Raw genomic sequence first — 122,494 nt, 5'->3', positions numbered from 1 at the left:
CCGAAGCTGTAATCAACATCTTCCCTGATAAAGCAGCCGGTCACAGTGGTGGCAAAGAAGGGCTTGTGGCACAATTTCTCCAGCATGTTACGGGACAGGCAGATCCTCCTGAGCTCTTCAGGAGCGAGAGCAGGCTGATTCACCTCTCCACGAGCCTTCTTCTCCCCAGCCCCTTGGTCCTGCCTTTTCCATTTGGAGCCAGCAGATCTCCCCGACGCTGCAGAACCATCACTGACAACAAGTAGGTTACTTTCCATCTTTTTGGCATCTCCTCGACGTCTTGCAGCGCTCCGTTTATCGACTGGTTGGTGTATTATCGTCTTGGTACCTTTCAGAGGTACTGTTCCGAATTGTTTCAGCTTGGCGACAATAAAGTCTAACTCTCCCTGAGTGAAGGTGTGATCCAGGGCTTCTTTGATGGTCTTCTCCTTACTCTCGATCCTTTCCGGTGTTGGAAATTTCGTCCCAGCCGCTATCATCGCCAGTTTCCAGTTCTTGAACTCACTCTCTGTGAATTCCTGGTTGGATACAGACCTGAGAGTCACAATCTGTTCTTCCCCAGCGTGCCTGAGATTGAGAACCAGGTTTGTCCGTTTGGATCCAAACTTGTAGTCATTCTTCATCTCAATCACAGACACAATTTCCGCAACACAGTGAGGTGGGTCGCTGATGCTGGCATCAAAAACTGCCCTGACAAAGCAACCGGTCACAGTGGTGGCAAAGAAGGGCATGTTGCACCATTTCTCCAGCCTTTTACTGGACAGGCAAATCCTCTTGAGCTCTTCAGAAGCGAGAGCAGGCTGAGTCACCTCTCCACGAGCCTTCTTCTCCTCAGGCCCTTTGCCGTGCTTGACCTTCCTTTTCTTTTTGGAGCCAGCAGATCTCCCCGACGCTGCAGAAGCATCAACGTCAACAAGGAACAAAATGCTTTTCGCCACTGGAGACATCTCCGTAGAAGGACTTTGGGCTCCGTGAAGGGCCTGAAAAATGAAACATAGAATTCATGATTTAAACTCCAGCTCCACCTTAACAAAACATGTGGCAAGTGTTTAAATGTAGTTGAGGTCAATCAATCAATAGAAGTACAGTATCATTAATATTAATACGGCTCACTGGATATCAGAAGTACCAATTGTGATGCATTTACTCAACAAACTATGAAAATGTATTTGAGCCCTAGCCCAAACAAGAATATATTATAATATATTACAGTTGCAATGGATAGTAATCGTCTAATGATATCACCTTTTGGGGTTTTCGGTCCATCGCAGAGTTTTCTCAAGAGTCCTGAAAAGTGCAGCTGCTAATCTCACGATCCAAGAAGCAAGTGAGGTTTGTTCAGAGAGAGGATTATTCTCCATGAAGACAACACAAGAAGTCATCCAATATATAGTATTTTATCTCATCAAAGGATAACGGCATCAAAGGATCAGATCAAATGCATCAAAGGAACTTTTAGACCAGATAGGGTAAAACATAGGATCAGAATTGCCTTTAATAATTCCCAAATATGATATCAATTAAAATAACCCCATTCTCTTTTAGTTAATTGCAGTAAAAAAAACGCACAAACATATATGAATGCATTTTTAATAGTAGTTGCTCTAGTCATTATTGAAACGGATGATTTTATTGGTTTTATAGCAAACAATGAAAATCAGTGTTAATTTTGGCAGCTATTTTAGTCTTAGTCTTAGTCTTTTGACGAAAATGCATATTCGTTTTAGTCACATTTAGTCATTTTTATCCTTCTTAGTTTTAGTCTAGTTTTAGTCGACAAAAACAAATTACATTTTAGTCTAGTTTTAGTCAAATTTAGTAGCCACATTAAACTCCTTTTCTTCCCTTCTCAGGCCCAGTGACCCTGTGTTGTGTCTAAAACTGCATAATAGTCTAGGTTGCAGTACTTAGGTTGTCCATTAGATATCCCTACCAGCATAGGTCTATAGCAGAGGTCGGCAACCTTTACTTTCAAAAGAGTCATTTTGCCCCCTCTTCCCCCAAATCAAATTTGTCTGGAGTCGCAAAACATATTTGATAACAAACTAATAAAGTTTAATATAAAGTTATACTATACTAAACTATAGTTTGTTGCATTTACGAAATTATAGAACGACAATAAAGAAAACTCTTGACATTTTATTGCTATTTGTACCTGTTACAACAAAGGAAAACAACAAACACTTAAGAAGAGAAGAAAATACACAGGCAAGTGTAGGCCTACTTTGAAATAAATTAAACACAGAACTATGTAGGGCTATTTGAGTCCTCCCCGTATTTGTGGGAAATGTATGAAATAAGAAGTAGCCTATTTTAGAATAAATAAAAACATAGCTGCAGCCTAATAGCTTAAAAAATATATATTTAGTTTTAAATGTGAAAACAAAAAGTGAGAGCAGGTGAGGCTGGAGGCGGACACAGAAACTGAAGCTCGGTACAAACCACCTGCAGCTTCTGCTCTGATCAAGAAGCTGCTGCGCTCATCTCTGATCAGCTGAGATCAGAAAAACTCTGTGTTTTCACTGTTACATAGTTAAGAATCAATCACTCACTCACCGTCTGATTCAGGTGAACGAGCTTTGATCTTGTGTCTCCGAGCTAGTGAGGGGGGCGGGGGGCGGAGCCTCGGGACCGGTGAGCTATCTGGGTCACACACACAAACACGCACACACACACACACAAACACACGCACGCACACACGCACGGAAGCTCGCTCGCTCGCTCGCCCGCCCCTGATACTTCATGACCGCCTGATACGATGATGTTTAAAAAAAAAATTGTGACGCATACTTAAAGGCCCTTCTCCGAGTCCGTTTCGGAATGACGGACGGACGGATCGGACGGACCCTTTTTGATTTATAGTTCTACGAGCCTTTTTGTTGTGAAAACAATTCACCGCCAGAACAGTAGATGGCGAAACGGAAGTCGAGCTTAGACAAGCCTACCTCATGAGGTATATAGAAGAAGTCCACGCTGGTTTATTTACGTCCTCCCGGCTCCTCACACACAGTGAACGATGGCAACTAACAGAAAAAGGATGTTGATGACGCGACAGTTTTTGCTGAATAAAGTGACACCCAGCAGGTCAAAATGCTTTTGTTATCGTGTCTTAGCGCAGCGGTTCCCCGGTCTTGTTTCCAAACTGCGTTGCTAATTCAACAGCTGCAACAGCTTGAAGCTACACGGAGGCAGCTAGCTTCCGCCCAGCTTCCACACACAGCCGATACTAACTACTACCAAGTGTTTGCTTCTAACCTGACGGTGTTTGAGAAACAGTGTCATGAGAGCCGTGGGATTAAAGTCAGCGGGTTTTTGCGCTGTTCCCACCGCAGTTAGCATGGTGGCTAGCCCGCTACCCCCGTTATCAAAGTTCGTTATAACCGTATGTGACCGTACACACATGCTGTTAGTGCTCTAACCAGCCACCGTCAGTCGGACACACTTGTCACATTAATCATAGAGTCGTAGTTGTGATTTTGGTTTATTGTGATGTAGGGAATGGAACAGGAAGTTTCCATTCCGAAATGCTGGCGTTAGCGGACCAATCACAGCCAAGTGCTATCCGTGGGCTGTCCGTCATTTCGACGTGTAGTTAGAAAAATGAGAGCTGCACGAAAAGCTCTCCGAGGAGCCTCGGAGAGGCACGGAGAGGGCGTTCCACGTTCGAGAGGGCGGTCCTATCTGTCCGTGTCCGTCAAAACGGAGAAGCATACATTGGCCTTAAGTCAACCACCAACATTTTCGTCTCGTCTCGTCAACGAAAGTAAAAATAGATTTAGTCATAGTTTTTATTTTCAAATATCCGTTTTCGTTACGTCTTCGTCTCGTTTGTTAACGAATATTTTTTAGAGACACGATAACATAAGCATTTTGACCCGCTGGGTGTCACTTTATTTCAGCAAAACTGTCGCGTCATCAACAGCCCTTTTCTGTTGTCATCGTTCACTGTGTGTGAGGAGCCGGGGATCAGCGTCTACTAATTCTATGTCTATTGGCTGGCGGGCTAAAAACCTCCAGGCTGCCTGCGCGCGTTTTAATGACGTCGTGTAATGGCACTCACGTGATTGGCTGTACAGGAGTGAGACATCTGATTGGCTACAGACGATCCCCTCTTAGAAAAAACGCATTTGTGAAACAGAGACACGTCAGGGGAGTCTCAAAAGTCTCAAAAGTCTCACACACAAATGCAGCGAGGTTTACAAATTAAAAGCACTTTGTAAATGCAGGTCCAACAGTTTATATATGAATGTAACAAGCTCCAAATATGTATTTGATGAAGATTGCAAATACTTTTACATGCATATATTTGTGAATTTTTTTTCTATTTGTATGTGCATCGGAAATATGTTTATGAATCTTATATTTTACATGTGAATTTTTTTTACTCATATATGGAATGAAACATATTTGTGTGTGCATTGAAAATGTATTTGTGGATCTTTTTTGCGCATGTATTCATTTCTGTGTGCATTTAATCCTTTTGAGACTGTTCTGGCTCCATACATCTCCATCCACCCATTTGAAGCGGTAACAAACAAACCTGAAGAGGGAGAATTGCAAGTTGGTGTATCTGTGAAACTGGAAAGTCAGTCAGATGTTTGACAGGACCCTGAATGGCACGGTTCACTCATCCCTTCCTAATAAATAATTAAGAGGTTTGGCTGATATTAATATGATAATCATGTTTAACATTCAAATTTTTTGGGGGGGTTAAAGATTCATTAAAACCAACTTGTGACTAATTATGTAGTTAACATTTAACAGTCACTGCCCTCTGGTGGTCAAAAGGAGATACTGTCAAGAGTTACATTTTCATTCAATTTTAACTACCAGGATTTCCTGAAGAACTTTCAGATATTCTTTTCAGGTAGAAGGCTCAAACTGAAAAGATGCTGAATGTTGGTGATGCATTTTTCTACCTCTTTACATGAGCTTTCCTAGAAATAAATACGTGATCGGAAACTAATCTCAGGTTTAAATCAGTGCACTAGTAATTAATTCATTCCAGTTCAATAGCAGCCTAATCCAGGGTCAGTGCCATAGACTGTAGGTCAGTGCACAGCAGGTCAGGTTAACTTGTACAAAATGTTTCTGCAGACCAGCAGCGAAATCATTGAATAATCAGAAATAAAATGTATAATAATAAAGGGATAATTAGGAATTAAATCGAGCAGATATTTATGGATAATTCCCATTGACCCCAGTACCAACTACTTGGTTCTTTCCAGGGAACTTTCTAAGAAATATTGGGAAAAGCACAGATCTATAAATGTTTAGTTTAACAAAAGAGTTCACGTTTCCAAAAATGTTTGGCACTGAGAACTCTTGTGAGATGCAGAAATATGAGTTGGACAAGTCATGATTTTAACTTTGCACAAGTTCTACAGTAGAAACAAATTAACAATATAACACACTAGAGGAAAGAAAAACACATCAGGTATATGAACTGAAGAACACCAAACTGAAGAAGTGATATAATAATTAAATGAGTCCTGTATAAAAACAGACAAAACAACAGTTTCAAACTGAGAGGGGGTCGTCTTTAATCAGTGTATCGTTGACAGTAAAACAACTTGTGTTAGTTAAAATTTCAGTTGTGTTGGGAGAGAATTTGGGACAACCAACATATACATACAAGTGAAACAACAATAACTTAAAGAGAAGTTTTCACAAACACTTTTTCATCTGTTACACATGAGGCATTCACACAGGACGACACACCGCACACACTGGCAGAAGCCATTAGCTTTACAGTGACAAAATCAACAGTCACACTGCCAGTTCAGTCGAGCAGTTTTGAACATTTTCCGTTGGTACAAAAATGGCCATTCAGACAAAAATAATATAATAATAATAATATCTGGTGAGGTCGTCTCGCTAACCTCTCCCCTCTGCTTCCTGTCCATCGAGCTGTTGTATGTACACGCGAGAGAGCAGTATGGCCACATTGTGTTAAGTAGGATGTTGTCTGCCATTGGTCGAGCATGTGTTCTTCTCCTTCTGTCATACAAAATAAAACATTTCTTGAGGTAAGAACCGAGACAGTATCAAAATAGTAAAACCAAGGTTTTACTGAAACGCACCCCGTTGTTTGAAAAAGATATGGACAACTGGATAACAAAAGGGTTCGACAGATAACAGCTGTGGAAAGTTAAAATATAAACAAATAAAATAACTGGAACGGTGGCGTTTACCAGCTCGTCTGAATTTGAGCATGTTGGTCTGAGGGCGGCAGCGAGAGGCGGGTGTCAGTGACATCACAGGTTTCTTACGGATCCGAGCTAAAGATTATAGAACCAAACAGTGTCAGTGTCCAGTGTATGGCAGGGAGAACCATCATTTTTTATGGTAATAATCGTCTAATATTTGGGCAAAATTTCTGGATGGTGGGAGGAAGTTGGGACTCGTCGTCCATCTTTATATGCAGACTATGGTTAACACTAAACAAAAGCGTAGCGGGGCGCATGGGAACGTCATTAGTTTTGCCGGTAAATGGTAATAAACTTATGTTGGTGCTAAATTAAATCTGAAATGAATTCCAGTGCCAAATTTTAAAACAATTAACCAAACACCTGTTGCGATGTTTTGCTCAAAACCTGAGGATGACAAGAGTCGACAGGATTCATCCTCAACACACCTGCAAACCGGAGGGACGCCCCACGGAGGTGCACTGAGCAGGAAGATGAATTGCTCAGAGATTAACTCCAAAATAAAAGGCATTAAAAGGAGTGAAAGTGGTGTCGTTGTGCACATCCACACGTCCCCACTAATCTGTTTTAGCTTCTCTAGAGTTAATTGTGATTATCAGCAACTCTGCTCTCAACAACTGCCAACGCACTGCTGGTTCATGTCGTTGTGAGTCTCACTTTTCTGCCTCTGGTTTGGTTTTATAGAAACCCGAAGAGAAAACAAACAAACACACCCACTACTCGTTTGTCACAACGCTGTGCTTCCTTTCAAAATAAAAGACGGTCGAAAGTGAAAGGAAGAGTGTCCTCTGCTCGCCTGTTTCAATGAGTACATTTGCATAAAGGAATACTACACTATCCTTTAAAAAGGAAGAAAGTACACGCACGCACACACAGATCCAATCACACACACATATCAGAGCCAACATTTAACACACATTTCACCCCCAGGAGGCGCCACATATGTTATCTTCAATAAACACATAGATAAATCCTCTTCATTGCAGTGAAGACGAGTTCTGCAATGTAAGTTTCTTTTTCCTCACACATCGGCTCTAAAGTGTTATACAGTAAAGACGTCAAGAGCATTCAGCATCATGAAGACCCCCCCCCATCCGAAAGGTTTCGCTCTTCCTCGTTATTGAAAAATTCAATCTTTGTGTTTGTAGAGATTTGGGGCGTCGGCCAGACTTTTCTAGAATCTGTCTCTTTTTAGTTTGGAGCCATTTTATCCATTGGTTACACATTCGCCTCTGAAATTCGAGAGCTTCACTTCGAGGTGGCCTTACTGAGGAGTCGGGATGATTCCACTAAAATGGATTTGAGCCTTCGTGATGTGAATGAACTGAAGGGCAGCGGATGATCATTTATATAACTGTGGACATGCACCAGTACCATGTTAGGAGGCAGACTAAAAGGAACAAAATACTGTAATACTTCATCTTGGCCTTGCGGAAATTTGACCGCAACTGTTTATTAAAAGCGAGATGGTGGATTCCTTCATCATCCGTACAGTCTAACACTTGGGCCACACTGGATGCTGGGGGGGGGGGGGGGGGGGGGGGGGGGGATGTGCGCGTCACAGAATGTCTCTCCTCCATCTCAGTGTCTAGGATATTTTTTTTTTGTGGGGGGGGGGGGGGGGATTATCTTAATTATCTGTCGCACTTCCTGTTCCCATTTCAAAGACTTTTCTGTTGTTTGAAGCTATTCATTTGTTTTAAGGTTTTTATTGGTATTGTTGCAGGACCTGGCATATAGTTGAGTATATATATAGGGACTTTTATTAGTGGGAAATAAAGTAGTCACATCAGAGATTCTCAACAGATGTGCACGGGACGCAGCAGATCAGCGCCGCACACGCGCTCAGTGTGGCCCAGGCTTAAGTGATCGGTAAGATGGTGTTAAAGGTGCACCGTTATATTTCATGATCATCCTCTGCATCCTTCACATTAAAGACAAAGCTGAGTAGATTCAGACATGGATTTATTTTCTAATTAATTCTATACACGGGACGAGGTCGTTGATGTGGGTGTGGATTTATTTTTCAGTCAGGAGCATTCTAAGACTTGGCTCGCCGTGCGCTCACCGCTCATGCAGCTGCTCATTCCAGAAAGAAAAACTACAATCTTACTTTATTGGTTTTCGTGTCGACACAGGGAAAAGTCTGCCGACACGTTATCGGCGGCCTCACGATCACAAACCATACGGCAGCAGCCGCTCGAGATGTGAACTCGCGGCTTGTCATCGAAATCAGATCGCTTACTGTACCTCACACACATTTTCCTCTTTCTTGACTTTAACATGTCACACATATATGAGGGTTCGCCGCTAATCAAGAATTCGACAAACCCCTCCCCCTCCCCCTCCACCGGGCAACCAATCAACAGCATTTTCGGAACATGGAGGTTAAGTTCCTCAAATTGTTCAGGGAGTTTTCGGGCTTTGGGAGTGGGGGGGCGGGGCTAATTGCAGTGCACGCTACCTCCATTTTTCTTGGGTGACGACAGAGGCCAGAAGGTGAAAGGGTGGGATGGGGCGGGGGTTGTATTGGGTTTAGGGTGGGGTTGGGTTTGGGGCCTGGAGGTGCTGTTCAGAACAGCAGCTCTTCAAGCTCCTTCTCCTTGAGCTTAGCATTGTCTCTGACTTCATCGAATGTGTACGTCTTCACAATTTTCCCGTTCTGGAAGACTGTGTGCAGCAGGTCCTGAGGTCGGAGGGGAACAGGAAGCAAAAAGAAGAAAAGAGAAAACGTGAGTGAAACGGAAAGTCGGTGCTGGTGAAAATGAATTCCCCTTTACTTCCATGTATCCAGTGGGGTATCGAACTTACCACGCCGTACTCCTCCAGGTCGCCCTTGCCCTCCTCCATGGTGACAAAGTCTCCGCTCTGCGTCCGGTGCAGAGACAGACGACCTTTCTTTGACCTCTTGTTGGGGTCTGCCACTGGATCCTTGAACACGTTCACCTTTTGTCACAAGACATCAAACAAATCCTCATTGAAGGAGAAGGGATTTCAAATCATCTTAAAACCAGCTTGTCTGCTAGTTTCAATAAGTTCAATTTAAGACTTTTCCAGAACATGAAGTGTTTAATGAACATCAACATAATTAAGATCTACCTAAACGTATTAAAGACCTAAAATCTTATATTTCAGTTTTTTTCTGCTTATTAAAGATCCTGTAAAACACCTCACGATTACAAAATGGCACTAAAACATAACCGCTGCATTTTGTACAGCTTATAATTCAAGTGTGCGTGTCCTCACCCCGAGTCCATTGGTGACCACGTAGCTGCATTTGAAGGAGCAGTTGAGCAGATCTCTGGTCAGTTTCTGCAGCAGAGCCCCTCCGGAGCCGAAGGAGATGTTCTCGATGGACCACCTGTGCTGCTTCATACCCTCGACGATCTGTGAAAGAACATGCACATTCAAACCTCGCTGACGTGTGTTGACGTCTCACTTTAAACCTTTTCACCATCTGGTGGCAGGTGGAAACGTGCACGTGTCTCTACCTCTTGCAGTGTGTTGATGTCAACTCCGTCTCCTTGTATGACTCTGATGTACGGAGGGAGAACCTTATAACCTTTGGAGTTCTCCGTCGGGGGGAACTTTTTACCCAGGATCTCCAAAACCTGCCACAAGCAGAAGAGAGGAAGAGGACGTTGGTAAAGAGAGGGGGGGGCATCATGTTAAGATGCTAGTTAAAAGATGAGGTCACACAAGCTCACCTTCAGAACCGTATCGAGTGGGTCTCCTGAGTCTGGTCGAACGACCAGCGGAGCGTCCGCGCTGCGCTTCACTATCAGACTCCGCAGGTCTTCTCCCCAGATCTTCTCGCAGGCATTGTAGATGTCATAGCTGTCGCTGACTATGGACACGGGCACGTTGGGGAACTGCGTGATGATGTGCTCAAAGGCGTCTTTCTCATGGTCCTTTCCCCACGCTGTGATGGTGCTGCAGAGAGAATGACAGAGAGACCGTTTGCTTTTCAGTCTAACGTCATTTCTCTTAAAATACGACAACAGGGCTGGTGTCATTGTTATGCTTGTTAACCCATTTAGAAATGCATCATGGGAAGTTGGTTTGTGTCTCAGCACTCTTAGACTGCAGAAGGTTTTTTAAAGATATTAACTGTTTCCAATTCTTTAAGCTCTTCAAAGAACGTCAGGTTACTGATGCTTGTTTTCAGAATCCGTTTTATCTTAGGTAGTCTTTTAGGTGTATTGTATGCAATTTATAGACCATTGTATAGAAATATTTACTAAAAGTATAGAGAATGAAATAAGTGAGAATTAAAACAGCATGTGGATAAGTAGAGAAGAAACTGAAGTGGAAAAATTAAAAAAACAAACAAAGGGACAGAGGTTAAGAAAAGAAAAACACTAAGTAACAGAAACGATAGATAAGTAATCTCTCTGGAAGGCTGACGATGGAGGCAAAAGAAAAAGTGAGTGACAGAAGAGGTCGGTTAAAGATCTCCATCAAATGATAATTCTACAGATTGTCCAGAAGAGGGCGATGCACTCCAGGTTTTAGTCTTAGATTAAACCAGACACCCCACATTGTATTTTCTTTTGCAATGACTTCAACAGTTTTGGTTCAACCAATTCAAACACAAGATGTTTATGGTTACTCTGTAAAGCATCAGAGCAAGAGGAACAGAGTTAAGAGGAATCACATTAACACAATGAAGAAAGAAAGGACTATTTGATTTGATAAATCTGATGGCAGCTGGAATTGTGCTTCTGCTTTCGTTAAAGTAAACAGAAAAAAATATATACATTTCTGTTAATCTATTTTTACAGGTTCCGATTTTTCTTAATAAGACTGTATTACATTGAACATTTTCCAAACAAGAGCTTTGAAGGCGACACACCTCTACAGCGGTATCCTGCCTCCCTTTTTCTCCCTCCTACATCGACATCACAGTGGAATTTCACCGTGGCTCCTCCCTCTGAGGCGGAAACCGAGGGGGCCATTACATAACGGGTTACTGTGACGACCGCTGCTACCATCCCATAATGCACTGGTGCGGGAGAGAAGGGCGCGCTGGAGCAGCAGTAACTGCCCCGGTTGTGAGGGAGAAGCGAAAAGAGGAAAGTGTCGGTGTGTGCAGGATAAATGGATCAGTGCCCTAAAACGCCAGAGACATGTGAGGGATGAGCACGTCAGGGCAATGAACCCCCCCCCCCCCCCCCCTCGTCTGGCCAATCACAACCCCCATTCACAAACTGAGTTAGACGAAGCAGATGATGAGCGAGGGCGACCGAGCTCTAATCAGAGGAGCAAATTAACACCGACCCTCAGCCAAGTGCCGGGCACATCATCGCTCCGCTTGGTAATTGTTCGAAGCGAGCTTTCTATTTTGAAACCGTTTGGCTCGAGGATGAACGAGTCCGCTTCCACAGCTGGCTCTCGGCCAAAATGTGGCCCATCTCGCCGGGGGCAAGGCTGCGAGATGAGTCGAGCCAAAACCGGTCGACGGCAACCCCTGGTACTCCCTGGGAATATGTGAATACAGAGCCTAAGCTGGTAATTAACATTGCGCACAGGAATTCAGCAGCCTCAGTTCATTTTTAAAGTCTCTGCAAACTTTGATTATCCCGTTTGAGCGAGATGAGCACTCTGGCAGACGCCCATCTTTACTCGGGAGGTCCCACACGACTGGTGTGATCATTTTAGTGGGTGGCGTACTACTGCCCCACATCAAACTGAGAACGGTGCCACTACAACTCCTGTGGAAGCCAGGAAATACATCACAGCTGAGGAAAGTAGGCGACGCAGGGAGAGGTTCTGTCTCCCAGCAAGGACGAAGCCTCAATAAGCCACAATACATTTAAAAAACAGTGACGTGTGTGTGTGTGTTTGTGTGTGTGTGTACCTGTGTTCTGCAGCAGGCACTGAGAAGCCTGGCACAGGGTCCTTGGTGCCGTAGAACTTCTTAATGACTCCGATGCCCGCGACCGTGTCGGTGCCCTTGAAGTTCACCAGATGGGCTGAGGCCCCTATGCCTGCAGTCTGCAAACAGGAGGGGGAGGGGTTATAGCAAAGATGTTCCATTACACATTTTTTGTGTTTTGGGTAATATATTCAAAACTGGATGTGGTTTATTTCAACAACACTTAGTATTATTTATTGCTCCTTTTCTGAGTGATTTGGTTTAAAAGTTCCAGGAAAAGCTAGTAAATGGACTTTAAGTTGGGATTGTTTAATCAGACTACTATTTTCAAAGGTCTTAAAAGTGATATATGTGAAATCATGAAGCTCTTTTGTCAACAATTGCATCTGCACGACTCAGCAAACTGTGTGAGAGACTTTGATACTGTTCTCAGGAACCTTTCCCAAATCAAAAAGGACATTTCAAGCTCTACATTTATTTTGTCTTCAGTAGTGGTTAGTCTACTTAAAAAGGCATAGTCAAGGTAAGAAATAAAATGCCCCAACAATATTGATTATACTGTGTGTAGTATACAATGTTACCTCTTGGGATGAGACGCCCCTGTAGCCAAAGTCATGTAGTTTATACTCGAGTCTCTCCAGGTTCCCAGACGTCTCTAAGAGGTACTTGGCCAGGATCTTCTTCTGCTCTCTGGAGTTGGTTGCCACAGTGATGGGATACCAGATCTGAACCAGGATTGTCTGATGGAAAGATAACAGAAGAAATGAAGTCTTGTCCAGTTCACTGAATATTTAGAGTGATGGATTGTTTCAGTGTGAAGCTTCACCTGCTTTTAAAAAGATTGTACATAAGTTACATGGAGCGGGAACCGGCGTGGGAGTGAGAGAGACACCATTCTCCCTATTCCAAGTCAGTGTAGTATCATAAGTCCTTTTGACGCTGCTATTTTATGGTAAACAAAGTTACATAGTGTTGCTTTAGGTTTAATTTCTAAATGAGCAAAGCTTGGCGTCAAAGTTTTGTTTTCAACGAGTGTATGTCTGGTCCGGCTGTCCTGCTTTCCCAGTGTTCAACTGGTCCTAAAACCCCAAACTAACAGGCTCAGTGGGATCAAAAGGCGGCTGAGCTTTCACACAAGACAAAATCTGGGAAAACAACATTCCTCTGTGCCGCATGTCAACTCTGGACCAGAGTAATACATTTCAATATGAAAACAAGCGGCTTATCTGTGCTCGCCACCAACACCTGCGAAATTTGACAAATACACAATGCAGAGCATACAAAACGTGTCTGTGACAGTCTGGCTATGTTTTTGTCCGTACCACTTTCTAAACTCAGACACGACATTTTGAAAATCTCAAGTATAAGATGTAGTTGTAATGTAAGAGACATTAATATCTGACTATTAAACAGTGTCACCAATTTGAAAAAAAGAGACACTATGTAGTTAAAAGGGGTTTAGCAGACAACTCCACTAGTTGACAATCAAAACCACTTGTCAACACGGTGCATCGTTGCAAACTAGTCGTTCAAATGTGATTTTTACACGGGGCAGTAATACAATAGCGACAGTGCATCTACAGCAGATATGCAGCAGAGGGTGCTGGTGTTGAAAAGTAATTGACAATTCATAGGCTGAGTTGTCACGCCTGACCTTAAAGCCGGAGATATATTTGCTTTCACCTACACATACCCATCATGGCTGCCTCGAATATACTTGGTGCGTCAGTTGTTCACTTGCTGAGAAATCAACGTAACCCATCTACGAGATGCAGTACGCACATAATATGGAATAATGTTTACTACCATCGACTACTCTCTCTCTCTCTCAAAGACATTAAGGGTTGGAAAAAACATTTGTCCGGCGATTAATCGAGTACTTCTCGGGAATAGTTGACAACAACAAAAATGCAGTCGTCGTGAACGCCATAGTTTACTGTGTTTGAAACATTTCACGTCTCATAAGAAGCAGTGTGTGAACAATAGATCTCTGTCAAAACCATGTGTATCGAATCTCGTTATCATAAAGTCAAGCATGACACCAAGATGACCAGCCATGTCTCCTCCCTCCCCCAGGGCTTTAACAAATTGTGAATTAAAACAAATTGGCTTTGACTCGACGACTAATACTATGCAGCGTGTGTTTTCACCCTGCAACCCTCAGCAGGTCACATGCCCCCTTTGACTAATCATAATCTAAACCATTATATGGACTCATGTGACGGCCAGAGCAAGGCCAGTGTCCACCCACTGCACTCCCTCACCCCCACACACACGGTCATGTGGCTTCATCTGCATGTCGACCTTTTCATGAGTGTATGTCATAACATTTAATATGTAATATAACACTATGTCGTCCTGAAGTTCAATTTCCACCAAAAATAACCATCTTAATAAGTTGAAATGATAAAGGGATGTACGTAGTTTAAAATACAATATGTGATCATCATATGACAGTTTCAAAAGGATGGTCAAATGGGACAGGACTATAAAAACAACACTAGAGAGGAATGTGTGTTTGCGCACACACAAACACACACACTTAAGGGCACACTTGCGTGCCAGCATAGCTCACCGGTCATCGTCCCAGAACAAAATGGAGGTAGATGAGGGAAAACAGAGGAAAGTAGTTAGACGCAAGAGATGCAGAAAATGGGAGAACGTATAATGGAGAAAAAAAATGACAAAAATAAATAAAAGAAAAGAGGGAGAGGGAGAAAGAGAAACTGACCTAATGACACAGCCCAAGGACAGCAGGCTGAATGCTACGGCTAATTTTACATCAGCCAGTAAGGTTGACTGTGTATGTGTGCGAGTTCATGGATGTATTTATATCAGCCGTGGAGACTGACTGAGTGTGTGTGTGTGTCCAAATTTATCAGGGCAGTTTGAGAGTGTGTGTGTGTGTGTGTGTGTGTGTGTGTGTGTGTGTCTGTGTGTGTGTGTGTGTGTGTGCGCTGTCACAGAGCTCTTGGCTGTGGGTGACCCATGTCTGGGCAGTCCTCCATCTTAGTGGTGTATTAAGCATTATAGTTGAGAGTGTGTGCGTCACATTGAGCATCCATATGTATTCAGAGTCAGTAAACACTAGGCTTATTTGAAATTACTTAAAAATGTGTCTGCAAGACTTTCACATCTGTTCCACTTGCAACAACCACACCAAGGCAATTTCCTGTATGTGAAAATATACTTGGCAAATAAAATAAGTCTGAGTCTGATTCTGATACACTCCAAATGTGAAAGAATACTGGTTAAAAGTAAACTCACAGATGTAAGTCAGAATCCAACTCATTGATCCTCTCTGTCCCAAGTTTGAAATACTTTCGACGCAGCTCAGTTTTCCTCGTGGACGCATGTTCGTTTACTAGCTTCACCGCTTAGAAGTGACAAGATGAGTGACTTTGCATTTTTGGGTGAACTATCCCTTTAAGTCTGGCAGAGTAAACACCTTTTTGATTTTTAATTTTTGCGGTGACATGCCTCAAAAAGTTAAGACCCATCCAATCCTAATCTAATTGCATTTAAAAGTTTTTGAAAAGGACCCCAGAGCCAAAATGATAATTATATTCTAAGAAATACTTCATCTGTGGGAGAAGTCAAACAGGATATCTATGAACAGGGCTGGAGAAAGAGAGACAAAGAAAGCCTGAGTCAAATAGAGCGGTTACTGCACATGGTAAATGGATTTAGTCCTGCGGAGTCACTGTCGACAGTCTGTTCATGCAGCGTTAAGTTTATGATCCCAGGGAACGTGCTGTGCATTAGATCAGTGTAATGTTTGTCCTGAGGAACATGGAGTGAAAACTGCACAGTGCTTGCTTAAAATTATCACAGTCTACTTAACTGCAGTGTTTGTGTGTTTTAAATGTTTGTCTTCACGGATCAATATGACGATTCCAGACATAGTTCGGCTTCGTTTGAAGTAAGCTTATTTGCTTTCTTGGCAACTGGTAATTGACACAATGAACCCATGTTTGCCCAGTCGATACGAAGCAGACAATAACAGAAAGTTAGAAGAAATCAGCTCGCCTGACTCTGTCCAAAGGGGACATGTTCAGTTTCTGTCATCTAGTGTGTTAGATCAGCTCTGAGTCCACATTAAAGGGAGCTCCTCTCCCCCCACAGAAAAAACTGCTCCCGAACATCATGTGGCGTCACGATAACCCACATTAGCATGATGCACACTTTGCAGATAGTCTGGAGCACCCCCTAACAACACCAGAGCTGCACTCAGCCTGGAGAAAACAAGCAAAACGTTTATTTAAACACAAAGTGAGGTGCTTTGAACCCTCTGTTGTGATAAGGACTGCAACCATGGCAGATGTGAAGGCCAGTCTTGGTCATCTTGTGGACGAAATCTTGGTGGTAGCTGACAGGGGGTTTATGCCTCCAACATCTTAAATGGTTGTGAACAACAAGCAGCAGCTGCCCCTTTGTAGAGAATCTGGATTCCATTGTGTGCACTGGCTTCTCGATAGGGCAAAGTTTGTATAACTCACTGCTGATTGGGCAAAGCTTCTGACGCACAAACATATCGTTCAAGCCCTGTTCACAGCGGATATTTGGACTTGCCACAGACAACATTAAAGATGGCTCTGTTGATTAATGTCATTATTTAAATCTGTGACTGTCACATGTTAAAATGTCTGGCATGAAAGAGAAAGGCCGAAAGAAAAAAAACCGAAAGGAAAACCCTGTTGAATTTTACAGTCTGCTACAGTTTTAATGCCACGACAAACTGTTTAATGCGCCTGGCATCATTTCAGAGATGTGACACCTTGGGGCACAGTATAATCACCAGGGAGGCGATGATTTAGGACCTAAATTATTATTTTTCACTTCAATAACCACACCAGGATTGTTCATGCATCAGACTGTGATCCTGTAATGTACTGTATGAATTTCTTTGCTGCTGCGTCGCTGAGCGCTGATTAAGCTGTAACCATGACAGGACAGTAATTCAGCGAGATGATAATTACGCTGTGTCATCGGGCCTACTGCCGACCTAAATAGTTTATGGCTTTTAAAAAACGGTTAAGTGTCTGATGTAATAAAAGGGGCTAATATCCTTTGTCTTTAATCAATAATCAAATAAAATAAAACATTAAATCCTACTAATAAGCTTAGCGATTTTGCTTTAGTAGAAATACGAGGAGCACATTAAAAAACTGAACTGATATAAAAGGGTATAGGGGTGGGACATTTACAACTGCTTTTATCTGACAAGGCTAATCCACAACTGGAGACAGATACCATTAAAAGGAACGGTTCAGCAATAACATGACAAAAACATTATAAAATTTAGTGATTAAGTACAACACAAAAAAGGTCCTTTCTAAAAGAATGGGGCTAAAGCGCAGAGGGACAGAACAATACACATGTTTGTTGTGTCACTCTGGGCCTGGAGGATAAACATAACAGAACTCACCTCCACCCAGTTAGTGAGCCAGTAGCACTCAGGATCTGTGCTCTCAACAGTGAACAAGACGTTGCCTCGGGGAATCACACTGCCCTCTGGTACCGCCTTGATTTCGATGGGCAGGTGTCCATTGTATTTCTGTAAACACAGAGACAGGAAATTCACAGCTATCCCATTCACAGTCAGAAGGACGCTAGACATAGTTCATATTACAATACATAACACCTTCAAAACTTAGGAGCATTAGTGTGCTCGTTCATAGATCGTTAAACATGTGAAAGAGTGATTTGTACATAAAGACTGTTGACAGCGGATATTTACAACAATGCTATGAATTGACACAATATTAAAAAAAGCAATATTTACACTTTTCCTCACTCAAGAAAATACTTTGTCAGAAAAGAGCGCTGTGCTCTCTCCATGGTGCTGAAACAGAACCTCTCAATTAGCCCATTTCTCACAGATTAATCAGACCTTTATTTTACTGAATGTTTAGAGAGTTCTCTCTTCTAATGGATGACCACAGCAATAGGGATGCAACCGTGTGGAAACTTTCCCACTGGATAATAAATTCATGACAACCCTGGTGTTACAGATTACGCCAGACATTTGACAAGAAAAGTTATAAATAACCCAGAGTGTGACAGTCCACTTCTCATTATCAAATTACTGTTGCTTAAGTGTAGAGTGCACACCGATCTGCATCAAGGGTCTTATGCTCACTCACTTGCTCTCTCTTTGACCCAGTGGACCATTAAAACATCTGAAAACGTTATTACAGTCCCTCACCGCCAAAGTCTCAACATCCTGATTATATTAATGTGGGCGCTACCAGGGATACACAAATAGGTTTTATGTCTATAATCAATGAAACAGACGGTGAGGCCAGTGGGCCGGAGTTACATAATCCTAATGTGCCTGACAAGACTGCCATGGCAACCCTGTACAGTACAAGCTATGGTCAAAATGTGACTTATTTTAGCTTGTTGGCTTTCAGTACACCTTAAGACTTTCTTTCACAAAATGGTTTTCACAGCCAAACCAGGCTCAAACAATATACAGACTTTTGTTTACCTTTGGCTAAACTTAACCACTCCTGAATGTGACCCTCATGACATGTTCACCTTAAAAACTAATCTGAAGCATATTCAATTAGCCAGTATTCACACTGCAAGCTTGCTCTATGTAAATTTTGTGTTTATAAGGAACTATATGTCACCTTCAGGATGTTTCATGTGAAAACATTACCATAGCTACTACCTCCTTTATCCTCAATAAACACACACCTTTCAAACAAGTCTCTCCGACCAAAACTCGACTCGCAGAAAATTGAAAGTTTTTACGGAAAGGCAGAGAGTCATCTTTTTCTAGACACTTTTAACAGTCTATTACCTCCAAAATGTAAGTCCAGCCTTTCTCGTTGAAAACGTCATCCTGGAAGTGTTCTCTGTAAACCTCCTTTGCCTCCTGGATCTTCGCCGGAGTCACAACCTTTCCTACATGGGAGAAAGGAGGAAGGAGGAGATGGTGAACAAGGGAGAGTGAAGGAACTGGAATGTGTCTCTACTGTCCTGTAATTAAATTACCCATACAACGCCATTTCCAGTTTGCCCCAGTTTCTAGACTATTACACAGGACAAACTGCCAGAGGTAGAAATATGTAGAAATGTACAAGGTGGAGATAAATGTTAGAGTGTTCTCCAATCTTCTTCAGGGTTTTCATTATACATTAAACATGATAAAACTTAAAACAATGATACAGAAGAGTTTGCTTCTTAGAGAGGGCTAAAAAATAACATGGGTATCTATGGTATTTTTCTTTCTACAGAACCATTTTTTGTTACTTCACTATACTGCTTGTGAGTGTTTGTGTCCATCTGTGTCTCGAGTTCGTTCAACCTGACGAGGTTTAACCAGCAGCAATTTCTGAAGCGATAACATGGTCTGCTATCATAGAGGAAATAAATTCATGACAAATGAAAACAGCTTTCACTGCAGAAATAAATCAGGTAGCAACTCTATCAAACACCAGCCTATCACAGGACATGGCTGCGAGACGAATGAGAGAGCGAGATGTGAATAAAGTTGCTCCAGTAACTCAATCAGCTGACTCGTAATCTACGGACTAAATAAACGTTGTCATGTGCAGCCAATCGCCGTCACAGTGTCAGACGGGAAGATGAGAAAATTATAGTTCACACACATTGGCGGCAAGTCTCGTCTCAACTGATGTGTTTTGTCAGGCGAACAATGTGATCATTCACAAAAACAGGTTTGATTATTACAGGACATTAACTCGGGACGTTAAGCGGAAGCCCTCCAGACGCTAAATACTTGATATTAACATCGGGAGCAGCTCCTCCCTACGGAGGCAGCAATGTTTTTCTTTACAGAAGCCCAGACAGACAAACACCTTTTGAATTTTATGACAATTGAAGGCTGCCACAGGCTCTTTCATGTTGGAAGGGGAGGGTGAGACGAGGGTTTTCAGCTGCAACATGCAACTTCAACTTGAGCCCTTAAGGAAAAACCTGTTATTCCCAAACAAAGAGAAGCAGCAGCTGGCTTTAGCTTCATATTTACAGTCCCAACATGAGGTCTTCTTACAAAAATCAGAAGAATATAAAACATAATTTTTTTTTAGTTATTCTCTTTCTTCAAGATTTTTTTTTTTACATTCATTAACCTGGTTTGGTTTTGACCACCTGCCCACTCTCGGCCAGCGAAAGAATGTGAAACTATTGAATGTGAGACTTTCCGTAAACTCTCGAGAAGCTTCTTATAATACGTTTGTTGTTACAAGACGTCCTGCTTTCACTATGGCGCTTTCTTTGTGCAAGGAGAGGTCAGTTGGAGAGGATTAAAGTTCACCCTCTGACGAAACCCTAAAAGAATCCTGCTGCAAACTTTAGCTTTCCGCGAGTTTGAGGATCAAGGACACATCTTTAATAGTTGTCCTCATCAGTGAGCTCAGAGGGACGCTCTGCGCAGACAGCTTGCGGTTCTCCCTCGAACGGTTAAAGAGCAGCTGTGCTTTTGTCTCCTCTCCCTCTGTTACTCTGCCTCTTCACATCTCCCCCGCACCTCTGCCACAGCACCATGAAATCCTCTTAGGGGACGTGAGGGAGAGGCATTCTTTCTTTCTTTCAACTCCTTCATTCTCCATTGCTCCCACTCTCTCTCATGCCCCTTAGAATCACACTAACAAACGTCAAGATCCACCTTTACTAACTTTAGTTAATTAGATCGCAGAGTTTATTAGTATTTTGCCTCATTTTTGTCTCTTCCCCATTACTCTTTTTTCTTGGTAACCTTTGGCTTTGAGCTTTGCTCTGTAACGTCCTATCAGTGTAGAGCACATTTTAACCTCATGTTTCTTCAAGTGAGTAAAAAAGGACTTTTGCAGCGGACACAATGCCAAGCACCCTCCCTGCTGAGGTGTCCTGAGCACTGCACTAAATCTCGAGGAGCTCCGCGCATGCTGACCCTGTTCTCTGACCTTGCTCTGGAGAGGGGAGAGACAAAAAGATAAATCTGTACCACAGGGAGCAATAAAGAATCACAAAAGGCTCCATAAAGCTTGTTGTGTCGACTCTTTATCTACATTTAGTGAAAAATTGCAGGTTTTTTAATCATGTGCCATGATTAAAAAATGAAACTTACTGAAAACAGTAAAAAAACTAAAACTAATAACTAACTAATAGAATACTAATTAAATTTGTCAAATTTAGTGTTTAGTTGAGTGGAAACACTTTTTTATTTACACAAACACCCTGAACAGTGGGCAGCGAAGGGGAGTGTCTCCTTATTGTCAACCCTACAAGCTGCCTAGTCATTAAGTCTGGCAGCCAGTGGAGCTCCTGCTGGGATGGAGGTCAAAGCGTCAGTGTCCTCAGCAAGGACGCTTTAATTCAATCGCTTACACACCACATTCCAGGATGTTAAAACTTTTCTGGACATTTAAATCCAAGATCTCACCTTTCAGGTACTTAAAGAGGATGTACTGCAGGCCGTAGAAGACGGTTTTGTCATATTTGACTTTTCTGCTCTTGGCTGGGTCCGTCCTCGTCTCACGGCACTCGAAGTAGGAGTACACTTTACTCGTGTTGGGAGGATACTGTTTGTAATGCGTTACCTGGAGATAAGGAGAACAAAACGGCAAGGGTGGAAAGGTTAGCCTTATGAAGATAATGTTACCAGGTGACGCTAGGTACACAAGAGATTAAACAGGGTCTGTTATTAAATAGATGAGCCTCGAGCCAGTGGCATCAGGATCTTATCAATACACACGCTCGACCAATCGCGAGTCAGTCTCAGCTGTCAATAATGGCATTTCACCTTTAAGGACCTGACCTCGAGTCAGCCACCAGGGGGGCGATTGAGATGCTTTTGCTTCACTTTTGGTGAGCCGCCACAACGACCTTCATTATTTGCAGTCTATGCCTCACACTAATACTTGTGGTATCTTAGCAGTACAAACACTCTACACAGGATTAGTAGTCTTGTGAGTAACACAATGCAGTGTCAACCTTTCAACATTACATATGAAACCTCTTGCATAGATTGTGAAATGCCTTTAAGATTACATCACACATCCCATTTCTCCATGCCATATAGAAGTGTATTTTGGAAATGGTTTTGTGTGATGTCGGAGAAGTTCTGGGGATCTATAGGAAATAATAAATCATTTCAAAAGAGCGATGCAAACGAAACTGCTCTGAACGGACACTGTTATTCAGAGCTACGACACAAAGTTTAAGGGGAAATGCTGTTGTGGTATTTTATTTGTCATTGCAGTTCAGCAAAGGACACATTACTCAAACCTATTGCGTCAAATCAAAGAACGCTAACATGTCACAATCAGAGTCTGAATTTGCCCACAGAAACGTTCTCCATTGTCCTGATGGAGTGTCATTATTCTGAAAATACCGGTTTCAGTAGTAATCTCCTCATCTAACTGACTGATATAAACTTACATTTAAACTAAAACGCTAATTGTGAGAGACGTGTCCACGCAGGCTTTACACACAAACACAAAAAAAGGTGCACGTCAGCTGCCTCCACCCATCCGTCAATTACACTGGGGCATTTGAGGATTTAACCCTCATCACAGAACCGCTTATATCCACTGAACTCATCTATCGTGGCAATAGTGGAGTGGACAAATGAGGGGCAGGCAACATTGGACTGTGGCTAGGTTTGGTGACTCAACACAACGTATCAGTAGCACAGTTAGCTGTCATTTGAGTTATATAACCTAACATTAGCCTTGATAAAAGGCACTGGTTACACCGGATCTTATACGTGCTGTTGCTGTACGAGCAAAACATTGGATATGAAGAAGAATGAAGTGATTTAACAGTTTCCTCCAGAGAAAAGGAAAATACAAGGTGTAATACAGGTCATGGGCTCGTCCTTCATTTGACCAGTACCTTGGAAAACTACAGGGTGAACATTTTAATTTAATTAAAAGAGAAGCCAAGAGGATAAATGTCAATGAACAGTCTTCCAGTCAATAGAATGTAACTCATACATTATATCTGATTATATATTATACAGTATGTGGTCTTGATTATATACGTTCACTTCCAGCAGTTCATTCATATTTCAGTTGGAAATCCATCCATTGTCTAGCATGGACACAATTTTATTGGCTGATTAAGACCAGTCATGAAGGCTGCACATATTAATAAGTCTAAAATTCAGTTAAGTCTGATCTGAGCCGATCCAGTGTAATGTGTGAAATCTTAGCTCTTTTTAAATCGATGAAATCTTAAACCAACTTCCTTCCTGGAGGCTGCACTTTAAAACCATGTTGATTCTGACCTTATTCAGAGGGTAATACAATGAAGGAAATCACAAACACAAAACACTCAGCAGCTCTTTAAAGAAGTCCAGAGAGTTGAAATAAGAGTCAGCATTTATTCCTCCACCCTTCCATTAAAGACTTCCTTCTGTGTCTCGAACATGAGATGGCACTAGAAGAGGTTGTGTCAAGGAAGAAACAAGGAATAAAACCTAATGTGACCACTACAGGACATTTTAAGGGGCTGACCGTCTTTGCAAGCAGGACAACATCTGACACATGCAGCAGCTGCTCGTGTGGCAAAATCCTTAATGGAGCATTCTCACTACCTAAATGTCACAGGATCAACCATCGCTTTCGCAATCCTGCTCATTGAGAAAGGCTTTCCCATAACGTCCTTGACCCCTTCATGCTTACTCACTGTAGTGACATATGACACAGGGTAGTATGTTCAAATCCAACAATGTGTGCGTGTTTCCACACAATAGGTGTCAATTATTTTATCCAAACAGACGAAACTCAAAGGCATTCAGGTGTAGCTTGTTTTTGCATCTGGTGGGTCTGCGAATCCGTCAGTTGCTTTGCTGGCATTACTCATCTCCCTACAGAAGGTTGTCACACGCACACGCATGTTAAGATAAACACCCCAGGCAGAGAAATCTGATCCGAGTCACCTCAAATAGTTTTTAACACTGATTTAACCGTGCGCTGTCACTTCTTTAGAACCCTTAACCTGAAAGTTCTGCTTTACTTTTTACATTCCCAGCAGGAAGTAACGCAGCCTTCTGAGAAGAGTTTATGGGACATTAAGGGGCGGGTCATTTTTAAAGAATTCAGAAAAGATCCATGCAACCTTATTCTATGTTTCTGTAATTGGAAAAATCATTACCAGATATTGTATTTGTTCTCCTTTATTCATGAACTTAAAAATAGCCTAGGACACTATGGCCATGCAGACCAAATACGAAACTTGGATATAACTTGAATTTGGCACTATTAGTTGTAGTAAATGATTGAGCTTGATATTAAATTGTTTTCTATTGCAATAACAAGAAAAGGTACAATTTATACAATCTAATAAGGTTATAAAGGTTTATACCATTTAAATCTTTAAAAAAAAAAAAATCAAAATCACATGTGCGGAGGCTGGACAATTCATGACAGGTCTGCACAGATTTGATGATTAATTGTAGCTACAGGCAAAATTGTAATTATTGGTACATCATCTTTTCTGCGTAAAAGCCTTGACTAGACTTCTTGTTCCACTCAATGGTGACATTTAAATTTAATTTGCATATATGATTACCTACGATGGTATTAGCTAATGCATCAAAGCACCAAATTGCAACCAAGGTTACAACTAATGGGTAAACAACACCAGCAATGTCCCTTCAGTCATAAACCATCAGTCATTTTTATATAATATATTTAAGACAAGTACACACCCACAGGGAGTTAAGGCCCTTTTCTTTACCCAATACAAACAGACAGCGACATCTCACAATTAACACTGCGTGCAGTGCCAGAGGGGTTCAACTCTGACTTCACAAGAACACAAACAACTGAAATTCTTCCTACAATGGGAATAAAAGGATACATATGACTGAAACAACATGATAGTGAAACCATAATTAATCTCTTCCAAGAAATGAAAACTGAAACCAAGTGAAATTCGGCTCCGCAATAATTTTTTTACTCAAATTGTCACGCAAATGAAAGAACTGTTAAGTGCTCCTTACAAAATCTATTTTATGCATGAAATGAGATTTTTTAGCAGAGAGCAAGAGCATATGACCCACCACCAAGGACATTATGTCTTCGTGTATGTTTGTCTGTTAGTCAGCGGGGTTATGCAAAAACAACACATTTCCATGGAACTTGGTGGAAGGGTGTGGTTTGGACGATGAAATCAATCAGTCATGTTGGGGTGACAGATTTTAATAAGAAAGTGGAAACAAAAGATCTGGAACCAGTGAATTGAAATGGCTTCACAGGGGGACTGCTGGTCCTTGGTGGTGGTATCGGATCTTCTAGTTGAAGAGACATCATGTAGATATTAAAGTATAACTCCTTGGTTTCCTTGACTCGTATCGGAACTAACACAATAAATATACACACACATATCAAATCCCAGATGTGGGGATTTTAAATGTGGTGTCATAAGGGACCTGTTTCTAGTTAGAGAACAAGGAAATAAAACCAGAACTCCACACCTTTGCCTCCACCCTTCTGAGGAGTGGATGTAATCTCTTTCGATTGTTAAGAATTTGTCCATTCCTCCTAAAGGCGGGGGTTCCAGTGACCAAGCCACTTTCGGTTATGTTTCGTTTCGGCTCTTTCATTAAACATTTACATGGCATCCTGTGAAACCTTTGCACACACATTGCAACGTTGCCCGTCCTTAACTGACACCAGGCTTAAACTGCAAAGTTCATTTATTTCGTTCTTGCTCTGATACTTTCACTTTCAATGTTACATAATTCACCTCTGCGGGGGTCTCCCACCATCACCGGGACTAGAAGAGACTGTATTTCTCCTGCGTGCATCGTCAATTAGCAACGGTACTTGTGGTACATTAGTCAAAACCTTTTGCTATATTTACTTTGAAATCAAACTGTTAATTTAAAAAGGGCCTGATTTTGTAAATAGAAGATAAAATGACCGAGACTCATTTTAAATTACGGGGGTTTTCTCCTCTCAGTGATGCATGAGCGCGAGAAGCAGCTAGCTCAACCGGGGCTAACGGGACGCCTGGCCGGGCTCTGGAACGACACCTCGGCCCCATGTGCAATTCACCGGGCTACCGACAACACTTAGCTAACCTGTGGCTAATATTAGCATTTATATCATTCCCCCCCCCTCGTTTGCTTTAAGCGCCCGCTGAGGAGCTAGCGAGGTAGCTAATTCAGCTAGCCGAACACCGCCGGTGAGGCACCGGCTGGCTCCGGGAGAACGAGCGCTCCTGGCTCGGTTAACCACCACTGTGACGGGATGCTTGCTTCCTGGATGAGGTACCCCGCCTCCCGCACTCCAGCCCCTCTCCTCCTCCAGCCCATTCGGCCTGCGGTGACCGACCACAGCGAGCGGTGTGGTGGCCTTGGGACTTCCGATTAAACCACCTTGAATCGGCATGATTTTTAATGCGCCTGCCCTCTCCCCAATCTCCCCCCCCCCCCCCCCCCTCCCCCGACTCGGCCTGCAGCCGCCATGCGCACGGTACCTTGTAGGAGTCGGTGGCCAGCAAGATGTTGAAGCCGTTGTCTCTGTGCTCCATCTTTTCCCCCTGCGGTGGTGAGTCAGTCACAGCTGTCAGTGAGCGGTGTTGTGCGGGAGACTCCAGCCCCAGAAGAGTCGCTCGTCAGGGGGGAAGGACAAGGGGAGGCAACCGGGCGGGGGAAGAGGCGGCGCGGGATGACGTCACAGAACATCCGTCACAGAAACTGCGTTCTGCCCTTCTGCCCTGCTCTCTGCTTAGAAGCGCAGTCGACCAATCAGCGCAGCGGGGTAGATCAGAGATCGTGTGTAATGAGGAAGATGAGTCACCCAACACTCGTGCAAAAGATATTTTTAGGTTTTTATTACAAAGGATCTCAAATAAAGAATTCTTCATAAGACGTTAAACATGTGAACTTAATATCAACTTTGAAGTGTATTCAACTAAGTTATTTAACAACATTTAAGGTCATACCATAATTTCATTTTATTTTCATTTATTTTATTTTGCTTTACACATTTCTATCTAACTATTTAAAAAAACCTAAGTTCATAACTTCATTAGGGCTCGAGCACTGACAGGCACTGACAGAAAATGAGGCCCTACTGTTATTATAATAATAATTGTTATTGTTATTTTTTTTATTTAATTAAAGTTATTATATATATATATTCTTTATTTATTAATAAAAAATGTTGTTTACATTTAGATACGTAAGATATTGTAAAATTAATAGGTGGTTGAAGTCTTGCCAATTTTAGGAGTTCATATATCTTGTCAATGTGATGGCAGATTTTATATTTAGTTATGTTATGTTATGTTAAGTTATGTTAAGGATAAACCAAGGGAGGCAAAGCTTCAAACATGTCTCAGAGCTATGGCAGCTGCTGAGAGAACTGTTATATGTGATGTGTGATATGTGATACTTTGAAATAAGACTTTACTAGTGTCATATGCTGTAACAATGATGTTGTTGAGAAAATAACGTTCACTTTTCAACAGCTAGATGGTTCAGCTAGGATACAGTATTGTTTTTAGATGATAGACATTACTATTACAGATAGAAAGTTTTTAACTAGGAAACTCTTAGCTACATCAGTAGAAGAGGTTTTAGACTAAACTAAAGCTTTTCTCCTGAATTAGGATTTAAATGGTAATCAAACTGATGAATGTAAACATGAAGTGTTTTGTGACTGTTTCAGCTTCAAAGGTTTCCGCAGTGTGATAACAAAGTGGGTTACGACTGTGGGACACAGAGGAAACCAACCCCCTTCACATTACAGTGCCTTGCATAAGTATTCACCCCCTTTGGACTTTTCTACATATTGTCATGGTATAACCACAGATTAAAATGTATTTCATCGTGAGTTTATGTAATGGACCAACACAAAATAGTGCATCATTTGGAAGTGGGGGGAAATATTACATGGATTTCACAATTATTTACAAATAAAAATCTGAAAAGTGTTGAGTGCATAAGTATTCACCCCCTTTACTGTGAAACCCCTACCAAAGATCTGGTGCGACCAATTGCATTCACAAGTCACATTTGCAAGTCACATAATTAGTAAATAGGGTCCACCTGTCTGCAATTTAATCTCAGTATAAATACACCTGTTCTGTGACGGACTCAGAGTTTGTTGGAGATCATTACTGAACAAACAGCATCATGAAGACCAAGGAGCTCACCAAACAGGTCAGGAATAAAGTTGTGGAGAAATATGAAGCAGGGTTAGGTTATAAAAAAATATCCAGAGCTTTGAACATCTCTCTGAGCACCATAAAATCCATCATAAGAAAATGGAAAGAATATGGCACAATCGCAAACCTACCAAGAGGAGGCCGTCCACCCAAACTGAAGAGTCGGACAAGGAGAAAATTAATCAGAGAAGCAACCAGGAGGCCCATGGTTACTCTGGAGGAGTTGCAGAGATCCACAGCTGAGGTGGGAGAATCTGTTCACAGGACAACTATTAGTCGTCTACTCCACAAATCTGGCCTTTATGGAAGAGTGGCAAGAAGAAAGCCATTGTTGAAAGGGATCCATAAAAAATCCCGTTTGGAGTTTGCCAGAAGCCATGTGGGAGACACAGCAAACATGTGGAAGAAGGTGCTCTGGTCAGATGAGACCAAAATTGAACTTTTTGGCCACAATGCAAAACGCTATGTGTGGCGAAAACCCAACACTGCCCATCACCCTGAGCACACCATCCCAACAGTGAAACATGGTGGTGGTAGCATCATGCTGTGGGGATGCTTCTCTTCAGCAGGTACAGGGAAACTGGTCAGAATAGAGGGAAAGATGGATGGAGCCAAATACAGGGAAATCCTTGAAGAAAATCTGATTCAGTCTGCAAAAGACTTGAGACTGGGGCGGAGGTTCATCTTCCAGCAGGACAATGACCCTAAACATACAGCCAGAGCTACAAAGGAATGGTTTGGATTAAAGAATGTTAATGTCTTAAAATGGCCCAGTCAAAGCCCAGACCTCAATCCAATAGAGAATCTATGGCAAGACTTGAAGATTGCGGTTCACAGACGGTCTCCATCCAATCTGACTGAGCTTCATCTTTTTTGTCAAGAAGAATGGACAAACCTTTCCATCTCTAGATGTGCAAAGCTGGTAGAGACATACCCCAAAAGACTTGCAGCTGTAATTGCAGCGAAAGGGGGTTCTACCAAGTATTGACACAGGGGGGTGAATACTTATGCACCCAACAGATGTCAACTTTTTTGTTCTCATTATTGTTTGTGTCACAATAAAATTTATTTTGCACCTCCAAAGTACTATGCATGTTTTGTTGATCAAACGGGGAAAAGTTTATTTAAGTCTATTTGAATTCCAGTTAGTAACAGTACATAATGGGAAAAAGTCCAAGGGGGGTGAATACTTATGCAAGGCACTGTAAGTAGTCTTGATTAACAAGAGTTTATTTGGTTGTTGATGGGCTTCAATGTGGGTCATAAGGATGATTTTGATAATTTTATTTTGAATATGTTTCTTCATTAGGTTGGATTGACACAAGACTGGTGTCTAAGTGTCAAAAGGGAGGAGTTACATATAAAATGAAATTAGATATAGGTATATTGAGTGTACAGACAATACACACTAAATAATATTCACATTCAACAAAACTTTTTAACTTTTTAGCAGAGTTGTGTGATTTGAGTTACAAAATAAAAAGGTGAAACAATCTGGATTCCACAAGGTGAACATCCACCTCCAAATAAACAACTTGATCATTCATACAGAGATTTGATAAAGATAACAATTAAGTAAGTTAGGGAAATGAATAAATACAGTTTTATTTTCCTTGAAAAGATTTCTATGCAAGCAGAAGTGTTCCCAACATCTAAACAGGATTCTTCAGCAGTGAAAGAGATACTGCTCGGGAGAACTTATCCATGATGGGAGAGTCTAAAAGGATGTCCACTGATAATTGTACCCAATTTGTAAGCGCAGCATTAAGGATGCTGGTGAGTATCTGGGTATCAACACAAGGCAAAATCGTGCCACATCCCGCCAGGGATGGGACAGTGGAGAGAGACGACAGTAAAATTAAAACTTAACAGTACATTGAAAAACGAACTGGTAGATATGTTGTGAACTTGTTCCTAGTACTCTTTAAAATCCACAGGCAGATGAAGGAGGATCTATTGGGAATCCATGGAAAGGGAGCTGAATGCGAAGGAACCAGGAGACTGGATTGTACTGAAGGACGTGAGGAGAAAAGACTGGAAGAGGACGTCGATGGAACGAGTGCAAGCCAAATGCCTCTCACCAGAAGGTCGCTGAGAGGGCAACCTGGAGACATGCGGGCCAACGCAGGAGGATTTCGATAGCCACGGGTGGATTCTACAGGACGGATAGTGCTTTGTGCCAGTGTGTGAGCCTTCAATTGATCGGTGTTGCAATGTGAGGAAAACACATTGAAGAGGGTCACTGCTGTCACAACCGCACAGACAGGGGAACAACGACAGATGATTTGGACGACTGAGGAGCAGTTCAGGGAAAAATGGTTTGAATGTTTCATCATCAGCTTGCCACCAACTTGTTACTTTGGCAGGAGGAATAATACAAATTCCTGAGAATCTAAGTTAGAGCAAATAGAGCTTATGTTTAACTTTCCTGATGAACTGACAGAGCCTGGAGAGCTTCATGGTAGGCGACCATGATGATAACGGACCATATATTGCGTGCGAGATAAGCATTCCACAGTGTGAGAGTCTCCACAAGGAATGGATTGGAGAGCTTGTCCCATGGGGGGGCACTGTGAAGAACACACACACAGATGAGCTGGCTCTAAGAGTAAGTTCAAGGACATTAGGAAATGAAACTCTGCATCTACAGGAAGCTCGGAAACAAGATGTTCATCAGCTGAAGGAGGACTTCGACACATATGAAGAGTGGCACAGTGAACAATTCGATAATATGGTGCATATTGTTTAAAAATGTAAAATGATCTATTGTCCAGAGAGAGAACAAGGACATATTCCTGATGGGTGGGAATTAAGGGTCATGGTTTCTTTTGAATAATTGCTAAATATGTTATTGATTGGTTGAATGAGATTCTGATTTTTTTCAATTATGTACAGGCGTTACAAACTGTTATATTGTTTTTTTGTTAAGACTGTGGTTACTTCCTTAACCAAGTCTATGATTGGACAACATGTTCGATTTCTTGAAACTCATGTATCCTGAACTCTTCCTAAATATAATGATAAGATGTTATGGAGATGTTTGAGACAATAGTCTCAAAAGGGAGGATTGTGATGGCAGATTTTATATTTAGTTATGTTTCATGCAAGGAATGACAGTTATAGATGGGAATGTTATTCTGAGATGTATTTCTGTGTGTTTTAAGACTGCAACATGTGGGGGTCAGCTTAGGAGACTCAGATGTGTATTCGTTAGAGATTCGTCTGTGCCTCTGCTGAGACAAAAGGTTTTCACAACCAAAACTCTTTCATGGGTCGTCCAGCAGAGATGGGGGTCTAAGAGAAACTTGGAGTCTAAGCAGATGCCTGATGTAAATGTGTATTGAGACTTTGGAAGGGGTCCTTCATTCAGATTGGAGGTGACCAAATCTAAGCCTGAAGACAACACGCAGAGAGCGGATTGGATAAACATTCTACCTCTGTGAAAGGAGGGGCTTATTTAGTATAAATCAAATGTGATTCCATTGTTCTGTGCCATTGACCCCAGTCTGACTAAGTGACAGGGTGCTCTGGTCCCTAGCCGCAGCTAGGTAGAATTGTATGAACCAGAATTGATAATTGTCTTTGCTGTGAAATGTAAATAAAAGGTTCCATTACATCAATGACACTTGGCCATGCATGTGGGGAAGGGTGGGGATTGAACTGGCAACCTCTTGTTGGAGAATGGCCACTCTACCCTCCAGGCCACACCGCCTGCTCTTTCCCATTGGGACCTAGCACACAAAGAAGATGGACAAATGATTTTGTGTGTGTGTCTGTGTCATTCTATTCTGCTTTTGATACATATTTCATTTTCTACTTTACTACATATATTTGACAGCCTTATTGAAAAGTTACTTTTATATTTTTGGATTTTAGTTTTATATTATATTTTCTTACTTCACATTATTTTGTTTGTTTTGTTTTACACATTCCTTTCTTAATACTAAGTATAAAGAGTAACTCCTTGGTTTCTGCGACTCTTGCACGTTTAACACAATAAATCTACAGTAATGGTGTGGGAGAATACCTCTTATATAATCATTGTTATTCCATTCTAACTGAGAGGCAGTTCCTGTGACCATTTCACTTTTGGTTATGTTTTGATGCATCTTTTTAAACATTGAGATTATTTCATTTGAGCCTTGGCACACATTGCTCAAATGAAGCATTGTTCTCTTCCACTTCCTCTCTGTCCCAGCATCAGAAAAAAAGGCTGCTGAACTGCATTTTTCTGCTTACAATGTTGTTTTGTACTTCAACGACAGCCTCTGTTATATTTAACATTTAATCAATGCATACAAGCTCGCAGTGAACTGTTAAATGAACTTTAAAGGCCCTGAGAGTGTAAATTGATCTCTTCACAGTAGGTAAAATGACTAAGACTCATCTGCACTTTTGGTTTTGCTTTGGACAGACATGGGTGGCGGCTACCTCAACAGCGGCAAAACCCAACGGTACAGTACAGTATGACACAATACAGTACAGTAGAGTATGGTACAGAACAGTAAGCTATAATACAGTTCAGTAAATTATGCTACAGTATGTTATGGTGCGGTACAGTTTAGTATGGTACAGTACAGTTTATACAAGTATAGTACGTTATGGTATGATATGGTATCGTACAGAACAGTATATAACAGTACAGTACGTTACATTACACATATTCAGTATGGTACAGCACATTTAAGTACAGTACATTATACAGTACGGTATGAATATAGCATAAGAGAATGATTTCTGTTCCATATGTTCCTCTGAGGTCATGAAAAGCACTGAGTCACCATTACATGCACTTTTCATTCTCAGCAGAGGGGGGCAGTATTGCTCAGGAAACTACTGCTGCTTCATCAGAGGGGAAACTTCTCCGGTCACTGAGGTGAAAGTTACTGTGTGAATACATTAATTCACGGGCTGTCAGTACTTCAGCAGCTACTGTGGGGGTCAGAGGAACACTGCCGATTTGTCGATTGCCTGTATTACCTCATTAATACAGGTACTTTAATTTGTCACGGTTGATTAGGCCTCAGAGCTTTGCCGAGGTCACCTAAGTCCATGCACCAACACACTTAATTCCTAATATGTGTGTGCGTGTGTGTGTGTGTGTGTGTATAGCCACAGTGTGTGTAGAGGCTTTAAGGCATCAGAAGACTGTACTCTGCGTAATTCCTGGGACAAAATTCCAAATCATTTAACAACTAATAAATAGCTTATAGAGGTTGTAACATAAATACACCTACTCTCAAGCTTACATTGTGAAGAGGTTAAAGAAAACCACTTCATTAGTTAGTCGCCCTTGTCTCAATAGTTAGGAAGGGAGTTATATGTGTTATACCTCCTCACGGTGCTCGCACAATGCATAAGCAACACATTGATGTAAATTAAACCTTTGCTCTATTGTTATATTTCATTACACACGTTCATGTTGGAGCTCACTAGATGGACCAGAAAGGCACCGCATACAGGAGGATATAGTTATTACTTATACTATATTGTATGTAAAGCACTTTGAGCTGCATTTCTCGTATGAAAGGTGCTATACGAATAAAGTGGATTATAGACTGTATGTTCAAGATTCAATTATTGTCATTCAAAAACATGAGGTACATGAGAGGTAACAAAAGTAAGTACTGAGCATTACTAAGCAGCAATGAAACAGTAGAATCTCAAACTAAAGGACAAAAACAATGCAAATTAAAATATATTATATATGATTAATATGACTACAGATATTAATGTAGTATTGCACATGAGATCATTTGAGTCTGGTGTATATATCAATTACTCATTAGTATTGATCAATCTTCCTGTCAACCCACTGCACATACATATAAGGGCCATAACATGCAGGTGTGAAGTGCCTGACGGAGCCTGGATGGTGGCAGCGGGGTGGTGAGAGATTCCAAGCCGCTGGAGTCACGCTCTCCTCGGCCAGTGGCAGCGACTCTCCTCGGGCTGGGTGTGCGGAGGGAGGAGCTTCCTTAAGGTTTTGCCAGGCAATGTAACATGCCACTAAAAGCAGGTTAGTTATAGTTGTGAAGAGGAAGAAGCGGACATTGGATCACAGTGAGTTTACCTGCCGCTGCTTCTCCTCCTCATGCTGCTGACGGGACTTTCGCTCACATGACTCCGCGGAGGAAGTTGTTGCTCGAACCAGGGGTTGTGTCAGTGCGAGGAGCCCGGGGGAGCAGGTGGACTGGACGGGGGAGCGATGCTGCAGCTGACGCGTCGGTTCGACCTGCACCGGGATGTGGAGCTCGATCTCCGCAGGAAGGAGGCGTCCGTCTGCCGGGTGACAGGTGAGGCTGTCATTAGCAACTAGCTAACGGTGCTAGCTTAAAACCAACCTGCACCCAAACAACTTCAAAAGTGTTTTTTACTGAATTCAATGTGAGTTTACATTTATTATCCACTAGTGTTTCCATTCAAGCTCTAATTTACTGTTGTGATTTTTGAAAATACATAATAATCCGCGTGGGAATCAAAGCTAAAGTAGCTTCAAGGGAAATATGGATTTATGGAGGAGTTACAGGTGTTTACGTTGTCAGCACTAGATGGCGCTGTTCACCCTTCACACCCTTGTTCTACAAATGAGTCAAACATTCACATTCTCTTAAAGCAGCTTCACAGTTAAAGCAGTTTATACAATACTGTCATTCACCTGTAATCATGATGTGTGTGTGTGTGTGTGTGTGTGTGTGATTATTTAATATTATTGTTATTTTTATTATTGCCTTCAAGTTTTTTGGGAGATAGATCACTAACTGATGACTAGCTGTGTTTGTCTTTGACCTCTTCACAGTCAAGAAGAAGAAGAATTGGTTTATATATGTGTTAGAAACCAACTATTAATAGTTAATAAAGTATTTATTACTTGTTTAATGACTTTTTTACACACATAATACATGTGGGGATATAATAATAATACATGGAGACCTCGTGTTGGGTTTGAAACACATTAAGATGAAGTTCTTAACATTTTCAGTGGCAGTGACACAAAATAAATACTTTTAAATATTATAAAGCTTCTGTGCAATTTAATATCAATAAATAATAAAAAAAAGACTTTTACTCCTTGTTGAGTTCACAGACAGTCTGTGTTACCACCCTCCTTATGTTTGATGATATTAAGACGCATATTATTGCCAAATTTTGAAGAAAGATCTCGGCGCAGATGTTTTTTGAAATGTGGCTGAATTTCTAATTGGTGTTCACAGCAGTGGATTAAATGAATGAACTCCTCAGTTGTTAATCTTGTACAGTGTTGTTTAGGAGTGATACGTCATGTGGGTTTCACAACAATCATGCTGTATGCAGAATACTCCGGCGCAGTGGATCCTTGCATCCTGAACATTGAGAGTGATGGAGGCATCCTTTACTCTTGGAAGGTAAGTCCACAGTGAAGGCACGGCTTGTTATGAGTTTCCTGCACTGCATATAATCATTGAGTGTGTGTGATTACCCTAATCCATATTAATTCAGTGCGACAGCTGGATTACAAGCTCCTTTTCACTGTCTCTTCATTTCACTGTTTACAAGAAAGAGCCACTTATCGTCCACAGTGTAAACATCATGTTTGTTGTTACCTCCACCAAGGAGGTTAGGTTTTCGTCACTGCGTTTGTTTGTTTGTTTGTTTGAAAGCAAGATTACGCAAAAAATACCAAACAGATTATCATGAATCTTGGCAGAAGGATGCAGCAGAGTTAAGGGATGAGCATTTTACTGTCTTCGTCAGGCAGGCAGGCAGGCAGGCAAGAATTGATATAAATTAAGATACTGCTCTCACTGTGCATTTTCAAGCAACAAGCATACAGCAACCCCACACCTGACCGATCAGCTCCAAAAGTCAATCATCTAAAGAAAAACTCCAGAGTAATGTTCATTTCAATCCTGGTGAAAATCTGGTATTCTAAAAATTAACAAATCACTTATTGGTAACAACATAACGCAACAAGGCCCGATACGACTATCTTCCTGCTGAAAGCTTCATAGTTTTGGAGATTTGGTCAAAGACTAGAATGTATTATCTGTTTCTTGGGGGAAGGTTTGGTTTCGAAACTCAAGTGTGTTACACTCGAGAACTGCGAGGACCCAAATTCCGACTTCTTCCCGCAAGTCTTTATTGTGACAGATGGGCAGTGGTATCCAAAAGAAACACACAGGCAACGATTTAGCTTTGTAACACACACAAGGAATCATCGAGAGGAAAACGCTGGAACACGGATGAGACAAACTGAATGAAGTTATTCCAAAGAAATATCCCTTGAATTTGGATATAATGAGTGTAACATGCTCTGAATGTGTCTCCTATAGTATTCAAATGTTTTGTTTTTTTCACCAATCCTTTTCAAAACCCCAAAAATATTCTATATTCCCTTATACCTTCATCATCGTCTTTTATTTAGGTATTTTTAGAAACCTCCGGATCCTCAGACGAATTTTTCAAATAAAGTTCTGTGTGTTGAACCGCGTTTCTCTGCACAAGATCAATTTTTAATGATGGACCCGCCGAAGAGTCTGTGGGTTTAGGAGGTTAAAGACAGTGTGCAGCCTGCAAAGATAAAATAATCTCTTTTTCTTAAGTGCAAGGTTTACAATTTCATGCATGCCTGGCTGTGGGCCGGGGTTTCGGAAGAGAAGAGACTCGCTTTTATTTTAAAGTCCCCTGAACTGAGCACTTTTTTGGGGGGGTAAATCGCCGGATTTGAAGTGAACCAGGTCTTGTCAGGATTAGGTGCAGGGTTGGCTGAGGTAATGGACAGGTCAAGCGGGACGTTCCACCTAGGTCACTGGGTGGGAGAGTGGGTTTACTGGTCAGTGCAGGTTATGATTGATCGATGAAATGACACATGACTTAAATAGAGGACTCTCTTATCTTGTGTTCGGACAGGGATCAACGGGGACCACCAGGATTGGGAAGTACGACTCTGACACTAAACAGAACAAGGTATTGTGTGTGTGTGTGTGTGTGTGTGTGTGTGTGTGTGTGTGTGTGTGTGTGTGTGTGTGTGTGTGTGTGTGTGTGTGTGTGTGTGTGTGTGTGTGTGTGTGTGTGTGTGTGTGTGTGTGTGTGTGTGTGTGTGTGTGTGTGTGTGTGTGTGGGCATTCACGACTTCTACATTTTAGGACTAGCCAACTATTCCCAAAAAGTAGACGACTAATCACAGGAGACATATGTTCTTTCCAATTCTTTTCGAGTTTTGTAGTCTTTGATTGCACGATTGGAGAATTCTCCAATTGTAGTCCGCGTGGACTACAGTTGGAGAATTCTCCAATGTTGACGCTTCTCCACGCTAACTTTGCTATAGCTAGCATTAGCTGTAAGCGGGAATAGCTCTGCTAAAGTATTTAAACACCTTTTATTTTAGTCAAGCATCTAAATGTTTTTTTTAAGGCTTTTGCTCTTGCTGCCCGCTTTAGCTCCCTAAACCACGTTTTCAAGACGCGCATGACAACTGAGACTTGTCAACAGCTTGTCAAACACAACAGCGCCCCCTGCTGCATAGCTAGATGCCAATGCACCATGCTAAATCCACAGTGTGTGTGTGTGTGTATGTTTGTGTGTGTGTGTGTGTGCTGCTGCTGCTGTATCCCTGCACTCATTCACATGCTGCTGTGTTTGTCCTCCCCACAACAGCTCCTCTACTCATTTGACAAGCAGGTGTGTGTCAGCAGCTGTTCCGTGAACAAGGAGGAGACGCTGCTGGGTGAGCCTCTGTAATGTACACGATAATGAATTCTCTGCAATAGACAATTGTTAACACTCCCGCGTTTCTTGGCCCGAACTCAAGTATAAGCGTCAGTGTCTAGGGAGCTGCAAAGGAGCGTTTCTACAACATTACTATCCTGCACTATGGGGGACGCTGGAGACCAAGTGGAGGAACACAGTTTGAGTGTAGATTAATGACTGCAGAGGTGCCAAAGCCTCGTCTAGAAAAAAAACAAAAACTGATTTAATAGAAGCCGTTGTTGTCTCTGAGGGAAATATGTGAATATTAAGTCACGTCTCAACCTCGACTTTCATTTTTCCTTTTCTTCTTCTCTCTCTCTCTCTCTCAGCCGTCAGCTTGGCACAGAATACCAGAGGAGAAGAGCGCCTCAGACCAAGTAACAGCCCAGATCTCATTTCTCTCATTTCATTTCCAGAACATAAAACCATTTGGCTCTTTAAAAGGTGTCTTTAAATTAACTCGCAAGCGTTTTTCAATCTGTGTTTGCAGTATCCAAGTGTCTCACACTCCTGATTGAGATCCATCCCATCAACAACACTAAGGTCCTCAAGGCAGTGGACTGCAGGGTCAAAGTTCAGGTAGTGTGTGTGTGTGTGTGTGTGTGTGTGTGTGTGTGTGTGTGTGTGTGTGTGTGTGTGTGTGTGTGTGTGTGTGTGTGTGTGTGTGTGTGTGTGTGTGTGTGTGTGTGTGTGTGTGTGTGTGTGTGTGTGTGTGTGTGTGTGTGTGTGTGTGCTGTCTTGGCTGCTTTCTTGCAGGTTTTACTGCAGCCACAAGCTGACGTTGCAGTTATGGAGCGTCGCAGCTTACAGCGACAAAGTGCCATAGACTATTTATTTTATAAGCTTTGCTCGAAGTGCCCTGGCCTGTAGTCACCGTTCCTTCTCTCATTCGCTTCATCCTTTTTTATTTCTCCTTTAGCCTCAACATTAAAAGAGGTTACTGTCTTTAATATTGTGGCGGATCTGTGTATGTCATTTTATCAATAGAGGAAATATGAGGATGTGTATTAAAAAGCTACTTTGGCTGTAAACTCTGACTTCCTCACTGTTTGTTGCCCACAATTTTCACCAAACCAAACGTTTACAGATTCACCAAGAATTATGGTGAGTGTCGTTAACCACTCAGTCATTTGATGACTTGTGTTTCCCTGTGGCTTTCCCCAGTTCCTCCACCAGGATGCCAGCAGGAGATCAGTGCCAGAGAGTCACCTGCTGCTGCTGACGGAGGATGGATGTGAGTTTGTGTCCTTATGCTTGTCAAGACTCAATATTTCAATTCATTTGTTCAAATCACATTGATTACAGTTCAAGAAGAAGCTTCTGACTCAGCCATAGACTTTATTTTTGCAAAAGGAACGAAAAGATGACATATTTTTAGTTTTCCAGTTCCACTTCTGTCTGTTTTCATTTTCTTTGGAGGTAGGAAAAGTTCTAGAGCATCTGATCCCAACATTGGTGTTCTTACAACACCTATTGGATCTAGGTGCATGTCTGAAAGCAGCTATAGATATTTTCTTTTTCATTAAGATAAATTGATTATTCCCTGAGAAATCAACAAAACTGTTAAATAATGCCAGTGTCTAATCTCGCAATCCTGGGTCCACCTCTTTCGTCTGGATTCGCGCCAAAATTCAATGGGCTCTTTCTTGGCCGATGTCCCATCCTTCTGCCAAGTCTTGTGGAAATCTGATTCGTTTCTCTTGTGTAATCTTGGTCACAAACACACATGTAAACCAACCAACATACAAACGCAGCAGGGGGGGGGGAATCCTAACTTCTATTAATTCTCGGGAGATCACATCACATTGCACATTCAGGAGTGAGTTGTGTGTTTCAGATGTTGAGCTGTACCACGTTCTGCTGACCAAACAGGAGGGTTACAGAGTGGTGAGTCCACATTCACCCGCCTGCCTCCTCTTTTTCCTACTCGAAGGAGATGTCTGGATAGTTGCCTCAGCTTAACTATAAATTACACGGATATTTTGTTCATTGCTGGTGGGTTCATGCATTTTTAAGAGGCATAAATTCTTTTCAGGAGTTCGCCTATCCAGCAATTAATAAGTAAAACAGTTTGAATGTATTTACATAACCCAGTGCAAAATAGTGTATTCGACCTCATTCTCCGACTATAAACTATACGCGGTGTCTCGTCCTCCTGGGGGGAGCGGCGCAGTGAAAAGTCAGGATATGCAAAGCTGAGTGTGAACATGTTTGTGTGGATACAGGTGATGGCGAATCCAGATCGTCTGGTCAGAACGGCGGAGAGGATAGTGGAGGACTTGATTTGGGTCCAGTGGGACGGACACACACAAAGACTCTACTATCTCACACACAAGGTGACAATGAGACACGTTAGACTGTATATAAAGATTGAGGTCATGTGAAGCTGAAGTGTGTCAATCGCCCCCTGGTGGCTGGCTGAACCCTGCCTCCTCCGTGGTAGTGCATGGGATGTGGAACAGACATAAAAGTCAAAGTAAACAAATACTTATTCTCAACGATGGTGTCTGTCATGTTAGGTTTTAATTAGTTATTTGAGGACATTTCTGCATCATTTCTGTATAGTGTGAGGAAGTGGAGACACGTCTTCCAGCTTCATATAAACTCTCTAAAACACACGCGGATCTTAATGACCACACTTACATATATACATAAATATATATCTATAAACAAGTTAACGCACTGAACAACTCATATACACAAGTTGCTCATTTGACACAATCTCACATGTTGTCATTGATAGGACAAGTTCCTGCTGCGATGTGTTCAATTCTACCCCAACCATAGCTGTGAAACTGTGGTAAGTCAATGCCATGTCTTTTTATATATAATATACTTCACATGTATACTTATCTTGCTGCCATGATCACTGGGTTTCATCTGGTGTTACTTGTTCTTTCTTATTGTTTGTGTTTGCTCTATCTCACTGTCTAACAGATGGAGCTCCCGTTAGAGTTGCCTGCTAATCCTTTCCCCACAGTCAAGTAAGGCAACAGCTACGACTCCTTAATTCCTGTAAACGTCCTGTTCACTGCAACTCATTAGTCTGCTTTACACATACACATACATTTTTATTGTACTTATTTGTGTGTTTGTGTGTGTTTGTTTGTTTGTGTGTGTTGCCGGCAGGTTTGTAAGCCTGGGCTTCGACCACTATCACACAGAGAGACCAGAAAAGGAGCTCGTTAGCATGGAGGTGTTCACAAACAGAATAGGTAACACATCCACACACATACACACACTGCATGAATAATGTGTATCACGTTTACATCCTCTCACTCGCACAGAAACAGTAGTTTACTAGTTACTTGAGTTATTTGTAACTTTTTTAAACTAATGTATTTTGTGTGTTCTTTATTTCTTTATGTACAACGAAAAGAAAGTAAGTATTTGTCATGAGTCAGAAACTGAAATTGAAATCAATCGCAATGATAACAGCACCTCATTTAGTATTTTATTACTAAATGAGGTGCTTATCAATTTTACCCTTTTTCCACAATACAACATATCGATTTTACATTACATTTACACATTAAAAAAATATAAATTATATAAAGCATGAATTGCTTAATTCACAAAATCACTAGCTTAAAAGTTCGATTCTGGCCGGTTTGAGTTTGATTAAAACCTTGATTGAATTTGTGATTTCCAACCCTAAATTCTAAATTTCTGTAATTTCTGTCCTAACAATCATTGATGCACTTTCAAAAATTGTAATGTTATATATTAAATTGTGATTCTCCATTAAAACACAACACAACCAATGTAATTTTGCAGCGACTATCATGAAAGTTGTCATGGAAGTTCCCTGACTGTGTCCTTAACTGCTCTGTCCTTTGGTTTATCTCTAGGAAGCATGAGTGTGTGCTACAGCCAGCCTCAAAAAGACAAACAGGAGCTGATGTACACGGTGGTTTTAGTTCACAAAGGTGTGTGTGTGTATTATTTGTTGTTGTCTAGTCAGAATAATCTCCTGCCATCTCCTTTACTTTGTCACTGTGACATTCTTTATCCTGAGCACAGGGCCACAGATTTCTTGCTTTTTTTCCGCAGACTGCAGCAAGACGTTCAGAGTATCTCTGAGCAGCGAGCAGGAAGCCACGAGGCTCCATCCTCTAATCATCCCCATGGGTCAGTGTACACACTGAAACCTAACACACACACACACACACACACACACACACCCTCATAAAGTCAGCCAAGTGTGTGTATCGTCATGGTGTCTGGTGTGCGTACAGCTCACAGGCAGACAAGTGAAGTTGTGTTATTTCCGTATGTAGGTTATTACATGCTGGTGTATCTGCAGGATCATTTCCTCCACTGTATCAACACCCGGCAGGAGGAGATGCTCTGTCACTCGCTCTTCCTCTCTGGTAAGACCAGGCTTTTGTACGAGTCATGTCTGAGCTCATGGTGACAGTTTGTTGTGTTTACTCTTTTTCTCAGCTACGGTACATGCTCATATTTCTTCTCTATATGTTTTTATTTTATTAAAAAAATAAAGGGAACCTCCACAAATTTAGATCTTGCATTTTTTGACATTTTTCCACACCTTTTGACACATTTGTCCCAGTTGCTGTCTGCTCTCAGAAAAAGAAGGTGGCCCTATTATGAATCCAATTTGAATCCATGTGCTATTCTCTGTCTGTGCAACCCCTAAGGTCACGATGCTGACCTGGGCCTGCAGTGTCAGGCAGCTGACATCACAGTGTTGCACACAGAGGAGGAGCCGTGCGGGAGTCTGCTGGATGTGGCCAGTGGGAGGATCTACAGCGCTGAGCTCAGCCCCGCCTACCTGCTGCAGATCCTGCATTCACATGCGTCTTCCAGGTGAGTCTGTTGGAAGTTAAAGCACCTTATATACACATATTTATATATAGAGAGAGCGTAGGAGAATATATGTAGGCACTAGGCAGGAAGGCGGACAGGTGGGAAGCTATTTTCTGACAGGTCATTTTCATGCGCCTACACCGGCCGAGCCTTCCTGAAAATATATTTAGCTTCTTGACCCTTTGCCAGCACGCACCATGGACTGAACCATTTTGCGCAATAACAATGCAGCTCTGAGACATTTTTAAACGATTTCATTTATTCATGTATTCATTCGTTTTCAAGCTATAGTCCACCTTTTTAGAGCTGCACATATATCACTGTGCGGCACCTGACTGTTGGCTGTCTGCCTCTGCATCTGCCTCCCTGCTTGTATATGCCTATGTTGCATAAAGGTGTATTCATGATATGTCACCTCCATCCAAGGTGTCCCAGCAGTCGGGCTCCCCCCCAGCACCTGGCCGCCCTCCACTGCCTGCTGGTTTACATGGGAAACGACCCAAACCTGGAGCTGAAGGTACAGATGAAGCCAGGAGAGGAATATTGACATTTAATGCAAATTTACTGAAACAGCTAAGGTCTCCGCACATCCTCTGAGCCCACAACACATTTTAATACAACTCAGTGTCAGAGCTGGTGTGAACATCACCCTAGTGATCCGGTCGCAAGTGGGCAGCGCTAAATTTGTCTGTTCACACCTGGTGTTCAAATGCGTCCTGAAAGTGTCTCCTGTGACCTTTTGTGAGCGGATCTCACTTCTGTGCTCTATATACAAAGGAACAGATACATCAGTGGTGTTAGCAAAGACCAAATTATGTTGTACCCAGTTTGAATCTACAAATGTGTCCAATGTCAATGTGTGTGTCTGTGTGTGTCGGCACAAGCGGAGGACAGACAGAGCAGGGGCGCTGCCACAGAGTAGGTCAAGCAGGCAAATGCTTTGGGAAGGGGCCCCAGAGAACACCACAAGAATTGTGTAGGACCACCTTAAAGGACCTCCCTTTTGCCAGGGGCCCCCAAAGTCCCTTGAAAACACTATTTTACCCTTTTGGAAAAAAATTGAAATTATTTTGTGGCGGACAGCGTTGATATTGAGGCAGTGAAGAAGTAAAACAAATCAACCTATGTACACAGAGCGGTGTAGAAATACTTTAGGTAGCGTCAGAGGTTGTGAGTTGAGTAGGTCCTCCTTCATATGTGGCCCAGGAGGCATTGAGTTCACATGGTGAAAAAGAATGTGGCCAAATGCATCAGAGACCCAGGAGATCAGATCCCAGGAACCTGTACCGAGCGCTGAGTACTTGTGAGCGGATCACAGAGGTTGATACCAGGTCTGAGATCTCTTTGAGTTCAAGAAGTCTTAAAAAAACGAGAATGCAGCTAGTCACATGAGAACGTGCATGTTTCTCTGCACTTCTGTGTAAATTTGGTTGAGCTTGGAGAGAACAGATGGAGGGAACGAGACGGCGAAGGAAAGAAAGACAAGCGAGCGAAATAAAAGATGAGCTTAGCGGAGACGACAAGTGGAACGAGATCAAACGGAGTGGGAGAAGGACGGAGAGAAAAAGGAACAGATATTTGGTTTGGGCTCGGCGCTGAACGATGACTCAGCCTCTGTTAGTGCTAAACCTAAATTAAGGTGTTCCAGCTGCTCTGATAGATTCTAATAAGTTCTTTCTTCAGAGGTTAAATGAGTCACCAGTTTCATTATTGCAGCGAGCGCTGGGATATCAGACCACACAGAACTTTTTGTATTCTCCGTGAGGTCTGTTAATGAGGTATCTGCTCTACCACAGGTGATTGCCTGTTAACATTTGTTCAGTAGAAGTTTGTAATTTGGAAAGAACACCAGGCCAAAGTCTTTCAACTCCTATCTTTACTTCTCCTTTGTTCCTCTTCGTGTAATAGCTATTGTTATGTTTTAATACTTCTGCTCCGAGTCTGACCCGTGGCAGAGACGCGCTGTATTTTTTCCTCAAACCGCAGAGGAAGGGGCGGCAGAAAATGAGTTTTCACTCTGACACTGCCGTGGCTGGAAGATTTGCTGGGTCTATCTCTGAGCGCATCATTAATATTTCATATTTCTGTAATGTAAACCGAGCACAGTGCACCGCTGAGGCTGGATCATCCCCCCCCAAAAAATGTGTTATCAGGAGCTGGAGCTGTTATCATTGGTATTGCAAACAAGATATCCGTCTGCAGATATGTGGCTGTAGAAAGTCTCACTCTTAAAAAAAAATGTAAATATTTCCCTTCAATTTGCTTTTAAATGAAGGAAGATGAAGTCATTTTAACTCACCTCTGTGTTCCCTCTAGATTATCGAATGGCTGTGCGACCACATAAACGCCTTCGAATCCTTTGATCAGATCCAGGAGTTCATTCTAGGTGAGTGGCAGCTAAAACACGGGAGATGCAAATTTCACTATTAGTCCTTCACCTTCTCTCTCTCACTCTCTCTCTCTACCTTTTTATTCCTCCTTCCTCTTCACGGTTCCTAGACTGCACTCATTTTTGTCCTTGCAAAACCCTGAATTGTTTGGCTCTTCAATCTCCCTCTTGCACGACTGTGCCGGGCGCCCCACGCGGGTCTGAAGAGTCAGAAAATAGATCTGCTTTTTTTTTTTGCAGAGCTCATCGGGTACGTTTGTCCCAGCGTGTCTGTTAAAGTAAAATAAGGAGAACAGTGCTTGATGCTAATTTTCTCACATGTAGGTAAACAGTCGTCACCCAGAGAGGAGATGATCACATTAGCACCTTGCTGCATAAATTAGCATTTTATCGGTGCGGCAGTAACGACTTTAGTTTCCTTCCGAGATGCAGAGGTCGTGTTCATGTTTCTGTTCAGTGCATGAAGTCAATGAGGTTGACCTAATTAATGATGCATCCTCAACCTGTGCTCACTGATATATCACAGTCATAACGGTGGGACATGAACTGGAGAGCCTCATTTGTCTTGTATGTATATTTAAAACTCGTAGTGTGTTTAAAAGGAGAACGCTCCCTCTGACTGTTTGTTTCTCTCTCTCTCTCTCACCCACATGCACCACACACACACGCTAACACACACACACACATGCAGCCTCCCTGTACAGAATAAGCTATGAGAAGTCTCTTAGCCTGGATAAAGTCCTGCCATACTCCTCTGTATTCGACAAGAAGGTACCACAAACACACACACACACATGTTTTCACTTGCACAAAGGCAACTTTGTATACGTGTGGATAGGAGTGCAAAGAAGACACACACACGCAGACACACACAGACGCACACAATACATCTGTCTTCCTGTGTTCTAGGAGGTGCCAGTGTGTCTGCTGGAGATCCCTGGTGTTGTGTGTGCCACTGAGCTGCATATTGAGTCTGTAATAAAAGGGAAGGTAACTACATGTTCCTTTAAAAAAAACACATTTGTTATAATAAAAGTTCTCAGATACTATATGTATAAGAGTCTTAAAAGGACTCCCTGTTCTGCTCGAATACCATAAGCAGTAAATAAATCTTCAGCATGCAGATTAAATCGAGACAACGTGTGTGTTGTGTAACATGTTTCACAGGTTTAAGGTGCGTTTTGCGCTACAATCACAAAAGTGCATTGTATTCAGGCATTAAAAAGACATTTAGATGCAAAACAGTGTGATTTTATATTTGCTGGTTCTGCTCCAGTGCAGCACAGATGCAATTATTCTTCTGTTGTTTTCCGGCAGTGTCCTTGTTTTGTCACTTTGATCTGGTTGTTTATGTGTGTGTCTGTGTGTGTGTGTGTGTCTCCAGGGTTTCTGGACCGAGCTGCAGTGGAACACGGAGAGGACAAAATATCTTGATGCTGTTCCCAACACCAGATACAGAGCCTCACACATACAGGCCGACTGGGATAAACTGGTGAGTGTGTGTGTGTCAACTGAAACATCTCATGTATAAACATATAATATAATATTATCATTACTTCTATATTGGAAGTCTGATCGCCTGAAATTATTTGCTAGTTGCTAGTTGACGTGAGCGACAAGATAACGTGTGTGTTTGTGTGTGTGTGTGTGTGTGTATATTATCTCCCATCCTCACATATCGCTGTTGGTCGTTTCAGAGGTTGGAGAGGAGACCATCCAGCCACATGAATCACATCGAGGAGAACACAAAGAAGTAGGTCTGCCTCCCACTGGAGCTTTGTCAAGAAAAGTTACCACACAGATACACACTGATACACACAGTCGTGAAACTGGAGGGAGGGAAAACGTGACTGCACTTCTGCAATCTGTTCCAGTGTTTGTGAAAATAATATAATTCCGTCTATAGCGTCATATTTTTAAACCTGGAAAAGCTGTCCACTGCATTAACAAAGGTTTAATCGTACTAAAGGTTGAGATGTATTTTTAAGCTTTGGGTTGATCGGCCAATCAACTTATACGTGGTTGTCAGAATCAGGTCTGATAACATATAACATAAAATGTTCACTCTCATAAACTGACAATAGCTGCAGAACTGCTGCTCCACCATATCCTTGTAAATTACACAGACGCCTAAATCAAATGTAGTTAAAACTGACTCGGAGCACACTCAGATTTATTCCTCTTTTAAAGACATAACTGGTGTAATTCAACATTTTTCTTGTGGTCAATAAATCCCATGTAAAGACCAGAAAAAACTCCACTTTCTGCCTGCTCCGGTGTCTGGAGATTCAAATGTTAAATGTCTCATAAACACCTGTTTTCCTTGAATTAAAACGTCTGGTTCTATATTTTAAAAAGAAACACTAGTTCAAATCCCTGATTTCCCTTAATAATAGACTGGTCATTTTATTTATGCTTCCTTGAAACAAAATAAAACTTGTTCCATAATTTGAATGACCTGTAGGGAGCCTTGAGTCTTTCTATAAGCAGAGTGGATGTAAACAACAGAAATGTCAGTTGCCCGTCTGCTTGTGATATAAATGTCACAGTTCACTTTCTATCAAATTGACTTGTCTTCCACTTCCCCTTTTTCAAACGCAGCGCCGTCCCTTTTACTGGCACAAGTGACATTTTTGCTGCCTTCACATTCTCTCTTTGAACATAAAATATCCACTCTGAATTAACAACGAGAGAACAACCACGGCCCCCTCAGCAGTTTATGATAAGTGACTCGATGACGGGCACGTACCTGAACGCAGCGCTGATGAAAACAACCCTTGTCCTGTAATGCGAGGGGATTATAATTAGCCTCTCTTCCTTCAGGCCAAACTCTGGCACCTGCTTAAAAACTCTTTTGCTTATATATGTTGATATATTCATTTTTTTACTCCCGACTGCATCGGGTTACAGCATAAAAAAAAGGTAGACAACTCATATCGTGCTGGCTTGAGTGACTGTTTTCACACAAACCTCCTGTGCTTGTTTTCCAGGGTTCTGTCCATGGTGGATACCTGGTGTCTCGGTAAGACGGCCGAACATCCACCTACATAAATCTATAGATGCAACACACACAGGCGCATAAACAAAACAAAAATGGGAGTAGTGAGAATAAATAACAAAACCTTGGGACCGTAATGGAACTGGAAATTGTGTGTGAAAGTGTTTGGGTTTGTGCGTCTCTTCTGAGGTCGCATTCTTCATGCCCACTGGAGAATTCAGCTGAACCGAATCGCCACACTAATATATCTTGGAGGGAGAGGCTGAGGAGAAGAGGAGGTTAAGCGAGGGTGAAAAGAGGACGGGGGGGGGGAGGAAAAGAAGACAAAAAAGAGGAGAGGTGAAAAATGCTAGTCTTATATAACAGCAGGGATTGAGGTTCTTCCTTCCCCTCACTTTTTTACGTCCGTCTCTCTCGTGACTCTGCTGCAGCTGCTTTGTGTGGAGACGCAACACGGGACCTTCCCTTACCTCATTTCACACACATGCATGATCTCATGCACCGTCAGCCTCCCTCGCTTTTACTCTGAAAAACCTACATGTTGATCACTTTCTTATGCAACGACCTTTACACACAGACGAGAGCGCTCATGCAAGAAGCTGCTGCCTCACCGGAGGGTAGAAGAAATATTGTTTTTTGAAAATCTGCACATTTTGTATTAAAGATGCTTTGTGCTGTCAGTGGATCAACAACATGAATACTTTTTTTTGGGGTGCTGATCCCTAAAAAGGGCCTCAAACTCCAGATCTCCACCAAAAGGGTTAAATGTTTAAATTATAATTGGAAGCAATTGATTTTGATTTTGCTAACGAGCATATAATGAATCCGCCGGCACAGCCTGTCAGTCCACTGCACCCTCCTTGCTCTAATTATATCTGTGACATATTAAAGTGCGACACTAAAGAACATCACAGGCCAGCGTCTTGCATGTGCGATCAAAAGATGTGTTTGTAATAATTCATCTAAAAGTAACCAACTGCAGAACATCTCTCTCTCTCTCTCTCTCTCTCTCTCTCTCTCTCTCTCTCTCTCTCTCTTTCTCTCTCTCTCTCTCTCACACACACAACCCCCTGAGCTTTGGCATGTATTTTTAAAGCGAATGCACCCTTCCCCTCCCAGAAGAATCTATAAATGTCTTAGATTCAGTCCTATCTCTTTTTATTAAAGTAATAAACAAGTCAGGATTTTTGGGGGGATTCTTCCATTTCAACTATTTGATGATGTTACTTCACCGACACACCTGAGGCAGCCTGTGGTCTTCAGTCCTCGCCGAGCTGCGGCATCAAGGACGTCTTCATACGTCTCTTTTATGTGCACACTGTCTTTCTCCATTGCCTCGTCTCTTCCAGATAAGAAGCTGGTGCCCCTTTTCCAGGAGGAGGACCATCAACAGAGGGTGCTCATCGGCCTGGTGAGAGAGTGTGAAGCTGCAGCACATTCACACACTCACACACTCACACTCACACTCACACACACACACACACACTCGCACACACACACACACACACTCACATTCACTCTGTGGTCAGAAGCACTTTTGAGATAGCAGATTAGAGAGAAGAGATGAGAAAGCATCCCAAGACAATTTTAGACAGTAGTTTGATGACAGAGTCGACAGCGTTGCTACTAAACTCATGGAATTTGGTTTTAATTACCTTGTGCAACAGTAACAGAAAATATCTCAGGCCCTGAGTATATATCTCAGCATTTAATTAAGTCAAAACGAATTCCCGGTTGTACCTAGTTACTCAGTGGAGCGTAGACCTCTGCAAAGGCCCAGCTCTCCCCTTGAATTCAATCAGGCCCCAGTAAATTGCATATACCAGATCCCTGTATAGTTCTTATTTTTTTCACCAAGTTCCACAAATTAGTTATCTGGAAATTGTTGAGAATGTCAAAAAAATTATACAGAAAGAGAAAAGTTTATGAGTACTCCCTCGGATGATGTCCCTTCTCTATGCCAAGTTTTTGTGGGAATCCGTCATCCAGTTCACAAACAAACAAACGGACATCTCCAATGTTGATATGAAATCTGTATTTTTAGTGTTGTCCATCTTTATTTACAGTCAATGGTTGGATCCAGCAGCCTTAGCATAGCATAAACACTAGAAACAGGGGGAAACAGCTAGCATGGCCCTGACCAGAGGTAACACAATCTAAAGCTCACTGATAAACACACCTGATCTCAGTTGTGTAACCAGTTAAAAAATAGGTAGTGTAGATCATGTGATTGAATGTTTGGCTGTCCTCCGTTTCAAAATAAAAGTCCACTCAAACAGTTTCTGGAAAGATTTTATTCTAACGTCCTCTTGAAAAACCTCCCGTCAGTCAAACGGATCGTTACATTAGAGAGGATCAGACCTTGAGTCGATCCTTCAGCTCGCTAATGAGACAACACTTAACATCCTGACACTCAAAATCAAGCAGCAGGAGCAGAATAGAAAAGAATCAAACGAATCAGCCGCTGCCTGGATTGTTTATCAGCAGCTTTCGAGTGTTCCTACAGGCTTTGATGTCAGATTCTTTGTATACAGTGGATAAATGTGAACAAGCAACCGTGTGTGAATTTTCTCTCCACCATCACAAACTGTAGAAGTGATTGAGACGTATTGAAGAGGCTATCAGGCTTCACAGTAAAAGCATCCCGGACTTTTGATATTCAACGGTTTAAGAGCTGCAGGAGGTGGATTCGTCTTTAAAACCGATAAACACGCCATTAAAGATCCATTGTGAAATGCTGACGGTCGATTATTTCCCGCCATAGTCATCTTTCAAGGTGTTACGCTTCACATGAGTCGACACAATAGAAAAAAAACAGGGGCATCTTAAGGTCCCGGCCCTGTGTTATTTTTTTTTTTACCGACTGTGTTTGATGGACAATTTCATAACCTCCAGTTTTCCCTGCGCTCAGCACAGTTTGTGAAGCGCAGATAGCTGCAGTGTAATGGAGTTCAGTGGAGATGGTGGCAGTCGCTCAGCTATTATTAGAGTAACCCTCTGCTCCTGTCTCTCCCTCTCTTTATTCCCTCCATCACTCTCTTTCCTCTTCTTTACTCTCTCCCACTGTTTTCGCCGCTCGCTCCCTTCCCCTCTTTCTCTACGTCCACTTCTTCTTCTTCTTCTCCCGGAAGGATATCAAATCATTCTGTTAACTTCGTGCCATGCGTGGATCTTCACTTCTCCTCCGTAGATTTCCCACCTCTCACATCCACAGGGCTCTCCCTCACCCCCGCTCCTCACCCCCGCTCCTCACCCCTCTGCTCCTCCATGGTTTAATCAATTTTTGGGGACGCTGTAGTCGAGGGGGGAAAAAACTTAGGTGAACTCAATTTGACCTTTGCTGAGTGCACAACAAAGTACGCACGAAACATGTACACAAGGGTTTGTTCGGAGCCACGTCACGCACACTCACACACACACACACACTCACAGGAAATAATCACTGTGTGTGTTGTTGTTGTTTTGCATTGCAGACGGTTGACAAGCTTCGAGAGCATCTCAACAGACACTTGCCTCGCCTGGGGAAGAAGAAGATAGACTCGCTGGTTGTCTGCTACGTAGCCAAACTGGTGGGTACCACGTGCGGTTTGTCATCAAAAAGATAAAAAGAGGACGAGGAGCTCCGTTCTTCCCTCTGAACACGATTCTTTTCAAGCTGCGTAGCTCTCAGAGTTATTTATTTAATATTTGCTCTTTCTCTTTTTGTTCTGGGATGGAAAAGTGGCACTCACAGCGACTCTCCCACTGTTTCCCTCTGACTGGTTCGACAGAGCTCACAGATGGGATGTACGTGCTCTTTAAGTTCAGAAAAGGTTGCTGGGAGGCATTAGGCCACCACTTCAGTCCTCCAAAACAAATATCAGCTCTTTTGTTAAGATGTGTGACCTTGCTTTGTGTATCCAGCGAGCGGTTAGCTGCACCTGGGGACTCGCGTGTGGGCGGCGAGAGGTATTCCCCTCCCCGCTTCTCCAAATCCTATTTTTGCCGTCCCCATTACTTTCGGTTTCGGGTGTATTTTCTTCGACTCAGATCTCTCTGCACATCCTGATGCGACTGTTCAGCCATGAGCATCCAGGAGTTCGACAGAGTTTCTATTTAGATTCAGTCTGTATCTGTTAGTTCAACTAGTGGCCTGCGGGTCAGATACGGCCCTTTGGAAAATGTCTATGGCCTCAACAGCTTGAGAATCAGGCCGACTTCTTTATATCTGATCAGCCTCGACTTGATCCGCTCCTGTTCAACCTGATTCTCTGTCTTCTGCCTCTGAGGCTTCACATGTAATTAATTCGTAGCAATTAGTCGACAACTATTCTGTGTAGCCAATGAGCCCCCAGTGATTCTCATATCCGGCCCCTTGCTTTAGATCTAACATAAGTGTTGAATGTATTTCCTTCCACATGAGGCGTTTGGAACAATTTAAGCCTTAAAAGTTCAAACCTGCAAAAAAAATGCTGACCCAAACAGAAACGTCTGTTAGGACTCTATCAGAGGAATTGAACAGAGTTTTCATTTAAAAAAAGGAGCCTATTTGTTTTCTGAGGTTTCTTTACGCTCCCAGACAAATGTATAAAGCCTTAAGGTCTTTTCAAACAGAAAATGATTTGTGCCGTGCTGGCTGCTGGGTTCATAGCAAAGATCTACATCATTACAAAGTTTGGGAACGATAACTGTTAAACTGGGACACAGGTGAGGAGTCAATGGCCTCAGACACGGGTCAAGGTTCATAAAAACAGTCTTTACTGTCTGAAGAGATGACACCAGGAAGTGCTGCAGCGCTGACACAAACTGACAAAAGGAAGGACAGGAAACACAGGGTTTAAGTACATGAGCTCTATGCATGAGCTAATAAGACACAGGTGGACACAGTGAAGGGCAGGTGATCAACAGGGGGCGGGGAAACAGACAGGAAGTGAAATGAGAGACAACGATGACTGCAAAATAAAACAGGAAGTGACCAAAATGTGTCAAAACAACTTATCTCAAGAACCTCATTACCCCAATCAGGAAATGTTGTCATGTGTTGCCTATTGGAAAGTGTTCATTACAGCTGAAGGCCGTTGAATGGAATCTGGAAGGGCTTTTAGAGATAAGTGTTCTATTTTTGAATTAAAGTCAAGGTACAATTCGTTAGTTTTTCAGCTTTTTTACCATTTGGGTTATTTTGCCTCTGCACTGATGACAGCCAGTGGTCAGAGGCTGTCTTGTTTTCGAACACAACATTTTGTTTAGGTAGCATGAACGTCACCATAGAAAGCACAAGAACAATTAATTTCTTGATAAATTCAAATATATTTAAATGCACAATGCACATGTATATATATATCACTTCATTCTGCATGCCCAGCACTTCAAACCAAACCCACACCCTCAGTATTATCCTCCCACAGAGAGGCAGGTGGGATCTACATAATCAACTAGAGGGATGTCACCACTCAGTGCCATACAGAGGCTCTCGCTGCTGTAAAGTCAGCCATTAGTATTCCCGGGAGGTAAATCCCTTCCCAGCTACGTGTCCCTGAAAGCAGACATACAGCAAATGTCAACACAACAGTATCAAATCAGGTCAAGGGTAAAGCTGGGAGTGAATAGAAAGGCTTTGACGTTTTGGGACTTTATGGAATTGAAAATGAAAGTCCCTGCTCACAGCTGGATGAGTCGATGGCCCGGGCGATTTTAACCTTCAGACTCAGAGTGAAAGTAACAGAGAAATGTGCGAATCTGTAACCGTTTTTATTTGTTAACCCGCAACAAGGCGATTACTGAATCTGTTCCACTCGGAGGAAGGGTGAGTTCAGAAAGTTGGAGTTCAGAAAACTCGCACAAAAAAAGTCGTAGAACAGTTGAGTAACTCACCAGCGGGGTGAACTAGCATCAGGCTGACTCACACTTTGAAAGCTCATTGGATCGGGTTTCAAAGCGGGTCGACTCTTCTGCAAAGAAAAGTCCTGTCGGCGCTTTATTGAGACGAATGGTCGAGATGACACAGGTGAGGAGTTGTGAGGTGAAGGAGATTACAGCTCTACAGAGCCGGGCAACTCCTGCTGTGACAGATTACAGCTCCATTGCACATTATTGTCAGATTTATTTATTTCCCGTCTCAGCCTGCTACAGAAAACTGAGACGCATGCCTTTTTTTAAATAACGCAGCCAATGTCTGAGCCAAGAACGACAAACTAATATATGAATATGAACCACTTACAGGCAGGAATACATATTCAAAACAATGCAATGACCTGAAATAGGCAGGAATAGTTTTAATTGTGCAGCAGAAAAGTTATTCTATACCCAAGGTTATTTTTTTTCCAGCAGGGGACCCACACCACACAAATGCAGTGTCTTTGTCAAGTTCATTAAGACAAATCGCTGATTCTAGATTTTTATTCTAATAGAAACCACACAGGGATTACTGCACATGAGTCATCTGTGGCTTTAAGCCGCTTGTTTTTTTTTCAGCACAATAACATCTTTTTACCCTATTTGCTGATTGTCAGGGGCTTGGATTACATCAGCAGCAAGCACAGGAGGTGTTAGCCGGGCAAGAAAGAAATTAGACTTTTGAATAATTTATTTGATACCATTAGCACGCCAGCGGAAGAGCGGTTTGAGCAGTTTCTGATATTTGTGGTGTTTACAGAAGCCGCCAATAGGAGATGTCTGAATTTAGAAATCCCCCCCCCCCCCCCTCTGTTTCCTTGGGACAAAGGGCAGGTCACCACTGAGCACCAGAGACCGAATGGATTCCCATAAAATGCAAGGCACATTGCTTTGTTAAGGTGTAAAGTTACAAAGCCTGAACTGATTTATTGTGACTGCCTGATTACAAAGACGAGCGGGTATTGACCAAACACCACTTTCTTTAGGGTCAAACAATTAAACACGGACAAGTGGAGACTATAGCGGGCCGGCCTCAGTCCAACGTGAGACTTTTCTCAACCAAGTCGACTTCACTCATTAGCAGGGGCGTCGCAACAGGGTGTAGGGGAAGCAGGCAATTGCCAGGGGCACCAAACCGAGACAGGGTTTCCGAGGAATGGCCGATCCCACAGCAACAACAATTATCTGAGAAGCCAGTTAAATTTGAGAGATTCCTTCCCCTGTAAACTTAAAGGACCATGAAACCATCCCCTTTAAAACAACTTCTCAGTTCTGCCATCCTCTCTCGTCCCCAAATCCTAAGAGAGATAACTGTGAGTGCAGGTGAGCGTCCCATAATTACTACTGATCACTAAATCACGGGATTCACACTATGTTTTTAAAATTTTAAACCTAATGGCATCGAAAAGAACAAGACAGGACTCTTTGCCCCGCTCTCCCTGCCCGCCTGTCATGTGAGATTGACCATCAGCCGCCCCGGGATGATTCCTACCCGCTCCGGTGACCATTAACACATCCATAAATATTTTACTGTGCTCAGCGGGCAGGGAGGATTCAGCATAAACTTGATAGACACCGCTTTCGCTCTGCACATTCGTGCAACAGGCATTCAGGAGTGTCGCCCCCCCCCCCCGCAGCCCATCCCCAGCGAATAAGCTCCGAAAGGTAACAGAGTGGAAAAAACACATGTAATATTCACACAGAGTTTGCTAGAAAATGTATAAAATGGCAACTGGCAAAGAACGAGGGCCAGTGCCACTAGCTTTATGACAAAAGCTTTATAATTTTAGCTGAATGTCAATCATTTAGGTGTCACGCTTTCTGGGGGAAGGTCTGGTCTCAAACATGTGTTAAACTCAAACATCTTTAAGACTTAAGAATTAGTTGGACTGGTAAGCAGTGGTATCTAAACAAAACAGGCCTGCTCAAAAATGTGTATGTCATACTGAGTCCAACAAAAAAAATCTAAATCTATAAAACAGAGATCCATAAAAGGTTCAACAAAGGGGACGAATCATAAAAGGTCCTTTTTGCCCGGGGGGGTCTTGGGTTACCATGAGTCTGAAAGATGGCCTTTTTAAAGATTTAAATAAACCTAAGAAGGGATGTTTTAAAAAGATCTTTCTGAAGTGGAGGACAAAAAACCGAGGAGCTTATTATGACATTTGTCTCCGACACCTCACAACCGTTACATAAAGTTAATTGAAAGCCTGCGCCCGATTCAAACTCCCACCCGGGGGTCACAGGAGGACAGTGATGCTGGAGGGTTTCCCACCGGCGCTCAGGATGTGAATGAGGCAGGTCGCCTTCCTGTTATTCAACAGGAGACGAGAGAGTGGTCATTCGTGGAAAGATGGGAGTGCGTGTGTGCGTGTGTGTGTGTGTGTGTGTTAGTGTGTGTTTTCAGCACGCACTGGGCACACTTCAGATGAGTCAAGTGCATTCTACTGATCCCGGATGCTGTCCGATGTGTGGTGAAATGATGTGCTGGAGCGTGAGTATTTGTGTGTGTGTGTGTGTGTGTGTGTTTGTGTGTGTGTGTTCCCACTTCAATGCTCTTGTTCAGTGGAAATGAAAATGGGAAGTAGGAAAAAAATAAAAAGGGAAGTGAGGAAACTGATCACCGAGCAAGTGTTCATCTCCCAGAGAAAATCGAAAAGAGCCTGAAGTGCATGTGTTGTGCAAAATTTCCAGACCCCTGACTCACGCTGCAGTTCGAAGAAAGTGTTTCATTTGAATCTAATAGAGCATCTCCTTCCGTAAGCACTAACTTTTGTGTGTGTGTATGTGTGTGTGTGTGTGTGTGTCTGTGTGTGTGTGTTTAGCTGGAGCTCGTCAGACACATGCTGGAGTCAGTCTGGCTGAAGTTCAAGCTCGGCCCTCGTGCTCTGTGCTTGTGAGTACTCCTGCCTCGTCAGTTTGTCTCCTTCAAAGTCGTGACTAATGTAACGTGTGAAGCGCTGACAGAATGTGTGTGTTCACCTTCACGCATGTGTGCTCCACTCCCCCCCCCCCCCCCCCCCCCCCCCCCCGACGCCCCCCCCGCCGTGCGTGTGGGTCCACATGGGCAAACAGTCGACGACCCCGCTTCACGTGTGCGGTGACATTATGCAACTTTCCCCATCTGAATTTTGACGTGTGTGTTTATGTGTGTGTGTGAGTTTTCCAGGAGGCAGCAGGGCAGTCCAGCCGAGTGGTCCGTGCTTCACTTCATGTTTCGCATCCTGGAAGCCACCAGGGGGCTCTGCCTGCCACTCCCACCTGGTATGATACACACACACACACACACACACACACACACACACACATGCTTTCACTTGTTATAATCCAGTCTGTCTCCGTCTCCCCCGGAATAACAATGTGTGTCTGCGCCCCGACACACTCTCCCCTGCACTAATATAACCAAAAATATGTTAAACATTAGCATAGTGCAGACACAGAGTAAAGCCAAGTGTGAATTCGTTTTCAATCATTTGAATTCATTTGCCGGTGATTGTGGCCTAAACCCCCCTGTTGCACAATCCCCAGGATTTAGGGTCCAATACGAGTAACAAGTTGTGGGTTTGAATCCTAAACTCTCCTGAAGCAAGGCAGCACATTGGCAACAGTGAAGCTGGGGGTGTGAATGTGTGAGTGGATCTGTTGAAACAGCAGGAAGCACTGCAACAGATGACCAATATGACACACTGCCCTCAGGTTTACATTTCATGGTTAATGACGGGTGCCTTTTTTGAATGTCATGTTTAGTGTATATAACCAAGTAGCGTGGAGCCACAGACTGTATTTAAAGATGGACGACATGTCAGCTACCCAAAGTGAAGCCAAAACACCTCGATAGCCACCTGGGTCCTGGCTGCAGTGTAGAGCATACACCCTGCCTCCTCCATGTTAGCAGAAGGGATACACACCACACACACAAGTTACTTTAAGGTTGTTCTTATCACATGGATGTTTCAAGTGTTAATTTTTCCACAAAGTTTAGTTTCAATTTCTCGAATGATTCTCAAGTTGGCATCATTTATATATTTTGATATCCATTTCTGGATAGTGGGAGGAAGTGGAGACGAGCTGTCCATCTTTATAAACTAAAAAAACTAAAGTGTCTTCTTTCTGTTTCTGTTTCCAGGCTTCCACACCCTTGTGGCCGTGCTGGCTGTGCGCTGCCTCCCTCCTCACACGTTCCTGCAGTACATCGATCACGGCTTTCTGCAGCTCACCGAAACCTTTTTGTCTCGGCTCATGACAGGTACATTAACACACAGATAAACAAACACACACCGATGAGTATTTCGTTGTGTGTGTTTGAAACGACAAATGTAATCCTGGACTTGTGTGTTAGACAGATTTCCCATTCACTGACAAACCTGTAAAATTCTATTTCTTTCATTCAGCCAGTGTGAGTGTTTTTTCTTTATTTGTCATAGGCCCAGAGAGGTTGGAGGTCACACTGATAGTGTGTATTTTAGTGTAGATTTCATAGGATGTGCTTTGTCCAAAGGCCAAACCCTGTGACTGGGGCACTGATGTAAAAATAAACAAAATATCTGGCTTTGCTTGTTGCTCTTGATCTTGTTGTTGATCTTTCTCATGAAGAGAATAAAGTTTATGTAAAGGCCAGAGTCCAAATGGTTTCAAACTTCAAAGTCCAAATCTTTGGGGGTTTAGCGTATTTGGCTGGGCTTGTTCTTTTTGCCTCATTGCAAAACAAACACAAACAGTTTCTCATGTTCAAGTTCTTCTCAAGCCAATCAGTCTTCTCTAGCCTGGGTGCGGACTCCTGATTCACTCCTCACGTGTCTTTTGTCTAAAGCAGTGAAATCAAACCAAAGCTAATTGTCAACATCTACAATTTGTTTTTCCTGATTTGCGCAAGAAACAAGAAAAAGTAGCCGAGGCCGATGAGATCACTTTATCTGTGGAACACGTGGGTTTGGCCGAGATCAAAGGACCTCTTTTTCTCACTGCAACACAACAAACACACATTCCACCGAAGCACTGGACCATGAGCTGCGTCCTAATTCAGGGGGAGTCAGAACACAAGGATTAGAGCTGATATTAGAGGGAGCATGTCCTCTCTGTGTCACCAGTTTGTCTGAGAAGGATCCACCCCTTGGATGCTTCATTGGCCGGGAATGGAAGGACACATTTGTTGGCCACATTTGAAGGAGCCTTTTGAAATGGGACAGACGAGTCGCGCTACTGGGACGCAATCATTCTTGAAATGTAGCTTTAGAAGGATGTGTCCTCTGAATTGGGACTCAGCGATTCTCTGGTTTGTGGACAGGCCTTGATCAACAAAAGGTCTGTGATAAAAGGTCTGTGTTCCATCAGAGTGAAGCATCACTCCAATGTTGTTCTGTTCATGGTTACCAGTCACCATAGATATATTATTAGCAGAAGCATTTGGAGGAACTGTATTAACAGGAAGAGGTTTACAAACTGCCTCGTGACCACTACCTAATCTTATTTGACCATACAGTCTTTCTGGAAAGTAGAATCAGGGTTTGCTTCCTCAGTATTTTTTCAATTTTCTTCTCTGTTTTCTTTTTGCTTAGACCTTGACAACAGTGACGTCAACGAGAGACTCAAGTTCAGCATTCTTAAGAGACTACCTGAGGTACTTCCATGTGTGTCTGTGTGTGTGTGTGTGTGTGAGAGACATTTCTAATGCAGGGTGAGGAGAGAAGTTTTGCAGCATATTACCAGAACAAGCCTGGAGGACAGAGACGACCTGGAGGACAGGTCCCTGTCCAGAGTGAGTTTCTCAGCTTGGACGGATGGAAGTAAAAATAATGAATGTGGTTACTATCATCCTGTCTGTCAGCGGGGGGGGGGGTTCCATCTTTCCTTGAACAGTTCTCTCCCCAAACTTCCCGTTCTGTTGCAATTAAGCGTTTGAAGTTATTTTGAGTCTCATCTGCCTCAAGCCAATCACAAATCACCTGTGTTATTAGCTGGTAAGTGTGTGTGTGTGTGTGTGTGTGCAAGTGTGTGTGTTCAGGATGGAGCTGTTGTTCCTGTGGGGAGACAGTATAGCACTTTTGTAGGTGTGTGTGTGTGTGTGTGTGTGTGATCAGAGGAATGTTGGAGTGTTTAGTTTTTGTTTAATGTCTCCGATCTGTTTCCGTCCTGTCAGACATTTGTTTGGTAAGTTTTGCAGGCAGGGAAAGAGACATCACAAGAGACTAAACACGATCACACACACACACACACACACACTAACCAGTTGTTATTCACAGCTTAGACGTTAAGTTTACTGGAACAACTTGAATTATTATGAATTATTTGTTGCTGAGAACGTAGGAACGACTTGAAACACAAACTCACAGATGGATTTATGGATGAACCTGGTGCAGCTCAGTCACGATGTATAGGGGAACAAGAGATTTAAAGATTTATGGATCCCTCTATGTTTATGCTGCTCTCTCAGCTTTCTGAAGCTTAGACATAAATGTTTGAATTCTTTCGAATTTATTGTAGTGATACACAGACGCTTAAAAACACAAATCCCTGCTTCTTTACTCAACTTCATATAACTACACCAAAACTCTTGTACTACTACTACTATACTAATTACAAGACATCCTGATTATGCAGTATATTAGTGTGTGAATGAGTAGAGTTACTGAGTCTTAATCCTTATGCAAGTAGCCGGTTTTTGCTCCTATGAACTTGAACAGAGTGTTTCAGCAGCTCTGGATCCACTTGTGTTGTTCCTCTAACAGCAATGAAGTTTTTTTCTGCAATCCCTCATTAGCAGTTGGCTCTACAGGAAATGGTCCCCAGTTCCAGTTGGCTCTACAGGGATGGTTCCCAGTTCCAGTTGGCGACACAGAAAAGCCCAGATGTTCACATCCCCCAGGGAACATGTTTTTATGCCAACATGAGCTACATGCGTAAAATGTAAACTCCTCTGTGTGTGTGTGTGTGTGTGTTTGTGTGTGTGTGTAATTGTGTATCAGCCTATGGAGCAGAGGATCCACCATATGTGGGATCATCCCGTCAGTTCAGCCTCGATCTCCAGAGAGTACGTCAGGACTCTGCTGGAGAAACGCAGCAAAAACAAGGTAACACACACACACCTGAAATCCTGAAACATGGGCTTCTCTATCGAACGTGTTGTACATAACCCCCCCCCACGTAAAATGCTAAATTGTTCGGACAGTTTATTTAATTATTCAGAAATGAAGCCAAAACATCCTGGCTATGAACTCGGCCATCTTGCGCATTTGGAGCCAGAGTCAATAAACTGTTCAGCTGTCAGTCACGGCTGTCAATGATGTCACCAATTTTATTGCATCAAATAACTAATTAAAACCAAACTTACTGACAAAAACATGAATGTGTCATTTATTCATTTATTTGATGTGAACTTTGACTTTTTAGTTTAGTCCATGTCCCACTCACTAACATGGAGGAGGCAAAATGAATGGTCTAAACTCCAGTCAGCCATCAGGGGGTAATCCAGATGCTTTGGCTTCACTTTATCTATGGTTTAAAACAGTGACCCTTGCTGCTCACATAGCATGAAGCTAACTATACGATGCTATTTTGTGCGATGAATTAAAGACCTCAATCGTTATAACTGCAACCAGCTTTGTTGAAATAAAAGAAAATCGAGTTCACGGAAAAGTAACTGGATTTGGTGCAGATTTGTCTCGACTGTGCAGAAAACATGAGGAAATCCACGCCTGTGTCTTTGTGTTTGTCCTCAGGGATTTGCATTCACCAGCGGAGATAAGCCCGGTCTCACACCCGAGTTTCTGCCTCTTACCTACCTGGCAAGAATACTCACGGATATAGAGGAACAAGGTAGTGTATGTGTGTGTGTGTCTGTGTGTGTGTATCCTTCCTGGTGCGGATACAGACGTCTCCGGAGGATTAACACTGAGTGTGTGTATTTCTGTGCGTGTTTACATCTGCTGCTGTAGCCTCTATAATAAGCTCCAATCTCCTCCTCGTCCCGCGTTCCAGCTCTGAACCCGTTCGAGGAGCAGGAGAACGTGGACGCCAGCTTCGTGGAGGAAACGGCGCTGAAGCAGACTCTGATGGGCTTCGAGGAAAAGTGAAGAAGGCGGAGGGTGGGGAGGGAGGGGGGAGGGGGGGAGGGACAGCGGATGGATGGATGGATCTTGGGAGAAACAGATGAGGGGGAAAATGCGTTCGAGAGCACAGTCATCATCGACTGGGCCTCGAGGACAAGTAACAGATGGGTGGCTGGTGGAGGGCCAGGAGTGAAGGATGAACGGAGAGATTGAAAGGCAGAGCGCTCGTAAACAAGCTCGGGCTGGTTGATGACAAATTAGGGCGGGGCGGAGGGATAGATGGATGGCGTGGGTTGGGGGGGGGGAATGGAGGATGAAAAAACAGTCCTGGTGGTGTGTGAGGGATAGTTTGAACAGGACCAAAACAATTAAAACACAAGGGAACACAGTCAAATCTTCAGTCGAAATATTCATTCAAATTAAAAAAAAAACGCTGGCAGCTATTTATACGGACTCGATATCCGTGGCGGCGACTGTTCTCTCCAGTGAGTCGCACACTTCTCCACCACGTCGCACTCAATTTATGGACATCAATGTCAAATCCTGCGCTCGGCGTTTATAAATCATACACACTTGTTTATCCTCCCGTGTTTCCTCTAACGCCGCCGCAGCCAATCAACTTGATTACACACCGACAAAAGCTTTGTGGCCCCGGTGCCTTGAAACGTTGCATTAAATCTGAGTTAAACGGATTCTCTACAGGAAATAAGTGAGATTTAGTCGTTGTGTTATTTTTTTATATCGTGAACTGAATGTACAATCGAGCCTTAACTGCTAATATGATGGTTATTACTTTAATCCAAATGTAAAGGATTTTCAAGTGTTGATACCTAAACCAAAAATAACAACAAAAATTTTCAGGTATACGTGTGATATTTATGGACGATAAGGGCTACGTGTAGTTTAAAATGTTTGATGCTAATGCTCATGCTAATCCATGTTTCGGTTCATTAAATCTTATTATTTTAGAGACATGTTTAAAAACAAAACCTTCAAAGTTTTCAGAAAAACAACTATACGATAACTTTCGCTAACGAAGATCTTCCACAACTCGTTAAATTCGGATTTTAAAGTTAGACATTTTACCTTTAAAAAAAGAATCAACACTTGCTTTGCACATTTTTTTAAATAAATTGGATAAAATCTAAATGTGTTTTTAACAAAATACAGCATTTCGTACACAAGCAACTGTATATTATCTTTTGGGATTATTTTACCTTTAGAGGATAAAGTGACACATTCTTACTCATACAAATAAAAAGTTAAGTTAATTAAAAAGACTTATGCTCTTGCTTGATTGGTGCTACATGGTCTGACACAATCTGTGGCTAACATTAGCAAACTGAAGTTTGATTTTGCTCTACGACGACGTCACAATGCTAAATCAACCAGAAAATGATTTGCAAACCACGGAATCAAACAAAAATAGAGTTCGGTTAAGAAGGCAGTAACAGCCAAAAGACGTTTACATCATTCACTCACCACGCACACACGCGCTCAAACATCTGGTTCGTATTGCGCAAACTTGTGCCATAGATCACGACTCAGCTCCAACTGTAAGTGGAGACATTCCTGGGATGGAGCGGTAATGTACGTGCGTGGGATGTGTTCACAGTGTGTGTGTGTTTGTGCGGTTGCCCTGCACCCCCACACACAAGAGTAAATACCAGACATTTCTTCGATCTCATGTCATGCTTTCATTTGAGAAATTACATAACAATCCTCTCGGGGGGGGAAAAGGGATTTCACCTCATGTTTCTTATGTTTACACAAAAACAAATGTTTCGTAAGATGAAATGTGAATAAATAGATTTTTTTTTCTCAAAGCTTTCTGTGTTATTGCCAAAAACATGGGAACAGATCGGCTCACTCGTTTTTTTCCGATGAATTTCCTTTGAACCTCGAAGAAGTGGAGCCTCGAGTTGAATTAGGAAACGATGGGAGTTTGCAGTCGTATATTTCGTAGCCTGAAAAGCTCTGGAACAGGAAGTGAGCTGTCATGTTCATGTTTGAGTGCTTCGGACAGATTTATAATAAACTCAGGAAATAATCTCAGCACCAGTCATCACACACACACACATGAGTCACATTTAGGGAGGAACACACCCATCGTTCTTTTGAACACGCTCACACACTATCCACCTTGAGCGACTCCCCCCTTCACTTCACATCATTTGTCTGTTAGGGAATTCCTCCTAATCGCTCGTTCTGCGCTCCATCGCCTCCTCCGCTCTTTGGTATGCAGCCGGTGTTATGTAGCCGGCTAATAAGCACAATCAGGGGGCTAAATTAATCTGACAGCTCTCGCCATCAGCCTTCCATGGATCATCACACACACACATCACGCCGCTGGGTGGACAAGGTTGGCTGGGAAACCAGATAGAAGTCAAAGCCGCCGCCGCCGCCTTCTCGAAAACTCTCGGAGAAGTTGACCCAAACACTGCGAACCACAAAACCTGGCACAACACGGAGCAAACTGATGGTTTCCTAATGATTCAGTCTGACTCATCCCCTCATCTCTGTCAGATGAGCTTAACAACTCCTCCACCATCACTGTCTAATGTTCATTCAACTGTTAAATCACTACTGGGAAGTATCGCTAATAATAACCTCTGCCAAAGCTGTTGTTTGTTGTTTTAATATTTGTGAGTTAACAGGTATACGCAAAAAGTAATGAACGGATTTCCATTTTGGAGAGAATATGAATAAATCTGTGAATCCAGTTTTTCTTTTTGCCTCTGTCTTTGCAGTGCTTCTCACAGAATTAACCATGGAGGCAGCAGGCGTGCACATGCATGAAAGCCGCTCAGAATCTGAGTGACAGGTCCACTGACTTTTGAGTCACAGAGAAGTTCGAGCACTGCATCGTAAACTCACGACTGCAGCTGAAGCTAGGAGGTCTGGCTGTCTGCGTGGGCGGTAAAAACTTTATGAGCAATAGGGATCGGGATGGATCCGATACACGTGCTTGACCAATCGCTGGTCAGTTCTGCAGCTGTATCAAAAAAGTAACAATAACAAACTTACTCAAAAAGGAGCACTTGAACATCAGTGTGATAAAGGACATCAACTATGGGAAAAATATATTTACATGCATTTATATATTTTTTGTATGGTCCATGTCCAATCCACTAACATGGAGGAGACCAGCTTTATGACCTATACTCCAGCCAGCCACCAGGTGGTGAAAGAGACACTTTGGCTTTACTTTTGGGGAGCTGTCATGTCGTCCATCTTGTCCACGGTTTTATTCATTACTCTTTCAGGACTTAACTCACTGCTTCAGACGTTTAGCTAGCTACCCGTTACATGAACTATTCAACTGTTAACAATTTCATTTTAAGGCGTCAATTAATCTTAATTTTCCTCCGATGATTTATCCATTTCTTTTTGTGCATAACTTAAACTGCTCATCCTTTAAGCTTGAGCTAATTATCTCAACTATTCAAACCGTTAACTTCAGAATCAGCCGCGGTGCATAACGTCAGTGTCACACATGCTCACAAGCTGTGATCCCCTGGGAGACTTTTCTGTCTTCACTCTGAACTCTCCACCCCGTCTACAACTTCCATTTCTATCACAACTTTCTTCATTCTGCTCTCTCAGTCGTTCTCTATACTCTTTATAGCTTTGTGTTCCTCTCCATATTTACATTCATGGTCCCAGACATTAAGAGCTTAGACACGCTGCCGTTTATTCATCGGCCGCAAGATTAAAAGAGCGAGAGACAACAACAAGGAACACGTAGACATTTGGGGAATGATGAAGAAAGGTAGTGAGACAATTCAGTCTCCCACGTTTCCTGTTTTTCACAGGACTTTGTGTTACTGTTAGCAGACTGCAGTAAACTCTTACCAGTAAATGTTAAAAAAAAATAAAAGGGAACTAAATTATAACCAGCTGCAGTCGACAAATACACAAACAAGAGAAAACAGCAGTGGTGAGTTGAGGGTGAAAACACACACGAGGAGCAGGGAGGTGCAGACACACGTTTATTGATTTGCCAAATCCACTAGAAAATATATCTAAAAACGTGAAATTTGCGATTTCTTAATTTCCCATGATCGGTCGAGTAAAAATGAGATATCTCCCAGGGACACTTTAATGAATTTAGTGCAGCCATGATGTGTTTGCGTAGTTCACAGCAAGTATATCTCCTTCCTGAAGGTGCACATATTGTTTCTTACATCTCGATGGGTTTGAGCGTTGGTTTGCGGATGTGCCTCATGTTGCCCCCTGGCTGCGAGGGCTTGAACGGCGGCTGGGCTCCGTAGGGTCTGGGCAGAGGGAGCGAGTCGGTCTCGGGGATGTACGCGTTGGGACGGCTCTCGGCTGTGGTGAACTCTCCATTTGGCAACTGGTTCCACTCTTCTTCTTGAGCCAGCTGCGCTCGCACAGACACACACAGACACACACACACACACACACACACACACACACGCACACACACACCCCACAGGCAGGTTTTAATATTTGATGCAAGTCCGCTCGACCTTCAACTAAATAGTTAAAATTCAATTTCCCTGAATTTTAATCACGCAAATGGAATAATTACTTCCCACAATTTTTTTATACACCTAAAGACAAGTGCAAGGGCATCGCTGAACAGTGGCGCTCGGGCTGTTTAAAATTTGATCCATGAATCTTTCTTTTTCATATAAACGCCCATCAGTGAAAATACATATTAGAGCGATCACAGAGAGACACAGTGCTTTACACCATCAAGACACCGTCGCTGCATATTTTCATTTATCTCACTGACAGGTGATGAGACGCAGGAGACTGGGACACAACAGGACGAATTAAGTTATATTTTTAGTTCAAGGACTAAGGTTTTAAAATATATGACTAAAATAAAGACTATTAGTAGAGCTATACTTGAATTATATGAACACTGACAGTGGTTGAACCCAATGAGGCTGATGGGTCAATTTGTAATTTGTCTTCAAACAAATATTTTAGCTCTCTGTCCACAGGCGTCGATATTCTTTTTTAACAAAATATCTTTATCGACACGAAAATGCTCATAAAGCAGGTCGGGCCAGTAGGGGGCGATAAAATCTACATCAAAGATCCGTCAACTACCAGAAACGAATGCTGTGGTTCCGAGTCAAATTTGGCGAGACACACATCTGTGAATGTCGGCGGTGCAATGATGCTAAATTTGGCTGCTAACCTGTAAATAGACCTAGAGTTTTGAAATCTGCACTTTCAAAGGAAATTTGTTAAAATCTTTGGCGACTTAAAGCATTGTTTGCATGTGGACGAGAGAGAGAGTCATATCCACGTTAGTGTGGACAAGACGGCACTTTATTTTCATTTTCATTTAGACTACATCGTGGAAACGGACTGAGCCGAAATGTCACAGAGGCTTCAAAGAGATGATTCCCCTCAACAGTTTATCTGCTGGCATGTGATCTGAAGAGTGCACAGAAGAGCAAGCAATACTGGCAGGAACAAAATAAACAATATGTACAAAAACATATTCCTCTTATGAAAACACATTAAAACGAAGGATGAATAAAAAGTGTAAAAAGAAAATGCAGGCTGCAGATGTGAATCGGGTGAGAAAGTAGCTGGAGACAGCTGGACTCAGACGCCACTGATCCCTGTGTTTGTGCTGCTCTTGTGAGGACAGCTTCCACTTCTGTTTGCCCTTCATGTCCCTGTGATGTGCAGACTTCAGTTCCCTGTCTGGTCTCTTGTGGGTGTTAATAGTTTTTACTCCCTTCTCTCAGTCTGTGTGTGTCTTTTGTTCCTCAGAGTCCGAATCGATTCTCGTGTCCCTCCGCTCTTTCTTTTCTTATCTCTTGGTCCCTGTGTCTTCTACTCTCACCCCCTCGGTGCTTTAATGGCCTCCTGACCGCCAGGATCTTTGTGTGCGATTCTTTACCTTCTCTCTCTCCTCTTTGTCCCTCTGCCGCCTCCTCTTGTTCCGGAGCATCCTCCTCCACTCCTCCTCCATCTCAGGGCACGGTGGCAGGCCCTGCTCCTGCCGCCGCTGGCACATGTCCATCTGGAAAAATGATTGAGAGACGTTCACTCTGTATTCCCGTCACTCCGTCCACCCTGCACCCTCCTGGCTCGACTCGGGTCTGACTGCGCCCGAAAAAGCAGATGGTCGAATTAGTGTCAGAATTTGGACGATAGTTATGCCTCTGCTTTTTCTACATAGGCATCTGCACATCAGCTGCCGGGACTCTCCAGGTTATTAATACGCTGCTCCTGAAACATTTACGAGGCACGTGGGGAATCCTCCCTTTTTTTTTTATTAGTTAAATATTTTATTGGGACAGAAAGTTGTGAGAGTTTCTGCCCAAACCAGCATCACACTTTCAAAATGTATTGCTTACATAATTCTTTTAGCCGATGGCTTTAATGCTTTCCCTGCATTCTGTGCACATGTTAGGAAAGAAACAAGTAGTGTTCACAGAGAGCTGTTTAAACTCAACATTCCTGTATCTGTTTTCTCCAGTACTGGAAAGGAACATTGACCCAACACCGGCTGATATTGGGGATAATCATTTCTCGTGTCTGAATTCAACCTTCTCCATCACCTCTTATTCGTTTTATTTGTTCCTGTTCAGTTTCTCAGTTTTCTTCATTTTCATTTAAGACTGAAGGAATGTTTGTTTCTCGGTCTGTTTACCTCAAGATTTTTTTTTCAGCGGAAATAAGCAGGTTTGAGGTGAAACATGTGAAACAGTGAAAACTCAACTTGTCCAAAGTTGCCGTCAGTTGAGAGTGACAGAAAGAACGAGAGGAGAATGTGCAACTGAGATCACAGTTTGCACAGAAAATTCCATTGTTGTTGTTGTGCAGCGAGTGTGTGTTGGACCTCTGACCTGGAGCTCTCTCTCTTTGATCTCCTGCTGTTGAGACAAAGCAGCAGCTTGCTTCATGGAAAGTTCGGCAGACACGGCCATCAGTCGGTGGGTGGCTTCGATTATTTGAGCTCGGATCTCGTTGAGCTGGAGGTCGGAAACACACGCACACAAACACACACAAACAGACACACACACACACACACACACACATTAGGGGAATCTCATATTGATTCGTTTAGATACTCCCCCTTGTAAACTGGTTTTCCTTTTGTTTTGTTACACATAACTCTTGAGGTAGATTTGCCCTGAAATGCTTCCACAGGCTGTTACATGGAATAAACCTTGTTCCACAAGCTTTTCATAGTTTATGCGAGAGCAAGAGAGAGAGAAAGAGAGAGAGAGAGAGAAGCAAGTGGAGGAAGTTGTAATGCTCGGCAAACTAAACGCTCGCTCTGCATGCTCCTCACATGGGCCGCACATGCTCCTCACACAATGTGCAAGTGTGTTTGTGTTTGAGCGAGAGAGAGAGAGAGAGAGAGAGAGAGAGAGAGAGAGAGAGGTAAAACCCTAGACTGTGTATAAACAGGTGAATGCTATAACATCCGTGTGTTAATCTGTGCCGGAGCTTGTGTTTGTTTGTGTCTGTGCAGCATTAAAAGCTTTGTCTCTGTCTGTGTTCGAGAGGATCTTGTCGTCTACCTTCTTCCCCAGCGAGAGTCGGTCCTGCCGGCAGCTCTCATCCTGCTCGCTGAGCGGCTTCGACAGACGGGTCACCTGGTCCACGAGGAGCGACTTCTCCAGCAGCTGCCTCTCGCGTTCGGCAAGATTCACCTTGAGCTAAATACACACACGTGGAAAGAGACACAATGACGATTGCCTTGTAGAATCCTATGAATCCTTTGGAATGAAAGACTTGAGATCGTTGCAGTGTTGTCCGGTACCTGCTCCATTTTCCTGACCAGTTCTTTGGACGTCGGGTCGTTGCCTTTTAATTCTTTGTAAGCCACAGTTTGGTTCAGACATTCAATTGTCTTGTCCCTGGCTTCTGAAAGCTGAGACATGGAGGAAATCAGACACAAAGTAAAAGACTAGACTTCCAGTCAGTACACAAAGAAGTACAGTGTACTCAATAATACCATAAATGCAGAAGTACATTTACTTCGTCACTGTAATCAAGTAGATAATATTTTTCGGGTTTATTTCACTTTTACTCCAATACTTATATCAGCAAATATCTTTTATGACCTTTATTTGAGATGAAGGACAGACACAGAGTTTAGTGGTGAAAGAGGGGCACAGAGAATGGGGGATGACATGCAGCAAAGGGCCTCAGGCTGGAATCGAACCCGGCCTGCGGCAGCTCCACCAGGTGAGCTGTCCGCTGCCCCACATTACTATTTGGAATTTTTAAAAACGATCAATTGTAAGAGAAGTATTGCTCAATCAGAAAGACTTTCTTTATGTCTCTGTCCTGATGGACGTAGTGGAGCACGCTACTCTCATATGAACACTCATACTCCTAATACTTTAAGTATATTTAAAAGCAAGTATTTTGTTAAATGTAAATAAGTAGAAAAGTAGTTTTTGTGCATTTTTAGTCAATATAAGTGGAACTTTCTATATATATAAATTGAATACCCAAATACCCATTGAGTCACTGTCAAGTAATGAAGATAACGCACTAATTTTCGCCGGGACAACACACTTTACGCAAATGAATGAGTAAACAATATAAAAGTATAAAAGCAGGAAATCTACAACTGCTGTGCTTCTGTCTGTGTCTTCTCCTCCAGGCGTTTAAGATACTTATTTCACTGGGGATTTCACAAAAAAGCATTTCTCAGCTAAATGTGGTGGCGATAGATGAGAGCTATGCTCCCTGCTTGGTAACATGTCCCTGGCAAAGTGCGATAATAGAAACCAAATTTTAAAAACACCAAAGGATTCCTCTTAGATACTGTGTTTTTTTTTTTTTTTGTGCCAGCCCTTAAAGCAGCGGAGGAGAAGATGCACGACTTAAAACACACAAAGTTAAAAGAGAGAGGAGACAAAATGCAGCCAGGAGGACGAGAGATGACGTTGACAGAAGGAGAGAGGACAGCGCCTTGAGCCGACACTGAGACGCTGTAGCTGACATGATTTATTACTTAATAGTTTAAATAAAGCTGAATAAACCATCATAGACATTAATTAAAGATAGTGACACAGCGAAGGCAGGAGAGAATACAAATTCAAGCTTGTTACATGAAAACAATACCGTTTCCAAAATATTTAACAAAAAAGTTTGCTCCGCTGCATATTTCCTAGACCTGAAGTACACAATGCATTTTGTTGAGTAACACAAATGACAAACTTCTCAATGCTTCAAGCTTCAGATATTTACATTATCTTATTTACTGTGTTTTATATCATTGCCAACATAGAAGAACAGCCAATACAAACTTGTGGTTGTTTCCTGGGTGTTGTTGAAACATTGAGTTAAGTTTATTGAGATTCTAGAGGACAACTTTTTTAGGAATACCAAATATGTTGGATGGAATTCCGGGGAAATGAGACACAGACTATTTCCAGCTGATCGAAGGGTGCAGCCAAAATAACATTGTGTAAACAGGTCATGTAGCCTCAATAAATAGCTCAGGATACTGTGTGGTTGCCATACAGTGTGAAATAAGGCTTTAAAAGGTACCAAGAGGGAAAATGAAGTGAATATTAATGGATTCATTGAATAAATCTGTGTTGAATAAGATTGTGTCAAAAAATAACAGCAGTAAAGTGAATCATTTAAACTTACATCAATTATAAAATCTTCAGTGCAGATAAACCAGGTAGGATGAACACAAAGTTCTAACTTCACAGTGACATTATAAAACAGTGTGAGGGGGACTCACTAATCACAAGGCATAACTCTGAGGTGGCTCCGGAGCATAAACCCAGGACAGCCCATTCCAAACAGACACTGCACTTTAGTTTAACTAAAACAGAATGATGATCCATATAATTTAACCACCATCAAGATTAAATGGAGTCACAGATTCATGGCATCGGACTATTTCATGAAAAAATAATTCTATTATCCTGAGACGAAGATAAATAAGAAGTCAGGTGCAGGGAGAGTTGATAGAAATGAGCAATTAAAAGCAGCGACAGAATCTCAACACGAATGCAAATACCCACTGGACCCAATGACAACAACACAAAGATGGTCTATATATAAAAATATATGAAGCCGAGATGATCAAGGAGCCACGACAGGGACCGTAAAAGGAACCTAAGCAGAAAATAGAATGAAGCAAATAAAACGCAAATCAAATGACAGAGGAAATATTAATAGTTCCAGCGGAGGGAAACAAATTTAAGTGAAGAGGAAGCGATTGGTTAGACGGCAGACTGTAAAGAGAGTGGAAGCGGTTGGAGGGGGGGGGGGGGGGGGTTGTGTTCAGGAGGAAAACAGCATGTGGAAAACTGCTGCACACGGGCGGTCTGACCCGGCATGACCTGCGTTATGAAACAGCAGCTTCCCGCCATTCAACCACACAGCGCGTGCACGCCTCTGCACCTGTGGGTGGGGGGGGGGGGGGGTTACGTGGTTGTGTCTAATGCCAGAGTGTGTGTGTTGGGATCCCGTTTCCCCCCCCCGCCGCGTAAAAGACTAATGAAGCCGCGCTTACGCAAACAGACAGCGGGTCTTGATCAGACGGACTAAAAGTGTTGAGCCGGTTAAAAAAGATGCTGCTCGCTCAACATCACATGACAGGACTTCTAACTGGATAGTATGGCTGCCATGTGATTAAAGGAGAGGTGTTTGTCAGGCTCAGAGCACGGAGGCTCGGGAAGACATTAAAAAAGAGAACTTGAGAGGCAGAAACACTGAGCTCATACACTGAGGAGATGAGAGCGGATCGGAGGCTGACAAAAGACTGACAGCCTAAAGAAGATGAAGTGGAGAGGAGCAAAGGGAAGACAGCATGAAGCCCAGAGTGAGAAAAAGGAATGAGAGATCGAATGTGAAATCAGACATGAAAGACAGAACTGGAGAGACGAGAGACGCTGAGAAGCAGGAATTGGAGCCGATCAACTGGGATCAAGGTTGTCTGCGGTTTTCACAGAGAATTTGACTCAGAGAAGAGGATCCTGTTCATGGCGTGAGAACGTGGTGAAAGGGGGTGATTTCGAAGTCAAAATTAAGAAACATCGAATTTGTTTTTCCAATTTAGGCTGAATGAACAAATGAAGGTCATCTATCCACCTAAGGTCACCCAACTGCAAAATATGATACCGTGGTTGAGGCTAGGCTTTTTCTTTTCCGCTTAATTTTATCCTACAAAGCTCCTGACAGCTTTTTGTGTTGTTAAAAGTTAATTTCCACTCCGGAAGTGAAAGTTAGCAAGCTAGGCTAACCAATAGACTGTATGTAAACTCCATGTTTGCTGATGGGACATGGACCAAACTTAAAACTCGAAATACAAATTTGTCTCAAAGTTGGTTTCTGACAGGAAGTTCCTGTTACACTGATGTTTGTCAAAGTTCCAATTATTATTTGTTTATTTATATAGATGTTATAATGATGATATAACAAACGGGATGAAAAGTCAAGACTGACAGAGATGTGGTTTTTTTTGGGTCCAGTTGTGTTGACAAGAAATTATTAGACTGTAATGCAGGAAACGTGCTTTGACTTTTGACTGAGTCTGGAAAGGAAATTTCTCAAATCACAGATGAGTCTAAAGAAACGGCTAACGTTTTTTTCTGGAAGTGACCTCCCCACAGAGAAAACTAAGGTATGTAGTATTAGTAAACATAATTTTCTTCTTTTTGCTATTTAAAATTCTGTGCACAAGTCATAACAAATGCTGAAATTAATTAATTTCAGTTTGACTTTGACCTGAAGGGATAAACAGGTAATAATTGATGAATGGTTCTATTCAGTCAAAACAAACCTCACTGTTTCAAAGGCATTTTTAGGAACTTCAAAGGTCAAAATGAAGTAAGTGCAAATATCCGCAGGAGATGAGTGTGTGCCCAGTCCTAACTTCTGAATCTGATTGATCTGTGTTCCACCTTCATTCGTAGCCCCCCTAAGCCATTCAAACCTCAGATGATGGATGTATATACAGCACGTCTCTCTCCTCTTCCCCCTCTCCGCTCCTCAATCTGTCTTTTTCTCTCTCTCTCTCTGTGTTTTACTTGCCCTCACTTTTAACATTTTTATCCTCGTCCTCCTCCTTCCTCTGTTCACATGTGTTTGTCTTTTCCCTTTGAATTCATCTGTCTCTGTGTCAGTGTCCCTGCCTGCGTCTCTGTTTCGTTCATCTGACAGTCACAAAGAGCAGCTGCTGTCCCGGCTCATGAATGGTGTAAACCATTGTATATATGACAGCATCAGGGCAGAATAAAATTTGCATGCAATTAACATAATCTCAGCTCAGTTCATGGTTAACATGACGGCTTTTAAAAGCCACATAATAGACGGACCACTGCATATTTAACAGAGTAATAATGATAAGTAATGACCTTATTTATAGAGCACTTCCTCAAAAATGGGTTAGGAATTGAAAGCAGAAGGTAAAAAAAGAATCATAATCAGGTTATGGGAGGTTAATTAGAGGAACATGTGAGCACAGGAGTTGTAGTAAATCTATACTTAGATGTTAAAATACATATCTTGAATTCTACATAAGAATATTGGAAACACGTGGGATTGGTTAACTGATTAACGTTGGTGTCAATGTCAAACTATAGTGGAGAGAACACAAGTCAGGTGCTGGCTTTGTTTTGAGTGAGTCAGTTGCTAAATGATTTTAAATGATCTTGCTTTTTGTCTACCTCCTCTCTCACAATCATCACACACTCCCCCCCCCCCCCCCCCCCGCGCTGTCCATCAAGACGCAGCTCACGGTGGACTTCCCCGCGGTAATAAGTTCCAGACAGGTCAGGACCAAGATTTAAGAGACAGACAGACGAGCGATGTGACTCACCACTGTGGGGACAGAGCCGAATGTCATCAGCCCCACCCTGAAATAAATCTCCCTCCGTGACTGACACTGTGTGAGCGATCCATAAATACACTGTATGGCAGTCTGTGTCTTTGTGATACTGAAGTCGAGCTCGCCATTAGAAGGCTGTTCAGCAATATTAAGATGTAGCTGCGAGGGTGTTATTGTAACAGGACTGAGCTCGGTGTGTGTACCTGTATGTGTGTGTGTGAGTGTGTGTGTGTGCGTGCGATGACGACGAGCCAGCAGCTCATAAACAAGTAGTAAATTCAGAATCCAACACCAACCTCTGTTTATTTTGCCGCAATTAAAATTCCTCAGTGCAAATGAAAGCCTCAGAGTATATTGAACTTCAATAGTCTCACAGATGGCCCGATCTATCTTTGTCAAAATATCCCATCAAAAGGGAGGGGGGGAGGGGGGGATTCTTCTGCAATGAACAGATAAACTGTTCACAGATGAATACAAATACACACTATAGGATAAATCAGCGGCGAGGCAGTTTGGGTGGAGATTGAATTCGCATAGAAAATGAATTCGCGGGGAGAGTGACTCGAGCTGCCAGGTCTCCTGCAATAGGCTGAGACCCCCGTGAGTCACTTTCTGTACAGAGAGGAGCTCGATTGCTGTGAGAGGAGAAAATGGCGATTTAGAAAATGATTTGCCATTTGCACACAGCGGAGAGGGAGAGATATGGAATGATTGGAAGGAGGGAAGAATAATGGGAGAAAAGATAAATGGACTCATACGCTTATAAGGGGCGGAAGTGGTTCCAGATTTTGAATCATGTGTATTCAAACAAGACTAATGGCAAATGTTGCTTAAATACAAAATGCACTTGCACCCATAGGAGTGTAAGTTTTAACCCAAACTCATTGTGGCATTAAAATAATTATCGGGGGATCAAAGTCATTATGATACATCCTCTAAGAACAAAGAACTTGCTGATGGTGCTGCATGAAAACTTAAGTCCCCGGTCAGTGTGGTTCATCCTCTGGGGACCACACATGTCTGAATTGTGGCTATCCCACCAATAGTTGCTGAGATATATTTCAGTTTTGGACCAAAGTGGTGAACAAACCAATGAAAATAGGAAATGAATTTACCGAATGTACTGCCAAATACGAGGTCAGTTCGACGGGAAAGAAATAAAAAGGATAATAGCTGGGAGAGAATGTACTGGAAACAGGGATGGGCAGATAAAGTTACACCGAAGGAAACACAAACCTTGAGAATGCCTTGAGGGTACAATGAAAGAAGGAACAGTCAGAATAAGATGAGGACAAAACAGGGTTTAGAGCTAATGATGAGAGGAAGAACCAAGGAGAAGAATAGAAATGGCCTCACCAGGCCACGTTGTTGCAAATGATAAACAGCAGAAGGAGTAAACAGATGGAGAAAAGGGACAGGGGCGTTACTCAGAAGAGCAGCACATGGTGAAGCATGTTCCAGCACTGTGTTCATCCAACAGAGCACAAGACTCAGATGAGAAAAGTCTGGTCCAGCAGCGAGTGAGAAGCTCTGATCGCTCTGATCCAGAGCAGCAACACACACCCAGTCCCTCGACACCCCCGCTGGCGGGGAAAACTTTGAGTGAGTGTGTGTGCGTGCCTCTCTTTAATCTCTCTCTCTCTCCTTGTATGTCTGTCATTCTCTTTGCAACGCAGAGTTCCCTTGAACATGTTTGTGTTTTTGTGTTATTTATTCATGAGTCTGAATCTGTTTTCTGTGAAACGTGTGCAGCGTGCGCTTGTTTGAGGTTTTTCCCTCCTCTCTTTCTCATCCTCCTGCTGCACGAGTTCATCAGGGACAGAAAATATCGGCGTCTGTCTTTCTGTTCAAACGTCTGAGTGTGTCCGACTTCACTCGGTTCACCTCAGCAACACGGAGGGAGGGGATCGGCTCCGATAAGCCAGGCTGAGAAACTGACCGCTTTAGTAAATATCAAAGTCAGCTTACAGAGTAAAGGAAAAGTGAATAAATTCAATATTTTGAGAAAGTTTTTCCAAGAGTTTGTTTATGAGATGAAGCTTTAAAAGTATTTGCATGAATCAAAGAGCTCGTACTCAACTGTTCTTTTTGGAGATCTTAGCTAAGATACACCTCAGACACATACGACTCACAAGTACACACAATCCTCTGCCTCCTGAGATCCTATGAGGATTCTCTGACATCATATGAATCACATAAATGTCTAGAATGATCTTTTTTTTATATTAAATGAAATGCAACACTCTCTCTCTCTCTCTCTCTCTCACTCTCTCACACACACACACACACACACACACACACACACACACGCACACACAACTGCCTGGACAATCGCCTGAGGCACTGCTGGATACACTCTCTCAAGATTCCAAGGACAACTTTGCCGATACACACATCTGCCATTTCAGGGAAAATGTTATAATCTGATCAAGTCGGGAAAACTCGATTCAATTGACACGTCAGACAGATTGCAGACGGGCTGCTAAGATTGGACATTTGGGAAATGTGGACATCAGTTTATTAAAGGTCCAATCTGCCAATATTGGGAACTGCCTTCGCAAAACCACATCAAGCAAAGTGTATGTATTCAGAAAGAAGTGTTTTCATCGATAGACAAAGGGAAAGTGGGTGTTCGGAGCCTGTCACTGTCACCACTGTTTACTATATAATATATATACATTTAAATATATATTTACATATAATATAATTTTTAATGATAGATTTCAGTTAAAAAATGTAAATTAATTACCCATCCTCATCCGAACACCTACGCATTACTACAAATTAGCTTGCGGCTCTAAATGTCAGGTGGGATGACTTCTGTCGTTGCTTATTTTTTGTCATTGTTTTTTATAGGGACAATATTTTAGCAATATTGTTTGGGTGTGTGGAGAGTTGTGTAGCTGTTCTTCACTCCGCGTGTGCATATACAGATTTGTAATTGTGTCCAGAAACATTGAAATACAGTAACACAAATATCCCCCTTGCTCTTCTGCTGACCACTGCTAATCTCTTTGTGTGATGTGCACGAGAGTAAGGGTCTGAGTTTTCTGACCTCTATCTGCAACACGGTGATCTCTCCCTCCAGCTTTCTATTCAGGGGCACCTCCTTCTTCTTCAGCTCAATCTGTCTCTTCTCCTCGCTAATGGCCAACTGCAGATCTTTCATTTCCCTCTCCAACGTCTCCAGCGCCACGTTGCCGTTACCGATGGCCGCCTCTTGGACGTTCACCTTCCCGCGGTAGTTGAACAACACCTCCTCGTGCTCCAGCAGCTGGATGCCACTGGACGTGACAAACAGACACACACACACAAGTATCAAACTGTATTATTTGATCCTCATAAAAGTAAAATTGTGAGATTGTCGAATTTGTAACCTACAGAAAATTGCGACACTGCACAGCCGTCTCATGGTTCTTGTTGATCTCCAGAAGCGCCTGCTCCTGGAGGTTGATCATTTGGGTGAGTTTCGACAGCTCCAGTTTGTGGTCGTCACCATCCTGACTGATCTGATGGTGCTTCCATGCAACCTGAGGGAAATTAGGTATAAAAACATTCTGATGCACATTTAGGATTTTAACTACAAAAGCCAACTGAGGAATTCCACTGTAAATGAGACAAAAAGTTCACAAGCACAGAGGAAGCTGGGTGAGTGCGGTGGTGGAAAACAAGGTTTCAGGGCTCGGTTGCAAATTGGGAACCTAGTCAAAAACAACTCAACCCCAGCCCGAGTCTGTTGAGCTCTGGGCTCCGTGAATCACATCACCCTCTGTGATATATTTAATCTGTTTATATAAACTGCTAAATTTGTGATACTGGCTTATGGCACAGACGGGGCACAGCCAGCTTCCCGTCAGTGTGTGCTGACTGATCACATCTCTATCTGTGTGTGTGTATGTGTGTGTCTGTGTGGACCTTGGAGATGTCATTGCGCAGCTTGTCCCTCATTTTGGAGCAGCTGGAGAGCTTCATACGAGCCTTTGTGAGGAATCTGGGATGGAGACGTAAAAGCAGACAAGCAAAGCTTCAATGGCAGCAAATGCGCTTGTAAAACAAATAAGATATATAACTTTTAAAGATGCAGCTTTTGTTTCAAGACTTTCTGGATGTGATTGTGCGCACGTGATGTTTGTTCACTCCCTCGAGGAAACACGCACGTGCACACACCTGTCCTTGTTGACGGCGATGGTGTGCTGGATCTCCGTCTCGTTCTCCAGGACCCTGAGCTGCTCCGTCAGCTCGGTGAACGACTGCGAGGCGAACTGCTTCAGCTTGACGTACTTGTTCTTCTCCTCCGTAAACATGTCGCACAGTTTAGAATACTGTGATATTCTGACAGGGGTAGAAAAAAAAAAAAGAGACACCGATGAAGCGATGAAGCGTCTGCGTTACAAAGTCTGGCTTGTGGCTGCTGTCAGGATCAGAAGCTGTGAAACAGGCGGCTTTATTCTCTTTGTTGAGCATCAAGCTAGGTCCTGTACAATCTATATACTGCAGGGTTTGCATCTTTAGCGAATGACAGTTGAAAATACAATGTTACATTAAAGTGTTAAAATATGAAGTAAAGAATGCTAACATTGGTTAAAAGTCATATTTACACAATATTCATGCAAGACGCAAATACACTCAACTAGCGTGAGACTTTCATTATTCCTAAATATGCAAGATGTGACTGAACAATGAGAGGAACCAAAATATTGAACCATCCATGTCCTGTTTTTGCCAGACTCGGATGCGTTTTTGTAAATTTAGTGTCGAGTGCAGCCTCATCCGTTCATAGGTTTTCTGTTTGGTGCCAGAGGCATCGGTCCACGTCTGAACACTGAAGTATGACCAATTAGTCAGTTTTGGTTTTCTACCCAGACAACATGTGCAGACGTCTGAGATAATTGTGATCCCAGCTGCTACATCGCTCGGGGGAGGCAACAACAAGTACAGAATCAATAATCGGTTGAAGAATCGGCTACGTCAATATTCCTTGTATAGGAATTCAATTTCAGCGACGCACACCGACCGCTTAGGGTGTATTTAAGTTAAGATGCAGAAACACCATCTGTACATCTGCTGAAACTGGAAATTACTTAGAGATCTTGAATCGAGCCGTGAAGTTTCAAGATTAATCTCCACATTGCACAAACAACTACAATATGAAGACAGTGACAGAGGTTTCTCTAATGCCTGCTATTAACAGCTTAGAAGCTTCTCTGTAATCAAAATCCTCTCCACACACACACACACACACACACACACACACACACACACTCGCATTTAATGAAAGGTGGCAGGTGAAAGAAACAGAGGAGGAAATAACACCTGCGCTGCAGCAGTGTATTCAGCTTGTTGTGGTCCATGATGATCAGGTCTTTCTCTCGCAGCTCGTACTGGATGAGCTGGTGCAGTCGCTGTGGAGAGTTACACAAACACAACCACAGTTTCATCATGTCCATTCGCGTGCGTGTCCTCGCAAGCGTCATCCTTCAATTTGTGGAAGCACATCTCTTTTAAAATGATGTGGGAGCTTCTGTTCTGACACCGAATAAATGAACAAACAAATTCATATGTAGATCGAGCCGTCCTGGTTGAAGCCTGATTGATTTGGTGGCTGGCTGATATGAGACTGTCACAAACACATTGGTATCAAAGTTTATGTTTACTGAAACAAAAACTTTGATTTTGGAGAATAAACAAAGTAGAAAAGATGCTAATTTAATTTAATTTAAATTTCTATTTCAAAAGGGTTTGTTGGAGTATAAATGTACTGGCTGATATCAGTATTTGAAACTTGTTCCACCCTAATGAAGCCAAGTGTTTAGTTCAGTCAGGTAGACAGTGTTCTCATATCAAATGCACTGTTCCTGCTGTCTCTGAGCTCCACACTTGCCATAAGCCAATCGCCTGTGAGCTGCCAGTGTTCTCCCTCCTGTCATTCAGCAGTCAGTTCAGAACTGTGATCACATATCATTCATCTTCATATCCAAAGCATCAAATTCCATAGGACTGCTTACATTGTGATAATTTTGTGATGAGATCCAAGCTCCAAAGTCTGTTCACAGTAAATTTCATTTTTATTCTAATTTACATTTGTTTCTCTCCAAGTTTCTCCTGATTGAAATATCTGCATCGGCCACCAAAGCTCTACTTCTCCATATCTGTGTGGTTCTACAGAGACATTTGAGAATTATGAGAATCCACTGAAGCTGATCATTGTTAACTTGGGTTTTCAAAACTAACTAAAGACTCCAGCAACATTCGGTTGCTGGATTGGAAAGTGTTTTTGATATCGGTATCGAAGAGTCATTTCTGCCAAGGGGCATTTTTTCCAAAATGTCCTGTTCTGTGACATATACATCTCTGTGTCGTCATGTATTAATAAACACACTAATGGAGATGTCATAGCTGGATATAAATATAACTCAGCTGCATGTTCCTGATGGTGTGTGTTTGGTTTGTGTGTGTGTTGAGTTGCACCTCGGCCCTGAGCAGTTCGCGGTGCTTCTGGCCCCTCTCCTCAACTTTGATCTTGGTGAGACATCTGAGGTGGTGGAGTTCCTCTCTGAGGAGGTTCGACTCCTGCAGCAGCTCCTGAATCAGCCCGTACTGACGCTTCTTCTGGCTCTCCTCCTCTGCCACGGAGAGCTGGATGAGGGAACACTTTTAAGAATGTTCCCGTTTGGATAGAACTGAAGGGTTTACTCGATGCAGTATGAGACTGGAAAATGGACTAAAAGTCTCTTTAGAAAGAAGAGGATGAATACTGAAACTTTTTGGGTGCAAAGTCCAGCATTTTCCCTGTAGGGATCATTAAACTTGAAAGATAAGACTCTAAATATGAAATATACCAAAAAGAACACACATAAAACATTAAAACAACAACAACAACAAAACGTTTAGAGACATTAAAGTACTTTAAAACTAAAATATGATTTATTCACTTCTTTGTGTAGTGTAAAAAAGAAAGAACTACAGGCTTCTCTTGTTAGGTGGCTACTGCAGTCGACTGTTAATGGAGCTGCTAATGGTACCGAGTCGACCCCACACACATTGTTTCCCACCTGTTTTTCAAAGCCGACTTTAAGAGCGTCCACCTCCTTCTGAAGCTCCATCCTCTGCCGAGTGCCGGCCTCTCTCCCGGGAACAGCGTCTAACTTGGAAGTTCAATTCAGAAAGTAAACATCAAACGTGCGCTCGGGCTTTCCAGCGAAGCAAAAGGAGATCTGAACATCTGCCGCGGTTCCCTCCTGACTCTTAGACAAAGCGCGTAAAATACATTAGCATCCATTGTTTCCCTGATTACAGTCCTTTAGACTCTTGCAATCTGGGGGATGTGAAAGTGAGGGGGGCCGCAAGGAGTCGGTACAAAGATTACCAGACTTCATAATAAATTCGGTCAGTGCATATTCAATCCCACATTAAAACACTGGCCGCAAAATAATTAATACTATATATCAGAGGTTCCCTGAGGCCTTTCTGATAGCCCTTAGATCCAGCGACACTAAAAGTGTTCACTGAAGCTTATAAAAAATGAATGCCTCCGGGCGTGCGGGATTGCACCTCTCCGCAGGGTTGCCAGGCCTCGTGTTCAGAAGTATGAGCTACACTGCTCCATATTTAAAGATTGTTAGTCCAAGGAAGATGGGGGTGGGGGGGAGAACTACATGAAAAGGTTTTAAGGGCTTTCTGCAGTTATGTAAAGTACATGCTATACTAGTGCGGTGCCTGTTCTAACCGTTAATGATCCTGAGCTACTTCAGAATATGTCCTTATCATTAGAGAGTCCTCCTCAAACAGTCCTGCAACATCACTTTGTATTGATTGTGTGCTCGGCGTTGTGTGCAGAGCTTTCTTTTTATGAAATGAAAGTGAATTTGCTTTATTACTGTTCACGATAACACAATCAACACAATCTTTAAAAAAACAAAAATCATATTCTGTTCGATATTAAGCTCTGTAGCAGCAAAACAAACATTGCGCTTTATTTTTATCTGTTCTTCTACCTCAGTAAAGAATGTGTGGACTTTGTGGTAAACACTAAACCCATCAGTCACATCTTATTTGACTTGCACTGGAGACTTTTAAAATCCTCGTCTGAACAGTTATATTAATGTTTTTTTAATGATTGGCAGATTAATGAATAACTCCTATTGCGCAACTGCTTTGTTTTCAAAGTGTCCTACGTGTGTGTCAATCCCCCAACGTGTCATAATGGATTCCTTCCATACTGTTTATGTGCTTGTGACATGTGCTGATGCGTTTCCCGTAACCCGCTCGCTCCGTTCGTTTCTGTTTCCACTTTTCGTTGTAAAACTACAGGAAGCCAGAGAAACAAAAATGCTCCCTGCGTAATACAGATTAAACACTTAATGTGCTTTTTATTGGCTCTGTGACATTATTAAAAAAATTTCCCCACGTTCAAAAACCATGAGGACTGTGTGTCTAACGTTGTGAGGGAGAATTTGGATGTTTTTTCCGAGCATGTTGTTTCACTGCTCCAAATCTGAGCAGACGTTTCTCCGGCTGACATTGAAAGCACCGACCCACAATTCACCTGGGCCTGCAGCTCGCTGTGGATCGATTGCACGTGTCCTAGCTGCTCCGTGGCCGTGGTCAACGCGTGCTCCATCCTCTTGAGGGCTTGCATCTGCCTGAAGGGAAAAACACAGACACCATTTTAAATATTTATCATCATCAGAAGGTTGCGTATGCGGCACTAACCAGCTGAAGTTCACTCAATGTGTCAAACTTGGCTCATTATATAGATGAGCAATTCTTGTTATATCAGGTATTTTAACTGTGGCGAGAAATCAGCTGAAGAAATGCTTTGGATTATACACTGTCCTCGACATATCTGTTGAGGAGGTTATGTTTGCATTGCGGTTTATCGGTCTGCTGGTTATTATGCAAAAACTACTGAACCCAATTTATTGAAACTTGGTGGAAGTCTGGCATATAGGCTGAGGAAGAATCCATTAACCTCTGGAGCAGATTCCATTAAGGGTGCGGATGCGGGTGCACGACTGAATCTAAAAAACTTCAGAAATATTTATGAAGAAAACCGGCATCTGTACTGTGCTAATGTAAAATAATACAAACAGGTGTTGTTGTGGATTCCAGACATCGACCCCGATGTATCTGATCTAAATACATGTACAATATGGGGATTAAGTGGCCAGTCAGCCTTGGAAGATGTACGCACTACATCTGTCCTTCTGTAAATTTCAAATTCAAATGTGTATGAATATATGGAGACTCATTTACATGTGTCATCGAGCTCAGTTTCCATTCTCTACCTATTTTTCTCCCGCAGCTGCACAGACTGGCTCTCGAACAGGTGCTTTCTGTCACACATGACGTTCTGTAGCTTCATTTCCAGGATACCTCTGGTGACACAAAACACACAGCAGCTCATGTGAAAACATCTCAACCACCATATATCAAACATTGTGTTTCCATCTTAATATATTCATCATCCACATTCGTCCTTTTCAAGACGCCCTCTCTATGTAATCCACTTCTGGCTGTGTTAATAGTTTTGTACCTGGTCCCAATGAATTCCACCTCCTCCTCCCTGCTGACTTCCTGTTCTTTCAGCAGCTGTCTGCACTCTCTCTGACTGGCTTCGACTTGGGCCTGGAGAGCCTCCAGCTTCTGCACCACCTCCTCCCTCCTCCTCCTGAGGGATCGGTTTCGTACTTCCACCTCCTGCACTTGCTGCTCCGATTCGGAGATCACGGCGTTCAGTGCTTCTATTTCCTTCAGAGCGGCTCTGGCGTGTTTGGAGGAGAGGGACAGAGCATTTGAAAGACAAAAGAAGCACAACACAGAGTTTAATCATCACACAAGCTTTGTAGGAGTGCAGATCAGATGAAATAACAGCGTGTGCATCCATCTTTAACACCCCCCCCCTCCCGGTGCCACTCAGCTTTGTGAATTTCAGATTGCAGGTCGTACTGGAGCTCACATGGCTCGTGCAGACGGCTCCGCTGCATCGCTCCAGAGCCAAGTATTAATTTGGAGTAAACATTAAAAGAGACTGCAGCGCGGCTCCGAGTGGAGCTATCCTCTGGTGATTAAAGGGGCTTTTGACTGGAGCCTAATACATATGGTTGTCATTTTATTAAAAGAGAGGAATTGCCAACATTATTTTCCTACTTATACGCAAGCAACGCTGCAGAGAAGAAACGGAAATACAAATGGAACTGGATATTGAATCTTTTTTTGCAGAAAAAGGATTAAAATGAATAGTTGGCTTAAGTTTTTCACAGATATCATTAAAAGTTTTCACTGAGGAAAGTGTATTTAAATAAAACCTTATAATTTACTTTTATTGTATCAGATTTCTCTCACGTTTTGTTTTGTTTCTACTGTGACTGTTTTTGTTCTTATGTTAATGTGTATGTATTAATTACTTTGTTGTTGTTGTTATCCATAAAGCCCTTTATAACCTTGAGAAGTGCTTTATAAATAAAGATTTTATCATTATTATTTAGCAGCACACATTCACATTTTGAAAAGTGCAGTATAATAACACGGATGGCAAAATAATTGATTTGGGATCTGATTTAAGATAATTGTTCAATTCCAGGAGAAAACCATTTGTTTCTGTTGTGTTTCCTCTTCAGTGTTTCTCAGCGAAATCGCTCAATTTATTTTGTGGTGACAAATTTTCCATAAAGTTATAGATTAAATGCACTTACTCCTTCTTGGAGCGTTTCCTCTTCATCTTCTCTGATATCTGGTCAGGTACGCTGATGAGCTGGGCTTTCTCTGCCTGGTGACACACACACAGAGACACACACAAACATGTAAGAAAGCACATCCTTTGTTGTTTTATTGTTGGTTTGCTGTAAGTTATGCTCAGTCAGTCGGGCACACACGCACACAGACACACACACACACACACAGACACACAAACCTCTTTGAGCTCTATGATCTCCTTCTGGTCCTCCAGCTCTTTCTGTTCTCTCAGTATCTGAGCTTCGTGGCTTTCCACATCTTCAGTGAGACTTCTGGCAACACACACACACACAAGTTCATGCTTCTTAAAACTTGTAATTAAAAGCACTGAAGGGAATCATTTGCAGTGTTTCTCATTGTAATAAACAGGCAAGAGCACACAAACAATGGAAACAACTAAAATGAACAAATAAAAGACATGGGAATTAACACCAACTGGATGAAAAGAGGTTTGGTCATGAGGTACCTGACTTCCACTTGTCTCTGAGCCACTTCTATCCTCAGATCCTCATTTTTGTCCTGCAGGGCTTTGATTCTGCTCTCCAGCTCCTGGACGACCCACCAACATGAACATTGGATCACTAATCAAGGTTTTCGAAGTCTTTGCTTTGCACATTTTCTTTTAAAAACACTTTAAATCATCTCTTTTGCTTCACATCTGTTTGGTTCATGTTTCGATGAATGACAAAAAGATACAGCACTTGATTTAGACCCACGTTAAACGACTCCAAATGTGAATCTTAAATTTGATGAACCTGGAGTAGAGCATCTATCTCTGAGGTGAAACTGTTTTGCGGTTCTTGGAGCAGATCCAGCTTCTCTCAAAAATGTTATTCTCATCGTTTTCTGCACCACAAACACGTGTTTGTCAGTCAGCACTGTCCCATTACGCTGACTTAACTTCACAAAGTGTCGCCATTAAAGTAAATCAGCTGCAACTGAACCAGCCGTTATCAATTCAGCTTGTTCAATGTCATGCGCCGTAAAGATTTAGGTTATGGCTCCTCTGCAAAACAATTAGAAATGCATCTGAGACGTGAGCGATGAAACGCATAGTTCATGAATCACGCAGTACAAGCATGTTTTTGTTTTTGTGTGCGACAGGGAGAGAGAAGAATGCAACCGCCCTCGGTGTGGCTCATCCTGCTGAACAGAACACTTAATGCTGTAGGTTCAATATGACCAGTTCACAGTGGAAGGCTCCTGCCCACATGTCTTGTCATGCAGTAGCAGCTGTCAGTTTTCCGGTTTCTTTATTATAGTCCTAATTTTGGGGGGGGCTTTGGTCGACTACAACCCCAGCATACGCAAATCGATTTCATCATCAAATCCTTCAGCTATTCAGGACGTTCCTGTTCTCATTTCTCTTCTCTCACCTCCTCATACTCTACTACTCTTTGAAATACTAAGCTTCTTCTGTAGTTGTGCGGCTTCTGGCTCCGACAGCTCCTGCATGCTTCAACTGAATTCCACATTCATAACATTCATAACATTCAGGACACGGGAGCTCTAATTTTATGCCTCCACACCAGTGACAGTCAGTGGCCGAAGGCATTATGTTTTCTGGTTTCCCATTCTCGTGAAAAAGATGTCTCAAAAAACTTCTTGAAGGAATTTCTTCAGATTAGGTTTTAACCTTCACTTGGACTCGAGGATGAACTGAAGTTCAAAGGTCATAGATCAACGTCGCCTTGACCTCACAGATCACACTTTGTCTCGGGATCAAGTTCAGGGAATCCTTTCAAATTAGATCACACTTTGGCCAGTTGTCACTTGGACTCAAGGATTAACTGATTCATTATTTTTATTGTATAATTAATGGCCAGACATCAACAGGGTGTGTAGACCTCATATAACCGTGGATGCACTTTGTCAGGAACACCTGAAGTGCCGGAAATTGCACTGGTTGTCGGAGGCATATAACCGCAGAGAGGTAAATGTAGTGTTTTCTATAAACTACTTTTTGAACTTATCAGATTTATGTGTTTTATAACAGGTGTCAGAGGCTTTTAGAGTTTGAAATCATGCAAGGACCTGGTGACATCATCACATGCCTTCGATCTTGGCAGTGTGGCATAATCCTATTTGCATTTTTCAGCTTGATTCAGCATTTCTGCAACCCAGCGTTTGTCATGGACATTGGTTATAATGTCCATTATAAATTTGATGTTGTATCACATTTGATTATGTATTCCTTTTCGAGCAGAAGGTAAGTCTGTTAAATGTCACTTGTCATTACCCATGAGCCTCTCTGACTCATGAACGCCATCACTCGCAGCCGGAGGCATGAAAGCAGAGCACAAGCACCTTCGTAATGTTTTGTTGTTGCAAACAGTAATCAAACATTAATTGGCGCCTGGAAAAGAATTTCGTTGAAGTTTAACGGCGTTGGTGATTTGTTCACGTCATTCTCCCGCCTGCCCTACGGGTTCTACGGTTTGTGTTCTTCTTCTGACACAATCGCTGAGAGTTTGCGCCGCTGATTCATCAGTTGCTAGAGACTGTCTTGCCAGTCCAAGTGTTGGAAATGCTCTACATTGTGGTAGATGTCTGACACACTGAATAATAAAAGTAATACAGTATTAATATGCCCTGCAGCATGATACAGTGAACTGTGGTGTATGACTCAAACAGAAGCAAGTGGATAAAGGGGTTTTATTAAGATTTGTGAATGTATAAATTACTATAAATCATTTTCGTTGTAAATCTGTTGCTTTAAATGATGACTAACTTGATTTTTCCTGCTTTGCCTACAGAATGAGAAACCTCCCTCTGAGGGATAACAAATTATTTAGCACATGCATCATATTTTTGTGAAGACGGAGAGAGTGGAATATAAAACGTTTGGGCTTCTTGTTGCTTTAACGGGCCCTTAAAAAAAGAGCCAATGGCAAGTCATCACATGGAGGGATTAGACCTGGGTGGAGGCTTAAAGTAAAACTCATATTTATCCCCTCTGAAGACAGTTATTGCAGCGGTAATCCACATCTCTGAAACCCGACCTGGATGGTGCAACTTACAGCAGGTTCCAGCTGAGTCTCATTCTCTGTCTCCAGGTAGCGCTTCTCCTCCCACAGACTGCACAGCGTCGAGGTGAGCCGAGGTAAGAGGAGAAAAAGAAAATCGGATTATTAGGATAGAAATGCCAGACGTTGCTACGACCTTAAGACACAGGTAAGGAGTTCTCATACTGTACATAAACATAAAGAATCATAAAGTGCCAAACACAGTTCAAACGTTGTATTATTTTCTTATTTCCCTGAGGCAAAAGCTCTTTTGAGCCGTTTGAGCTGCTTTCTGTCAAACAGTTTTAGCTCAGCTTTGTAATCTTTAAAAAACATCATATCATTTTGCTGTTTGTTTCATCATATCTCGCTGACAAGTTGATATACTGGATATTTAAAGAAATATATAGAAAACTGCGTGGATGCTCAAGTATGCCACTGGAAAAGGCACTGAGGAATTCCTCTGTGCATGTTTGGCTAAAGATGAAGGACGCAAAGATTTTAGAAGGCATATATAAGTGGTGAGCATCTGCTGATCATATGCAGACCGGTAGCCATTTGGACAAGGGAGGGAGACGGAAAGAGGGGTGGGGGGGGAAGATTAGGCTGGAGAGTGTGAAAGGCAGAAAGGGCAGAAAGAGGAGAAGAAAAAGACGAGGAGAGGATGAGAACTCCGCATCGATCAGCTCTTGCAAACGACGTACGCGCACGTAGGCTCTCAAGGAACGCTCCTTAAGTGTTTCCATTTAATATTTCAATTACCGCTGCGGCCACAACTCTCTGCTTCAGTGTGAGGCTTAAAACCAGCGTATCCTCTAGATCGTATCTTTGCAATACGCCGCTCAATTGATGTGACACGAGTGGTTGACTTTCGAAGGTTTATCCTTTAATTGCAGTGCAGCTAAAATAAAAAATACGAGCCACAATAATTATATAGAGGGTATAATATTTTCACTTTTTCACACTCATTGATATTTTAACCCTGAAACTTTTGATCACACTTACCCTTTGTATTAGTCTCCTTCCATACATTATCAGTAATCAGTATCACTGTCCTTTCACAGCCTGTTTAATTCGTACATTGACCTTTACTGTGTGGGGAGTTGCAATGATCTCATCGTTGGGGAATCAAACTCAACAGAAATCTTAACTGCGACACAAATCGACATTTGAACTGTTTCATTCCCTTAAATGTCAGTTTAACTTACTCCTTTAAGTGTTTTGTTTATGCAACTCCCATTCGACACGAGCGCGCTTTGGGAAGCACCGGTGTGTGTTACCACGTTGCCTAGCAATGTTCCGATAACCTCCCTTTGGCCCTTGAAACGTTAAGTTTGTGTACAGAGAGGAGAGAGATGCTTGAGCGACTGCGTTCTTTTCCAGCTCTGTGGGTGTGCTTGACCCTTTGGACACGCTGACTGGGGGTGCTGAGTGAGTCGAGGGAAGGAAAAAGAGAAACCGGCAGCAGAGAGGAGGAAAGCAGAACAGATGTCAAAACACTAATCAGGGTGAAGGGATGATACGACATCACACGTTCAGGAAATATAAAAATCCATTTGAAACTGGTTGTGCACCAACCTTTGACCCCTTGTGACGAAACTCTGAGGAAATGTGGTTACTGACACAAAAACATTTAGGCAGTAAAACCTCAAACAGTTTTTATTCCTGTTGTTACTCTTGAGTGTGTAAACCACAGGCTGTAAATAAAGATGGACGACGTGTCCCCACTTCCTCCCACTAGCCAGAAAAGAAGCCAGAATATCCTGGATAAGAACGCTGCCGATAATCTCTTTTGTGGGGCAGAGTCTGCACAGTTGTGATTGGGGGATGGAGCCGCGGTGGCGACGTCCCATTGATTCACATGCTTGACCAAATTGGGAGTCAGTCTCAGCTGTCAATCATGGGGTTTTGCCTCTTTTTGTAGCATCGAATAACAAATTCAACAACAGACACCAGAAAATGTGACTGAATTGATAACTCGCAGCAAATTGCACGTGCAGTTAGATCGAAAAAGATTGAAGCACCTATCAGTGCACCAGCTTTGACAGAAACAGATCATACAGAGCAGTGGTTTCTCCTCTTCCCACAACTTGAGAGAGCCCAATCTAACTGCCTAGAAACACCATATGTGCCTGGACGTAGCCTGAGGTCCACAGCGAAGGCCCTGCCCGCCATTCCACAGTCCCGGGCTGAGGACCGGCCCCTTTCTTTCAGTGCTTCCACTCTTTGGAACAATCTCTCCGAGGAGATCCATCTGGCAAACTCCTTCTCCTCTTTAAAATCTCTCTTAAAAACACTTTTTTATAGATGTGCTTTAAAACTTTTATTTCTGTATGCTCTCTATCGCTGAGTGTTTTTCTTCAAATTGCTTTTTAATAGTTTCCTATTGTTGGCCTTCAAACTTGTTTAGCACCTTGTTGCTGTGTTTTGAAAGGTGCTATATAAATAAATAAGTGATATTATCATTATGTCCAAGCCACTAACATGGTGGAGGTGGGGTTTATGAGCTATTCTGCTGCGTTGGCTTCACTTTGGGGAGCGGTCATGTCGTCTACCTTCATGTTCAGTCATTGGTGTAAACAGCATCAGCAGTAAAGAAGAAAATGTTGCCGGCTAAGCAATACAGTGTCAATACTATGTGCGTGTGTCCATTCCCACGTATGTTCTCTTACTGTACTCAACTTCTGCTTCACCACTAGTTTCACTTCTCTGTGATGTCTTATTCTCCTGTTACTTGGTTCCTCTCAGTGCTGCGTGTTTCTAAGAAAGACGAAGCTTCATGCGAAGAGGGAGTTTTTTTTTTAAATAAAAGGCTTCCTCTCTCGGGATTAATTTGGATTCGATACATTGCGTGATTGGGTGTGTGCTGTGCGGCTCACCACTTCAGTCGGAGTTGCGTGTTGTACTGCGTGTTCTCGGCAGCCCTCAGCTCGTTGTATGCCCGCAGGAGCTGCTGCCTCAGTTCTTTGACCTCGCTCTCGGGCTCCTCGGAGATGCTCTGCTCCTCTGTTCTCTCCAGCTCAGTGTGCAGCCTCTCCAGCTCAGCACGAGACCTCTTAGCCTCCCCCAAACGCTGGAGCTCACAGTCCTGGGCACTGTGAGATGAAACCATGATTTACCAGTGTGGAATGCAGTGTACAAACACTACAAGCTAACTGATGGTAACTCTAATATTACTTTTTTGACCAAGATCATCTGGATTTTTTGCCTCTTCCGTTGTGAAAACCTCTAACTTAAATAATCAAAAAAAAAAAAAATCGTAATAATGTAACTACACATCTTAAAATCTTTTTTTTTTTTTTTTTTTTTTTTTTTTTAAAGATTTTTTTTTGGCATTTTTATGCTTTATTGATAGTGTAGAGAGAGAGTTGAAATGGGGCAGAGAGGGGAGTGACATGCAGAGAACGACCGCGGGCTGGAATCGAACCCGGGTCCGCTGCTGGCCGAGGCCCATGGGGGGCGCCCCCATCTTAAAATCTTTAAAACAAACTTCTTGGTCCTATATTAATGTAAACTTACCAAAATCTGCTGATTCTCCTGATAAACTATATGAGCACTGAGCGTATTAAATTTAATGTGCACATTCAGATTTTTCCCCTCGTCTTCACAGGAAACTGGGGTCTCAAAAGTTAATTTAATACCCTCTATTATGTGCCTTGGTGGGGATTATGAGAATCATTGTTCGTGGATTTAATAAAGCTTAAAAAGAAAAAGTGCTATGGGGCATGTCTCAGACAGCTACATCATCCTATTACAGCTGCTCGTGGTGGTGGTACCTTGAGCCTCTGCTACACGCTGGAAGCCACCTTTTTTTGTTCAAATTATTATTTCATTTTTCGCTCTGCAAACTGAGCGAGAAGAAATGCAAGTTTATCAAAATGTTTCTTCAGAAGCTGGCGGCTGGTACCACAGATGCTACCTCCGACTTCTGACAGCACTGCATACGAGGAAAAAATCAGGATGTGATATGGAGGTTTTTAAGTATTTTTCAAAGAGGCTTCAGTTAGATTCTTCAACACAGGTCTTTTGTGTCTTTCTCTGGAGTCAAACAAGCACCTATACACTTGCTTCATGAAGGAATAGAGGGAAACTTACCTCCTCAGAGTGTTACTCAGTCGCCTGTAGCTGGATTTCAGTCTGGTTGCTTTGGACTGGCTGATTTTTCCCAACGACAACAACTGAGGAACACAAAAAACACTAATAATACAAATAAGATGGGCATGAAAAACTATATGATTACCTCCGCCAAGTAGGAGTTACGTTTCTATAGGCTTTTGTTTCTTGATGCTTTTAGCCGTCAGTTGGTTTGCTGGTTGTGTGTTTGTGGCCAAGATTACTCAACAACCACAGGATAAATTGCAGCATGGGTCAGGAAAGAACCCATTACATTTTTGTGTTGATCCATATCAGTGATGGCATCAAGGAATTTTGTCAATTTCTTTAAAAATGGCGAAATGTGTGCAATTTGGTGTAGTTTGAGAGAATTTAAGGGGAGTGCTGGGCCTTGCCGGGGGTGTGTACTGAGTTTGTAGTTTGATATTTGTGGTCATGATTAACTGTGAGGGCCCAGTCACACGTACCTGAATAATTGCCGATCATCTAATCTGTGCGAGCGGGGAGGCGAACAGAACATTTGCTTCCTGTGGCAAAGGAAAACGCAGAGTGGCTTCACAGGGAGTTAAACTTTGGTGAACTCTGACCCACGATGTTCACTTTGCATTCAAATATGTTTTGACCATGCCCTGAGCATGTTTCCAAACTCATTAGCATATAAGCGTGGCCGGGTTATAGAAATTCTCCTCGTGTCAAACCTCCACGTCTGAACAATCCAGACATTACAGCATCCCAAAAATCTTTGGCTTCAGTCATCTAAGTCTGCTACATATCTGCCTGCATGAGCGTGCCAGCTCAGTTTTCACAGTTTGATCTGACCCAGAGCTGCCTGTATGAAAAATATATTAATAGAATATCAAATTCTGTGGAAATCCACTGTTCCCAAAAATATGCAATGGGGCAGTTTTGCTGGGAAACAGACACATTTCTGACCAGTAGGCAGTTTTGTGTGATATTGTTTTGTGATCAAATTAAGGAGTTGAAAACTAAATCACCAGAGAACCCAGAATTGTTTTGGATATCATAATAGTTCAATCTTTGACAAAAAACTGCTTCGTCTCTGCCCTTATATGCTGACTTTCTGTTTCAGGAAAGAAAGTATTTTTTATATCTGTCTTGACCCACGGACACAAAGTGCAATCTACCACAGAAAACTCCCAGAAAGGGGATTTAAACCAACTTTGGGCTTAATACACGTTTATCAGCCACAGCATCAGAACACCTTATCGCGATCAGCATAAAAAAACAAACCTCCAGCTATCTGCAATCTCAAAGGGAGAGAGGACAAATTATTGAAAATAGCCCATATATAATGATAAGAAACATCACTTATTGAGATAAAAAAAAAGTACCATTAGGCCTGAATGATTAAAAAAAAATGGATCACAGCTGTGAAACCTCGGTAAAAGACAAAAAAAGAAAAACGGAGCAAAAGAAAAAGATAAAGCGGGTAAAAAGTTTTCTGTAAATGATCTGTAAGAGCGGTTGTGAGATTTCTCTCTGAGGTGTAACTGTTGTAGAAACAGAGGGCAGGTGTTGTTGCCCTCTTATCTGCAGAGCCAGGTTGGTAAAGTGGGGAGTAATGAGGGATAGCCAGGTCTGTATCAAAGAGCTGCAGGACTATCTCAGGACAGACTGGAGCAGGTAATCTAACGGCACTGAACACACACAAATGCCCTGATTACACAGACACACACGCGGACTGATATCTCCCCGCAACTTCAAACATTAGGGATAGACGATTATGTTTTTTATTTATTCCATTATAAATGTTTATCTTGCCGTTGTCAAAAGACCACGTTCCAAGGGCTGAAAGGACAGATGTGTATAAATATCAGGAATGGTATAGATTAGCCCTCCTGCTAAACTTATTTATTCCTATGTTTTCCCACCAGTTTGCGTTATCAGACGCCCAAGGTCACAACACTACAAGGAAAAACACCTGACCAGCATTACATGATGTGTATAGTTAAATCCCTCACATTTTGAAATGCTACGAGTCCTCTGGTCCCAGTTACCTTGTTCTCATGTGTCCATTTGTGCTACTGTTAGTTAGCAAGATTAACTACTATAAGAATTACCACAAAGGTTGGTGGAGGGATGGAGTGTGGGCCTTGGAAGAACCCATAAAAATGGGGGCGGATCCAGAATTTTGAGAAGATGCCAATATTGTGTCTTAAGCAACACACATGGTGCACCAGTGACCGGACAGACATCCTCTCCCATACACTGGGAATTTATCAGAGAGGAGCAGCCTGAAGCTGCAGCGGGTTTAAATCCGGGTGCCAAGACTTATCTCTCGCCGTGTTGGAGGCTGCATGCAGCTCACATGTGGCAGAGCATCTTTGAAGTGAGATAGAGACAATCACCGGGAGATATTTATGCAGGCACATAGACACGCACACCTGTCAGTTCACTCCTCCACCACTAAAGCCTTCCAGTACATATATATGAGTGTGTGTGTGTGTGGTGCAGCTGGTTTGTGAAGTGTGCAACAAAAAAGAAGCTGTGGGCTTAACGCTCTGCGCCCTCAGGGGGAAAAGTAATGACCATCACCACGAGGCACAGCGCTGCATTCCACCGTGCGATGGAGAGAACCATCTTTCTCTCTGTGTGTGTGTGTGTGCGTGTCTACACACTCTGAATTGGAGTTGAGCCTGGAGCCAGATTGAATCACGTAGTTACAAGAATCTCCAGCTTTAATATTTCCTTTTCCTCCATCAGGGCTTAGAGCCACCTCTGGAAATGAAAATCAATTACCCAAACTGTGTCACTTCTGTGGAAAAGTGACGTGTGCATGAGACATCTATAACGCCTCGGGAAAAGAATCCAATTACAGGACCCGTGGTTCTGAATCACATTATGTACTGAAACAATAGCTGTGGCCCACAAGCACATAATCAAGTGCCAAGTTAATTAAACAACAAGTTTATAACAAGACACCAAGGACGGTGACATCTAGATTGAGAGAGTCAAAGTGTATGGTGTTGCTATAGGTCTGGAAACTATTTATTTCAGGACATTGCTTTAGCATTTTTATGACAAGTTTCACGAATTTGCAAAGCATAAATACATTTTACGGGAGCGTACAAGTTCAATTTTGGCAACGTCAATAAAAAAACACACCAAGAGTTACGACATCATTATAATATACAAAAACAAGGGAATGGTTTTGCTCATGTTTATTGGAAAAACACGAATTTATAATTTCAACAATTAATAAATCTGACAGGTTTAAATGTGACTTTGAATTTCCATGTTTTGTTCAAGCTACAGACGAAAAGCCTAAAAGTGTAATCCAAACTTTCTTGACACAACCCAGGCATTGTGGCTGATACGGGTCTCCCTGTGGGTCCTGCACTAATCGAGTCTTATCTAAATTGGACTAGCTGCATTCATTTTTATGTAGAGTGAGGTGTGCACTCCGCAGGTGAATTAAGTTAGAAAATATAAATTAGATCAGGACAGAGAACAGAGTGTATCTGCAGGCACTTAGTATTCAAGGATGTGGATCAGGGAAAACTGATTTATTGTACGTCTCTGATGAAGTTTATGGTTAATTTGCAACATCCTGAGCAAGTCTGGTATAATCCACAGAAGCCTAAAGGCTGTTGTTGTGATTGGATCACCCCAGACTGTTCACTGGTCAATATGAGGCTTCGACCCATGAGAACTCGGTAGTCATTACTTCATTTTTGGCCATTATGGGAAAATGATAACATCAGTCAATATGAATAATTATCACATTGAATATCACATTATTCTTTTCTAAGTTTAAACATTAACTTTTAAAATAACTTTGTAATCTTGCTGTTAATACCAATTATATTGGTATAATTTACCCAACCCTACAACATTATGAATTGGATAGCCATTACTACACAAGGATTCATCATCACTACACTGTAATGCATATTCTGTCAGTACTACACTATTACACGAGGACTCAGCTGTCATTACTACACTATGACAAACAGTAAGTGCTAAATACTTCTGGCTGTTTAACTTTCATTTCAGCATCTTACCACACACACACACACACACACACACACACACACACACACACACACACACACACACACACACACACACACACACACACACACACACACACACACACACACACACACACACACACACACACACACAATATATTTGTGTCCACCTGACTCTAATTTGGACAGGGACACTTACTGGTGAGGGTGAGTCAAATAGATGTTTTCCACGAGACCTCACAATCGGAAGTTGTGTCAATTCAAAGAATTTTAACTTTTGTGCCCAACCAAGAAAAAACAAACATGATGTCAGCTGAATGTGGATGGTTCCTGCGTAATGAGTAATTTCACAGTTCAGGGAAATGACCTGAATGGAGCGCGAGGCAGGAAGGCACCATGCAGCGAGTGCAGGCGGAGGACCTGCCTCCCTCTCTCCCCTCATCTCTGTGGTTTTTCCACAATGATGCTGATATGGTGTTTTGCATTACGCAACAGTGCCGCCCCTCCCATCCCCTCAAAACTCAGCACTCTCTCTCTCCCTCGCTCTCTCTCCCCCTCCCTCCCTCACTCGTCCTGATATTAATGACACAGCTATCTGAGGCAGCAGCAGTTCCCCTGCGCTCTCTCTCCCTCCTGCAGGCTGCGCTTATACACACACACAATCTTAAACCAATAGGATTCTGGACACACATTGACATACTCCATACCTACAGATAATCTGCACACACACACATGCAAACACACACTATTTTAGACATACTTGCACTCGCTGGAGTTTATTTCAGAGGCAGTTGCAGACACTTTCACTTTACACTTATTTCTCCTCTCCAAATCTGAAGCAGAAAAAAATGAGGACAACTGTGCTTTGCGTTTGTGCCAGCCTCCTGCTCACGGCAACCATGGTGCCGCTCATCATCCAGGCAGCGGATATCCCCGTCAACTCACACCAGAGATGGGACGCGAAAGGACCTTTCACTTTGGGATCTGACTCCGGCACCCCCACCTCCTGCCCCATGAAGCTGAGACCCTCTGGCCAGTGCGGGAGCTCCGGAGCCGGGGGGGAGGAGGGCGAGGACTGCCCATACCAGCTCACCTTGCCCCCTCTCACCATCCAGCTGCCCAAGCAGTTCCGGCTGCTGGAGAAGACAATGAAGGAGCTGCAGAGCTTGAAGGAGGTGGTAAACAAGCTGAAGAGCGGGTGCCAGGAGTGCCGCGGAGCACGGGGCAGCGGGGCGTCAGGACACCAGCAGGCTGATCAAGGGAAGAAGGATGCTGGGGAAGATGGGAGACTGGACCTGACGGGACAGGAGGTGATAGGTGGGACGAGTCAAGAGGAGAGGGGAGATGGGATGGTGCCTGGAGCTACTGTGGATGGTGCCGGACTGGGACAAGGTTCTGTTTTTTGGAAAATTACACCAAGCCCGAGCTCAATGCAGGAGATGCAGGTAAGAGGCAGCTGAGTCTCAGCTTTAAATGAAATCATTCTGGGTTATGAAGCCTGTTCTTGGTTCAGTGCAAAGAGGAAACCAGGTCAATATTCAGAAATATTTTTATTCAGAACTGTTACATTATCAATACTGATGTCACTATAAGTTAAGTGGATGCTGTGTCAGCCTGATCCAAGTTATGATCTCAGAGAAAACCGATTTTGGTGTTTTTTTAACTGTAAAACCATTTTAGAACTGTCTGTGCAAAAAGTGCAAATGTGACACTGCACCAGTTCCTTTACATTTCTTTGAAGAGCAAATTCCCCTGTAGACCAGTATCATTGTCATCCTTGTGGAGATTACAGTGACACTGATCTAATCATACTGGAAAAAAAAATTCTCACCGTGTACACAAAGTCATCTAAACATGCCCATTCAAATGTAGCCAACTGGAAGGAAAGCTGGATCCATGAAGTCCTACCTGGCAACAGTTCACCAGGGAAAATTCCTGGTACTGTAAACAGGGCAGGGGGGAGGGGGGGATGATCAGCTTTAGACGCGACCCAATGGCAGTATATTCTGCTTTGTCTGGTAAGCTTGTTGACTCTCGCAGCCACTTTTGGCGGCCGGCCAACCATCACACCGTCGCGGATTCGTTTCTGTTACTGTTCTGAAAAATTCAAATTGGCTGCCATGAAAACCAACGGGGAGGAGACGGGTGACATCGCTTAATCCACCTGCTTTGTATTCGGTGCACAGAAATAATCCACTAACCCCCACTCCCCCCTCCGCTCTGGCCCCTTCCCAGGTGAAGCTGAACAGGATGTCGGCCAGCCTGCGCAACGCCCGGGGCCAGATCTCGGCCCTGCAGGGTCGCATGGAGGGAATCAACCTGCTCAACATGGACAACGTGAAGGCGATGGTGGACGGACGGGTGCAGAACATCACTGGGGTGATCGACAAGCTCAGCTCCACCTGCACCACCGGGTGTCCTTCGCATAATACCCCTGCGTGTAAGCCCGCTTTTCTTAAAAGATCACTCTCATAGGGTTCTTTTCTGATGTTTACTTTCACTATTCCATCCCGCCATGTCCTTTAAATGTTTCTTCCATCTTCGCAGGTATTTATATACTCTCACTTTCTGAACTACCCCTTTTTTCCGGGTGTTCTATCATGTTATTTTCTATTCTGTTCTATCTTTTGCCATTTCAAAGACGGCTCAACGCTCCTGCTCTCATGCATTTTTCTGTAATCTCTCTGAGCACGATCAAGCAACCTGCTCTCTCTCTCTCTCCTTATCTCTTCCCACAAATGCACCACAGATGTTGTTATGGTAATGAATGCCCGTCACACACCATCCAGCGGTTTGGGTTGCCATGGAGTGTGTACAATCATGCCTAAGGGGACACCGTGACAAACAACCAAACAGTGGGCGGTCACCTTCACCCAACGAGCTCCTTCTTTCTGGGAAATGGAAAATGAAATCTTCCAGGTTGACAATGGCCTCCCTAACAACAAACGTGTTGTAACAAGTCTTATCCATTAGTGATAAGAATAGCGTTACATATTTTGCAGAGCGTTTGATAACCATGTCAGCACCTCAAAAAAAATACTGTAGTGAGAGTGAGGTTTCCCATGTCTGTAGCATTACGACAGCAGAGCCTGTCTACTCACTTCAGCCATAGCAAAAAAAAATTACAATAACAAAATAGTTTAAGGTTGAGGTCATGCTGGACAAGAGTGAAGCAATATGGGAGCTGGGGTCAAAAAGAGAATTCAAATTACCTCTTATATAATTGAGTCAAGTGCCTTGACATTCACTTGTCTCCAGATGGAGAAACTCAAAGGGAGAAGAGAGAGGGAGACAGATGCTTGGCTCCAGTAGAACTTAGAAATTAAACCTTAAACAAAGGGAGTGGAATCTCTCAACGGTGCGAAAACCTACCAGCAGAGATCCCAAACTAAGCTTCGCAGACAGTCCACTTTACAGTGATGTAAAAGCTTATTTGGATGAGAGCATGGCTGAAATGCAGCGGAAGGCCACTTTTCAGATGGGAACTGAATAATATCCCTACACTGCGTGAGTGAATGTCACACCATACTGGAGCTTTTTATGTGGAAACCGATGTGAGCTTATTTCTAAGTAGATTAGCAGGGACAGTGGTGTGAAGGGAATACAAGCTTTTCGGACTTCTGTGTTTTTTTTTCCCCATCCACCAAACTTGCCTCTTTCTCCTTCAGACTCTCCTTCATTTCATGGCACTTCTCTTGCCTTTATCCTAAGCTGCATCTGCTCTTCATCTCCCCATTTCTGCTTCTTTTCCTGTTACATGCCATTTTTCTTTTTATCTTCTTTTACCACAACTTTTCCCGGTACCTTTTCGTCTCCCTCTCCCCCCCAACTCTCTCCCTCTGGAGGTCATGCTCTTGAATGCTCATTCCTGCATAAAACAACTAACCCTCATTATCTCTTGCCAACAACACAAGAAGTAATGCCGGCAGCTTTCCCAACATTAGTCACGGATGGCGCGCAGGGTCAGCAGCACTTGTCTTTGTACATCAATCTGTCATGTTAAGCTCAAGAGCCGGCAAATTCTCTGAACGATTTAGGGAGATCATACCTGATGATGTCTGAAATGATTCCGACAGAAGTCGACAAGAGACGTCTGCTGATGCGCTAGGGATAAAACAAAGTCTAATGATCCGACCCGCGTAGTTTCACAATACGAGTACAAACAATGCATTTTTACTCTAGCGATTCTTTGATTGTGAACAAATACTGATTAACTCCTATTTTAGCACACATGTGTGAATTTGCTCCATTCTTAATCTTTAAAAACTTATACCAGATGCTGAATGAATATACCCCCTCTAGGCCTTAAATGAAAGGTGAAGCAATTCGTGCCTAAATAGTTTCCCTGACTCCTCAACAAAACTACCCAGATGCCAAATTGTAGCTGAATAGTTAAGATAATTGTTAAATAGAGATTTGCAAGAGAAAACATGAATGAAATTCTGTTTTTATTATAAGAAAGGCAAGCAAGTAACGGATTTAACATTTTTAGATGTCATATGAGAAAGATGTGTGTTTACGTCTGGATGGAAGCTGTGGTGGGATGGATCATTTGGCAAGCAAATGTTAGCCAATCACATGCAAGGGGATTTTCCGAAAACAGCCACACTGGTACAGCTCATTAAGCTGCGCTAGACTCCAAAGCATTTACCCATAGCGGGTGCAGTAAAAGGCATCCAAGGACACTCCAAAAATTCATTCTTCTAACTTTTTATCCCCTTATCTATACCATTTTAGTCCAAGCAAAAAAAAAAAACATTACAAAAAGCTGATGAGGAACGTGTAGCTAATAAAACACGGGCCAACGTGGGATTACAATTTCACCATCAAGCAGGACTGATAATACGTTGGTCAGGGAGCTTCTATCTCTCGCAGCTCTCAGTGCTGTGGGCATTCATTTCAGCCTCTCTGCTGCAAGCACTAATCTTCACTCTCACTCCCGCAAGACTGCTGGGCCTTGAGGTGAATGGACAGCACTTCTTGTTACTGTCAGCTACATTAACTCAGTTATAAACAACGAGAACACACGGCTATCGTCAGGAGCTGCTCGGCTGCGATGTGTTCACACAACTTCCTGGAGGAAGGGTGTTGTTTCTCGATGAAAGTTTCGCTGCATCAAAACTGACAGCAGTATCAGATTTGAAATATGTTGGTGGGGAAAGATTACACTATCACTTACGAGCACATTTCCTTCCATCAGAGGTGCTGATGGCACACGAGTGCCGGCTGTCACAAGGCGCACCTCCTTGATAACACAGTTGTCTTTGTGTCAATCATTTTTCCGTCAAGAGTCAAATGAGCAATATCATATTCTAGTCAGTCGGCCAAGATAAAGCTAGCCATGCGAAGGCATGTGTGTCACTGTCATCTAAATGATCAGCTTTTAAAGGAGACAGTAGCTCATATTCAGGTTCATAATTATAATGTTCATACTGTATTGCTGCAGCTGCTCTTCACATATTTTGGCCTCTGTTCTATCGTCAAGCTAACAAAATATGCATTTGAATGGAAATGGTGGGGGGTTGAAAACTCGATTTTGAAACAGAAGCACTGTAATTATGGAAGCTGAGAAGGTGATCTTGGTGTTCTTGTGGAAGAAATCTTCAATACGTGTTTAATACTTCAAAATACGCTGGGAGTTACAGGATTTCCTGATTATCACGGCGAGGTTCATAGACATGTCTCTGTTGAGTCGTCGCCACCTCTGAAACACCTACCAAACGAAAGAAAACCTGTTGCACACCATTTTGAGCAAGCAAGTCGTTCAATCCATGAACCAAAGCAAAACGTTTTGAAATTGAATGGGTTCCCAGGCTTTGTTAGGGGGCGTGCAAGATAAGCTGCTAGGCGTGCATTACGCGAATGTGGGGCATCATATTACAAAGATGCTTTAGTATGAGCCATCCTCTTCTTCTTCCTTGTTCAGCTTATTAGAGGGTGGCAACCAACGTCAAGGTGCATTAGCGCCATCTACTGGATCTGCTTCTAGAACCTACTCCACTGTCACAATCCAGAAGAGGCTTCTCTGGGCCTGCAACTTCTTCCTGACTGAAGTAGGAGCCAGATTTCAGACAGGGCATTTCAGGAGCAGTGTTTTCTTTAAGGCAGAGGAGCTCACTTTGAGCTTTTTTCACTTTGTAGAACTTTTATATTAACGCAGAGGAAATAATATGTCTCCTTTGGAGAGAACAGGCCAACACGTATGAAGTTAAGGAAGTGAGAGAGCTAGCAGGCACTTAAAGCAATCAGGTCTCTAATTTGACTCAGCCATCTGAACAGTCGAACAGCCAATCAGCAATCAGTCACTTGGGCATCAGTAAGTGGCTGATATTAGAGTTATTTAGGTCAAGCCCAGTGCCAGAGGGTGGGAGGGATTGAGGGAGTGAGTAAGACGGCTCTTGCCTGTCTCGGGACACTGGCAGCCCATTCAAATAGACAGGGGGGAATGAAGTAGAGATACTTCAAGATACTTAAACGTGAACACAGAATACGTTGGTCAATACTTTGAATGCCAAGTGCAGAAAAAAGCTGTTAACATGACAGGGACATATTTCAAGCTCACACTCAACTTCCTGACTGCTCTGTTTATGGAGAGATTTACCATCTGCAGCCATTTTGCACCTGACGTGTTTTGTGTGATGTGACAGGGAAATACAGGAGACGCTTATATAATGACAGTAACCGTGGACTTCACACCTTTTTACATCTAGCCGTGCACTCCACAAACACTATTTGGTCGAGACATCTCCTCCCTACACCTCAGGACACCTGATGCCCTCTGTGTTCATGCATGCCTCCCTCCCTTTGCTGTTATAATCAACTAAACCCCTGAACAGATTTAACAGTTTGACAAAACTGTATCAGCGCTGGGGGAGAGTCAGACTCAGGAGGGGTCCACATGCTGCCTGCCCAGTGTCAGGATGATTTAGGCTGCAGGTGCCGAATGAGCAGGGAGGGGGTACGCCTCTCTAATCCAGTTTTACACTTTCCCACGTTTTGACAGGTCTGTTCCTTTCAGTTCTCTAAATGCTAACTGACAGCGGCCTTTGGACCTCGGTTTTGGGTTTGGTCAGTGGCCTGCAGTGCGGCACAGGGGCCCAGGAGCAAGAGGCAGAGGAATAAGTGGGGAAGGTATAAAAAGAAATGGAGGGGGGCTTCTAACAAGTTAGTGGAGCTCTATGAAATGAACCTGTGGTGCAACACAAGTGAGGTTTGCTGACTTTTATCCTCCGACAGTGCCCCTTGCCCTTTCACTTATGTTCTTTCATGTCGGACTCCTCGATATGGTTCTTGGCTGAGGGATCGCATGCTGAGAAGCAAAGGAATGGAATGAAATGACTATACTGATAAACAGTATACAGCGATACAAACGTTTATGCTTCACAACATGCTGAAATTCGGTGTGAGTCACACAAGCAATTGTTTTGTTAAGTGAAGGGGAACAGTCTAGGAGCCAAAAAAAGGACATCTCATTCCCTTTTGCAGGCTTTTCTCTGCCTCAGGGGCTGTTTCCATCAAAGTCTCTTCGACGGGCAGAGAAAAATGCCAGAGCAAAGTGAAAACATCATCAAATGTTCTCCTGTGAAAAAATCCCATTAAATGTACCCTCTTCCTCTTCTCTCCTTGTCACCCAGCAGTCATCTTAGCCCCTCGGGACTGTTCAGACTACAACATTCTGGAGACGAGGAAGAACGCCGTATATCGTGTAACCCCTGATCCCCGCAACGGGACCTTTGACGTGTACTGCGACATGGAGTCCTTCGGAGGTGGATGGACTGTGATACAGCAGCGGCTCAATGGGTCTGTGAGCTTCAACCGCACCTGGGCTGAGTACAAGAAGGGCTTCGGCAACCTCAGGTATTGGTCTTCATTCATTAAATTTTGCTGAAATATGTGATAGGTCGTATATAGGTATTGATGGTTGACACAACTCCACTTATGAAATTGATTTGATGTTTATTTCAAACTGCACACACTCGTAAGTAGTAGTCCCCTAAATATCCCTTTTCTTCAAAAAGATTTAGGATTTTTTTTCTGAAAAAAACAACTAAAATATTTAAGAAATGCCTTCTCGCATTATTAAAGAGAAAACAATGCATTTGTGTTATTCCTTGGCTCATGCCCAACCCCTCAACAAAATTTCATGGAAATCCGTTGAGTAGCTTTTGCATAATCTTGCAGACTAAAACAAACACAGATGAAAACAAGCTCCTTGGTGAAGGTAACAATAGAAACCATGTTCTAGAAAAATGTATGTGATGCGTACTAATACGGAGAAGCCACAGTTTATGACCTACAATGCAGCCAGAAGACGCTTTGGCTTCTCTTTTGCAAGCCGCCATGTCGTCCATTAGTCTAAGGTATTAAGAACTTCACAATAAGACGACCTCTGCTGAAGCCTTTGATTCAAACTAGGCACTACAGTGAGGTAACTATTCTGTAACCTCTTCCACCCATCACCTCCAAGTGACTGGTTTTATAGCTTCTCCTGGCTAGAAGCTACCATGTCCTCAGGCAGCCATGGGGGTGTGCTCGACCGATACGAACCTTTCAGAGAATGCAAATTAACAAACAAACCATTAATGTCAGATTCCTCTGCAACAGCTCACTATTCTAATACACCTATGAGTGCACCAACTTTAACCGAAACACAGTAAATACAGAAAAGTTCTCCCCTTCCTCCCAAAACTTAGGAGTGCCCAGTTTCACTGCCTAATAATGATGCATGCCTGTTTTCACCATCACTGATCGATTCACACCAGCAAAACAAACACACATAACCTCCATTTCACAGATAAATAAACCTGTGCACCACAATAAATTATTTAATGGGTTAAAAGTTTGTGTTTAATAACTCAAATTAAATTTTTACATTTGAACACATGTCCCAGTCTTTTTTCACTCTGTATTTTGTTTATATCCCGTACTTCCACTATAACTTAGCTTATTTTCTATCTTCCACTGTAGTATTGAGTTTTGTATGGGAGATAAACATGGTTACCTCATCTGCAGATGTAGTGTGCCTCCGTTTGCCGTCACACTACTCCCCTTCCTCTACTCTCCATTAAAGTCCAATTCAGTTTGAGTTAGGGCTGCATGATTCTGGCAAATATGGGAATCCTGATTCTCCCATTATCAGCTGGGTTGTTTTCTGGATTCACTTGATTGTATCTCAGCCAAACTATTCTCCACTTTTCTCTCTCATTTGCTGCCGTCTCTCACTCCCTTTATTCCACTGCTGGTTTTCTGCTACTCAGCATTATGCAGAGGTAATATCGCAGTGTCATCGGCTGAGGGAGAAACCAAAGGTCATGTAGCATTAGGGCCGGTCACACCGCATGCACCAGTGGCCTACCTTCGCCTTCTGTTCACTTCCAATTAGTGAAAACTGGGAGGCGAATCAACATTTGCTTGCAGTGGCAAACCAAATCCGCAGCATGGCTTTGTATGGCGTTCAACTTTTGTGAACTTTGACCCACGATATTCACTTAGAAATTCGATTGCATATAGGTGTGACTCGAGATGATGATTTAATTATGATTAATTGTGCAGCCCCAGTTTGAGTGACTCTACCGAGCTTCTAATCAGGTGTATACACATTATAACGTATCCTCTTATTTTGTTTTCCGTCCCTCCTCTACCTTCTTCTCTCCTGCAGAGGTGAGTTCTGGTTGGGCAATGACTACATGCACCTGCTGACGAAAGCCAAAGATATGATTCTGCGTATCGAGCTGGAAGACTTTGAGGGTGTGCGGGAATACGCAAAGTTTGACCAGTTCTACGTGGCCAATGAATTCCTCCGCTACCGGCTGTCTATCAGTGGATACAGGTATAATATTTGATTTTGTGCACGTTTCTATGTGTGATTTAATAATTTAAGGATGACAACATCTAATAAATCAACCTGTCGTTTTTTAGTGGGACTGCCGGAAACGCCATCAGCTTAAACAAGCACTTCAACCACGACCAGAAGTTCTTCTCCACGCCCGACCGTGACAACGACATGTACCCCTCCGGGAACTGCGGCGCCTACTACAGCTCCGGCTGGTGGTTCGACGCCTGCATGTCCGCCAACCTCAACGGGAAGTACTACCACAAGCGGTACAAGGGGGTGAGGAACGGCATCTTCTGGGGGACGTGGCACAACATGTCGACGGAGTACTACCCCACCAACTACAGGCAGGCCTTCAAAACGGTCAAGATGATGATACGGCCAAAGAACTACGCTCCTTAAGAGGACCAGGTAACGAGTGTGGTCACGCAGACGGATAGACGGAAAGACACAAAGAAAGATGGATGAACAAATAGAATCATACACATGCGCATAGTCCTGCATTGGCACACATTTACACATGCACACTGAAAAAAAAGACTATAAGGGCTATAACCCTATAGAAGTTTGAATGCAGTTATAAGAAAACTAATTGCGGAAAAAAATGTTTAATGTGCCATTACTTATTTTCTACTGGAGTGTGTGTGTGTGTGGCCTTGAACAAAAGGCTGGATTAAAATCATAATAATAAAAGGACAATGGACTATTAACGATAATGGAATAATAAAAAGAACCACACAGTGTAAAGGGCAGCCTCCTACAGGGGCTGTGATATTACACGGAGGGTTAACGTGAGAGATTTTTCACCTTTTTTCTCTCTGACATTTCCAGGTTCTGTTGTGCCGCCTCCCCCAGCTATAAAAACCCCGGCCTGGACACAGCGCAGCACAGAGTCACAGTAAAAACTAATGAGCTATCATTTTTTCTCCACTCCAAATGGTTTCATAATTAACAGCAGCCACTCGGGTGAGGTATACGAGGGCTGATGATACAGTTTTGAGTGGCTCCGAAATTATTCATGCTGGGGTCAGAGCCAAACTGTTAAAAATAAAAGAAAAACACCAGCAGTGAAGAAGTTAATAGCTTCTGTGACGTTTATTTAATTACACTGGGACACTTCTCTAATGTATCGCCATTCAATTCAGTATGAAGCATCCCAGTATAAAAAATGTAGCCTGAGATAAATTTCTATTGGGTCATTCCCCAGTACGTTCTGCATGATGGATGTTTAAGTAAATTTTGCTCGACAACAGCCACAGAGCAGGACACTGCTGCAAGAGGGGGGGGGGAAACTGTAATTGTTTTTCCACCCATTGTTCTGGGTGCATTGAACTACTGCACATCTCTTGATGCCATTCACCAGTTTTCATGTATTAAAAAAAGAAAAGACAAAAAAAAAAAATCCTCCCTGAATCACCACTTGTACAATACTGCTACCTAGTGTTAGAAAAGTGTAAAGCATCATTTAATCAATTTTATACACACTGTGAATGGGGGGGGGGGGGGGGGGGGGGGGGGGAGGATGTGTGGGGGGTAAGAAGAGATGTTCAAGGATGTGTACAGTATTTATTTTATTTTGTGAGGTTATGATAGCTTTTATAATATAGGTCATAAAGTCTAATGAATGTTGACATTGGAGCAGTGATGAAGACTGTGCATTGTTGTGACCATTCATCATCGTAAATAGCGTGTGTACTTGGAGCTTTGTTTTTGTACAAATTTGATCTTTTCTATCATTCATATTCAACCGTCATGCCAAAAAAAAAAAATATGCACTTTTTATATCCAAAAAATGAATAAAGTCACACCTACAAGGTTGTGTACATTTGCAGTTTTAAATAACAATGACGCCTATTGCCTACTTTCAAAGCATCTCCTGTATTGAAATCACCTTTCAATAAACGTATGCAAACGTGTGCACAAGTTTAGCATGAGGAGAAACTCTGGAGTGTCTGGCTTCTTGTATCCAGGACGCATAAAGGCTGCCCATGGAGGGACGAGGTGCTGCATGCACATCACAAATGGGTCAACGAGGTCAAAAGAATGAGTTCATACTAACTGCACATAAGATACAAATGTGGGCCGGTTCAGTTAATGTCTGTACACTGTATGTGATGATCAATTTAATAAAAAAAGTGCTCAATTCCTGCAATTACATCAAATTCTAAGTATTCTCTTTTGTTTAAACATTAAAAAACAATTTAAGATTCAAGGTGAACATTGTAAATCCATGTACAGTAGTTTTCTTTTGTTAAAATTGTGAAGCATACATTACCAATGGGTTGTTTTTAAAAATATGCATTAGATCTCTAAAACACTTTATAATCTTTTTAAAGCATTTATAATATTTCTTATCTGATTTCAGTAATAAGATTAAATACAATCGCTGCAGCCATCTAATCCGATGTCTCTGTTCCATTTTAAAACCTCCATAATCATTTCAACAACATTCAGGAGTCTTACCTCATCCAGGAAATGGAAGGCAGGACTATCAGGAACATCAGCACTGACAGAGGGCTGCTCCTCCGGGAGCGAGGCATCAGGTGCAAGGGCCAATAGAGGGATGTCCTCCTCCATTCTCTTCTCTTCCTCCTTCTCCTCCTCCTCTTGTTCTTTCACCTCCACTTCCCCTCTACTGCCCTGCTGCTCAGATAGACTCACTACACCCACCAATTGATGCACAGATAGGGATATGATTAGAGAGAAAGAGCAGAGAGAGCAATTCAGTTCACAAACAGGATGCACGGTGGAAGCAATATGCAATATTCATTTTCAGCTTTTCATTGACAAACACAGTGAACAGGCAAAATTTGATTGTACAACACTTCCACTGTTAGCTGCAAAATGTCAGTAATGCTTATGAGCTTTAAAGAGCTCTGTTACCAGAATCTAAGGAGGATCCAAACCAGTATGAGGATGATTCATTTGAATTCAAGAGTGTTGTAGATAGTTTTGAATGACAAAAAGAAACAAACTAAAATGGGACTCCTATTATTATTATTATGATGGTAATTTTATTTTGAAGCAGTAGAGAAGGAACTCAAAATCAGGGTAAATCCTATGCTCAAACTAACTTTGGGGGCTAATTCATAATAAATCATTCTTAATTTGTTAATTAAAGCTCTTGCAACTGTCTGTCATATTCGAAGTACCTAAAATTGGTTTATTATTTTTGAATAATTCCACGTGCAAATGACTGATGGAGCCCTTGTTGGACGTTTTCCTGCCACAAAAACACTATTTTCCCAATAAAAGTTCTCCACGTGTATGAAACATGAGCTCGAACAGCTCAAAATGATCCTATGCGAAATAAAAACATGCACAAAAACACACAAGCTAGCCATAACGCTAGCTAGCTTAAAGAGCTACATGATATGTTTGCTACGTAAACAAACATGATTCTAAAATAAAAAAAAGTCTTACTTCGTTTAAGTCCGTGCAATTCTTCAACTCCGTGTGTTCGTGTTGTGAACCTAAAGCTCCCACACACTTAGAACACTTCAACTGAACCTGAAGCTATAGTCTGTGATTCCAGCTGAAGTCTGTGATTCCAGCTAATGTCTGTGTTAAAGCTGAAGTCTGTGATTCCTCTGGGTGAAGGGAGTGTTGTGGTTTCCATAGAAACGACGCAACAGGGCCTCCCTAGAAACTTCAAGTGAAATATTGCATTATAAAACAGTGTAGTTATAGACAAAGTTTCTACTACTTAAAGTTTGAAGAAACAAAAAATAATTGATTGATATATTTATGGATTTTTATTTATGGATGAGCAAAATAAACATAACTTAATCTAAAAACAAAATCATCTTAAAATCCTTATAGGTGCCATTGAATCAGGAAGAAAAAAATAAATCAACATCAACAAGGAAAAGCTCCTTTTAGATTTAAGAGCCAACAGGAGGAGAATGAACCATTGTAATCTTTAAAGACAAGGATTTAGGAACATTACCACATTCATAATACTGAACACATGACTCAGCTTCTGTTGTTCTACTCTGATCTGTACTTGTAGCTGTCCTACATACGAGGGGAGGCACTCAACAAATTAACAATAACAAAATAATAACATATTGTATAAGCTGTTTTTAAGTGCAATTATTGGGTCAAAATCCCTTCTTCGCTTGCAGTGATTGTCCACAAGATGGCGCTAAATTGCAGATTACTGTTGACTTCCATTGGCCACGCAGAGCAGCGTCACGGTCCATCTGGCTGACAACACTGAGGATGGATGTGGATTCCAACTGACCTGAATCCAAGGTGAAACTGACGGGGGTGATGCAACGCTGCTGTTCTCCCGTCATCTTCTTTCCCACAGTGCACCCTGGGAGCCGGGCATTACTCACCTCCTCCCCCCCCCTGCAACAGCTGCAGGGCTGTGTTATCTCAACGATGTATATGTGTGTGTGCCAACATGTGTGAGCATATAATGTGTATGACAGGGGTAGAGATGCCTTTAAGTCGTTGTGTCGCAGACGTGATGTCACTCCTTAAATATGCTGTATGGATGAGAAGCGGCTGTAACCCCCCCCTCTCCTGCAGCCTTGAGTCTTTATCAGTGATGCATTGTGGGAGAAGGTTTCAGACAGTGTTTTGCGTCGAGGTATGTTCCTGATTTACCTTGGGTTTACAGGCTGTTGCACAAAGAGTCACATGCTTCAAAGGCTGTTGTCAGTGTTACCTAATTATTGTCTGCAAAAACTCACAAAACACACACTGATCAAAGACAATGCACACATGTGTAAACTGCCTCTAGCTGTGTATATAAAGATGGACGACATGCTAGCTCCTCAAAAGTGAAGCCAAAGTGTCTTGATCATCCCCCTGGTGGCTGGCTGCGGTATAGATCACACAAACTCAAAGTTACAAGACAAGACGTTCGTATCGGGGATATTTTGGCTCAGGATAGTGGGAGGAAGTGGAGATGGGTCATCTGTCTTTATAAACAGGTTGCAAACACAGACTTGACCTTTCTGAACTTAGGAGAGGAGTGGGACTTGAAGGGGAAAGCAGACACTTGATTTCCAAAACTCACCCTCTTATTAAGCCTGTTTATGATACCAACCAAATGTTTAACACACCTTTTTTTTTATAATTTTTTATTGGAACAAATCATTTCAGCGTTTTTGAAATGATGTTTCCGGTTTCAGAATTAACCTTGAATCCTCTCCACCAGTCTGGATATGTTACTTTTTAAAAAAGCTATATGCCTGATGTGTCCCCAGTATTACCATTTTTGGCTTAATAAAACACAGCCCTGCTTTTGCAGCTATTTTTGGAGCGGCACTTGTCGAAGTATGTGGGAATAATACAAAAAAGAAGCTGAAAGTATAAATAAAGCCTGTCTGCTTCAGGTTACTATTTGTTGCAAATTCGGTCATTGTTGGTGTGGTACTCGGATGTTGGTTTATCTTTTCACTACAGGAAAACAGATACAATCTTCTGATTATAGGCCTGCAGGACCAGGGCCAGGGGCGTTTCTAGGTTTGAAAGAAAGGGGGGGCTTAGCCCCTAAGGATGCTGAATGTTTGCGCCCGCAAAAATTCAGCATCCTTAGGGGCTAAAAGAAGTAGGAGTTCAATCTTGCCTTCTATTTTTCTTCCACAGATGGCGACATAATTCTGATGACCCAAGCCTCCCCTGTGTTTACGGATGACGATGTCACCTTGTGTTATCAGCATCAGAGCGGCAAACACAAACAAACCAGCTTCTTTAAAAACAGAGCATTGATTGACTCTAACAGTTCGTCCGGTTCAGACCGAGTCATAAAGATGACTCTTAAGAATGTGACACGGGAAGATGAAGGCTTCTACAGGTGTGCGTCAGACAGCTGCAGAGTCCAGAGAGCTGGTTATCAGTGAGACCGGACAGAGGTCAGCTGAACATCATCACTCTGCTGTGTGTTCTATAGAAGTGGATCAGTGTCACATATCAACTGTTGTTTCTTTTAGGAAACTTCACATCAGAGGAGACTCCAGCCTCCACTGTTATTTTTCTTATTCATATACATCTACTTGTTTTGGAGGAAATACTCAATATTAATCAACACATTTTTCATTATTGAGTGAAGCCTTTTGGTTGTCTGGTTCTCCTCCTGCTCTGTCTTTTCATCAAGGTCTAATTTCATCAGGAAGATCCCTCAGGATCTAATGAGATGAAAGAAACTACAATGGGACTCAATAGAGAGCATATTCATATTCAAGGCCCAGCAGTCCCCTTAAATACAATCAAGCTGCACCAAATTTCACACACTCATAGATATCAGTCCTCTACATACGGCAGATTTTTTTCATTAAGGTCCAAGAATTATTCCCTAGGAAAACGTTTTAAAAGCACAATGTTAAAGAAAGAGTTAAAAAATGAATGGATCGGCTTAATACCAAAATACAGTGGGCCCTTTCCTGACACTTACTACATCTGTCCGCCAAGTTGATTGGAAATCCAATTGTTGTTGTTATTATAACAGTTTTATTTATTTAAACAAGTATTATGTCATCTTGATCAGGTTCCTGGAAATGGATCTTTGCTTCATGTGGGGTTCTACTTCTGATCGTCATTCCTTTGACTGTTTGGCTCGTTTGTCACTACAGGTTAGTATTTATAAAATCTTCATCTGTTTTGACTTCCTACTTTCTACTGCATGAACGACAAGCCCAACAGGTGGTGAAGTAAATGATTCACTGCCTGTTGTATTTTCCTGAAGGTACCAGAAGTTCTGCACTTGGAGCTGCTGGCCAGTTTCCAAACAGGAAGTTCCAGCAGGGGTGCTTCCTGCCACCAAGTTGGATGTGACGGAGGTAAAGTGGGACCTGTCCTGGATGGAGATGTCCAAACTGTTGGAAAAGGATTCTTATTGTGGCACTTAAAGGGAAACTCTCTTCTGAAGCCCAGAGACTTAACTATTGGGTCAAACCTATGAGAAAGCTCAGTCAGTGCTGCAATTTGTAGTATTTGATGGTCACATGTCAAAATAGTGCTGCCTGATATATTTTTGAATTGAATTAAATGAGATGTTTAGGATTTATAAGGATGACTACATTTGCTGATGGTGCAGATTTGATAGCTTCCAATACAAATGTTATTGTTTCAGTTGTCACATTTGTCAATGTCAATACTCTTGCAAATTTAAACGTCTCTCCTTTGAGTACATTTTGAAACTAAGAATCGTATTTGTTATATCTTATTATATAATCATTAATATAATTGACTGTTCTAAATCATTTTACATGTATCATTTCTCCTGTGTTTGTTCGAGGTTCCATGTTGTTTGCTCCCTTTGAATCGTTATTTGCTATTTCTTGTCGTCTGAAGTTATAAAAGTCATGGAAATCGTTGTGCTTGTTTTATATCTTTTAAGGCAGAACAAACAACTACCAAGAAACTAGAAATAACTATAAAGATTAACCAAACAAATGAAGTTCATATATTCCAACAGCCTCTATAGCGGTCAAACCAGTTAGGCCTCATTGATAGACCATGTTAGCTACCAATTTGTTGCATTTTGCATTAATAGATCACTACAAACAGTACACGTCTTCTTAAATAGACCTAAAATCAACTTTAGACAGAAAGATGTTAAGAATCTCCAGTACTAAGAATCTAAAACAGTAAAAATTAACTCTGAGATGTTTTTGAAATCCGACCTTCAAAATCATACTCTCATGCCATGTGTAAGGTAGGGCAGTCGGTGGATGAACAGAATGTGTGTCCATTCATCGTTGAGGAAGATATCAGGAAGTCCTACTGACAAACATTGTTGTGCATTTTAAAGAACAAAGTATTTTCATGTGAGAGAACAAGCATTTCAATGAAAACTAGGGCTGCGCAAAATGATCAAAATGTCATATCCTCTTGTAGAAGTCATTTCATATCCAGTTAATCATATGTATTGTAATTGGTCCTCCGTCTCCGTGATTCTTTAGGTTTTGTTTGAGCTCTGAGTTGTATTACTCTCATCCATAGACACCTATGAAGGTATTTTCTGCTGCAAAACACTTGTGCAATGGAATTTGTGGTTGTAGAAAATCGTCTTATCTTAAATATTCTCCATACAGTGTGACATGAACCTCTTGGTAAAATAAATTTAAACTATTTAAGTCTGAATTTTGTTTGGAAATATCCTGGGTTGTATAATGTTCACATGTTCGTTAATGTATATAAACATATATGTAAATATATATTGTATATATATATATATATATATATATATAAATACTAAGACAAGAAGGTGATAAGACAGGAGCCATTAAAAAAATTAAAGATCAGATGCTGCAAGAATGACGCAATTAAAAGTCCACCAAAATGAAACGTCCTGTTTTTATTTACAGAAATAAATGATCGCAAAACTTCCTCATCAGTAGGTGGTTATATCACCATAGCAACCAGATGCTAAGATTTGAAATAGAAGATTATTTTGATTGACAGGGACACTCTCTCAATACCTCCTTTGATGCTTTGATGAACAGCATCAAAGTTGGTATTTTGATAGGAGACCTCTGATTGGCTGTTGATTGCTTTAAATACTGTTAAATTTTAAGACAGCTGCTATTGCACTCTGACCTTGACTGAGGTAAGTCATGTCTCACCCTCTCTCTGTGTTTAACCAGCATGCTAACCAATACAATTCAGGCTCATTATTCAAGTTTGAAATTAAACCACTGTATAATATGAAGCTGCTGCTGTTACATGTTGATAATGTGCGGTTTTCTGTTGCTTTTATGACAAATGTGAAAATATTGTTGCTGGCTTCTTTTGTGTTTTCTGCTGCTTATCTTAATGAGTGATATGTGTTAACGTGATGCTAAGTAGCGTTAGGTCACCGAGGCCAGGCAGAGCGAGGCATTGTGGACAAAACACCTGTAGCACCAGGAAATGTTCCCATTTCACATCTTATTCTACCAAACGATGTGTTTTGTAACATTGGGAAGATTAACCTTGGTGTTTAACTTTAGTATTTAAGATAAAGTAAAAAAAACAACAGCTTCCATCACTGCCAATCAAATTCAGATTCAAATTCAAATCAAAGGGGCTTGGTGCCATGGTGATTGATGAGGGAAGTTTTATTTCCCCAAAACATTTACTGGTGATTTTTTGGTTAATGTGTAGTTTGAATGTGTTGAAGGACAAGTTGACGGAAGCTTAAGTTAATGCTAGGAGCACATTACATGAGGTGTGTAGCTCCTTTAAGGAAAAAAACAATCCCTCTCTATTGGGTCTAATGTTATTTCAGAGAAAACTTTTCTGGAAGGAGCATCAACTTGCATAACTTGCTCACCATCCCATTTTTTTACTCTCACAAATTTCAAATATATCTGTGTGTCCGGCAAAGTCTTGGAATTCTCCCGATGTCTTTATTTCACAGATAGGACTTATAGTTTCTGAATTATAGTTGTTTGAGTGGTGCACTCAGAGTTTAGATTTCTCTCTTGTCCCAGTGAGGAGAGAACCGGTGCATTCAGTTGAGTTTCCATGGCAACCAGATACACAAGTAGCCAGAGGTGTGGACTCGAGTCACATGACTTGGACTCGAGTCAGACTCGAGTCATGAATTTGATGACTTTAGACTCGACTTGACAAAATGTAAAGAGACTTGCAACTCGACTTGGACTTCAACCTCAATGACTCGTGACTTCACTTGGACTTGAGCCGTTTGACTTGATAAGACTTGCTCCTTTCCCCAAAACACAAAGATTAAAAAGTATGTTATTAAGGAGCGCTCTGTATCATTCATCGTGTTTGTGTGCGTCTGTGTGTGTGTGTGTGTGCAGCGCCGCCGCTCCCAAAACGCGCACTACGCGCTGTGCATCGGGCACCAAGTCCTGAGGGGGCACCAAAAAAAAAAGCAACTGAAAAATCATCATAGTTATAATAATTATGTAGCCGAGCGTTTGGTTGTATCATAAGTCCGGCTTCAGCCGACAAAGGACACGAGAGCAGGTCATGCGCTCGGAACAGCACACCCGTTTATCCTCATTTTACAACTTCACTCATCACAGCACCCACTTCCTTTAAAACCCCCTTTCAAAATAAGAGTCACTACCAACAACCCACTTAAAACCGGAAATACAAATCAACCCTCAACAATAACGTCATTAAATAAATTAGCTTACAATTATAATGCCGATATTATTTCAGTATAGAAATATTAGGTACCTTTTAGCCATGTATATCACAAAAAAGGCAGAACAAGAGATATATTAAATTGCTCAAAAAAAGTTAAAGAAGATTGACTATTCTTGTTTGTACTTATTGATGATTATTTAATGTAATTATAGAGGAGTTATGCTTAGGGCACCAAAATGGCTCGCAGCGGCACTTGGTGGAATCATACTACGTCCCCATCGTGCACAAATGACTGACAGACTTTTGGCCAATTTGGTCTTTTGCAAATGCAATGCAGCATAGGGCCCTGACATATAAAAAGCACAACCCCGTTCATTGTTATGTTCAAGTATTTGTTATGTTTCTCACATGTACACACACACAGACAATATGAGGTGAGATAAATGAGATGAGATAAACACAGGACAGGACAGAAACTGCTGTGGAACTAGTTAAAATGCAAAATACAATGTTAGCACTTTTGTACAAATAATTACAGTTGCACTTGTTTTTTCAAATGTGTTCATTCTGTAGGAGTGGTTTAAAATGAAGAATATTCTTGCAAAATATGAGTTAAATGTTAAAAATGACTGGTTAATAGTGCAATAGGGAAGTGCAATGTCAGCAAAAAAAAAAATTCTGTAATTTCAATTGCACTTGTTTTAATAAATAAATAAATAAATACAGATTTATAAAGCATACATGATCTGTGTAAATATATTATTACTCAGTGATCAAAAAGACTCGAAAAGACTCGAAACTCAAACTGCAGGACTTGGACTTGACTTGAGACTTGTCAGTCTTGACTTTGGACTTGAGGGCAAAGACTTGAGACTTACTTGGGACTTGCAAAAAAATGACTTGGTCCCACCTCTGCAAGTAGCAGAAGGGGAGTCTCTCTCTCTCTCTCTCTCTCTCTCTCTCTCTCTCTCTCTCTCTCTCTCTCTCTCTCTCTCTCTCTCTCTCTCTCTCTCTCTCTCTCTCTCTCTCTCTCTCTCTCTCTCTCTCTCTCTCTCTCTCTCTCTCTCTCTCTCTCTCTCTCTCTCTCTCTCTCTCTCTCTCTCTCTCTCTCTCTCTCTCTCTCTCTCTCTCTCTCTCTCTCTCTCTCTCTCTCTCTGCGTGTGTCTCTCTATCTGTGTCAATTGTTTTATATTGAATGTTTGATTGATCAAATTCACCTAAATCTTACACACTATTTCATCCTGTCACCTGCAGACATAAAGCCTTTTGACTTCAAGTTCCAGACAAGAGCAGAAACTTCTTCGGAAAATAGTGCATCAACTCATCCAACAGCTTCTTCAAAAGATAGATCTACTCTCTGTGGTAAACCATGGAGAAACCAGATATTCTGAAGATCCTCAATGACGAACTCCTCACAGCCTACAGGAAGATCAATGCTCTTAAGGATGAGGTGTGGCAGCTGCAAGACCAGCTTCAAGACAGAGATGAGTTCATAAAGATGGCGGTGGAGAAGGAGAAGGAGAAGGAGAAGGAGAAAGAGAAGGAGAAGGAGAAGAGGAAGGAGATTGAGACAGAGACCGAGAAGGAGAATGAGATCCAGGCCCTGACGGAGAAGGTGGAGCAGCTGGAAAACCAGCTGAAAGAGAAAGATGTTGTCATAGCGAAGGAGGTGAAGAAACGGCGCGCTCGCCTCAGGGCCTATCTTGACTGCCTTGCTGAGCTAACTGACTGTCAGGCCAAGGTTAAGCTTATGGAAGCAAGGCTGCACCAGGAGCCACCCCAGCCTGATACAGGATGTAGCAGTGAGGTGGAGGTGGAGAAGGAGGTGGAGAAGGAGAAGGAGAAAGAGAAGGAGAAAGAGAAAGAGAAGGAGAAGGAGAAGGAGAAGGAGAAGGAGAAAGAGAAGGAGAAGGAGAAAGAGAAGGAGAAGTACAAGGACAAGGAGAAGGACAAGGAGAAAGAGAAACTTGTGACGATCTACAATGTCGAAATCCTCCAAGCCAACAGGAACATTTTGATTCTTAAGGAGGAGGTGTGGCGGCTGGAAAACCATCTTAAAGACAGAGATGATATCATAAAGATGGCGGTGGAGAAGGAGAAGGAGGAGGAGAAGGAGAAGGAGAAGGAGAAGGAGATTAAGATTGAGACTGAGACCGAGAGGGAGATGGAGACGGAGAAGGAGAATGAGATCCAGGCCCTGACGGAGAAGGTGGAGCAGCTGGAAAACCAGCTGAAAGACAAAGATTTTGTCATAACGAAGGAGGTAGAGAAAGGGCATGCTCGCCTCAGGGCCTATGTTGACTGCTTGGCCGAGCTCACTGACTGTCAGGCCAAGGCTAAAATTCTGGAAGCAAGTCTGCACAAGTGAGCAGTGAGGTGGAGGTCAACATGGAGAAGGAGAACGAGAAGGTGCTTGCTTCAGGGCCGAAAGGAGACGAAACTGCAGCAGGAGAAAACTCCAACTATGGGACTGAGCTACAGAAAGGAGGAGGCCGAGATGAGCTGGAGGAGAGAGAAGAGGTGGAGAAGCCCCCGCCCTCACCCTTTTTCTACTCCTCGAAACAAACCCCTCCCCTGTCCCCCTTTGTACATATTTGAAATGATCTAATGATGTGTTGTAAATATGTTAAACTTTTTGAATAAAAATAACTAGTATAGTAACATCTACCTCTGTCTTTCTGAATATACACACAGGATTCATTGATCACTTAACACAGTGTTGGAGTGAAACAAATCAGTGTGATTTATTTAGTTTGCTACTATTCATATGAACACAGCAGAGCATAGACAAACAATGTTTCTTAACTTTTTTACATTTGGTCAAATCTATATATTAATTATGACAACAATACAATAATAATACTATCATCTCATCTGAGGGCCCACCCATCACACTGACCACGCCCATCTGACACGCACACACACTCACGCACACACACACATGCACACAAACACACACACACACACACACACACATACACGTACACACACACACGCATACACACACACGCACGCACACACACACACAAGTCATTATCATTTAAATATTTACTGTATATATACACATTTATTTCAATTTATTCATGGTTGAGGTCAATATCAGATCAGAAGACATGTTCATGGAACTGAAGTCAATTTAAAATGAGATGTAGCATGTTAGAGTTATAAATAACTTGTCCATGTGTAAAACAATAGTTTAATTAAAAAAAAAAAAAATCAAAATAATTATTTTGGGGGGCTGAAGCACATTTTAGGGGGGCTTCAGCCCCCCTGAAACAGGCCTAACGACGCCCCTGACCAGGGCCCATTTAAAAATAGTAGAGCAGAGGCATAGAACTCCTCACGTCCTACCGATCAACACATTCTCCCCAGATTTGACAGTTTTGCATTTCATTTGTCACCCATCTGTATGTTTAACTAGAATGTAACTCAGTATATCCCATATCTCCACCAAGGCCCAACCGTTTCCTTGAATTTAATCACACTGGACCAAATTGTAAACGCCCTTATCATTCCTTTACATATGCAAGATTTCTTTTTTTTTCATCAAAATCCATGATTCATCCTCTGGGAAATTGAAAAAAGGCAAAAGCGGCAAAAGAGCCCTATCTTGCAATGTTAAAGAACGAGTTTAGAAAATCATAGATGACATTCCCTGATCTGGACCTGCAACAGAGTTTAAAGTAATGCACATCGTTCAACCAGGTTTTGTTGAAATCCTTCCAGTAGTTTAGGAGTTTCACATTGTCTTTGTGCTCCTTGGCGCCTGAACTCTATCGGAGCGGTGAACATCACTCTTCCAAAGACATTCCCATCGGTGTCCTACATCATTTTCATTCCCATCCAACAGTTCGGTGACTGACACCGATTGGCCCAATGCCATCTTGTTCCTGCAGACGTTTTCTGTTTTTTCCGTTAATTTGTCATCCATCTGTATGTGAAATAAAGCCGAGCTTCACTCTGTCTTCCCGTAAAGCCACAGTTTTTTCTGCTGCAGTTCACAGTTTGCTCTGTAATCTATAACAGATGTTGATGCCTGTTTAATCCGTCACCAGGGCAGATAGCAGGCCACGAAACCTGTACTATGTTTACAATATATAGGTAAGCAGATTGAATATTTTCATTGTAGTACTTTAATATTAATAAAGTAATTGCTTGGCTTTTATGGTGCCATATCCTTATAGTGCAATATAATTACCGCCAAGGTTTTTGTTTAATGTGCGTTGGTTATTGTGTTTGTTTATGAACAAAACAACACTAAAACTACTGGACAGATTTCAACAACACTTAAAAGGAAGGATGTGAAGTGTCAGGGAGGAACCCATTAAATTCTGGTGTGGATTTGGATGAGGAGGCGGATCCAGGGATCTTCTTTTCACATTTTCCCAGATTTCCTAATTAGTCTTGATGGGGGGAAAAACAGGCATATTGAGGGAACTTATATTTATGAGTGTGTGACATTTGGTGCAGCTTAATTTTAATTTAAGGGGACTGTGGTCGGAGGTATGCGCTCTACTGAGAGCCAGTGAGAGACAACAAGTATTCAGAAAAAGATATCCACAATCTAACAATGAAAAATATTCGATGGCAACAGAACGCTACAACTCACACATCCAGCTATTATCATTTGTGTTTTTGCAACTATTAATCATATCACAGATTCTATGGGTCGTTTTTGCTGCTCAAATGGATTTTTGTATACACTATGTAAAAGTAGGAGCTGCCACAATTTTCTTGACTGTGCGTGTATCTGTGTTTGTGTGTGTGTGTGTGTGTATGTCCTGCATGTGTGTGTTTGCTCACCATCGCCTGCATTAACCAGACTTTCGGAAAAAGTTACTGTGCTCCCCCAGAGCCTTGTCCGGATCTCTGTTTTTCCTACCGTATTGTAGTCACAACAAACGCAACTTTGGGGGATCGTGGATAATTTGACAACATCCAACCCCCCCCCCCCCTTCACCTCCAGGGTTTCTGGGTTTTACGTGTGGCTGGAGGTCGGGAGACTCTTTCAAATGCTCTAATTAAGAATGACACACACACACACACACACACACACACACACACACACACACACACACACACACACACACACACGCATACACACACACAGTTATTTTTCCATACACGTAATCTGCTGCCACGATTTCTCGTCTCCACTTTGTCCTTCAGACAAAGCGTCAGTCGACAGTTTATAAATGGATGTTTAAAGTCTCTTAAAACCTTGAAACCAACTTTTATAGAAACTCAGACTGAATGGTCCGTGCACTTAGAATAAAAGTCTTGGAGAGATCTTTACCTAATACAGTGTTCTAAAATAGAATGGGTTCTTATAACATTAGATGAGAGGACATGTGATGGTATTAATTAGTTCCACCAAACATGAAACTTTATCAAACCATGAAACATAAATCACTCATCTTTTACAGGGCTTTTGGGAAACCGTAGTCTATGATGTCATTCTCCGTGGAGAGTCCAGGGCATTGTTTCACAGTGTGTCAGTGGCCAGACGTGGGGGGGCCCCTGGGCACCGTCTTACTGTCGGGGCCCCCTGCAGCTTAAATTCCCTCCTGCAGCTTGAATTCCAAAAACCATATGCAGCAGACAGCGGTGCCTGTATGTCAACCGAAGCCATGTGTGTAAGCCCCTAACAACTGAGCACTGTTTCTGAGGGATATGTTGACTCATTTGGAACGAAAGCTGATCTTTGAAGTGTGTCTAACAAAAAAAAAAGAAAGAAACATGTGGTTTGAACCATGGATTGTAAACAAAGATGGACGGCACGTCTCCACTTCCTCCCAGTCTGCCGTTAATGATTGATATACACGTTCAACCAATCGTGCCCTTTCAGAAAAA

The 122,494-nt window shown here is 42.3% G+C and overlaps 4 protein-coding genes across 8 annotated transcripts; 2 read left to right on the top strand and 2 right to left on the bottom strand.

Moving 5' to 3' along the window:
- Positions 1-7,822: 7,822 nt before the first annotated feature.
- On the bottom strand, positions 7,823-26,691 carry nampt1 (nicotinamide phosphoribosyltransferase 1). The gene is made up of 11 exons (XM_053414800.1): positions 26,533-26,691; positions 21,485-21,641; positions 18,899-19,002; positions 17,516-17,644; positions 12,669-12,827; positions 12,070-12,206; positions 9,917-10,142; positions 9,701-9,820; positions 9,456-9,596; positions 9,021-9,155; positions 7,823-8,895 (listed from the first exon to the last, which is right to left on the bottom strand). Exons 1-11 carry the CDS (start codon positions 26,584-26,586, stop codon positions 8,782-8,784), a joined length of 1,476 nt encoding a protein of 491 aa, XP_053270775.1. The 5' UTR covers positions 26,587-26,691; the 3' UTR covers positions 7,823-8,781.
- A 7,421-nt stretch (positions 26,692-34,112) lies between these two features.
- gsap (gamma-secretase activating protein) lies at positions 34,113-62,138 on the top strand. Of its 4 annotated transcripts, none has more exons than XM_053414961.1 (32): positions 34,132-34,523; positions 35,497-35,612; positions 37,117-37,173; positions 37,864-37,933; positions 38,286-38,333; positions 38,447-38,535; positions 39,121-39,190; positions 39,794-39,843; positions 40,182-40,292; positions 40,700-40,756; positions 40,894-40,940; positions 41,086-41,171; positions 41,808-41,885; positions 42,010-42,087; positions 42,237-42,329; positions 42,618-42,786; positions 43,213-43,303; positions 45,103-45,172; positions 45,867-45,946; positions 46,085-46,165; positions 46,560-46,667; positions 46,873-46,928; positions 48,166-48,197; positions 49,523-49,584; positions 51,647-51,742; positions 56,873-56,943; positions 57,217-57,311; positions 58,174-58,293; positions 59,603-59,664; positions 61,010-61,114; positions 61,763-61,859; positions 62,022-62,138. In XM_053414961.1, exons 1-32 carry the CDS (start codon positions 34,436-34,438, stop codon positions 62,114-62,116), a joined length of 2,628 nt encoding a protein of 875 aa, XP_053270936.1. In that variant the 5' UTR covers positions 34,132-34,435; the 3' UTR covers positions 62,117-62,138. The 4 variants fall into 4 exon arrangements, 3 of the variants coding, with proteins under 3 accessions (XP_053270938.1, XP_053270936.1, XP_053270937.1); XM_053414962.1 differs by having other exon boundaries at positions 34,133-34,523; positions 35,542-35,612; XR_008333824.1 differs by lacking the exon at positions 59,603-59,664 and having other exon boundaries at positions 34,121-34,523.
- Positions 62,139-66,071: 3,933 nt separating this feature from the next.
- Positions 66,072-97,192, bottom strand: ccdc146 (coiled-coil domain containing 146). Its single transcript, XM_053415460.1, has 22 exons — positions 97,118-97,192; positions 92,738-92,820; positions 91,522-91,737; positions 88,658-88,715; positions 86,104-86,186; positions 85,816-85,909; positions 85,598-85,671; positions 84,439-84,666; positions 84,191-84,280; positions 83,449-83,545; positions 81,956-82,048; positions 81,372-81,539; positions 80,217-80,305; positions 79,071-79,235; positions 78,819-78,894; positions 78,285-78,433; positions 77,959-78,187; positions 69,861-69,971; positions 69,619-69,756; positions 68,938-69,063; positions 67,986-68,108; positions 66,072-66,476 (listed from the first exon to the last, which is right to left on the bottom strand). Exons 1-22 carry the CDS (start codon positions 97,190-97,192, stop codon positions 66,276-66,278), a joined length of 2,766 nt encoding a protein of 921 aa, XP_053271435.1. The 3' UTR covers positions 66,072-66,275.
- Positions 97,193-97,309: 117 nt separating this feature from the next.
- Positions 97,310-108,744, top strand: fgl2a (fibrinogen-like 2a). 2 transcript variants are annotated; one of them, XM_053414832.1, is made up of 6 exons: positions 97,310-98,195; positions 98,986-99,190; positions 104,385-104,607; positions 106,409-106,579; positions 106,669-106,993; positions 107,414-108,744. In XM_053414832.1, the coding sequence occupies exons 1-5, from the start codon at positions 97,599-97,601 to the stop codon at positions 106,982-106,984; spliced, it is 1,512 nt and encodes a 503-aa protein (XP_053270807.1). In that variant the 5' UTR covers positions 97,310-97,598; the 3' UTR covers positions 106,985-106,993; positions 107,414-108,744. The 2 variants fall into 2 exon arrangements, with proteins under 2 accessions (XP_053270807.1, XP_053270808.1); XM_053414833.1 differs by having other exon boundaries at positions 97,311-98,195; positions 104,388-104,607.
- The last annotated feature ends 13,750 nt before the right edge of the window (positions 108,745-122,494 follow it).

This window comes from Pleuronectes platessa, chromosome 22 (genome assembly GCF_947347685.1).
Source record: "Pleuronectes platessa chromosome 22, fPlePla1.1, whole genome shotgun sequence".
NCBI lineage: Eukaryota > Metazoa > Chordata > Actinopteri > Pleuronectiformes > Pleuronectidae > Pleuronectes > Pleuronectes platessa.
This window is presented reverse-complemented; position numbering and strand designations above follow the sequence as displayed.

What these genes read in the sequence shown, in the direction of transcription:
- nampt1 (XM_053414800.1), bottom strand. Translation starts at nt 26,586, where the DNA reads ATGGAGCACAGAGACAACGGCTTCAACATCTTGCTGGCCACCGACTCC. An exon ending in ACATCAACACACTGCAAGAG is followed by an intron (nt 9,597 to 9,700) that starts GTAGAGACACGT and finishes GTTCTTTCACAG; the next exon opens with ATCGTCGAGGGTATGAAGCA. An exon ending in TGGTCACCAATGGACTCGGG is followed by an intron (nt 9,156 to 9,455) that starts GTGAGGACACGC and finishes TTGTGACAAAAG; the next exon opens with GTGAACGTGTTCAAGGATCC.
- gsap (XM_053414961.1), top strand. Translation starts at nt 34,436, where the DNA reads ATGCTGCAGCTGACGCGTCGGTTCGACCTGCACCGGGATGTGGAGCTC. An exon ending in GCATCCTTTACTCTTGGAAG is followed by an intron (nt 35,613 to 37,116) that starts GTAAGTCCACAG and finishes GTGTTCGGACAG; the next exon opens with GGATCAACGGGGACCACCAG. An exon ending in TCTACTATCTCACACACAAG is followed by an intron (nt 40,293 to 40,699) that starts GTGACAATGAGA and finishes TGTCATTGATAG; the next exon opens with GACAAGTTCCTGCTGCGATG.
- ccdc146 (XM_053415460.1), bottom strand. Translation starts at nt 97,192, where the DNA reads ATGAGGGGAGAGAGGGAGGCAGGTCCTCCGCCTGCACTCGCTGCATGG. An exon ending in GCGAACTGCTCAGGGCCGAG is followed by an intron (nt 80,306 to 81,371) that starts GTGCAACTCAAC and finishes AACTCTCCACAG; the next exon opens with CGACTGCACCAGCTCATCCA. An exon ending in GTGCAGTGTCGCAATTTTCT is followed by an intron (nt 78,188 to 78,284) that starts GTAGGTTACAAA and finishes TGTCACGTCCAG; the next exon opens with TGGCATCCAGCTGCTGGAGC.
- fgl2a (XM_053414832.1), top strand. Translation starts at nt 97,599, where the DNA reads ATGAGGACAACTGTGCTTTGCGTTTGTGCCAGCCTCCTGCTCACGGCA. An exon ending in TTCGCATAATACCCCTGCGT is followed by an intron (nt 99,191 to 104,384) that starts GTAAGCCCGCTT and finishes CTTGTCACCCAG; the next exon opens with CAGTCATCTTAGCCCCTCGG. An exon ending in AAGGGCTTCGGCAACCTCAG is followed by an intron (nt 104,608 to 106,408) that starts GTATTGGTCTTC and finishes TCTCTCCTGCAG; the next exon opens with AGGTGAGTTCTGGTTGGGCA.